Source organism: Trachypithecus francoisi, unplaced genomic scaffold (genome assembly GCF_009764315.1).
Source record: "Trachypithecus francoisi isolate TF-2019V2 unplaced genomic scaffold, Tfra_2.0 Lachesis_group17, whole genome shotgun sequence".
NCBI lineage: Eukaryota > Metazoa > Chordata > Mammalia > Primates > Cercopithecidae > Trachypithecus > Trachypithecus francoisi.
Window position 1 is genome coordinate 81,173,803 of NW_022681462.1, and position 123,096 is coordinate 81,296,898.

At 51.0% G+C, this 123,096-nt stretch overlaps 9 protein-coding genes and 2 non-coding genes across 33 annotated transcripts; 4 read left to right on the forward strand and 7 right to left on the reverse strand.

The window, feature by feature from the left end:
* Positions 1–12,033: 12,033 nt before the first annotated feature.
* Positions 12,034–14,698, forward strand: PRR30 (proline rich 30). Its single transcript, XM_033176271.1, has 3 exons — positions 12,034–12,187; positions 12,439–12,491; positions 12,766–14,698. Exon 3 carries the CDS (start codon positions 13,131–13,133, stop codon positions 14,367–14,369), a length of 1,239 nt encoding a protein of 412 aa, XP_033032162.1. The 5' UTR covers positions 12,034–12,187; positions 12,439–12,491; positions 12,766–13,130; the 3' UTR covers positions 14,370–14,698.
* Positions 14,699–16,821: 2,123 nt separating this feature from the next.
* Positions 16,822–20,726, forward strand: PREB (prolactin regulatory element binding). 2 transcript variants are annotated; one of them, XM_033176272.1, is made up of 9 exons: positions 16,822–17,205; positions 17,763–17,952; positions 18,156–18,376; positions 18,565–18,645; positions 18,758–18,882; positions 19,082–19,255; positions 19,402–19,474; positions 19,653–19,812; positions 19,979–20,726. In XM_033176272.1, exons 1-9 carry the CDS (start codon positions 17,071–17,073, stop codon positions 20,071–20,073), a joined length of 1,254 nt encoding a protein of 417 aa, XP_033032163.1. In that variant the 5' UTR covers positions 16,822–17,070; the 3' UTR covers positions 20,074–20,726. The 2 variants fall into 2 exon arrangements, with proteins under 2 accessions (XP_033032163.1, XP_033032164.1); XM_033176273.1 differs by lacking the exon at positions 19,653–19,812 and having other exon boundaries at positions 19,979–20,032.
* Positions 20,727–20,741: 15 nt separating this feature from the next.
* ABHD1 (abhydrolase domain containing 1) lies at positions 20,742–26,784 on the reverse strand. The gene is given in 11 exon segments (XM_033176274.1): positions 20,742–20,766; positions 20,768–20,951; positions 21,064–21,164; positions 21,166–21,227; positions 21,326–21,374; positions 21,548–21,721; positions 21,845–21,957; positions 22,111–22,156; positions 22,346–22,528; positions 22,865–23,025; positions 26,440–26,784. Coding segments are annotated over 11 exon segments (1,212 nt in total). The 5' UTR covers positions 26,554–26,784.
* A 4,704-nt stretch (positions 26,785–31,488) lies between these two features.
* Positions 31,489–50,103, forward strand: CGREF1 (cell growth regulator with EF-hand domain 1). Of its 2 annotated transcripts, XM_033176280.1 has the most exons (6): positions 31,495–31,774; positions 46,108–46,198; positions 48,187–48,252; positions 48,348–48,418; positions 48,555–48,679; positions 48,888–50,103. In XM_033176280.1, the coding sequence occupies exons 2-6, from the start codon at positions 46,119–46,121 to the stop codon at positions 49,395–49,397; spliced, it is 852 nt and encodes a 283-aa protein (XP_033032171.1). In that variant the 5' UTR covers positions 31,495–31,774; positions 46,108–46,118; the 3' UTR covers positions 49,398–50,103. The 2 variants fall into 2 exon arrangements, with proteins under 2 accessions (XP_033032172.1, XP_033032171.1); XM_033176281.1 differs by lacking the exon at positions 48,348–48,418 and having other exon boundaries at positions 31,489–31,774.
* KHK (ketohexokinase) lies at positions 49,925–65,201 on the reverse strand. 4 transcript variants are annotated; one of them, XM_033176276.1, is made up of 9 exons: positions 64,581–65,201; positions 58,251–58,367; positions 56,087–56,221; positions 55,764–55,898; positions 53,896–53,968; positions 53,049–53,195; positions 51,430–51,518; positions 51,137–51,294; positions 49,925–51,049 (listed from the first exon to the last, which is right to left on the reverse strand). In XM_033176276.1, the coding sequence occupies exons 1-9, from the start codon at positions 64,670–64,672 to the stop codon at positions 50,964–50,966; spliced, it is 1,032 nt and encodes a 343-aa protein (XP_033032167.1). In that variant the 5' UTR covers positions 64,673–65,201; the 3' UTR covers positions 49,925–50,963. The 4 variants fall into 4 exon arrangements, with proteins under 4 accessions (XP_033032167.1, XP_033032170.1, XP_033032168.1 ...); XM_033176277.1 differs by lacking the exon at positions 55,764–55,898 and having other exon boundaries at positions 49,945–51,049; positions 64,581–65,197; XM_033176278.1 differs by lacking the exon at positions 56,087–56,221 and having other exon boundaries at positions 49,945–51,049; positions 64,581–65,169.
* A 326-nt stretch (positions 65,202–65,527) lies between these two features.
* On the reverse strand, positions 65,528–73,422 carry EMILIN1 (elastin microfibril interfacer 1). Its single transcript, XM_033176275.1, has 8 exons — positions 72,766–73,422; positions 71,700–71,819; positions 71,017–71,237; positions 67,927–69,855; positions 67,406–67,522; positions 66,928–66,945; positions 66,639–66,776; positions 65,528–66,253 (listed from the first exon to the last, which is right to left on the reverse strand). Exons 1-8 carry the CDS (start codon positions 72,933–72,935, stop codon positions 65,916–65,918), a joined length of 3,051 nt encoding a protein of 1,016 aa, XP_033032166.1. The 5' UTR covers positions 72,936–73,422; the 3' UTR covers positions 65,528–65,915.
* Positions 73,423–80,201: 6,779 nt separating this feature from the next.
* OST4 (oligosaccharyltransferase complex subunit 4, non-catalytic) lies at positions 80,202–81,495 on the forward strand. Of its 2 annotated transcripts, none has more exons than XM_033176298.1 (3): positions 80,202–80,363; positions 80,497–80,634; positions 81,246–81,495. In XM_033176298.1, exon 2 carries the CDS (start codon positions 80,498–80,500, stop codon positions 80,609–80,611), a length of 114 nt encoding a protein of 37 aa, XP_033032189.1. In that variant the 5' UTR covers positions 80,202–80,363; position 80,497; the 3' UTR covers positions 80,612–80,634; positions 81,246–81,495. The 2 variants fall into 2 exon arrangements, with proteins under 2 accessions (XP_033032189.1, XP_033032188.1); XM_033176297.1 differs by having other exon boundaries at positions 80,249–80,370.
* AGBL5 (ATP/GTP binding protein like 5) lies at positions 81,345–100,945 on the reverse strand. Of its 15 annotated transcripts, none has more exons than XM_033176289.1 (17): positions 99,805–99,934; positions 98,443–98,703; positions 98,051–98,222; positions 97,567–97,730; positions 96,827–97,004; positions 96,381–96,559; positions 95,490–95,946; positions 94,832–95,001; positions 94,188–94,323; positions 93,022–93,224; positions 92,220–92,434; positions 88,492–88,629; positions 84,646–84,798; positions 83,223–83,335; positions 82,263–82,396; positions 81,756–81,876; positions 81,349–81,638 (listed from the first exon to the last, which is right to left on the reverse strand). In XM_033176289.1, exons 2-15 carry the CDS (start codon positions 98,655–98,657, stop codon positions 82,289–82,291), a joined length of 2,601 nt encoding a protein of 866 aa, XP_033032180.1. In that variant the 5' UTR covers positions 98,658–98,703; positions 99,805–99,934; the 3' UTR covers positions 81,349–81,638; positions 81,756–81,876; positions 82,263–82,288. The 15 variants fall into 15 exon arrangements, with proteins under 15 accessions (XP_033032185.1, XP_033032180.1, XP_033032181.1 ...); XM_033176290.1 differs by adding an exon at positions 82,875–82,921 and having other exon boundaries at positions 81,349–81,876; XM_033176294.1 differs by lacking the exons at positions 88,492–88,629; positions 99,805–99,934 and adding exons at positions 82,875–82,921; positions 100,044–100,174 and having other exon boundaries at positions 81,345–81,876.
* On the reverse strand, positions 100,309–100,381 carry TRNAA-AGC. The gene has a single exon. It is a non-coding gene; the product is annotated as a tRNA-Ala (tRNA).
* On the reverse strand, positions 100,718–100,808 carry TRNAY-GUA. Its single transcript is given in 2 exon segments — positions 100,718–100,753; positions 100,772–100,808. It is a non-coding gene; the product is annotated as a tRNA-Tyr (tRNA).
* Positions 100,946–111,475: 10,530 nt separating the features above from the next.
* TMEM214 (transmembrane protein 214) lies at positions 111,476–120,221 on the reverse strand. Of its 3 annotated transcripts, XM_033176299.1 has the most exons (18): positions 119,972–120,221; positions 118,888–119,087; positions 117,889–118,039; positions 117,447–117,581; positions 117,121–117,203; positions 116,584–116,689; positions 116,390–116,471; positions 115,998–116,099; positions 115,473–115,614; positions 115,286–115,363; positions 114,939–115,030; positions 114,644–114,692; positions 114,361–114,474; positions 113,996–114,113; positions 113,326–113,422; positions 112,974–113,142; positions 112,676–112,827; positions 111,476–112,460 (listed from the first exon to the last, which is right to left on the reverse strand). In XM_033176299.1, exons 1-18 carry the CDS (start codon positions 120,114–120,116, stop codon positions 112,334–112,336), a joined length of 2,142 nt encoding a protein of 713 aa, XP_033032190.1. In that variant the 5' UTR covers positions 120,117–120,221; the 3' UTR covers positions 111,476–112,333. The 3 variants fall into 3 exon arrangements, 2 of the variants coding, with proteins under 2 accessions (XP_033032190.1, XP_033032191.1); XR_004428441.1 differs by lacking the exon at positions 113,326–113,422; XM_033176300.1 differs by lacking the exon at positions 115,286–115,363.
* Between the last annotated feature and the right edge of the window lie 2,875 nt (positions 120,222–123,096).

Sequence of the window (123,096 nt, forward strand, 5' to 3'; positions counted from 1 at the left end):
GCTTTGGAGAAAAGGCAAAATTTACAATGAATAGGTGTTCCTTCATACAGAGTAATACATCAGCTAGACATTTTGGAGTCATTCCCAGACTCAGGGTTAGTCAGAAGTTACATGACAGATTAGCATTTAAAATAAAGTCACTCTTGTCCCCACAATAATGTCACTTTTACACCAAAATCAAAGACCTCACAAGGAAACTATAGACCAATATCCCTTATGAATATTTACACAAAAATCCTAAACAAAACACTAACAAACAGAATCCAGCAACATATTGAAAGAACTATACACCATGTCTGAGTGGGATTTATACCAGGAATGCAGGGTTGGCTTAACACCCCAAAATCAACTAACGTTATGCATTATATTGCTAGAATAAAGGACAACTACATAATTATCTGAACAGACACAGAAAAAGTTGTTTGACAAAATTCAATACCCCTTAATGATAAAATCATTCAGCAAACTAGGAACAGAAGAGAACTTCCTCAATTTGATGTGAGCCCAAAAGTATCTGAGACAGGTCTCAATCAATTTAGAAAAATTTATTTTACCAAGGTTAAGGACATGCTTGTGACACAGCCTAGGAGGTCCTAATGACATGTGTCCAAGGTGGTTGGAGTACAGCTTGATTTTATACATATTAGGGAGACATGAGACATCAATCAATATGTGTAAGATGCACATTGCTTTTGCCCAGAAAGTCGAGACAACTTGAAGTGGGGGCTTTCAGTTCATAGGTGGATGAGACAAACAGCTGCATTCTTTTGAGTCTTTTTTTTTTTTTTTTAGACAGGGTATCACTTTGTCACCCAGGCTGAAGTGCAGTGGTGCAATCTTGGCTCACTGCAGCCTCCACCTCCAGGGTTCAAGCGAGCCTCCTGCCTCAGCCCCCCAACTAGCTGGGACTACAGATGTGTGCCACCATGCCCAGCTACTTTTTTTGTATTTTTTGTAAAGACAGGGTTTCATCATGTTGGCTAGTTGGTCCCGAGCTCCTGAGCTCAAGTGATCTGCCTGTCTTGGCCTCCCAAAGTGCTAGGAGTATAGGTGTGAGCACCCATGCCCAGCCACTTTTGAATCTTTGATCAGCCTTTCACTGAATATACAATTTACATGTGAGAGGGGGCTAAAGGAACAGTCACTTAAGCCTTAGTCTGATTAGTGAATCTGCATTTTTACATAAACAATAGGACAGAGGAAGCAAATCAGGTATGTGTTAGTGTCAGGTGAGCAAAGGGATGATGACTTTGAGTTCTGTCCTTTAGCCTGCACCTGTGAAGATAAATTATGGATTTACATTGCCAAGGTGGAATTCAACAGAACTGTTTGACCTACAAGGAATTTCCTTGCGGGCAAACTATGAAGGAGGTAGGTAGCTTTTTAAAAATCTTTTTCTTTTGTTTTTCTTTTTGAGATGGAGTCTTGCTCTGTTGCCCAGCTTGGAGTACAGTGGCATGATCTCGGCTCACTGCAACCTCTGCCTCCCAGGTTCAAGCGATTCTCCTGTCTCAGCCTCCCAAGTAGCTGGAATTACAGGCTCATGACACCATGTTCAGCTAATTTTTTTTTTTTTTCGTAGAGATGGGGTTTCACCATGTTGGCCAGGCTGATCTCGAACTCCTGGACTCAAGTGATCCACCCACCTCAGCCTCCCAAAGTGCTGGGATTATAGGTGTTAGCCACCACGCCTGGCCACTTTTAAAAAATCTTTGTAGCTATCTTATTTAGGAATAAAATGGGACGCAGGTTTGCCTGATGCAGTTCCCAGCTACTCAGGAGGCTGAGGCAGGAGAATTGATTGAACTAGAGACACAAAAACCCTTCAAAAAAATCAATGAATCAAGGAGCTGGTTTTTTGAAAAGATCAACAAAATTGATAGACCACTAGCAAGACTAATAAAGAAGAAAAGAGAGAAGAATCAAATAGAAGCAATAAAAAATGATAAAGGGGATATCACCACTGACCCCACAGAAATACAAACTACCATCAGAGAATACTATGAACACTTCTAGCAAATAAACTAGAAAATCTAGAAGAAATGGATAAATTCCTGGACACAAACACCCTCCCAAGACTAAATCAGGAAGAAGTTGAATCCCTGAATAGACCAATAACAGGGTCTGAAATTGAGGCAATAATTAATAGCCTACCAACCAAAAAAAGTCCAAGACTAGATGGATTCACAGCCAAATTCTACCAGAGGTACAAGGAGCTGGTAACATTCCTTCTGAAACTATTCCAATCAATAGAAAAAGAGGGAATCCTCCCTAACTCATTTTATGAGGCCAATATCACTCTGATACCAAAGCCTGGCAGAGATACAACAAAAAAGAGAATTTTAGACCAACATCCCTGATGAACATCAATGCAAAAATCCTCAATAGAATACTGGCAAACTGAATCCAGCAGCACATCAAAAAGCTTATCCACCATGATCAAGTGGGCTTCATCCCTGGGATGCAAGGCTGATTCAACATACACAAATCAATAAATGTAATCCAGCACATAAAAAGAACCAAAGATAAAACCACATGAATATCTCAATAGATGCAGAAAGGCCTTTGACAAAATTCAACAGCCCTTCATGCTAAAAACTCTCAATAAATTCGGTATTGATGGAACGTATCTCAAAATAATAAGAGCTATTTATGACAAACCCACAGCCAATATCATACTGAATGGGCAAAAACTGGAAGCATTCCCTTTGAAAATTGGCACAAGACAGGGATGCCCTCTCTCACCACTCCTATTCAACAGTGTTGGAAGTTCTGGCCAGGGCAATCAGGCAGGAGAAAGAAATAAAGTGTATTCAATTAGGAAAAGAGGAAGTCAAATTGTCGCTGTTTGCAGATGACATGATTGCATATTTAGAAAACCCCATCGTCTCAGCCCAAAATCTCCTTAAGCTGATAAGTAACTTCAGCAAAGTCTCAGGATACAAAATCAACGTGCAAAAATCACAAGCATTCTTATACACCAATACAGACAAACAGAGAGCCAAATCATGAGTGAACTCCCATTCACAATTGCTTCAAAGAGAATAAAATACCTAGGAATCCAACTTATAAGGGATGTGAAGGACCTCTTCAAGGAGAGCTACAAACCACTTCTCAACGAAATAAAAGAAGACAAAAACAAATAGAAGAACATTCCATGCTCATGGATATGAAGAATCAATGTCGTGAAAATGGCCATACTGCCCAAGGTAATTTATAGATTCAATGCCATCCCCATCAAGCTACCAATGACTTTCTTCACAGAATTGGAAAAAACTACTTTAAAGTTCATATGGAACAAAAAAAGAGCCCGCATTGCCAAGACAATCCTAAGCCAAAAGAACAAAGCTGGAGGCATCACGCTACCTGACTTCAAACTATACTACAAGGCTAAAGTAACCAAAACAGCGTGATACTTGTACCAAAACAGAGATATAGCCCAATGGAACAGAACAGAGCCCCAGAAATAATACCACACATCTACAACCATCTGATCTTTGACAAACCTGACAAAAACAAGAAATGGGGAAAGGATTCCCCATTTAATAAATGGTGCTGGGAAAACTGGCTAGCCATATGTAGAAAGCTGAAACTGGATCCCTTCCTTACACCTTATACAAAAATTAATTCAAGATGGATTAGAGACTTAAATGTTTGACCTAAAACCATAAAAACCCTAGAAGAAAACCTAGGCAATACCATTCAGGACACAGGCATGGGCAAGAACTTCATGTCTAAAACATCAAAAGCAATGGCAACAAAAGCCAAAATTGACAAACGGGATTTAATTAAACTAAAGAGCTCCTGCACAGCAAAATAAACTACCATCAGAGTGAATAGGCAACCTACAGAATGGGAGAAAATTTTTGCAATCTACTCATCTGACAAAGGGCTAATATCCAGAATCTACAAAGAATCAAACAAATTTACAAGAAAAAAACAAACAACCCCATCAAAAAGTGGGCAAAGGATATGAACAGACACTTCTCAAAAGAAGACAATTATGCAGCCAACAGACACATGAAAAAATGCTCATCATCACTGGCCATCAGAGAAATGCAAATCAAAACCACAAGGAATAAAACTATCTCTACTGACAGATGACATGGTCTTGTATATAGAAAACCACAAGGAATCTAGTAAAAAAAAAAAAAAAAAAAAAAAGAAAACATTAGCATGAATAAGCAAGTTCAACAAAGTTGAAGAATACAAGAATACAAATAACGATTGTATTTTTACACACTAGTAACAAACAACCCAAAAATGAAATTAAGAAAATAATTCCACTTAATAATATAAAAAACAATAAAATACCTAAAAGTGTAGTAAATGTAATAAAAGAAGTTCAAGATTTGTGCACTGAAAACTATAAACACTGTTGAGAGAAGTTAAAGAAGACCTAAAGAAATGCAGAGACTGCCCAGCACTTTGGTGCAGGCCTATAATCCCAGCACTTGAGGAGGCCGAGGTGGGAGGATCACTTGAGTCCAGGAGTTCAAGACCAGCCTGGGCAACACACAGAGACCCAGTCTCTACAGAAAATACAAAAGTTAGCCAGGACCGGTGGCGTACACCTGTAATCCTAGTTACTCGGGATGCTGAGGCAGGAGAATTGCTTGAACCTGGGAGGCAGAGGCTGCAGGGAGCTGCAATGGTACCACTACACTCTAGCCTGGGTGACAGAGGGAGACTCCGTCTCAGAGAAAAAAAAAAAGGAAAGCAAGGAGCTAAGAGTTGCCAGCGAAAACTTCCTGGGGTGGGGCAGGGTGGGGGCAGGGTAAGGGGACATGTTGCCAAGGCCTGGGATCATGGGCCCATGTGTCCATGCCCCACGCCAGGGAGTGGTCGCTGGAGGTGAGGGTCCAGGGTCCGGGAGTCTGGGGCCGTGCGACCTGGGGGGTCAGTGGCCAGAAGTGGGTCTCCAGGTGCCGAGGTGGAGGTGCCACCCGCCTGCGGGAATGTCACCCATGGGAGGTACCTGCTTGCAGGTGCAGCCAGAGCAGTTCGGTCCGCCCAGGCAGGAAGAAATGGGGAAGGAGAGAAGAAAAGGAAGGAGGAAGAGGGTTCTCAGTGATTTCTCCAAAAGGAGCAGAGGGAGCAAGAGAGCCACCCGAGAAAAACCAAAGTACCAGCTCACCGGGAGGAGGAGACTGGCTCTGCAGTGCAGTGTGGAAGAGAAACCATTAAATCAAAACAAATCACCTCTGGAGGAGGCAGCTTCTAGAATGGAGAGTGGTGGATACACAGAACCTTTTTGGTACATTTAACCGTGGACTCATGGAAATATTTTGCATAACTTAAAAAAAAAAATTAACGCGATTCCTAAAACTGATACCTAACAAGCAATTCCATGTTATGGACCTTTGAATCTTAACTCAAACGAACAAACTGAGAACAATTACAAAGCAATTGCAATAATATGGGCAGTGACTGAATATTTACTAAGGAATTGTACGTTTTGTTGTAATTCTGTTACTGTGATCTTACTTCTTCAAAAGACCCTTTTTAGAGATAATTACAGAAATATTTCCAGATGATATCTGATGTCTTGAATTTGTTTCCAAATAATTTGAGGGAGAGGGTGGAAAATACAGATGAAACATAATGGACTACGATCTAGTAATTATTGAAGCTGGTGATATGTACACGGGGTTTCATTATATTATACTTTTATTTCTATTTTTGTATATGTTTGACATTTTTGAATAGCAGATTTTCAAAATGAAAGGAAAAATTGTCTTCAGAATCTACTTACTAGAGATAACTACCAAATTATAAAAATGATAGGGAAAAGGATGTGAAAGAAAAATAGAAACTTGGTTCTCTAAACTCACAACACCTAAGTGTCAGGCCTCTGAGCCCAAGCTAAGCCATCATATCCCCTGTGACCTGCACGTATACATCCAGATGGCCTGAAGTAACTAAAGAATCACAAAAGAAGTGAAATTTAAATGGCCTGTTCCTGCCTTAACTGATGACATTCCACCACAAAAGAAGTAAAAATGGCCGGTCTTAGCCTTAACTTATGACATTATCTTGTGAAATTCCTTCTCCTGGCTCACCCTGGCTCAAAAAGCTCCCCCACTGAGCACCTTGTGACCCCCACCCCTGCCCACCAGAGAACAACCCCCTTTGACTGTAATTTTCCTTTACCTACCCAAATCTTATAAAACGGCCCCACCCCTATCTCCCTTTGCTGACTCTCTTTTCAGACTCAGTCCACCTGCATCAAGGTGAAATAAACAGCCTTGTTGCTCACACAAACCCTGTTTGGTGGTCTCTTCACATGGATGCGAGTGAAACTAAGGGAAAGTTAAGCATGGGAACTGAGTCTGCAAAAAAACTGCCTTCCTTTTGTTCCCAAACAGATAGCTGTAATTTCACATACTTTAACTTATGTAAAAATGTAGATTTACTGATTTACTTCTCGGGTCCTTCACTGAGTGCTAATCAGAACTTCAAAAGAATGCAGCCACTTGCCTCATTGCCTACCCAGCCTCCTTTGTTTGTTTGTTTGTTTTTTCTTTTTTTTTTTTTTGGCCTCCCCCTCTCTGTCTCTCTCCACCTCTGTCTCTCTCTCTTTCTTTTTTAAGACAGGGTCTTGCTTTGTTGCCTGAACTCCTGGGTTCAAGCAATGATCTTGCCTTGGCCTTCCAAAGTGCTGGGATTACAGGCGTGAGCTACAGTGCCCAGCTTCTGCTTGTTCTTTCTCTTATAAATATTGAAGTTCTCCAAACCCTCAGATCCCACTGTGCACAGGTCTCAGATCCTACTGTGACTTGTGTTTCTTTTCCCCTAGTAGGTCCTCATCTTCAGCAAAATAAACCTCTAGTTGATTGAGATCTGCCGTCATCACTTTTTGGTTTACAAGGATAAGTAAGAACATGGTGATGTAGACAGTGGCAAACTCTACAAGGACAAATGAGAAAGTCCGTCCACAGAACGGCTCCAAGGAAAAAGACCGAGGTGGCACCTATCCATTAAAATAAAGTTAAGGGATTTATCAAGGATTCACAAAATGCATGGGGCACATTTGGCTTTGTTTTGTTTTAAAATGCTGAAATAATATTAAATTGAGATGGGGTATTACCATGTTGCCTGGGCTGGTCTTGAACTCCTGGGCTCAAACAATCGTCCTGCCTTGGCCTCCCAAAGTGCTGGGATTATAGGCATGAGCCACCCTACCTGGCCTACATTTGGCTCTTGATTCAAACAAATTGGTAAGCATTTATAAGACAATAAAGGATATTTAAACACTGACTAGAAATTTATATTTATTTTAGGTGTGAAAAAATTGTGCTTATGATTTAAAATAAAAGAATTACATTTCTGGCTGGGCGCAGTGGCTCATGCCTGTAATCCCTGCACTTTGGGAGGCCGAGGCAGGCAGATCACCTGAGGTCAGGAGTTCGAAACCAGCCTGACCAACATGGAGAAACCCTGTGTCTACTAAAAATACAAAAATTAGCCAGGCGTGATGTCTTATGCCTGTAATCCTAGCTACTCAGGAGGCTAAGGCAGGAGAATCACTTGAACCTGGGAGGTGGAGGTTGTGGTGAGCCGAGATCCTGCCATTGCACTCCGGCCTGGGCGAAACTCCGACTGAAAAGAAGAAAAGAATTAAATTTTTGAGATATATTCTGCAACAGTTGTGAACAAAATGGTGTGATGGCTGGGATTTGTTTGGAAATTACCCACAAGGAAAGTAGGCGGGACATAGAGAAAAATTTTCCATGACTGGTAACTGTTGAAGCTGGGTGACAGGCACATGGGAGTTCATTTTATTTTAGTCTTTACTTTTGTATTTGTTTGAAATAGTCCATAATAGGCGCGGTGACTCATGCTTGTAATCTCAGCACTTTGGAAGGCCGAGGTGGGGATAGACCATGAGGTCAGGAGTTCAAGACCAGCCTGGCCCACATGGTGAAACTTCATCTCTACTAAAACGACAAAAATTATCTGGGCATGGTAGCGAGTGCCTGTAGTCCCAGCTACTCGGGATGCTGAGGCAGGAGAATCACTTGAACTACGGAGGTGGAAGTTGCAGTGAGCCAAGATCGTGCCACTGCACTCCAGCCTGGGCGACAAAGCGAGACTCTATCTCAAAAAAACAACAACAAACAAACAAAAAAGAAAGTCAGAGTCTTGCTCTGTTACTCAGGCTGCAGTGAGGTGGCATAATCATGGCTCAGTGTAGCCTCAAACTCCTGTGCTCAAGGGATTCTTCCACCTCCCCCACCTGAATTGCTAGGATTACAAGTGTGAGCCACTGTGCTCTGCTCAACTGACTTAAAAATAGAGAGATTATCCCAGACTATCTGGCTGGGCCCAATGTAATCACAAAGGTCCCTAAAAGTTGGAGAGGGAGGCAGAATAGTTCAGAGTCAGAGGGAGATGTGACTATGGCGGAATGTTCATAAAGATACAAGGATACTGGCTTTGAAGCTGTAAGAGGGGGACCACAAACCAGGGACCACAAACCACCAGAAGATGGAAGAGGCAAGGAAATGTACTCTCCCTTACAGCCTCCAGAAAGGAAGGCAGCCTGCCGACATCTGGATTGTTAGCCCAGTGAGACCCATGTTGGACTTCTAATCTAGAGAAGTGTAAAATAATGAATTTGTGTTGTTTTAAGCCGCTAAGTATGAGGTAATTTGTTATGGGAGCAATAGGAAACTAATAACACTAGTCAACTGATTTTTCACACGACTGCCAAGACAATTCCATGGGGGGAAGGAATAGCCTTTTTGTTTGTTTGTTTTTGAAAGAGGGTCTCGGCCGGGCGCAGTGGCTCAAGCCTGTAATCCCAGCACTTTGGGAGGCCGAGACGGGCGGATCACGAGGTCAGGAGATCGAGACCATCCTGGCTAATACGGTGAAACCCTGTCTCTACTTGAAAATACAAAAAAAGCCGGGCGCGGTGGCTCAAGCCTGTAATCCCAGCACTTTGGGAGGCCGAGACGGGCGGATCACAAGGTCGGGAGATCGAGACCATCCTGGCTAATACGGTGAAACCCCGTCTCTACTAAAAATACAAAAAAAACTAGCCGGGCGAGGTGGCGGGCGCCTGTAGCCAGCTACTCGGGAGGCTGAGGCAGGAGAATGGCGGAAACCGGGAGGCGGAGCTTGCAGTGAGCTGAGATCTGGCCACTGCACTCCAGTCCGGGCGACAGAGCGAGACTCCGCCTCAAAAAAAAAAAAAAAAAAAAAAAAAAAAAAGAAAATACAAAAAAAACTAGCCGGGCGATGAGGCGGGTGCCTGTAGTCCCAGCTACTCGGGAGGCTGAGGCAGGAGAATGGTGTAAACCCGGGAGGCGGAGCTTGCAGTGAGCCGAGATCGCACCACTGCACTCCAGCCTGGGTGGCAGAGCGAGACTCCGTCTCAAAAAAAAAAAAAGAAAGAGGATCTCCTTCTCTTGCCCAGGCTGGAGTGCAGTGGCGTGATCTTGGCTCACTGCATCCTCCAACTCCTGGGCTCAAGCCATCCTCCCACCTCAGCCTCTCAAGTAGCTGAGACCACAGACATGCACCACAACGCCAGGCTAATTTCCTTCTTTCTTGTTTTTTGGGAAAGATGGGCCTCACTATGTTGCCCAGGCTAGTGAAAAAGTCTTTTCAACAAATGGTGTTGGGACAACTGGATATCCACATACAAAAGAATTAAGTTGAACTTCCACCTCTTACCATATATAAAAATTAACTTGAAATAGACTAGGTGTGGTGGTTCATGACTATAATCCCAGCACTTGGGAAGGCCAAGGCAGGAGGATTCCTTGAGCTTGGGAGTTCAAAGTGGCAGTAAGCTATGATTACACCACTGCATTCCAGCCTGGGTGACAAAGTGAGACACTGCCTCTAAAACAAAACAAAACAAAACCCCTCAAAATAGATAACAAACTTAAATGTAAGAGCAAAAACTATAAAAGTCTAAGAAGAAAACACAGAGCAAATCTCTGTGACCTTGGGTTAGGCAATGGTTTCTTAGATAAGACACAAAAAGCAAGCAAGAAAAGACAAAACAGATAAATTGGACTTTATCAAATTTGGAAGCTTTTGTGCATCAAAGGAGACCATCAAGAAAGTAAAAAAAATAACCCACAGAATCAGGGAAAATATTTGCAAAACACGTGTCTGACAAGGGACCTACATCCAGAATATAAAACAACTTTTATAATTCAATGATATGAAGACAAGAACCTAATTAAAAGATAGGTTGATCGGGTGCCTGTAGGTTGGTGGCTCATGCCTGTAATCCCAGCACTTTGGGAGGCCAAGGCAGGTGGATCACCTGAGGTCAGGAGTTTGAGACCAGGCTGGCCAACAGGGAAAAACCCCATCTCTACTAAAAACACAAAATTAGCTGAGTGTGGTGGCGGGCACCTGTAATCCCAGCTACTTGGGAGGCTGAGGCAGGAGAATCACTTGAACTCGGGAGGCAGAGGTTGCGGCGAGCTGAGATCGCGCCATTGCACTCCAGCCTGGGCCACAAGAGCAAAACTCCACCTCAAAAAAAAGATAGGTCACTAAAGTTGGTATACAACACCCCACTGCTAAATTTGACTGGCTTTTAAAAAGATAGGCTAAGGATTTGAATATACAGTTCTTCAAAGAAGATAAATATCCCATAGCACATGAAAAGATGCTCAACATCATCAATCATTAGGAAAATGTAAGTAAAAACCACAATATCATACTGTTTCACACCCACTAGGATTGCTAAAATAAAAAAGACAGGCAACAACATGTGTTGGTAAGGATAAAGAAACATTGGAACCCTTATACCTCGCTGATGGGATTGAAAATTGGTACAGCCAACTTGGAAGACAGTTTGGTAGTTCCTCAAAATGTTAAATATAGATTTACCATGTAACTCAGTAATTCTGCTCCTATGTATCTAAAGATAAATGAAACCATATGTCCACATAAAACTTGTAGAAGAATGTTCATAGCACTATTAATAATTGCTAAAAAGTAGAAAGAACCATGCCAGGCGCAGTGGCTCACACCTGTAATCCCAGCACTTTGGGAAGCCGAGGTGGGCGGATCACCTGAGGTTGAGAGTTTAAGACCAGCCTGGCCAACATGACAAAACCCTATCTCTACTAAAAATACAAAAATTAGCTGGGCATGGTGGCCTGCACCTGTAAGTCCCAGCTACTCGGGAGACTGAGGCAGAAGAATTGCTTGAACCCAGGAAGTGGAGGTTGCAGTGAGCCAAGATTGCGCCACTTCACTCCAGCTTGAACAAGAGTGAGAATTCATCTCAAAAAAAAAAAAAGTAGAAAGAACCAAAATGTCCATCAATTAATTAATGGATAAACAAAATATGGCATATCCATACAAAGGAATATTATCTGGCAATAAAAAGGCATAAAGCAATGATACATGCTACAACATGAATGAACCTTGCAAACATGTTAAAAGAAGTCAACAAAAGACCATATATTGTATAATTCCACTTATATGAAATGTCTAGAATATGAAAACCTATAGAAACAGAGTAGATTGGTAGTTTCCAGAGGCTGGGGGAAGAGTGGGGACCAACTGCTAATGGGTACAGGACTTATTTTTGGGGGGACAAAAATGTTCTACAACTAGATTGTGGAGATGGTTCTACAACCCTGTGAATATACTAGAAGACATCGAATGGTACACTTTAAATGGGTAGATTGTGTGGTATGTGAATTATATCCCAATAAAGCAGTTAAGAAAATAGTTATCAAAACATATAATAGGTATATCCCAAGGGGGAGAAAAGTGTGGTGCATGAGCTCAGCCCAGACAGGCTGTGTGAGTGGGGAGAGCAATGGATGAAGGAGCTGGTTGGAGCTATAAAGTGCATAGGCCAAGAGTAGAGGTGGGGGCTGGGTCTTGAAGGAGAAACTGAGTGCACTGAAGAATTCTGCCTGCTTCACAGTGTTATCAAGGGCCAGCCTTTGGATGATCTCTGGAAGAAGGTCCCAGAGCCTCAGAGAGGAGATTCTATGATGTCAGCACCTGACTTTTGTGACATACCCACATGCTGCCAGGGAGAACTGAACTCAGGGAATGGGGACCCTAGCTCCCACTGGGGGCGGCAACCCTAGCGCCACCCCTTAGACGAAGTCCCAGTCTCCCAGAGGCTTTTATCAGCTGGCCCCATTCCTTCTGCTGCTGGGTGTAATGAGCCTTCTCTGTCTAGGCCAGGGTGAGCTAGAGGACATCAGCACTAGGGGCAACAAGGGGTCAGAGGAACCAGAGTGGCAGGAAACTAGGATGCTTGCAGAACCCCCGAGTCAGGATTAGCAGAATAAAAACCTGTACCACAGGCCTCCAAATGACTGAAGGAGGACTGAGGGCAAAACTCACGGCTCAGACAGAAACAGTGTGTTTAGTGTTAGATGCTGGGGACAGAGAAAGGTGTATCCACCATTTGGTGACTCTACTCCTCTCTCCCAGGTCCTCTCGATGCTGAAGTGCCTGTGAAACACAGCCCACAGGAATTCTCATTGGTAAGAGCTCCTGGCACCAGAACACCCTTAATTCCTGTTCCTATCTCAGCCCCTAGCCCCCAAACCCCTCCTCCAATCCATCCTACCCTCCCTTCTTCCTTATTCCTCTCCTCCACACTTCTCACCTTCCCTGGAGCATTTTGCCAGCTCTTTTGATCCCAAAGGTGACATGGATTTAAAGTCTTGGTGAGTTCAGCTTGGAACTAGGGACATAATGCAGAGCCAGAAATGGACCAATTCTCCCAGTGTCTTGGGTTCTGTCTTTTCTCTCCAGGTCCTATGGGCTTTGTCTTCCTCTCTGCCCCGCCCAGATAATCGCTGCTGCCCTTCTGCTTTCAAGAGGCAGCTTTGATTCTCCATCCGCACACATCCCTCATCAATGGCTGACTGCAAAGAAGTGAGAAGCCAAGCTTAGGTTCATGCTCATGCCTGAACACCCAGAGAGCCTGGTGCTGGAGGTCTGGGTGTCCCCTTGGCCTGCCACCAGCACCTGCACCCACACCAGGCTGGAGCCAAGCTCTGCGCACAGAAGGTGGCCTTGATTTCTCAGGCACAGCTGACCTCAGAGATACTGGTCCTGACTCTGCCAGTTCTCTCATACCTAGTCTTGTTGCCCCAGTTCCTTCTGGATTCAAGGCGATGTTGCCTCAAAACAAGGACCAGGTTCTGCCACAGACCTCAGTGCTCCCCGGGCGCCCCCCTTGGGGCTTCTCACAACTTGTAGACTCCTCTCCTCACAACCTACAGCCTCTCTCTGCCCATCAGTCCCTCCCTCCCTCTCACTCACTGTTCTTTTCCACTCAGTCCCATCGTCCTTCCTCCCCTCCACCAGCATCCCCCTCTCCTGGCTTCCAATTTGGCTCTTGTGACTCAAATTCTGACTTTGCGCCACATCCCTATTCTCCCTCTCTCCCAAGTTCCCCCACTTTCTTTCACCAGAACTACCTCTCTCTCCCCAATCCACATGCATCCTCTCCCTCCAACCACTGGCTCTACCCCTCTCCTCCTCTGACCACTTCCTTCTCTCCCTCCCAGCCCCAGAACTCCTCCCTTCCCCACTCACCTTGCCAGTCTCCTTCCCACCCCGAGGACCTGCATAGCTCCACGCTCACTTCTCCAGGCCCAAGTCCACCTTCTCAAAGGCTTCACTCTAACAGGCAGACATGGCGCTGGCATCAGTACAGGGACACCGGATCCGGGTCCCCTGGGGTAGTGGAGAGATGTGTGCCAAGCGAGAAGGATCCTGCACAGTTCAGGGACCCAGGGGCCCTGGCCCAGGCCCTGGTGGTCCAGCTGGGGCATCGCCGCATCGCACACGACCTGCGGCTCCTGCTTTTGCAGCACCTGTGGCTAGGCAGAACCGGCCAGGCGCCAGTCGTGGAGTATCCTATATGCCTGGTGTGCCTCCGGCCCCGCAGCCCCTCCTGCCCCCTCCCCAAGTACAGGACTGGACCCCGGCTGCTTGCCTTCCCCCAACTACTGCCCTGTGTGGAAGGCCAGGAATCTGGGCCACTCCAGATAGGCATCGGCTTCGGCCTCCGCCTGCCCCAGGGCCAGGCCAGGGCCTTGCATCTGCTGCCAGAAAAAAGGCGGAAGGAAGTAGGGCCTCAGGGCAAGGCTCCTCAGGCCTGTGGGCATCCATCGCCAGCATTTCAGCCTGCAGCAGCTCAGGCCCGGGCCGACCCAGCCCCAGGCACACCCTCCCAGACCAGGAGCTTCAGGTCTGCAGGCCTTCAATCACCAAACTCTCCACGATGTTTCTCCGGGCCTCCACCTCAGGCACCAAAACAGGCCACTACCTCCCCGAAGCCCAGGCCGTGCCCTGCCCCAAAGAGGCCAGTTTCTCTGGAGCTCATTCTCCAGAAGTCATCAGTCTAGTTCCAGAGCCACGGAGGCCCCCTGGAACACTCCCTCTAAACCCCACTCTCCCAACCAGGCCCCAAATCTCGGGGAGTCCCCAAGACACCCTGAAGGGCTGGCTGGCAGGAGGTCAGGTGTGTTCTCCTGCTCTGAACCCTGGGAGCCCCTTGTGGAGTCTGCTGTCTCCAGGCTGAAGAGGACCAAGGGCACCAAGACCCCATTCAGCCCTCTGTGTAGCTAATAAAATTTGACCCTGTGAAACCTGTGTTTGTGTCCTGCTGAGTCCACAGAATAGGTGGCTATAACTACAGGGGTGCCAGTCTCCAACAAGACCCTTGGTGGCAGTGAGGGGGTGGTTCACGCCTATAATCTCAACACACTGGGAGGCTGAGGTAGGAGGATTGCTTGAAGCCAGGAGTTTGAGACCAGCCTGGGCAACACAGCAAGATCCTGTCTCTCCAAAAATAAAAATATAAAAAAATCAGCTGAGTATGGTGGGGTGTGCCTGTACTACCAGCTACTCAAGCTACTCAAGAGGCTGAAGTGGAAGGATCACTTGAGTCCAGGAGTTCAAGGCTACAATGAGCTATATCATGCCATTGCACTCCAGCCTGGGTGACAGAGACCCTATCTCAAAAAAAAAAAAAAAGAAGGCAGGTGTGGTGGCTCAAGCCTGTAATCCCAGCACTTTGGGAGGCCAAGGTGGGCATATCATTTAAGGTCAGGAGTACGAGACCAGCCTGGCCAACATGGTAAAACTGTCTCCACTAAAAACACAAAAATTAGCCGGGCGTGGTGGCAGGCGCCTGTAGTTCCAACTACTCAGGAGTCTGAGACAGGAGAATCACTTGAACCTGGGAGGCGGAGGTTGCAGTGAGCTGAGATCAGGCCACTGCACTCCAGCCTGGGCAACAGAGCGAGACTCTGTCTCAAAAAATAAAAAAGACCCTGGAGGATGGTGTCAAAGGAAACAGAGAGGCCAGAAAGAGCAGGTGCCATGTATCCAAGGAAGACAAGAGACCCACAAGGCCTGGGGACTTGAGATATGCAGATAGCTTGGCCACACCCTTCACACATCTAATGCAACTCTGTGGGACAGATATTAGCATCCCCAAAGATGAGGCCACTGCACCACTCCTCTGGGTGCACCTTAGTTAATCAGAATGCAGGAGAGGTGTCTCCTTTCAGGGAAGGACATCCCTTGTACTCACTCTCAAGAGTGCACAAAGGTCCTCATCAGATCACAAATCCAAGGGAGGATGAGTATCAGGCGCAGAAGATACCTGCCCAGGAGCTGAACTGCCCCTGCGGAGGCCAGCAAAGCAGCTGGCCACCCACCAAGCCACCGGCCCAGGAGTGTGAAGCCTTGAGAAAGGGAATGGCGGACACTACCCCTGCCAAAAGTGGGGGATAGGAGTTAAGGATGACAGAGGCGTCCCCATACGAGGAAGCAGTGGATTCAGCATTTGAAGTCAGGTTTATTTTTAAGTTCATGTTGCCTCCATTAAGAAGCAAGAGACTCCGGTGGTTTCTGGTGTGTGCCCTCGGGCAAATCACTTCCTCTCTGGGGTAAGCTGCAAAGGCCTGTGCTCCCAGGAGTTGGCATATCACTCCCCAAGCGGGAACAGTCCTAATTCGAGGATTTCATGTGTGTGTGAGAGACAGGGTTTAGCTCTGTCACCCAGGGGCTGGAGTGCAGTGGTGGTTGAGCATAGTGGTCGAGCTCACTGCAGCCTCGACCTCCCAGTCTCAAGTGATCCTCCTACCTGAGCCTTCTGGGCAGCTGGGCCCACAGCTGCCACGACGTTTGGCTAATTTTTAAATATTTTGTAGAGATGGAGTCTCCCCATGTTGTCCAGGCTGGTCTGGAAATCCTGGGCTCAAGCCATCCTCCTCTCTCGGACTTTCTGAAAGTGTTGGGATTACAGGGGGATTACAGGCATGAGCCACCGTGCCCGGCAGAGGATTTTTTTTTTTTTTTTGAGACGGTGTTTCACTCTTGTTGCTTGCTGCCCAGGCTGGAGTGCAATGGCAATGGCGTGATCTCGGCTCACTGCAACCTCTATCTCCCGGGTTCAAGTAATTCTCCTGCCTCAGGTCCCCGAGTAGCTGGGATTACAGGCGAACGCCACCACAGGCGCACGCCACCACACCCTTTGTAGTTTTGGTACAGACGGGATTTCGCCATGTTGGTCAGGCTGGTCTCGAACTCCTGACCTCGTGATCCGCCCGCCTCGGCCTCCCAAAGTGCTGGGATTACAGGCGCGAGTCGGATTTCTTTATTAAAGGTTGACCTTCATCAACCTCCACTGGCTCCACCTCCTCCGCGCCCCGGGGCGCCCCGCACAAAGATGGCGAAGTCGGTGCTGGGCAACTGTGCCTCCGCGCCAGGGATGGAGAACCCAAGCCCCGCCCCGGGGAACGCGGCCCCGCCAGCTAGTGCTGACTCGTGTCGGCGCTCCTGCGCCTGCGCGGAGGGAGCCGCGAGACAGGTGCGCGTGCGCAGTGCGCGTCTGCGAGAGCAACTTAGACGCACTGGAGCTGAACCTCGGCTGCCTGCGGGTGGTCAGGGTTTTGGCAACTCCGCGGTGTGAGAGGGGTCGGGTGTGCTCCCGGCAGCGACGGGGCCGAGTTCACCAGCGGCCGGGGCAGTAGTCGAAGGCCCAGCCCGTTATGTCCTGGGTGCCGTGGTGCGGGCAGTGAACGCGCGCCGGGCGGGATGGGCCGACGCCGGGCGCCAGAGCTGTACCGTGCTCCGTTCCCGTTGTACGCTCTTCAGGTTGACCCCAGCACTGGGCTGCTCATCGCTGCGGGCGGAGGAGGCGCCGCCAAGACAGGCATAAAGAATGGTGTGGTGAGAGCTCAGGGCCACTGGGGCTGGGTCTTGCTGTGGGCTGGCGGCGATTCCAGGGTGGCCGGGGGTCGCGGGGCGGGCCACACTCCAGCTTCGGGCCCTGCCCACTTCTGTTGGGAAGACCCGCTTGCCTGACGCCCCGGCGCGAATTTCAGTCGAGAACTCAGCAGGCAGAGGAGAGGCTTTTAAGGTAAAGTGAAAACTGCACACAGCTGCAGAGCCGGCAGGAACGCTTCAGCTCCGCCTCGGAGCAGCTCCAGGGCTCTTATCCTAGCCTTTTCCGGGAGGTCTTGCCTGCCCTCTAGCAGCGGCGAGAGTGGTGCATTTGGGTTTAAGTTCCTTCCCTCTTCTGAGCTTCACTCTGTTCTGTAAAATGGAGATAATAATCCCAGTCCTGCTCACTGTATAGATTTGTGAGGCCCAAATGAGAGAAAAAAGACTCGAGAAACCCTTGTGAACTATAACGTGCAGAAACTAAAGGGGTAAGACATCAGACTGTTCCTAGACGTGCTCTCTGGGCACCCCTGAACTTGCTCATCCGGGTCCCCCTCCCACAGCACTTTCTGCAACTAGAGCGGATTAATGGGCGCTTGAGTGCCTCCTTGCTGCACTCCCATGACACAGAGACACGGGCCACCATGAACTTGGCACTGGCTGGTGACATCCTTGCTGCAGGGCAGGATGCCCACTGTCAGCTCCTGCGCTTCCAGGCCCATCAACAGAAAGGCAACAAGGCAGAGAAGGCAGGTAAGGAGCTCTCTCCCTCTCTACCCACTTGGGGAAAGGGTTGAACGAGTAAGGTCACTCTTATCTTGGTGTCTCTAAAGAAGTGGGTCTGGAAGTAGGGTTTTGGTAGCAAGCTAGAAGCTGTATGGGCACCTGCCATGGAGAGAGGGGCCAGTACTCCTTACTGTAGAAGCCTAGAACCTGGCCAAGTGTTTGTGTTACAGGTTCCAAGGAGCAGGGGCCTCGACAAAGGAAGGGAGCAGCCCCAGCAGAGAAGAAATGTGGAGCGGAAACCCAGCACGAGGGGCTAGAACTCAGGGTAGAGAATTTGCAGGCAGTGCAGACAGACTTCAGCTCCGATCCACTGCAGAAAGTTGTGTGCTTCAACCACGATAATACCCTGCTTGCCACTGGAGGGACAGATGGCTACGTTCGTGTCTGGAAGGTGTGGGTTTGCGGGGTTAGGGAGGATGAATGTCAGTAACAGCAAAACCAAAATTGTGAGAAGCTGAACGTGGCATCTGGGAAACTTGTGAATGAAGCTTGCATTGAGGGGCCATTAGAAGGGGGTGGCATGGAGATCAGTCACAGTGTACTTGCTGGACACCTGAGTTAACCATGGTTTGGCTACAGGTACCCAGCCTGGAGAAGGTTCTGGAGTTCAAAGCCCACGAAGGGGAGATTGAAGACCTGGCTTTAGGGCCTGATGGCAAGGTGAGGGGGTGGGGGTGGGAGGAGGGTGGAGAAGGAGAGGGGAGGTGCTTATGCTGCTTGCCCAGTGAGTGGATCCCCTAACTGTCCATCCTTGGAATCTTTATCTGGCTAGTTGGTAACCGTGGGCCGGGACCTTAAGGCCTCCGTGTGGCAGAAGAATCAGCTGGTGACACAGCTGCAGTGGCAAGAGAATGGACCCACCTTTTCCAGCACACCTTACCGTTATCAGGCCTGCAGGTGTGAAGACTTTGCGGGGTGGCTGAAAGAGGCATAGCCCAGCTGTGGTGGGGGAGAGGGAAAAGACTGGGGATGGGAGAGCTGGGGAGGAACTTGTTGAGTTTTACCTCAGGTCTGATCAGGGTGCAGGTGGTGCACAAACCTCTGAGGAGGGTTGGGCAGGCCCCAGGAGCTGAATAGCTCCCCATCCGGCCCCCAGGTTTGGGCAGGTTCCAGACCAGCCTGCTGGGCTGCGACTCTTCACAGTACAAATTCCCCACAAGCGCCTGCGCCAGCCCCCTCCCTGCTACCTCACAGCCTGGGATGGCTCCAACTTCTTGCCCCTTCGGACCAAGTCCTGTGGCCATGAAGTCATCTCCTGCCTCAATGTCAGGTGTGAGATATTGCTGCCTTGGCTAGGTGGGGGTCCCTGAGGGAGCTTGGAAAGGAGGCCTGCCTGGGTCCCCGCGGACCGGGATTGGGGTATGAGGGTTGCTGCACAAGCCTCCAGGACAACGAGCACTTTATTGTTTGTTGCAGTGAGTCTGGCACCTTCCTAGGCCTGGGCACGGTCACTGGCTCTGTTGCCATCTACATAGCTTTCTCTCTCCAGGTAATGGGTGGAGGTTGGCATGGCCCTGTCGGTGGACTGTAGGCCTGTCTCTACCCTGAGTGTGCAGGAAGGAGTCTGGCCCGTGCTATAGAGGGAAAACCTGGGGGTGGGGAGCATGCTTTCCAGAAAGACAGTTCCCAGCTAGACCTTTCCTCACTCGTTTTCCTTCTACCCACAGTGCCTCTACTACGTGAGGGAGGCCCATGGCATTGTGGTGACGGATGTGGCCTTTCTACCTGAGAAGGGTCGTGGTCCAGAGCTCCTTGGGTCCCATGAAACTGCCCTGTTCTCTGTGGCTGTGGACAGTCGTTGCCAGCTGCATCTGTTGCCCTCACGGCGTGAGTCATTGGGCGGGGCAGGCAGGCACCACCCCACCTTTAACTGGACCAGAAACATGCCCCCCGGGGGCTGGGCTCTTGTTTGTGCCACTCCCCCTTTGAAGGTTTCTGGTTTTTAGGCTGGGAAGCCCCTTTGCCTGCTGACCTCTCCCTTTCCCTCCTGCAGGGAGTGTTCCTGTGTGGCTCCTGCTCCTGCTGTGTGTCGGGCTTATTGTTGTGACCATCCTGCTGCTCCAGAGTGCCTTTCCAGGTTTCCTTTAGCTTCCCTGCGTCCTGGGAATCAGGAGCCTGGACACTGCCATCTCTAGAGCAGAGTGGAGGCCTGGACTCCCTTTGCTCACTCCATTCGGGTCCACAGCTGAGGCTGCCTCTGATAAGATGAATGGGCACTGCCTGCCCTTCTAGTGAAAAGGCTTGGTTATGGCCCTGCCTGACTCTGGGCCCCAGGAACTCTGCCTTCATCATCTGTGGATCCATCCAGAACAGTGGTGTCTGAAGCCCAGGCCATATTCCCTGCCTCCTTCCTTCTGCCTACTAGAGGCTCGAGAGTTGAGCTTGTCCTTTCTCTAGAAACATGTGAAGATGCCCAAGAGCCTGGAGGCACTACTGTCCTTCCTATAGAAACAGTTTCTCCTCTTCCCCTCACAGCCTTAGGGTCAGTTCCCCTTCGCATGAAGCCCCTGGCATTTGCTGGGGAAGGGACTGGCCTGGTACTTGCTGTTGGGGCAGGAAGGGGCAAAAGGAAGACTTGGTTAGTAATCTGGGGGTTCAGATGGGTAGCACTAAGCCAGCCGGCCTAAAGATGCAGTAAGTTCCTAGATAGTCTAACCTTGAGGAAAGGGAAAATGAACCTCAGCCCACTAGGCAGGAAAAGTTGATATTTAATAAACAAGGAAAGAGTGAACTGAGACCCCCCAGTGGTACTCTTGTCAGCTATTTCTGTCCTCAGAAGGTGAGAGCCCAGAGGTCAGGCAGCCCCTCTGGGTGCTGGAAGATGGCTCTGGCATACTGATGCAAGAGGCGGCTCATGTAGCAGTGCTGCCATGGGAGCAGCCCTTCCAGGAAGCCGATGTGGCCACCCCGGGCTGTGATGAGCAGCACAACGTAGGGGGACTGTTGGGCGGCCTGTATGGGAAGGGCTAGGAGAGGGTCGGGGTCAGAAACGGCCTTCACTGGGAGCCCAGGCTGTCTGTCGCGTCCCTCATGGCCCATTTTCCTTGGGGCCAAAGTGTCCTGATTCAGAGTACTCGCCACCGATGGGGGAGAAGGGGTCATCTGCTGCATTGAGACAGAGCACAGGGATCTGGATGGCATCTACCTTGGTTCTAGGGCTTGCTGCTTTGTAGTAGGTAACAGTCTTGATATCCAAAGGCCACAGATGTGTAGCGCTCATCAAACTGGCGGATTGTGTGGGCCTGCAGGTGTTACTGTAGGATAGGCTAAGATGATAAAGAATGGGAAGACAGTGGAAGACTCATTTGGGGGGGCCCAGGGGCATGGCTGAAGATTATACCTGTAGCACAAAGTCTATGTCCACCACCTTTTCAATCACCTTTCTGTTTCTGCAAGAGTACATAAGAGTTTGGCTTGACACCTGGACCTGGCCCCCCCCAGGCCCTGTCTTACTATCTCATGTGTAAAGAAGCCCAGAGAGAACTGACCGAGTACTAGGAGAGCTTGGAGTGTCTGCCATCCTACTCTGTCTACTGCCTCCTCCCACTTGCCACGACCCTACCGTTCCACATGTTGGCAGAGCCCAGCAGTGAGGGGCTGATTGAAGAGCAGTGAGTTGAGTGGGGTTTCCAGGGAGCGGGTGATCTCAAAGGAATCCCAGCATGCAGACAGAGTCAGTGCTGCCGCCAGCCCTGCAGCCTGCTCAGCCTGTGCCAGGTAATTCAGCACCAGTATCCTGTAGAATTGGACAAGGGACCATGAAAGAAGGGTTTGCATTAATGTGAGCTGGGACAGAGGGAGGGGACATGGAGGAGGAAAGGAAGACTGGGCCTCTGGGTTAAGCCTAGGCAATCTTTACCCTCAAAAAGAGATGCCCACGGCTAGCAGTGGAGCTCGGGGATAGCGGTGCTTTATGTGGTTCACGACTGTCTGTAGATCTTCAGTATTGCTGGCACAAAAAGCCCTGTGGGTCTGAGGGCAAATCGGATCATTAGGTAGGGAGGGAGACCGTGGTCAGAAGGTGGAGGGGAAATTGAGGAAGGATAGGTAGGAGGTAGAGCCGCAGGGCCAAGGATCTCTAAAGGGAGTGGGTGAAGGGCTGCTATGAGGAAGGCTGCTACTCACCCGCAGTTCCTCCCCACGGCAGCCCGGGTTGTTAAACACGACAGCCCTGTGGCACACAGGTACATCTTAGCCAGACCCTTCTTAGCCCCTCTCCCCTTTCAGTAGTCTTCAGAAAGATCCCTGTCCAAAGATTCCCTTCGTGTAGCATTCTTCGTATCTATCAGTGTCCAGATTGACTTCTCCCTAGTACACGTTCTCAGATGCCACCCCACTCCGGGGCTGCACCCATCCTTACTGGTAGCCATCCCTCAGAGCTTGGTTAACGAGGCACAAGATGTATGTCTCCTGGCTACTGGCGGTGATGCCAGGAAGCAGCAGCACAATGGGCTGGGTGGTAGGATTAGGGTCTTGGCTGCTGTCAGGCTGCTTGGCCCAGTCTAGCAGGAGCTGGCCTCCATCTGGTGTTTGGAGGATGTCACTGTGGTTTTGGAAGAAGAGGCACACAAAGATAACAATGTAATTCAAAAGCTTTGTCCTGTGCCCCACCCATAAACGAGTCTCTAAACTTCCCATCAGCATCCTCTGAGGGTGTTTTTCATGTAAAACAGTAAGGCTTGACAATGTGGGGTGGGGACATAAAAGATCATGACCTGATGGCCATGCAATTATATAGCCCTTCCATATAACATCCACTCTCATTGTACCCTCAACACAGGGATGTAGATGAGACAGATTACCTACATTTTAAAAGTGGTAAATAGATTTTCCCTAGATACCTGGGGTTTCACGTTCACCCTGTTCTGTCCCTTCTTACCTCTGATAAAAGACTAGGGGCTGAGACTGCAGGAAGACTTGGAAGATGCTTTGTAGTCGCCCCTCAAAACACCACAGCGTTGGGTAGAAAGTCTCCGTGGTGATGGAACAGTGTTGCTCTAGGAAGGCCAGAAACTGCGGCCCAGCCACCAGCCGAGGCCTCTGTAATCACACAACAGTCTGCCCCATTTCCCTGACTTTTGCACCAAGCTAATGAGGCACCCAACACCAGAGGGTAAGAGGGCCCCTTTCCAGAGGCCAGCCGGGAGGACCCTGCTTTGTCTGCACGTGAGATACTCAGCACAGCTCAGTTGAATGGCCAAGTCTCTGATAATACACTCCAGCTAGAGCCCCTAAAAAACCCAGTCTTGGAGTGTCACTGCCCAGAATTGACCCTGAACTGGGAGCTGCTGAGTGACTGAGTGCTGACTTTCCCGCTCAGCCTATCCATGCCCCAAACCCATTTTGGAGAGAGCAGATAATGTAAACAGCCAGGCTCAGTGGTGTGCACCTGTGGTCCCAGCCACCTGGGAGGCTGAGGTGGGAGGATCACTTGAGCCCAGGAGTTCAAGGCTGCAGTGAGCTATGATAGCACCACTGTTAGCTAGCCTGGGCGACGGTGAGACCCTGTCAATAGATAAGTGCCCAGCTGATCCCCTGCAGAAAATGTCGGGGTTCTGGGCATGGGCTGAAGAAATGCAGCACCATTCAATCTTCAACCTTTACTTTGCAGTTGAAAATGAAGCCGGCCGGGCGCAGTGGCTCGTGCCTGTAATCCCAGCACTTTGGGAGGCTGAGGTGGGTGGATCATGAGGTCAAGAGATGGAGACCATCCTGGCCAACATGGTGAGACCCTGATTCTACTAAAAATACAAAAATTAGCCAGGCATGGTAGTGCGTGCCCTGTAGTCTGAGCTACTCAGGAGGCTGAGGCAGGAGAATCGCCCCTGCACTCCAGCCTGATGACAGAGCAAAACACTGTGTTTTTTTTTTTTTTGAGGCAGAATCTTGCTCTGTCGCCCAGGCTGGAGTGCAGTGGCGTGATCTTGGCTCACTGCAAGCTCCACCTCCTGGGTTCATGCCATTCTACTGCCTCAGCCTCCCGAGTAGCTGGGACTACAGGCGTCTGCCCAGGCCCGCTTACTTTTTGTATTTTTAGTAGAGACGGGGTTTCACCATGTTAGCCAGGATGGTCTCAATCTCCTGACCTCTTGATCCACCCGCCTTGGCCTCCCAAAGTGGTGGGATTACAGGCGTGAGCCACCGTGCCTGGCCTAAGGGACTTCTTTGTACCAGGGACCTTATCTTCTCTTATTTGTGGGGCCCCTGCTGTTTGATTGTGCTCTAAAGGAAGAACAGCCCTAATGTGAATCGATGTTTTTCTTTCTTCGTGCCAGCCAGGGGGAAGGTGACAAGGATGAAATAACAGGGACAGATGAGGTCAGTGGGCACTGAGCCCTGACTTTCAGCTTCTCTGCTGTATTCTGGACCTCAAGTGAATGAGAGAGCCTAGCCACGTAGAAGGCATGTGAAGGAGGAGTATGCCGTAGGTTCAAGAATAGAAACTGCATATCTGCAATGAGTCCTAAGGAACATGAAGACCAGGTTTCTATCTCCAGTACAGTCCCCACACTCTACAGGGGGAAATGGCAGAGAGGCCAAGTTGATAGTGCAGCTGTTGGGAGATGTGACTTTCGACCCTAGTCCTTAAGCCCTGGAATTATGATAGCTGTCAGTCATGTGCAGGCACTGAACTAAGCCCAAGCTTATGAGATATTTTATAAGTGAAGAAGTTAGGACTGACAGATGTTAAGTGGTTTGTCCAGTTACACAGCAAGCAAGAGGCAAAACAAAATGACTAACTATGACATTACCACCAGTACTTGTAGGTAAGATTTGTTGAGTGCTCATTAAGCTCCAGGCATTGTGCTAAGCACTTCACACAAATTTTGTCTTATGATTTTCACAACAGTTCCATGAAATAGGTTGGATTTGAATGCTGAATAACTTGTCAAAGGTCAGAAGCTTGCCAGAACTAGTTAGTGGCAGAGCAGGAGATTCAAACCCAGGTCTCTCTGACTCTAGAGCCTGCGCTGCCTAGTCACTGTTGTGTATTGCCTCCTAATTGCCAAGATTTTGAGTTGCTATCCATTTTTTTCTTCTTCTTCTTGAGACGGAGTTTTGCTCTCACACCCAGGCTAGAGTGCAGTGGTGCCATCTCAGCTCACCACAACCTCTGCCTCCTGGGTTCAAGTGATTCTCCTGCCTCAGGCTTCTGAGTAGCTGGGATTATAGGCATGTGCCACCACGCCTGGCTAATTTTTGTATTTTTAGTAGAGTCGGGGTTTCTTCATGTTGGTCAGGCTGGTCTCGAACTCCCGATCTCAGGCGATCCTCACACCTCTGCCTCCCAAAGTGTTGGGATTACAGGCGTGAGCCACTGTGCCCGGCCCTAAGGAGGACGTTTAGTAAACAATAAATGCTAATGTAGAAAGCTCTGAAAATATGGAAAAGTCTCGGTAACACTAAAGGCTCCTGTAGACCTTTTTAAAGGACGCAAACCAGTAGGTGTCTTGTTAGACTCAGCTACCTAGAACAGAGTTTAATGAAGATGAAAATATTTGACTTTTCCTGGATATGTAAATTATGTGTTTATCTAAATTTTAGTGAGAAAAATCTCCAAATTCATCAAAATCAACCTCTTCAAACTTGCTCATCACACTATATGGAGAGCCTGGAACATAAAACAGGGCTGAATGAGCAAGGACAGTTAGGGTCATCCATCAGTTCTGAGCTAGTCCACTTCTGGCCTCAGCCACCCCTTAAGGGAAGGGAGGCCCTACTAAGCTATTTGGGGGGTGGGGGGTGTTGGGAGTTAGCCATGACCCCACAGACCTCTGGTTCCTTCCTTCAGTGCAGCTGAAAGACTCAGCTAAACCACCTAAAAAGGAACGCAAAGTGTGCACATCTCTGACACCTCAGGATGCCTTTCAACCCACTTTTCCCAAATGCTTGTCCACATCATAGAGAGCAGCACCCTCCGGTGCCCAAAAGGCTCAGTTGGCATGGGGAGCACATGGGATGCAGAGGCACTAGGGAGGCAGAGCCGAGTCTCCATTCGGTGGGAGCAGATTTCTTTTTTTTTTTTTTTTTTTTTTTTTTTTTTTTTTTTTTGAGGCGGAGTCTCGCTCTGTCGCCCGGACTGGAGTGCAGTGGCCAGATCTCAGCTCACTGCAAGCTCCGCCTCCCGGGTTTACGCCATTCTCCTGCCTCAGCCTCCCGAGTAGCTGGGACTACAGGCGCCCGCCACCTCGCCCGGCTAGTTTTTGTATTTTTAGTAGAGACGGGGTTTCACCGTGTTAGCCAGGATGGTCTTGATCTCCTGACCTCGTGATCCTCCCATCTCGGCCTCCCAAAGTGCTGGGATTACAGGCTTGAGCCACCGCGCCCGGCCGGGAGCAGATTTCATCTGTGGGGAAGCCCAACCATGCCAGCTCCCACCAAGCGCTCAAGCCCGTGTCTGGAAGCTGCCCCTACACCCAAACCCGCCGGCCAGAGCACTGGACCCGCACCTACCTGAAGGACACATGCCCAGTAGTAGCCCAAGTAGAGGGCAACGGCAAGAGCCAAGAGCAGAGAAAAGGTGTCTGCCGAGGTGCCATTCTGGGGGCTCAGAAAGGAGCTCAGCATCTTGTGTTGGGGGCTTCCGACCCTCAGGCTCCTGACTGGCCCCGGCTCGCCGGCTGTGACTCGCAGGCCCGCCCGCCGCCTGCCATAGGCCGCCTGTGCAGGTCCTGTCCCCGCTGCCGGCCGTTCGCGCTGCCCGCCCCGCCCACCGCCGGTGCCGCGGCTGGGCGGCGAAAGGCGGTGCTAGTTGGTCGCGGGGCTGGGCGGCTGCGCCTAGTGTCCCGCGGGGAAGTAACTCGAGCGACCTGCGAATGGCCTCCCGCCCTCCCCCGCCTTCTGCTTCCCCTCCGCGGTTCCTGGCTCTGCAGCCCGAGACAAGCTGCCTCCTCCAGCTGCCATCTTGGTGCGGGGCATTTCCAGCTCCCTCAAACTCTTCCCCGGTGACCCCCTGAGTCCAGCAACCTGGCCAGAGCCCCTCAGGCACTCGCAGTCAGTCACACACAGGACACAGCTACTCCCACGGTGACATTCTGCTCTGTCACAGACTACAGCCATTCACAGTGACCCTCACCAGTCACTGTCCGACTGTGACACCCCACACTGTCACACAGCTTTCAGCTGCTCAGTGTTGGCATTGCACACACATGCAGCTTCCTGCAGTGTCACTCTGCGTTGCCTCATACAGTCCCTGCCACACAGTCCTCGTACAGTAGATAATTTGCTCACCACCCGCTCTGTACCAGGCACTTGATGCAGACCCCCCATGTTACTGTCCCTGTCTTCATTGAAATATAGGCGGTCGTCTACTAAGAGTAGTGGCTTTCAACCTTGACTGCAGATTGGAATCATCTAGGATTCTTAAAACTACCAGTGCCCAGGCCCTACCCCCGATACAGTTGGTCTGGAGAGGAGCCTAGGTATCAGTATACCGTAAAGCTTATAGGAGGTTCACAAGTCATCAGGGCTTAACAGGGTCCACACAACGGAAGTACCAGCTGTCATGGGAGCACTGCGGCGGTGTCCGGACTTCATGGGAGGGTGTTCTAGCAGATAGGGCAGCATAGGCAAAAGCCTGGAGGTGAAGGATGTCTTAAGGGAACAGAAAGAAATTTGGTGTGGGTGGAACATGTGGATGGTCAAGGACCACATAATTGCTGCAGTTTATCCTAGGGTCAGAGGAAAGCCATCCTAGGGTTTTAAGAAGGGAAGAGTGACATGAGTTATGTTTTAGGAGAATCATTCAGTTGCTGGGAGAATAGATTGGAGGAGGAGGAAAGTAAAAGCAGAGAGGCCACTGGGAGGCTGCTGACAGAACGCCAGGCTCAAAAGATGCCTGGACTGGAGTACACCCAGGAGAAGAATGAAAAGCTTCAAGATCAGAGGCACAATGGATAGGACCTGGTGGTAGATCGGAGGCAGGGGAAGAAGGAGGAACATGGATGGCCCCCAGGTTTCCGACTGCACAGACATAAAGTGCCCATCCCTGGGATAGGGAAACAGAGGAGAGGAAGATTTGAAGAGGAAGATGATGCATTTAGACACAGACATGTAGAGGATGGGGTGCTGGTAAGTGTTTTAACTGCGTTTCCTTGGGTTCTGTATTTGTCTCTTTGGCATCCATAAATCACAGGGCCAACCTAATGTCCAAGGTTGTTTACATCTCCCCTGCAATCCAGAGCTCATACTCTGAGTCACTTCCTTTCTCTAACTTTCACATTCCAAGCCAGTATCTCCCCTGCCCTAAATCAACCCAGGACCAGGTCACTAGTACCAGTCCCTGTGCCCCAGAGTGCTCTGGGATTATTCAAACTGGGCAGTCCCAAACCACTTCTCCTGCCTTACTGGGAGAAGTACACCCAGTAAAGGCCTGTACCTTCCCCTCCTTTCTGCCTCTTATGTGACACTGGCACTTTCCCCTGTGACTGTGCCTTTTGTTTCTAGGGGAACTGTGAATAACATTAAGCTTTTCTTTCAATGGCAGTGACCTCTTCATGTCCTCACTCAGCCACCTTTATAAATTAAGACTCAGGCACAAATTAGTAGGGTATTCAATGCCTGAAGTGGCCTGGGGCTTAGAGATTGGAGCTGGAGAATTGGTAATCATCGGCATTTAGGTGGTGTATTAGTTGGCAGTTTGCTCTAAGAAAGCACTACAAACTGGGTGTCTTAAACCAGGGGTCCCCAACCTCCTGGGCTGCAAATTGGTACTGGTCCATGGCCTGTTAGGAAGCAGGTGGCATAGCAGTAGGTGAGCAGGGTGAGCAAGCATTACTGCCTGAGATCAGTGATGGAATTAGATTCTCATAGGAGTGCAAACCCTATTGTGAACTGCACACAGAAGGATCTAGGTTGCGTGCTCCTTATTAAAATCTAATGCCTGATGATCTGAGGTGGAAGTTTCATCTCAAAACCATCCCCCTCACCCCCAACCCTTCTGATATGTGGAAAGATTGTCTTCTCTGAGGCTGGGCACCGTGGCTCACACCTGCAATGCCCAATGCTTTGAGAGGTCAAGGCAGGCGAATTACCTGAGGTCAGGAGTTTGAGACTAGCCTGGCCAACATGGTGAAACCTTGTCCCTACTAAAAAAAATACAAAAAAATTAAAAATAAAAATTAGCTGGGTGTGGTGGCGTACACCTGTAATCCCAGCTACTCGGGAGGCTGAGACATGAGAATCACTTGAACCTGGGAGCTGGAGGTTGCAGTGAGCTGAGATAGCACCACTGCACGCTAGCTGGGATGACAGAGTGAGAGTCCATCTCAAAAAAAAAAAAAACAAACAAAGATTGTCTTCACTGAAACTGGTCCCTGGTGCCAAAAAGGTTGGGGACTGTCTTAAACAACAGAGATTTATTGTCTCACACTTCTGGAGACTAGAAGTCAAGATTGAAATATCAGTAGGGTGGGTTCGTTCTGGGAGCCATGAGGAATAATCTATTCCGTGCCTCTCCCCTGGCTTCTGGTGTTTTGCTGGAAATCTTTGGCACTCCCTGACTGGTAGAAGCATCACCCTGATCTCTGTCTTCATCTTCACAAACATCTTAGTGTGTTTGCGCTGCTATAACAAAATCCCACAGACTGGGTAATTTACAAACAACAGAAATTTATTCCTCACAGTTCTGGAGACTGGGAGGTCCAAGATCCAGGCACTGGCAGGTTCGGTGTCTGTGCCTCAGAGATGGTGCATCTGGGTTTCCTCACGTGATGGAAGGGACAGAAAGGCAAGAGAGCAAGAGGGCTGAACTCTCTCAGAAACCTCTTTCATAAGGTCATTAATCCGTTCATGAGGGGAGAGCCCTCATGGTTTCATCATGTCCCAAAAGGCCCTACTTCTTTTTTTTTTTCAGAGGCAGGATATTGCTCTGTCACCAATGTTGGAGTACAGTGGCAGGATCACAGCTCACTGTAACCTCAAATTCCTGGACTCAAAGGATCTGCCTGCCTCAGCCTCCCAAATAGCTGGGCCTACAGGCGTACACCACCATGCCCAATTTTTATTTATTTATTTGTTTATTTATTTATTTATTTACTTACTTACTGTAGAGACACAGTCTCACTATATTGCCCAGACTGGTCGAAAACTCCTGGCCTCAAGAGATCCTCCCACTTCAGCCTCCCAAAATACTGGGATAACAGGTGCGAGCCACTGTGCCTGGCTTCCTCCTCTTAATATCACCACAATGATGACTAAGTTTCAGCACGTGAATTTGGGGGGATATTCAGGCCATAGCGATGTTCTTCCTATGTGTGTGTCTGTGTCCACATTTCCTCTTTTGATATGAACACCAGTCATATTGATTAAGGGCCCACCCTACTCCAGTATGACCTCATTTTAATTAATTACATCATTATTTCCAAATAAGATCACAGTCTGAGGTACTGGAAGTTAGGATTTCAACATATAACTTTGTGAAGGACACGAGTCAATGCATAACAGTGATGGGAGCTAGTTGAGCAAATGAGCACATGAGCAGATGGAGAGTGAGGAGAGGGCCCTGAGGAACTCTGATGCTAAAGAAAATGGAGACCTTTTTGAAACGACCAGAGGTAGGAGAGGTGTTGCTGAAACCAGCAGAATCCGTGATCTAAAGAGGCAGTGACTAGCAGTGTTCATCACTAGGAGGAGGACAGGATGAGAGTGGGCTTGTCGCTGTGATGACAGTGTCACTGTGACGGAGTGTCACAAACAACTCAGGAAGAGTTCACCCTGACACCCCCATACATATGCCTCTAACACTCTGCACTGCCACACCCCTGGGGAGTCAGTCACACGTTGGCCATACCCTGAAGCGCACACTATCATTTATTTATTTATATTTTGAGACAGAGTCTCGCTTTGTCACCCAGGCTGGAGTGCAGTGGCGCAATCTCGGCTCACTGCAAGCTCCACCTCCCGGGTTCCCGCCATTCTCCTGCCTCAGCCTCCCGAGCAGCGGGGACTACAGGCGCCTGCCACCACGCCCAGCTAAATTTTGTTTTTAGTAGAGACGGGGTTTCACTGTGTTTACCAGGATGGTCTCGATTTCCTGACCTCGTGATCCTGCCGCCTCGGCCTCCCAAAGTTCTGCGATTACAGGCGTGAGCCACCGCGCCCGGCCCCTGAAGCCCACACTATCACACGGATGCACAGTCACACAAAATACTCCCTACGGTGTCACAAATTCCTCATACACAGAGCCACACATGCCAGCCACAACTGCACATGCTAATAGTGTTAGGTTCCATTTTGTCACATACCTCTGGGTCCCTCAGGCAGAGAAAGTGGCAACCAAAGCATGACCACAGTTAAACATACTTCTGATGCACACTGGCCTCACTGTCTCTTGGTCTCTCTGTACTCATATGTGTGCACACAGGCATATGCACACATGCACGCTCACACACGTGCATCCTTACACACGCTGACGCGCGCACACACGCACGCTCACAATGTCACAAGCGTGTGCGCACACGTACACGCACACGAGCACACGAGCACACGCGGACCGCACACGCGCACATGCGCACTCACACGCACACGCGCGCGCGCAGCCCCTCCCGCCGCGGGCTCAGCGAGGGCGCTGGAGGAGCTGCGAAGGGCCAGGTCCCGCGGGCGGGGCGGCGGCTGGCACTGGCTCCGGACTCTGCCCGGCCAGGGCGGCGGCTCCAGCCGGGAGGGCGACGTGGAGCGGCCACGTGGAGCGGCCCGGGGGAGGCTGGCGGCTGCAGGCGAGGCGCGGGCGGCGCAGCAGCCGGGAGCGCCCACGGAGCTGGACTCCCAGCGCGGCGCGGCGCCACAGCAGGTGGGTGAGACCCCGCCCCGGCCGCCGGAGACCCGAGCCCATCACCGCCAGCCACCCAGGGCCGCGCGGGGGAGGTGGCCTCCAGCCTCTGGTCCAGATCCCGAGAGCGCAGTCCCTCTGCATCCCCTGCGGCTGAGACGCGGCGGGAGCAGTGGCCCTTGCCCCTGTGTCCCCTGAGGGCAGGTGGAGGAAGGGACTGGAGAGCCAACCTGAGGCTCCTTGGTGTGATGTTGGGGCTTCACAGTTCCCTAGGCGCTTCCCCCAGCCCTGCATTCCGTGTTCCAGCAGTCCTGGGGGAGGGGCATCTGGCGGGAGCTTTCCCCCTCATTCGACGGGGAAGAAATGGAGCACTGGGGAGGGCTCCAGGCTGTCGTCCCCTTGGAAGTGGCCGAGGGAACCAGCGCCCGGGCGTGGGCTCCCCTAGTCCTGTAGTCGCTGTCTCCTTTCTTGGGGGATGGGTGCTGGGAGGCACAACGGCGCCACAGGGATAAATTAAGAATTAAGGGAGAGGATTCCACTCAAAATTTTAGTTTCTCAACAGTTCGACTCTACAGGAGATGGAACTGCCGGCCTGTGAGGTGCTAGGTTCCTGTCCTGGAATAATTCAAGCAGAGGCCATTTGACAGGGTTGCTGTGGAAGAAATTTTTGCACTGGATGGGCAGTTACCCAGGATAACCCTGCAGGACTCCTGCCACGGCCCAGAGGCTCTGAAATACGCCAGCAGCACCTGCTTGGTGCCAGGCACTTACCCTGTTTTCTCATTACAGCCTCCCCAAACCTTTAGGAGACAGATACTGTTATCATCATTTTTAATATGCAGATCCCAGGGCTCAGAGAGGTTAAGACACGTGCCTAGGTCCCACAGTGAGCAGGATTTGATCAGAGGTCTAACCTGTAGGGCATGCTCTCCTCCCATGCACTGGTGCAAAGGCTTGAAGAACTCTGGGCTCGGAGGGTCATTGTGAATGTGTGAGTGCGCATGTGTGACATAGCTTTATTAAATTACATGGCAACTGTTAACAGTTATGGTGGCTTTCATGTGTTTATTAGGGTAATTATGTTCATGCACATTATAGTTATAGAACACGGTTAGGGGTGTTTTTATTGGACAGGCAGTGGTTCAATAGCTGTTTTATTTCTCTCACTTACAAAAGCTTTTGTTAATGTTTAGAAATGTCTAAGTGTGAACACATCACACTAACCTCATTACACATTACATGAGGTGCCTTAGCCTTTCTTTAAACAATTGAGGTGGGTTACTTGTACTAAAATGTCACAGTTGGAAGCATTACTTAAGAGAATATTGGCCAGGTGCAGTGGCTCATGCCTGTAATCCCAGCATTTTGGGAGGCCACGGTGAGTAGATCACTTGAGCTCAGGGGTTCGAGAACAGCCTGGCCAACGTGGTGAAACCCCGTCTCTAGTAAAAAATACAAAAATTAGCCAGGTGTGGTGGTGCACACCTGTAATCCCAGCTACTTACGAGGCTGAAGCAGGAGAATCGCTTGAGCCTGGGAAGTGGAGACTATAGTGAGTTGATTTTGTACCACTGCACTCCAGCCTGGGTGACAGCACGAGACTCCATTTCAAAAAAAAAAAGAGAGAATAGGCCTGGCGTGGTGGCTTATGCCTGTAATCCCAACACTTTGGGAGGTCGAGGTGGGTGGATCACCTGAGGTCAGGAGTTCTGGACCAGCCTGGCCAACATGGCAAAACCCCATCTCTACTAAAAATACAAAAATTAGCTGGACGTGGTGGTACATGCCTATAATCCCAGCTACTTAGGAGGCTGAGGCAGGAGAATCGCTTGAACCCAGGAGGTGGAGGTTGTGGTGAGCTGAGATTGTGCCATTGCACTCCAGCCTGGGCAGCAGAGTGAGACTCCATCTCAAAAAAAAAAAATCTTGGCTCATTGCAACCTCTGCCTCCTGGGTTCAAGCGATTCTCGTGTCTCAGCCTCCCAAGTAGCTGGGATTACAGGCATGTGCCACTGTACCTGGCTAATTTTTGTATTTTTAATAGAGATGGGGTTTCACCACATTGGCCAGACTGGTCTCAAACTCCTGACCTCAGGTAATCCTTTCGCCTCGGCCTCCTAAAGTGCTGGGATTACAGGTGTGAGCCACCACGCCCGGCCTTTTTTTTTTTTTTTTTTTTTTTAATGACATCTTGCTGTCATCCAGGCTGGAGTGCAGTGGTGTAATTATAGCTCACTGCAGCCTTGAACTCCTGGGCTCAAGTGATCCTCCTGCATCAGCCTCCCAAGTAACTGGGACCATAGATATGAGCCACCATGCTGTATAATTAAAAAACAATTTTTTTTTTTGTAGAGATGGGGGTCTCATTTTGCTGCCCAGGCTGGTCTCAAACTCCTAGCTTCAAGCAATCCTTTTGCCTTGGCCTGCAAAATACTGGGATTACAGGCGTGAGCCATTGTACTCAGCCCAGTCACTTGTATTTTTGAGGTGGACTACAACCGAATGCTAAGGTTGTCAGGAGGGCCCAGAACATTCCAGATTGAGGATGGAACAGGTTGGGCAAAAGCACTGAAAAAAGTGAAAGTAGAAAGTATTTTAGGAGACTCCAATAACTCCTTTGTTTGAAGCAGAGTGCTATCGTAATGCAGCACTGGAAGATGAGTCAACAGTAACTTGATATCTGATTGTAGAAGGCCTTGAACGCCCAGGTGAAGATTCTGGACTGTAGTAGAAATAGGGAGCCATTGAAGGCTCTAGAGCAGTGGAATTCTAGCAAAGGAAGATTTATCTGATGTGGGTATGGAGGGTTCTTTAAGTGGAGAAAATACCAGAGACAGGGATAACATTAAAAGGCTTCTATATTAGTTTGTGCAAGAAGTAATTCATTATCCGTTTAATGTTCACTGTAACCCTGTGAGGTAAATATCTCCAATATGCAGATAAGGTAACCGAAGTTTAGTGAGAATAATTAATTTACCCAAGGTCACAGGACAGTCAGTGGTGGAGCATGGTTTAAAAGTAGATCTGGCTGGTTCCAAATCTCTGTTTTCTGTCCATTAAACATACTGAAGAGTTAAATATATGAGGGGTACATAGGACCAGGAAGAGGAGAGTGCTAGTCATTCACGGGGTAGGACTCAGGACCAGGTGCATAATTTGCAGGGCTCGGTGCAAAAATGATTGAGAGTTTCAAGATAGTGACAACAGAGCATTAGCCTAAGCACAAGGCCCCTCTGAGAGCAGGGACCTTGTGACTGCACAGGACGCACACCCATGAAGCCAGCCCTTACATGGTTGGTCTTCCAATTACTATGGCAGTTTAACAAACCACCTTAAAATGTAGTGGCTTAAAAGGATAATGGGCCTGGCATGGTAGCTCATGCGTATAATCCCAGCACTTTGGAAAGCTGAGGCAGGAGGATTGCTTGAGCCAGGGGGTTTCCGATCAGCCTGGGCAACATTGTGAAACCCTGTCACACACACAAAAAAGATATCGTTGACATCGACTTTGCACGTGAGTGCAGGCTGTGGAGACAAGCACATTTCTACTGCATTCAGTGTTGGTGGGGGCAGCTCAGAGGCTGAGGTTAGAATCTGGAGCTTAGCTCTCTCCCGTCTGCTTATTGGGCTGGGAAGATTTGAGCTGGAGGCTTCTCAGGCATCTCTGTTTCTAGGTGGGTTCTCCACACTGTCTCTTCCGTAGGGTGGCTTCAGGGATGCCAGGCTCCTTCCATGGTGGCTCAAGGTTCCAGAGGCGCATGTCTGTGTGTCAAGTGAGGGGGAGAACCAGAACCAGGCATAAGCTAGGTCACTTATTACCTGGACTTGGAAGTCATGTAAGCATCATTTCAGCAACTCATTAGAAGCCAGTCACTAAGACCAGATCATATACAAGGGGAGGTGAGTTAAACTCCAAGTTTTGTGGGAAGGAATGTCAAAGAATGAGTAGACAGATTTTTAAAGTGGCGTAATGAGTGACAGGATGAGTGGATCTGAGGGGTGCTTCCCCTTTAGGCCTGAGCAGTTCCCCGCAGAGTCATCCTTTGGAGTTCACAGACATCCTTCTTTATTATTTTTTTTAAATTATACTTTAAGTTCTAGGGTACATGTGCATAACGTGCAGGTTTGTTACATATGTATACTTGTGCCATGTTGGTGTGCTGCACCCATCAACTCGTCGGCACCCATCAACTCGTCATTTACATCAGGTATAACTCCCAATGCAATCCCTCCCCCCTCCCCCCATCCTCCTTTAAAAGGCATCTGAGGGCCGGGTGTGGTGGCTTATGCCAATAATCCCAGCACTTTGGGAGGCCAAGGAAGGCGGATCACGAGGTCAAGAGATTGAGACCATCCTGGCCAACATGGTGAAACCCCGTCCCTACTAAAAATACAAAAATTAGCTGGATGTGGTGGCATGTGCCTGTAGTCCCAGCTACTTGGGAGGCTGAGGCAGGAGAACTGGTTGAACCTGGGAGACAGAGGTTGCAGTGAGCTGATATCATGCCACTGCACTCCAGCCTGGTAACAGAGCGAGACTCCATCAAAAAAAAAAAGAAAAAAAAATGGCACCTGCTAGTGCGTAAGAACATGTGAAGCCTGGATGATGAGTTTTGACAGCTCTGAGGGATTTAAATTACTCCAGTGCCTCCTGTTGGCATGAGTCCTAGAAGTAAGCAAAAGGGGTGGAGAAAGCAGTTTGAGAGGAGCCAGGTGGGAAGGGGGTGTGTGAAGCCACTGTGGGGCTGTGCAGATGAACTCTTGGAAGGAAAAAGGCCTCATTGTAGATCAGGCACCGCACTTTATACATCTTGTCTCATTAATTAAACCCTCACCACAGCCCTGCCAGAGGTGCTCTCATCAGCCCCGCATTACAGATGGAGAGCCTGAAGCACAGAAAAGCCGCACAGCTAGTGGGCTGTGGAGCCCAGATTTGAACACAGGCAGCCTGAGGTCACGGCCCATGCCCCTCAACTTTGGGCCGTACCACCTATTCCATACCAATTCTGTGTTTCTCTTGTTTTAACATTTGTATCTTTTCCTACTTACATATTTGCAAGCTTTGGGGGGAAAAAGAAAAAGTAATTCGACCTTAAGCGATTAGCTTAGTGATAAGAGAGTGCCTCACATATGGCAGGTGTTCAATAAACATTAAAGAAACGAATATTTATCCTTATTCTATAAACTTATATCTAACTTGCCTTCCCTACGGATGCTTGCCCTCTGGTCTTTGTCATGTGGCAGCTGCTGGTGCTTTCTGTGGTATTCTCTGTGGCACCCAGGCCAGGGGGCCAGACCTTCTGGCATTCTCCTGGCCAACTGGCTCTCTCAGCCATTAGGCACCCCTCCTTTCACCTTAGAGACTGGAACCCTCAGCTGACCTCAGCCCCCTTCTTCAAACCAGCAGCACTCTAGATACAAAGAACTAGGAGAGGCAGCCCACTCTCTGCCCATTCACCCAGACCCTCCTTCCAGCTGCTGCTTCCTCACCTCCCAGGCACCCTGTAGGCAGGGCCCTCTCTCTAACCTTCCAGGAAACAAGGCACTCATCTCTGCAGCTCCTAGACCTCCATTCAGTACCCATGGGGTTTCTAGGGAGATTTCTGTCTTCTACTACCTGCTGAGGCCCAGGTGGTGGGACCCCACCCTTCTGGGGACCTGGGAAGCCTCCACACACTAGCTGCAATTCCTTCAGTTCTCTGTCACTTGTCTCCTCGAAGTTGATTTATGGTATCTTTCATGACACAGAAGTTTAAACTTTTGATATACTCAAATCTGCTCATTTTTTCCTTTTAAACTTTCTGAGTTGATTTATTATATTTAATGGTTCTATAGCATAATTGTTTAGCCATTGCCTAAATGTTAAACATTCAGGTTGCTTACATTTGTTTGACTAATATTAATAGCACAGCTATATATATCTTTGTAATTTCTTTTCCATTTATATTCTTACATAGACTCCCCAAGACGATATTATTGGGTCAGAGTTTTAGGAAATTAATACACATTTCCAGACTGCCCTCTAAAAACATTTCAGGTTTATAGTTCCACAAGCAGTAAAGGTTCATACTCACTGATTCAGTTTCCTTAGTAATTGTAAGACTATCAAAGCTTATTATTTCTTTTTGCATCAGTTTTGCTATTAAGTTTTTCTAGGAAATTGGCCATATCCTCTAAGTTTTCAAATCTCTGCTGTTTCTTATGTCCCTATTTTCATTCTTAATATTGTTTGTGCCTTTTCTATTTTTTTTTTTTTTTTTTTTAGTCTTTGGTTTGTTTTTACTTTTTTCTGAAGTGGGGTCTCACTCTGTCACCCAGGCTGTAGTACAGCAGCACAATCACAGCTCACTGCAGTCTCAACCTCCTGGCTCAAGTCATCCTTCACCTCAGCTTCCCAAGTAGCTAGGACTACAGGCATGCACCACCAAGCCCAGCTACTTTTTTTAAATTAATTTTTTGTAGAGATGGGGGTCTCACTATGTTGCCCAAGCTGGTCTCCAACTTCTCAGCTCAAGCAATCCTTCTGCCTCAGCCTCCCAAAGTGCTAGGATTACAGGTGTGAACCGCAACACCTGGCTCTCTTTGTTCCTAATTGAAATTGCCAACAGTTTGTCTATTTTACTAGGCTTTTCATTTGTGTCTTTGTATATATGTATTTTATTGTAGTAGTCTTTTTAAAGAAGCAACCCTTGTTTGACTGTTGCTCCTCTTTAGTGTGTTTTTAATTTCTGCTATTATTTCATTTATTTTAATTTCTTTAAGTGTAGTCTCGTTTGCTAGTGAGTGTTTTTGTTTGTTTTTGGGTTTTGTATGCGCGCGCGTGTGTGTGTATTTTTTTAGAGATAGAGTCTGGCTCTGTCACTGAGGCTGGAGTGTAGTGGTACAATCGCAGCTTACTACTGCCTCAATCTCCCGGGTTCAAATGTTCTTCCCACCTCAGCCTCCCCAGTAGCTGGGACTACAGATGTATGCCACCACACCCAGCTAATTTTTTTTTTTTTTAATTATTTTCTGTAGACTCAGGGTGTCACTGATTTGCCCAGGCTGGTCTCAAACTCCTGGGCTCAAGTGATCCTCCCACCTCAGCCTCCCAAAGTGCTGCAATTACAGGCATTAGCCATGCACCCAGCCTTTACTTTTTATTTCTTCCTTTTTCTCTTTTCCTTATTTTGTTTCTTCTTTTTCCTCTTTTCCTGCCTTTCTTTGATTTCATTTTTTAAAATTCCATTCTTTTCTTCTACTGGTTTGAGGCTATACATTCCAGTTCTAATTTTTTAGTGGTTATCCTTAAATTTTTAACATGCATAATTTTTTTTCTTTTCTTTTTTGAGATGAGGTCTTGCTCTTGTTGCCCAGGCTGGAGTGCAATGGCCGATCTTGGCTCACCGCAACCTCTGCCTCCTGGGTTCAAGCGATTCTCCTGCCTCAGCCGCCCCAGTAGCTGGGATTACAGGCATGCACCACCTTGCCCGGCTAATTTTGTATTTTTAGTAGAGATGGGGTTTCTCCATGTTGGTCAGGCTGGTCTTGAACTCCCAGTTTCAGGTGATCTGCCCACCTCGGCCTCCCAGAGTGCTGGGATTATAGGCGTGAGTGCCCAGCCTTAACATGTGCCCAGCCTTAACATGCATATTTAACAAAGTTCATCAATATGTCTACTCTCTTTCCAAACAACCATCTTTGCTTTACATGTCATTGTCCAATATTGTAGTTCAGGCCAGCTTTTTTGCCTCGTATATTAACATAATTATCATTGTTTAACAGTCTATGTTTATTTAGATTTAGCCACATACTTTCTGATTTCTTTGCTCTACATGTTTTCTTGCATGTCTTTTTTTTTTTTTTTTTTTTTGAGACGGAGTCTCGCTCTGTCACCCGGGCTGGAGTGCAGTGGCTGGATCTCAGCTCATTGCAAGCTCCGCCTCATGGGTTCACGCCATTCTCCTGCCTCAGCCTCCCGTGTAGCTGGGACTACAGGAGCCTGCCACCTCGCCCGGCTAGTTTTTTGTATTTTTTTAGTAGAGACGGGGTTTCACCATGTTAGCCAGGATAGTCTCAATCTCCTGACCTCGTGATCCGCCCGTCTCGGCCTCCCAAAGTGCTGGGATTACAGGCTTTAGCCACTGCGCCCGGCCTTTTTTTTTTTTTTTTTTTTTTAAGACAGGGTCTTGCTCTGTTGCCTAGGCTAGATGACAGTGGTGTGATCACAGCTCACTGCAGCCTTCATCTCCTGGGCTCAAGCGATCCTCCCACCTCAGCTTCCTGAGTAGCTGGGACTGCAGGCACACGCCACCATGCCTGGCTAATTTTTTCCTATTTTTTGTAGAAATGGAGTCTCACTATATTGCCCAGGCTGGTCTTGAACTCCTGGACTCAGGAGATCCTCTCATCTCAGCCTCCCAAAGTGCTGGGATTACAGGTGTGAACCCATATCCAGCTGAATTTTCTTTCATGAAGGAATGTTGGTGGCAAATTCTCTAAGTTATTTGTCTAAAATTGTTTTTACAAGGTAGGAGGATTGCTTACACCTAAGACCAGCCTGGGCAACAAAGTGAGACCCCGTCTCTACCAAAGAAAAGAAAAAGCTGAGCATGGTGGCACATTCATGTCATCCCAGCTACTTGTGAGGCAGGGGTGGGAGAACTGCTATGATCCTGCCACGAGTTCCAGCCTGGGCAACAGAATGAGACCCTGTCTCTAAACAAATAAATAAATAATTTTGCTTCACCTCATTCTGCAAGATAATTTTGCTGAGAATAGAATTCTAGAATATCAATTTTCTCCCCTCTTTGAACACATTAAAATACTATATTACTGTATTTGGGCATCATTGTTGATGTCAAGAAGTCAGCTATTAGTCTAATTACTTTTCCTATGAGATGAGTTGTCTTTTCTTTCTGACTGCTTTTACAATTTGTTTTTTCTTGAGTGTTCTATTTTTGAACAATAGGTCTAGGTGAGAATTTCTGTTTATTTAATCTGCATTAAATTGTTGGGCTTCCTGGATTGGCGTAGTCCAGTGTTTTGCAACCTACTGGAAAAATATCAGCTGTTGTTTCTTCAAATACTGCTTCTTTCCAGGTGTATCTCTTATCTCCTCCATCCTCCATGCCATTTAACCTCTGTTTTATATTTTCTATGTCTTTGACTCAATGAACTGCACTCTGGATAATTTATTTAGATCTATTTTCCAGTTCATTAACTTTCATATCAGTTGTGTCTAATCATTTTAACTCACCCATTGCATTTTTATTTTTATTTATTTTTTATTTTATTATTTATTTATTTATTTATTTTGTGTATGTATTTTTAGTAGAGACGGGGTTTCAGCGTGTTAGCCAGGATGGTGTCGATCTTCTGACCTCGTGATCCGCCCGCCTTGGCCTCCCAAAGTGCTGGCATTACAGGCTTGAGCCACCGCGCCCGGCCTATTTTATTTTATTTTATTTTTATTTTTTATTTTTATTTTTTTTTGAGACGGAGTCTCGCTCTGTCGCCCAGGCTGGAGTGCAGTGGCCGGATCTCAGCTCACTGCAAGCTCCGCCTCCCGGGTTTACGCCATTCTCCCGCCTCAGCCTCCGGAGTAGCTGGGACTACAGGCGCCCGCCATCTCGCCCGGCTAATTTTTTGTATTTTTTAGTAGAGACGGGGTTTCACAGTGTTAGCTAGGATGGTCTCGATCTCCTGACCTCGTGATCGCCCGTCTCGGCCCCCCAAAGTGCTGGATTACAGGCTTGAGCCACCGCGCCCGGCCTTATTTTATTTTATTTTATTTTTATTTTTATTTTATTTTATTTTTTTTTTTTTTGAGGCGGAGTCTCGCTCTGTCGCCCAGGCTGGAGTGCAGTGGCCGGATCTCAGCTCACTGCAAGCTCCGCCTCCCGGGTTACGCCATTCTCCTGCCTCAGCCTCCCGAGTAGCTGGGACTACAGGCGCCCGCCACCTCGCCCGGCTAGTTTTTGTATTTTTTAGTAGAGACGGGGTTTCACTGTATTAGCCAGGAGGGTCTCGATCTCCTGACCTCATGATCCGCCCGTCTCGGCCTCCCAAAGTGCTGGGATTACAGGCTTGAGCCACCGCGCCCGGCCGTATTTTATTTTTAAGACAGAGTCTCACTCTGTCGCTCAGGCTGGAGCACAGTGGGGCGATCTTGGCTCACTGCAACCTCCGCCTCCTGGGTTCAAGCGATTCTCCTGCTCAGCCTCCTAAGTAGCTGGGATTACAGGCGCGTGCCACCAAGCCCAGCTAACTTGTATATTCTTAGTAGAGACAGGGTTTCACCATGTTGGCCAGGCTGGTCACCCATTGCATTTTTAAAATCAATCTTTTATTTCTAAAAGTTATATTTGTTTCCTCTTCAAATCTACTTGGTCATTTTTATGCTCTCTTCTTTCCTTCCTTCCTTCCTTCCTTCCTTCCTTCCTTCTTTTTCTTTTTTTTTTTTGAGACGGAGTCTCGCTTTGTCACCCAAGCTGGAGTGCAGTGGCCGGATCTCAGCTCACTGCAAGCTCCACCTGCCGGGTTTACATCATTCTCCTGCCTCAGCCTCCCGAGTAGCTGGGACTACAGGCGCCCGCCACCTCACCTGGCTATTTTTTTTGTATTTTTTAGTAGAGACGGGGTTTCATGTGTTAGCCAGGATGGTCTCGATCTCCTGACCTCATGATCTGCCTGCCTTGGCCTCCCAAAGTGCTGGGATTACAGGCTTGAGCCACCGTGCCCGGCCTCTTTTTTTTTTTTTTTTCGAGATGGAGTCTTGCTCTGTGGCCCAGGCTGGATTGCAGTGGCGTGATCTTGGCTCACTGCAACCTCCATCTCCCAGGTTCAAGTGATTCTTCTGCCTCAGCCTCCCAAGTAGCTGGGATAACAGGTGCCCACCACCACGCCTGGCTAATTTTTTGTATTTTTAGTAGAGATGGGGTTTCACTGTGTTGGCCAGGATGGTCTTGATCTCCTGACCTCATGATCCAACTGCCTTGGCCTCCTAAAGTGTGCGGATTACAGGCGTGAGCCACCACGCCCGGCCTCTTTTCTTTTTTTTAACACACTGTTGCTGGCTGGAAAACTATTTCTTCCTCATAGTTTCAAGCTTCCCTTTAATTTCTAAAAACATGTGAACTACATCTGCTGTATATTCTATGTATAACAATTCCAACACAGTTTTTTCCAAGTCTACTTTTCCCTGCTATTGTTTTGCTGGCTCTTACTCACAGTGTCTTATTTCCTTGTATGTTTATAACGTTTTGGCTGTGAGTTCATATTCCTGGAAACTTTACCCATGGAAATTCTTTGAGGCCTGGATTAGAGTTGAGTTCCTCCAGAGATGGATGTTTTCCTCTCTCAGTCATCTGGGGGTGCCATCAACCAGGTTGCACTTCAAAATACGTTACCTACTTTAGATATTCTGAACCATACAGGTAGCATTAATAATTCTGGCTTCAAACCCACATTAGAGGGCAGGCACAGTGGTTCATGCCTGTAATCCCAGCACTTTGGGAGACTGAGGCGGGAGGATCACCTGAGATCAGGAGTTCGAGACCAGCCTGGCCAACATGGTGAAATCCCATCCCTAGTAAAAATACAAAAAAATTAGCCAGGCATGGTGGCCGGTGCTTTTAGTCCCAGATACTCGGGAGGCTGAGGCAGGAAAATCGCTTGAGCCCGGGAGGTGGAGGTTGCAGTGAGCTGATACCACACCACAGCACTCCAGCCTGGGAGACAGAGTGAGAGAGACTCCGTCTCAAAAAAACAAAAACAAAAAACCCACATTAGATCAGGCTTGTTATAGATTGTCAGGGAGGGTTGTTTTTTTTTTTCTCCCTTCCACCCAGCACCAAAACCAAGAAAGGCAAAATTCTTTGCTGCCTTTCTTCATGACAGATTTACTTTTTGTTCATGTTCAGAGTATAGCTGTTTGGAATCCCAGCTTTACGTAGGGAATCTCCTGTTAGTCTCTGCATATCAGGTGGGCCCAGGCATCACCTCTGGTGTCCTTTCCAGCACAAGCACTCTGACAGGCAGCTCAACTTCACCTGGGTTGGGTTTGGCAGATACTCCTAAGGCAAAAGCTGATGTCAAGCTCACTTTCCCCCCAGATTACCGTTTTCACTGCACATTTGTACTGTTGAGGATTTCTTGCCAACCCAGTGCTTTTGAAAAGATACTTTCTATTTTTATCCAGCTCAGTGGTTACTTTCATTGGGATGTTTACTGTCACACTCCCAGAAGTGGAAGTCTGAATGTTTTCTAGTCCATCCTTTTTCTGGGCTGTGTCCCTTTAAGGGTTTCATGTTGATATAGAGATCCCAGTTCCAATGGCTTACCTTCAAGGGGCCCAGGACCTTGTTTTCTCTTCCAGGCACAACAACTAAAACCCTAGGATTTATGTTGTCAGCTGATGTTGGTGAACACCTTTAGGGCAGCGGTGTCTTCAGCATCTTTTTTTGGCCACTGGGGCATATAGACATCAACAAATTATGTATATTCACTTTATCTGTTGGGACCAGTTGTATGCATAGAAAAATGAAGACAGGCCAGGTGCGGTGCCTCACGCCTGTAATCCCAGCACTTTGGGAAGCCCAGGCGGGCAGATCACCTGAGGACAGGTGTTCAGGACCAGTCTGACCAACATGGTGAAACCCCATCTCTACTAAAAATACAAACATTAGCCAGGTGTGGTGGCATGCGCCTGTAATCCCAGCTACTCGGGAGGCTGAGGCAGGAGAATCGCTTGAACCTGGGAGGCAGAGGTTGCAGTGAGCTAAGATCACGCCACTGTACTCCAACCTGGGTGACAGAGCAGGACTCCTTCTCAAAAAAAAAAAAAAAAAAGAAAGAAAAAGAAAAAAGAAGACAGGTTCTGTGACTCTAGGTAGCTTCATCTTCTTGTGGACTTCTATGTTTAACTGGTTTTCCCTTAAATTAGCTTAAAAAGGCAGAATTTTTGTTTATCTTCCCATTAGCCAGGTGCTCACCTGCTCTACCCCTCATCTCTTAGGAAATGGAAGTCCACTCTGGCAGTGGTTCTGAACCTTATTAGGGTCACCGGATGCTTGTAGAATCTGCCCAAAGCTATGAACCTTCCTCTAGGAAAACCCAGTGCCAGCCAGGTGGGGATGTTCCTGATCCTCTGCTAGACCGTCAGGCGTCTGACGATTTTTCTTTCTAGAGATGGGCTTGGGGTCTGGGGCCTTGGCTTTGGTGGGCTTCTGCTTCCTCAGGAACTCACATTACCTGTACATACCCTGGGACTCATCAGAAAGCTTTAGGCTCTGTTTGATTGGTCCATTCTATCTTTTACTGTTTTCATATAGTCAAGTGGTTGATTTTGCCAATGGGCCTAAGCCATGTCAGTCTAAGGGGAAGTTTTTGTTTTTTCCTTTATAGTGGGTCTGATTTTCCTAACTGCATTTAGCAAATAGCAGTTCCTGGGGCCACTATTGATCTGGCCCTGATTTATTGTGTTTTCAGTTTGTACTTGAGTTTAGACCTATTTCAAGAAGTCTGCGGCTGTTTTGATTTGTTCTTCAGTGGGTTTTTAACAAACACAAGCAGTCCATTTATCTTTTTGCCTATGTTTAAGTCTTGGTCTTTCTGTGACTCCCTGCATTTCTTTTTTTTTTTTTTTTTTTTTTTTTTTTTTTTTTTTTTTGAGACGGAGTCTCGCTCTGTCACCCAGGCTGGAGTACAGTGGCCAGATCTCAGCTCACTGCAAGCTCCGCCTCCCGGGTTCACGCCATTCTCCTGCCTCAGCTTCCCGAGCAGCTGGGACTACAGGCGCCGCCACCTCACCCGGCTAGTTTTTTGTATTTTTAGTAGAGGCGGGGTTTCACCGTGTTAGCCAGGATGGTCTCGATCTCCTGACCTTGTGATCCGCCCGTCTCGGCCTCCCAAAGTGCTGGGATTACAGGCTTGAGCCACGGCGCCCGGCCCGACTCCCTGCATTTCTAACCTGGCCTTTTTCTTAAACTCTCTGCACTCCTTTCCATCTGTAACATGAATGGGCTGAAGGAGTTCAGACATGCTTGCCCTGCACTTTTCTGGGCACCTCGGCAGCTGGTGGGGAGCAAGGGAATGGGCCGTGAGGTGGGGATGCGCCCCCCAGCTCTGCTTCTGCCACAGCAGGCCAGCCTTTATGTGCTTTATATACGAGAACTGGAGTGACATTTATTTTGAGCACGGTTCCATGGGGGGATCCCTGCTGTCTGTGTGTGAGTTTTCCCTGAGCAGGAGTCCTATCTTGTGGGCTGCAGGTGGAAGCAGGGAGAAAAGGCGCTTGTGTCTAACTCAGCCCATCTCTGACACGGTGGCAGACGCCCCTTTCCCCCGACCCCTGATTCTCTTCCTTGTTCCAGTTCCAGGAAGGATGTTACCTTTGATGATGAGAGTGTTAATCCTGCTGCTGCTCCCCGCGGGTCAGGCTGCTCCAAAGGATGGAGTCACAAGGTAACAGGGTTATGAGAACAGGGCTGGGAGGAGGGAGAGTCTCTAGAGAATCCAAGGGTGTGGTGGGCCCTCCGGGAGGCAGGAGACTAGGGTGTAGGTTCCCTGATCTCTGTATCTCTCCGCCACCAGCCTCCTGTCTTGTGTCTGTCAGAGTGCCACAAAGTGGGCATTCAGTATATGCTTGCTGGACTCATTTGGAATCAGGGAACTCAGCTCCAGTGTATCATGCCACACAGGAAAGAAGCTATGGCACCAGGGCAGTGGGGGCTGCAGTTGTTTGTTTGTGTTTTTTTGTTTTGAGACTGAGTCTCACTCTGTTGCCCAGGCTGGAGTACAGTGGCATGATCTCAGCTCACTACGGCCTCCACCTCCTGGGTTCAAGCAATTCTTCTGCCTCAGTCTCCCAAGTAGCTGGGACTACAGGTGCCCACCACCACACTGGGCTAATTTTTGTATTTTTTTTTTTGAGACGGAGTCTTGCTCTGCCGCCCAGGCTGGAGTGCAGTGGCCGGGTCTCAGCTCACTGCAAGCTCCGCCTCCCGGGTTTACGCCATTCTCCTGCCTCAGCCTCCCGTGCAGCTGGGACTACAGGCGCCCGCCACGTCGCCCGGCTAGTTTTTTTTGTATTTTTTAGTAGAGACGGGGTTTCACCATGTTAGCCAGGATGGTCTCGATCTCCTGACCTCGTGATCCGCCCGTCTCGCCTCCCAAAGTGCTGGGATTACAGGCTTGAGCCACCGCGCCCGGCCAATTTTTGTATTTTTAATAGAGACGGGGTTTCACTATATTGGCCAGGCTGATCTCGAACTCCTGACCTTGTGATACACCTGCCTCGGCCTCTCAAAGTGCTGGGATTACAGGCGTGAGCCACCGTGCCTGGCCTGCAGTTTTATTATCAAGACCTTAAGGTGGGCCGGGTGTGGTGGCTCACAACTGTAATCCCAGCACTTTGGGAGGCCAAGGCAGACAGATCACCTGAGGTCAGGAGTTTGAGACCAGCCTGGCCGATGTGGTGAAACCCCATCTCTACAGAGATAAAAAAAAAAATTAGCTGGGCATGGTGTTGCATGTCTGTAATCCCAGCTACTCAGGAGGCTGAGGCAAAAGAATCGCTTGAACCTGGGAGGTGAAGGTTACAGTGAGCCAAGATCAAGCCTTTGCACTCAGCCTGGGTGACAGAGCGAGACTCCATCTTAAAAAGAACAAAAAAAGACCTTATGGTGGGAACATCAAAGAAGTAGAGATCATTAGCATGTCATTTCTGTGTTATCGGAATGCTTTCTGAAGGCTTTATTTATGAATACTGTGCAATGGGTGTGCTGGGTAGAAGGGAAGCAGCCACGAGAGCTGGTAGCCGTGACAAAAGTCGCTGCAACTCCTGCCAGTTCTCTGGCATCACAGGTCTGGATTGACTTGGGCAAACAGTTAACCCAGTTCAGAATCAGGAGCACATTTGGAGCTTGAAAGACTGACAAAGAGATCCTGAGCAGCTTGAAACCACAGAACCAACAGATATATCCTGTCCTTGAAAAAGTATAGGTCAATTTTATGTCATGGAGCAAACTGGGTCTATATAAAACCGAGCAGTGCCATCGGGCTCCACTAGAGACCCGCCCCTCGGCTCTCAGCATCGAAGGGGAGGGGTGCCATGACCCATGTTGTCCTGCCACTCACTGGGCTGTTTTCTTGAATCTAACTTGTGTCTAGTAGGTGTGGCCTCATCTGGCCTCTACCTAACCAGATGTTTTTATTTGGGTTTTCATTTAAAGTCTAAGGTAGCCAGCTGCAAAAACAGAGTCTGAGGGAGTTAAGGATTTGGTTCCAAGGAGACCAGAAGAGCCTACTCCCTACAAGGTTTTTGGAATTTTGGGGGCAACTCCCTTTGGGTCTGGGGAGAGAACTCTGCCAGGAGATTGGAGGCAGAAGGTTGACAGGCTGGGCCCTCAGGGAGGCTCTCTGCAAGGGTGGTCCTCCCCTTCCTCCTCCAGGCCAGACTCTGAAGTGCAGCATCAGCTCCTGCCCAACCCCTTCCAGCCAGGCCGGGAGCAGCTCGGGTGAGTAGGCTGAGCTGGGGGTGCTTTCAGGGAGACGACCAGGCCCGGGGCTACAGACTCACCTCTCCTGGGCTGATTCTCCACTTTTCTGACAGACTTCTGCAGAGCTACCTAAAGGGACTAGAAAGGACAGAAGTGCAGCCGGAGCATCTGAGCCGGGAGCAGGGTGAGGGGCTGGGCTGATGGGGCCAGGGACGGGAGGCTCTGGGCAGCCAGATCTGGGACTGACCTCGGCTGCCCCATTGACTCCTGCTTTCTCCACCTCCCCAGGCACCTCTTCTAATCCAGCTTCTCTTCTCTAGTTTTCCTCTACCTCTTTGCCCTCCATGACTATGACCAGAGTGGACAGCTGGATGGCCTGGAGCTGTTGTCCATGTTGACAGCTGCTCTGGCCCCTGGAGCTGCCAACTCTCCTACCACCAACCCGGTAAGCTCTGCTGGATGGAGATCACCCATAAAGGAGACCCAGTGCTTTGGGGTTTTGGTCTTGCTCATCATAACTCTTTTGGTGAATCCTCTGTAAAAGGAGGGCTTAGAGCTTACATGGCAGGGATGCAAGGGTGGGTTGGGGAGGGTCAGGACTCCTGGGGAACATCCCTGTCACTGGAGACCCCACAGTGACTCTGCTTCCACAGGTGATCTTGATAGTGGACAAAGTGCTCGAGACCCAGGACCTGAATGGGGATGGGCTCATGACCCCTGCTGAGCTCATCAACTTCCCGGGAGAGGTCCCCAGTCACGTGGAGCCTGGAGAGCTCCTTGCTCCATCTCCTCAGGAGCCACAAGCTGTTGGGAGGCAATCCCTGTTAGCTAAAAGCCCATTAAGACAAGAAACACAGGAAGCCCCAGGTCCCAGAGAAGAAGCAAAGGGCCAGGTAGAGGCCAGAAGGGAGTCTTTGGATCCTGTCCAAGAGCCTGGGGGCCAGGCAGAGGCTGAAGGAGATGTTCCAGGGCCCAGAGGGGAAGCTGGGGGCCAGGCAGAGGCTGAAGATGTTCCAGGGCCCAGAGGGGAAGCTGGGGGCCAGGCAGAGGCCAGGGAGAATGGAGAGGAGGCCAAGGAACTTCCAGGGGAAACACTGGAGTCTAAGAACATCCCAAATGAGTTTGAGGTGCACATTGTTCAGCTGGAGAATGATGAGATCTAGATCTCGAAGATACAGGTACCCCACGATGTCTCAGTTTCAGAACATAAGCCCTGAAGTGGGCAGGGGAATGTACGCTGGGACAAGGACCACCTCTGTGCCCCCTGTCTGGTCCCAGTAGGTATCAGGTCTTTCTGTGCAACTCAGGGAGACCCTAAGTTAAGGGACAGATTGCCAATAAAGAACTGAATGAATTCATCCCCCTGTGCCACCTCTCTACCTGTCCAGCCTGCCCAGACCCTCTTAGGGGAACAGGGTGTTGGGGACACCGAAAGGACAGGGATGCTGCCTTCCCAGTGTTTCTGGGCCTCACGGTGCTCCGGCAGCAGAGCGCATAGTGCCAGCCATGGCCAGCTGCAGAGGACCCGGTGAGGGAAGCTCAGTCTATCCCTGAGCCCCAAACACTCTCTGGTTCCCCCTCAGCTGGTGTTCAGACACCCCATGCTCTCCTGCAGCTCAGGGCAGGTGGCCCCATCACCCTGTATCTGCCCCCCACCCCCAGTAATGTTAATCATCACTAAAACTTTCTAAGAGCCTCGTACACATCAGGCATCATGCTGGGCATTTTATATATTACATGATTTTATCCTCGCAATAATTCTGTAGCCAGGCAGAATTGGCTCCATTTGACAGATGAAGAAATTGAGGCAGATTGTGTTAAGCGCTGTACCCTAAGGTGACATGCAGCTAATTAAATGGCAGATTTGAATCCAGGTCTGTCTGACTCTAAAGCCCTTTACATTATATGCTTTTTACATGATAAGGCCTTATCCACCCTATATTGGAGTTGGCCCCAATTCCAATATGTGTTCCAGATCCGACCTCCCTGAGGACAACACTCTGTATCTTGGGTCACAGTTGTGGCTGAGGTATCCCCTTAATTCCAAGGTGGGCTCCACGGGTGAGACTTTCAGGCTCTGGGGCAGTCAGCGGGAGGAGATATTTTTGGACAATAAAGACGCCACCAAATCACAGGCTGGTGGGCAGGGCAGAGGAGGCGCCCCACCCCCTCGCCCTCCACTGGCCTGTCAGTTTGGCTCAGCCGTGTGGACTCCCAGCTTCTGAGCTATGGGAATAGAGTCTGCACAACGCAGGGCCCCGAAGAGCTCTCATGGATTCTGGTTCTTTGGCAGGTTCGCTGGGTATGGGGCCCTGAGTGTCCTCCCCAGCCAGGGCAGAGCTGGCGGCAAGCCTGGGGCACTTCTTGCTGCTATAGCCCAGGCAGCCCCTCCTCTGGGCCTGGGTGGAGAGGTTCATTTGGGGAATGGACACAAGGAGGGAGGACTGAAGAGTTAGAGCCTCAGGAATGCCCAGCCAGAGCAGTTCAGACATCAAGGACAGAAGCTGCCAGGAGAAGCTGGCTCCGAGGAAGATTTATTCGGTGTGAGGCTCTGCAGGGAGAGACGTGTGGGGAACACAGGACACAGGCGGAGTCCTTCCCATAGCCTGCATCTGTCCCCTGAGCAGGGCAACCTGGATGCCAGGCTGGATGGAGGGGAGAAGGCGATGCAGCCGCAATGGCAGCCTCCATGGTGTGCAGGGAGCCAGCACCTCCTACCGCACCGGCTCTCACACAATGCCATCAAAGCCCTGCAGGCCACACTTCTTGCCGGCTACCTGGCATCCGAATCTCAGTGCTTCCTGCACGCTCCTCCCTGGAGGAGGGACAAGTAACTAGGTCAGCCAGGTGTTTGGGGCAGGGACAGGTCCCACTCCTTTTCCCCTCCTGCTGCCATACTCACCCTGGGAGAGGCTGAAGATGACGGAGGCATTGAAGGTGTCTCCAGCCCCCAGGGTATCCACCACACGGGGTGGCGGGAAAGCATCCGCGTGGATCAGTTTGCCATCAGGGCCCAGGGCGTCGGCGCCCTTCTCAGCCCAGGCACAGACAAGCACAGCCCTGCAAGACAGCTCCACTCAGCTGGGTGTTAGCCCACCCCATCCCCCCAGCCATGCCCCCAATCCCAGGGCAGACCCCTGGAGTCCAGGCTCATCCTGTACCCCCTGGAGCCCCTTCCTGGCTTCCCCGGCTCACCCTTTCCTCACACGACCATACAAGCCCCTCAGGGCTTCCTCTGCCGACTGGAACCCCAAGTGCTTGGCCACATCTTTGCTGACAAACACCTGTGGGCAGTGGAAGAGAAGCTAACTCTTCACTCACCAACAGCAGCCTGGCGTTGCCCCCATTACAACACAACTCCCCTAACACGTCCATCTAGATCCCCAACATAGCATCTCACTGTCCCATGGGAATGTGGTTTTCTTTTTTCTTTATTTTTTGTAAAGACAGGGTCTCCCTGCGTTGTCGAGGCTGGTCTCGAACTCCTAGCCCCAAACGATCTTCCTGCCTCAGCCTTCCAAATTTCTGGGATTACAGGTGTGAGTCACTGCACCCGGCCAGAAACACATTTTTATTGATGCTTATATATAATAGGATACCTAAATTGTGAAACAAAAGCCCTGGTCCGTTTGTTCTTGGATCAATGGATTGAAAACCACAGAAAGCCTTGAGCGCCACCTTGGGGTGGAATCTACCACCGCCATGCTGGCTCCCCAGAGCGGTTTTGCTGGGTTTTCCCACAACTGTGTCCTGTAGGTGTGGTTTCTTCATCTGGAAAGCAAAGGGGCTCCCTCAACCCTGCCTACGCTTTAGAATCTCCAGAGGAAGTTTTGGTAAAAACAAAAAAAACCACCGAAGCCTTAACTCGACCCATGCCAATCAACACCAAGATGGTGGGGGCTCAGGCACTGCAATCCTCCTGCCTCAGCCTCCTGAGTAGCTGGGACTACAGGTACACACCACCGTGCCAGGAATTTTTTTTTTCTTTTTTTTGTATAGAGACAGGGTCTTGCAATCTTGAACTCCTGGGCTGACGTGATCCTCCTGCATTGGCCTCCCAAGGTGCTGGGATTATGGTATGAGCCACTGCTCCTGGCTCATTTATTTATTTTCATAGAGACAGGGGTCTCCCTATGTTGCCCAGACTTGCACTCCTGGCATCAAGCAATCCTGGCATCAAGCAATCCTCCTACTTCAGCTTCCCAAAGTGCTGGGATTACAAGTGTGAGCCACTGCACTTGGCCTGCATTCATCTTTTTTAATATGCAGCCAAGGTTGAGGACCTTGGCTGGATGGTTTCCAACCAACTTCTGCTATGATGCTAGACTTATCTCCCAAATTCCATTTACATCCAGTCTTTTCAAAAAGAGACTCATGTAAGTCTCCTTCCCACCCTCCCCTCACCCCTAGCAGCCCCCACAACCTGCCAGACACCCCTGAGTTGGAAGAAACCTCAGAGAACAGTTGTGTGTCCTCATTCTGCAGAGGAAAAGACTGGGGAGCCCCAGAGAGGAGCTGCTTCCACACAGGCTTGCCCTGTGGCTGTCTAGGTCCTACCCAAGCCCTCTGGGTATCTTACACCTATGCACCCACCTGGGGTGGAGACATTCTACTCCTTGGTCACTGCTGAGGCCTGCACTGGAGTCCAAGGCTAGGGGTCTACCTCTTTGCTTTAACCCCCATTCCCCATCTTCCAACACCACCAAACCAGGAACCACTATTCCAATTGTGGTAGGCAGGATTAAAGGACTCTGGCTCCCTTTAAGAACCAAATTAGCCAGAAGTGGCAAAGAGAGGCTGAATGGGGCACCCACCACATCTCCGTAGCCAAACAGCTGAAAGAGCTCCTCTCGTGGCTTCTCCACCTCCACGGACACCCGGATCTTCTGCTCTGGAGGCTGCCTGGTGTTGTGCGTGTCTATCCGCTGCAGCATCTTCACCTGCTCCGATGCATTCCGGCCCTGGGGCAAGACAGGGCAGCTCAGGACTGCTGGGCACTGCCTGGTCAATCTGGCTCATTCTTCCTGCCCTGCTGAAACTCTGGGTGCAGAGGGAGAGGGCCTCGGGGAGGCTGGGTTAGAACCCCATCCTAAATTACATAATTCAGAGCTGTCGTGGACCTTGAAGATCTATCAACCAGCTACTCCATTCCACAGATGAGAAGACTAAAGAATAAAAGAGACTGTGAAAGACCTACCGTAGGTTAAATGATGGAGCTAGAACTCAGCACTTCTCAGGATTTCCTCCCACCCAGACTCCAAAACCTCTCTTGGAGTAAAGGCTCTAGTTCTCTTTATTTGGGAGCTGAGTTAGGCCCTGTCCTTCCTGCTTCCCCAGAGGTAATGGGTCAGACCCTAAGCAGTCAGATGCCCGCCAGAGGCAGAGTTGGAGGCAGTGGGGCAGCCCGTAGCACAGAAAGCACAGGACTTTGCTTGGAGCCAGCTGTGCCTATGTTCTGCTGTGTGACCTTGAGTAAGTCACCTAATCTTTCTGGGCCTTAGTTTCCTCACCTGCAGACATAAGGAAGGATGGAGAGGGAATGAGGGGGTTGGATTCATTTATCTCTAAGGTACTTCATGGTTCAAAGAAACCAAGGAGGCAGAACATGTGGAGGAGGCTGGCAGGTTGAGCTCCTCAAAACACAGGTAAGGCAGGGCTTGCCTCAATGTGGATCCACTTGAACTGGGTCAGATCAACCTTCTCAAAGTCCGTAGCAGACACATCTGGCAGGCTCCTAGGTCACAGGATGGAAAGGACAGAGAAGAAGGAGCATGATGGGGACAGCCAGGGCCAGGATCTCTAACTGGCAGTTGTAGACCCTGTGCCTGCACTGCCAGCAGCAGGGCAGGAAGCTGGATCCACAGCACAGGATTCTCAGGCTCAGCTCCAGAGTGGTCACTGTTACAGTGTGCTGGGGTGCCCCTTCCTGAGTTTGAGGTTATGATTAAATTATCTCAGGGTAAACTGAACAGCAATACGTGTCAACTGGCCAGGTCTGTGTGCCTTGGAGACTGCATCTCCCGGAATGCACCAAGAGCGCCAAGCCTACACTTCCCAGAATCCCTTGCAGCAGCATGCGGCTTCCACGGGCAGAGCCCTGGGCAACTATAAAGCCCAGGACCCTGTGCCTGGGCTTCCTGGTGCCCCCTCACTTCTGGCGCTCCAGCGTTGGGGTTTACCTATGGCACCCCTGTCCTGAGATTAGTAGCTCCTTGTTGCAACCCTGAGGTCAAAGTAGTTAGCACTAGAGAAAGACTTTGTGTTTGGCTGGCTTAAAAAAGGAGACCCCCAATAAGGGTCTGCTCCTGGGCCAGGGACCTCAGCTCAGCCAATGTCCCCGCTCCACGTTCTGTAGCCGAGTCCTTCCTCTTAACTATAGCTGTGTGATTTGCCCGGCCCTTTTGGAGGCTGCTTCCTCACTGATAAATGGGGCCGAAACCCCCCAGCCTCCCTGCAGGCTGCTGTAGTTGCAAGTAACGTGTGTGAATGTGCCTGGACTGAGGCCAGTGGGCAATACACATTTCTCCTCACAGCTCCTCTCCTGTAAATAGCTATGTTGTGTCCCTGATCAGGGTTACTACAGATTGTTGCTTAACAAGCATTTGACTAGGATTGCCCAGTGTGAAGGTCACCTGTAGCACATATGCCTGCCTACTCACTCACTGCACATATGGAGCCCAGGGATGGCTGCCCCCTCCTCCAGGTCCAGCAGTCAGGCTGGGCAGTAGGGACAGCCTGAACCTCAGGGCTGCTGGGCTTGGGCCCTCTCAGCCGTAACAGTACCTGGCACATACTAGGTTCTCAGAAAACTAAACCTCTAAAATCCTGCAGGAGGGAGTCTGCGAGGGATAAGTGTCTAGGCCCATGGGGCCTCTCTTGAGTGGCCTGGGACGCAGGAGGGAGGGATAGCCCCTTCCCCCAGGTCAGCACCATGTTAGACGACCCCAATCTGCTGACCCAGTGTTCCCTTTCCCCTCCTTCAGCAGTGGCTGTGAATGGTGTGTGGCGTGTGTGGCCTGGCTTCATCATGCTGAAACCTTTGGGGGACTCATCTCTTTTACACACCCAAACCCCAGCTCCTTGGTGCCATGCTGCAGGCTGGCAACTCTGGGGCTGATCCTGGAAATCCCAGTGAGCCCCCCCCAGCCCTTCTTAAGAAGGATTGACTCCCATCTCCCACCCTTCTGTCCTGAGAACAGTTTCCCAGCACCCACACCCAAGCTGCCGATTAACTATTTAATAATTATGGAGGAATCACGTCATAAATTACATTTTATATAGGCCTGCCTGCCCTTCTGTGGTGTTGACCAAGGCCAAGTCACCAGGCACAGCAAAGCCCATCCCTTCCCACCTCACTTTTCCCCTCATTGAAAGCAATTAGGAAATCACTGGACATTTTGGCAGGGGAGCAATTTCTGGTACACAGAAGCCACAGAGAGGACAGCTGGGATGCCCACGGTGGCGAGCAAGGGAACTGATTGAGCCAGCTGATTGGGGGGTTGTAGCGGGGCGAGGCCAGGGGGCCTTACGTGTCATGGAGCACAATGGTACGGTTGCCATTGGAGTTGTTGATGATGCAGCAGGAGCTGGGGGTGTCCCCCTTGCTCTGCCAGGCCACCTGAGACACGTCCACACCCCGCCGCCTGAAGTCGGCCACCAGGAAGCTTAGGGTGGAGGCCCGGCCAGGAAAAGGGCAAGGAGACACAGATTAGAGCCTGTAAGTGGCCTTGACCTCCAAAAGGAGTGGAGAGAGGGTGCTGGAGCACACGAGCCTCTAAGAGAAGAAGAGTCCTGTTCTGGGGGTTTTGGTGACGGCGGCGGCAGCTGGCAAGGCACAGACAGTTGTACAAACCTGTCGTAGTATAGGATGGTGCGGCTACCACTGGCCTCGTTGATGATGACAGTGGCGATGGGGACGGAGCCCGTGGTCTGAAAGACCGTGTAGCGTAGGTCCACAGAATAGCGGCGGAGGTCATCCAGGACAAAACTGCCAGGGCGGAGTAACCCGAAGGGGGTGCGGTTCGACAAGGGTTTTGGGGACTGGAGGGTAGCTGGCAGGGCCACTAGGGACCCTGAAAGGCAGGGGTGCAAGCAAAGGGGCTGGGAGAGAACTAGGAATCATATTCTTGCCACAGGTAGTGCAACAGGGCAAGAGATGCAGGAGTGCAGAGCCTGGAGTTCAGAGAGAGAAACACTAAGGGCCATCCTTTTAGGTCTTGGCTGAAGCATGCTCCAATCCTGACTGTTTTTCAGTCCAACTCAAGCTGGAAAGGACTTGCTCCTGTTCATAAAGCTAGACAGGGCCCTAGAACCTGTACCCTGTTTGAACCAAGCAGGTGGGGGCACCGTGGCTTGTGTCCTGCAATGCCCAAGCAGGATTAATAATTAATCTCCAAGGCAATACTTTGCCCCCAGCTGTCCTCCACAAGCTCATCCATGGTGCTGTCCTCTCTGAGTCCCTCTCAGTCCTATGCTGTGATTCCTCTCACTCCCTACCTGCCTCCAGGAGGCCCAGCCTGGAGGTGGTGCTGCCTTGGTGACCAGCTCACTGCTCTGTCCTCCTGCAGTCAGCTGAATCCTCCTGGGCAAGTAGCTGGCTCCCCGTGCCTGATGCCATTCAGTGTGGGCCTGGTCTAGGACTGTCTCTCAGAATGCCCTCCACGCAGAGTGAGCCCAGGGGCAAGGACAAGGAGGCCAGCCCCAGCCCTTCCAGCCCTCTCTGGACATGCACTGTTCTGTGCTCAAGAACTGGCAATGATGCCCAGCAGTGCAGCCACCATCCTGGCCAGAGCCCGCTTTCAGCAACACCAAAGCTGGATAATACAGATTTGCATGAAGATACCAAGTCAGAGCATCATCCCTTCACTTACAACTCCTTTAACTAGTAGCTTTCCCGAAGCACTGGAAATGTGGTTTGGTTTGCCAGATAACTTTTGCACCCCAGTGCCTGGGACATGGTAGGTGCTCTCTAAATGTTTGTCAAGACATGGGGAGAATTCTGAATAGCCCACCCATTGGCATTATTGCTGTGTAAAGGAGAGTCGACCACCCTAAGCCAGAGCCACAGTCCTGCCTCCAGCTCAGAGGAAAGGAGCTATTAAAGAGGTTTAATGAGTCACCAGCCCTTGGCTCTGAGCCGTCCTGTCCCATCTCACAGGGCAGATTCTCTCCCTCTATTCTCTTCCTGCCAGTTCATCAAGGCAGGGAGTTTGGCTGTAGCTCAGGTGGGTGGACTCTGCCAGCAGCCCCTTTCAAACCAGGGATCAAAGGGCTGCCCTTCACAGGCCAGCAACCTGGCAGCCTGCCCTGGTGCCCACAGTATGCAAAGTGTGGCCTCACCTCCTGATAAGTGCTTGCTGAGTCAGCAGCGCCAGGGGTCAAAGGGTTCTGAGGTCCCTGCAGCAGCCAACATGGAGGGCGTGCATGAGCCACTTAGGGCTATAGCCCTGACAGCCGGGGAGCTGGAAGGTGTGGGTTCTGAGCCCAGCTTTAGCACGTGGTTTCAGGGTGTCCTTGAACAGGGTACTCTCACTGCTTCAGTGAACAACAGGGACATGAGCACCAGCCCTGCCCCTCAACTGGGACAGAAACTAAGGGCCTGGACCTGGGGGCCGTGGATGGTGGCCATTCCTGAGGGAGGATGGGTACTACATGTCCCTGTCTTCTGCCTCAAGCACGGCCAAGATAAGGGACTTAAGATAAGGCAAAGGAAAATCCACCGCAGAGTCTGCAGGAAGCAAGGAAGGAGAAGGGAAGAGGCTGAAGCAGGCTCCAGGAAGTGTCCAGGAAACGAGCTGTGGCAAGGAAAGCTTCACTGGGCAGCATCAGCCCTCGAACCCCAGAGAGGCCGTGCCAAGGCAGGGCTGGGAGTCTGGTGCTCCACTGTGCCCCCTCCCCGCATTTCTGCCGGACACAACCCATTTCTAATCCCCCACCCACCCAGGGTGGACACATCCTTCTTCTCCCCCCACGATGCAGGCAGGCCTTCCCCAGTGGACTCTCCCTCCTGGACTTACTCAGCAACATGGCCAGGGGCCATTGAGCCCATGAAGGCACAGGGGGCTCCGAGCAGGGAGAGAACGGTGCAGGAGTTGGACGCATTGCCTCCGCGTTGCCATCTCTGGGACAAGCACCTGCAAAGCACAGGGAGGGTCCCTGCAGCCCCAGCAGGCTGGTCCCAAACACAGTCCCCTGTATAGGGGCCTAGAGAATGTGACAGCTGGGGACTCTTCTCAGAAATCATCTAGGCTGCCATCTCACTTTGTACCTGGGGCAGCCGAGGCTGGCCAAGGGAAGGAGCTTGGCTGAGAGTGGTGTCTACCTCCCCAGCCGCGGCTAAATTCAAGCTCACAGCAGTTCCTTTTGATATTTCCATCTATTCCTAGGGCATCAGGAAACCACTCACTTGGGTCCATCACTATTTGAGAGCCCCACTAACTCCAGGTCATCTCCTCCTCACCTTTTACCCCAGTCAGAGCTGCTCTGGAGGCTGCACCTTTGGCCTCCTCCTTGAGTACTGGAGCAACTCCAAGGACCTTGGGGACTAAGTGCCTCTTCCCAAAGGTATCACATTTACATCTACCCCTGTCATAGGAGTGTCTACTTCAATAGAAACCGCAGAGCTATAAAATCAAATGAGTAAGACAGGACAGCAAACCTGGACGTTGGTCATTTAAGAAGTGGCAGCAGGGAGCACTTCTCCATCTTTACTAAAAACCGATCAAAAGGAAACTAACAAGACACACGTGAAGGGCTACATTGTCATCGGCAGCAAAAATGATAACTTTCACATACAGGGTCAAAGCACTGATCACCTCACAGTGTCACTGGAGCCCAAATGAGAAGTCATTGATGAATGCTATTACCTTTGAGGTAAGAATGGTGTTGTTATTTCTATTGTGCCAGATCCAAAAATAATAATAATTGTGGCAGTTTACAATAAAAGGAACAGTACCAAAGAACCACTAATTAAGAGAAAAAACTGAACTAGAATTTTTAGGCCAAAGCGTATTTGTACACAAAACTTCAGTTTTGGGAAAAGGGGAGCATAATGTCACTAGAAAAAAATTATAGGCCGGGCGCGGTGGCTCAAGCCTGTAATCCCAGCACTTTGGGAGGCCGAGACGGGCGGATCACGAGGTCAGGAGATCGAGACCATCCTGGCTAACACGGTGAAACCCCGTCTCTACTAAAAATACAAAAACTAGCCGGGCGAGGTGACGGGCGCCTGTAGTCCCAGCTACTCGGGAGGCTGAGGCAGGAGAATGGCGTAAACCCGGGAGGCAGAGCTTGCAGTGAGCTGAGATCTGGCCACTGCACTCCAGTCCAGGCGACAGAACGAGACTCCGCCTCAAAAAAAAAAAAAAAAAAATTATAGTAGGCCAGGCGCGGTGGCTCATGCCTATAATCCCAACACTTTGGGAGGCCAAAGCAGGAGGATCACTTGAGCCCAGAAGTCCAAGACCAGCCTGGGCAACAAAGGGAGATTTTGTCTCTTAAAAAAAAATTTAAGGCCGGGCGCGGTGGCTCAAGCCTGTAATCCCAGCACTTTGGGAGGCCGAGACGGGTGGATCACGAGGTCAGGAGATCGAGACCATCCTGGCGAACACGGTGAAACCCCGTCTCTACTAAAAAATACAAAAAACTAGCCGGGCGAGGTGGCGGGCGCCTGTAGTCCCAGCTACTCCGGAGGCTGAGGCGGGAGAATGGCGTAAACCCGGGAGGCGGAGCTTGCAGTGAGCTGAGATCCGGCCACTGCACTCCAGCCTGGGCGACAGAGTGAGACTCCGTCTCAAAAAAATAAAAAATAAATAAATAAATAAAAATTAACTGGGTATGATGGTGCATACTCAAGAGGCTGAAGTTGGTGGAACGTATGAGCCCGGGAGGTTTAGGCTGTAGTGAGCCATGATACTGCACTCCAGCCTGGGTGGCAGAGTAAGATCCTGTCTCAAAAACAACAATAACAATGACAAAGGATAGTAATTTTTTTTTTTTTTGAGACAGAGTCACTCTGTCACCCAGGCTGGAGTGTGATGGCATGATCATGGTTCACTGCAGCCTCAACCTCCCCTGCTCAACTGATCCCTCCACCTCAGCCTCCTGAGTAGCTGGGATTATAGGTGTACACCACCATGCCCCGCTAATTAAAAAAAATTTTTTTTGTAGAGATGGAATCTCCTTATGTTGCCCAGGCTGGTCCTGAACTACTTGGCTCAAGCGATCCTCCTGCCTTGGCCTCCCAAAGTGCTGGGATTATAGGTATGAGCCACTGCACCCAGCTGGTCAAAGATTTTCAAGCTGGCTGGGCGTGGTGGCTCACAACTGTAATCCCAGCACTTTGGGAGGCTGAGGCGGGAGGATCACGAGGTCAGGAGTTCAAGGCCAGCCTGGCCAAGATGGTGAAACCCTGTCTCTATTAAAAATACAAAAATGAGCCAGATGCGGTGGCAGGTGCCTGTAATCCCAGCTACTCGGGAGGCTGAGGCAGGAGAATCGCTTGAACCCAGAGGGTGGAGGTTGTAGTGAGTCGAGATCACGCCACTGCACTCCAGCCTGGGCAACAGAGTAAGACTCTGTCTAAAAAAAAAAAAAAAAAAAAGAAAAGAAAAGAAAAGACTTTTGGGCCGGGCGCGGTGGCTCAAGCCTGTAATCCCAGCACTTTGGGAGGCCGAGATGGGTGGATCATGAGGTCAGGAGATCGAGACCATCCTGGCTAACATGGTGAAACCCCGTCTCTACTAAAAAATACAAAAAACTAGCTGGGCAAGGTGGCGGGTGCCTGTAGTCCCAGCTACTGGGGAGGCTGAGGCAGGAGAATGGCGTGAACCTGGGAGGCAGAGCTTGCAGTGAGCTGAGATCCGGCCACTGCACTCCAGTCTGGGCGACAGAGCCAGACTCCGTCTCAAAAAAAAGAAAAGACTTTCAAGCTGAGCTTTACAGAAATTTTTACGAAAAGAAAGGAGGAATCTTGAGGGATCTGTGACTTGATCAATAGTGAAGGACAAAGTTGACGTGGGAACCCAAGTTTCCTGACCCCAAAGCCATTGCTATTTACTCCGTATTTTAAAACTGAAAGTAGTTAGGCCCAAGCTTTGATGAGGTTTCTAAGAAAGGGTATAGAATCTTACTCTGGGACGGCCAGGCGCGGAGGCTCACGCCTGTAATCCCAGCACTTTGGGAGGCCGAAGTGGTTGGATCATGAGGTCAAGAGATCAAGATCATCCTGGCTAACACGGTGAAACCCCGTCTCTACTAAAAATACAAAAAATTAGCCGGGCGTGGTGGCGGGCGCCTGTAGTCCCAGCTACTCAGGAGGCTGAGGCAGGAGAATGGCATGAACTGGGGAGGCGGAGCTTGCAGTGAGCAGAGATCCAGCCTGGGTGACAGAGTGAGACTCCATCTTAAAAAAAAAAAAAAGGAAAGAAAAAAAAGAAAAGAATTTTACTCTGGGGAAACCCTTCAAAGTCACATTGATATTTCCTGTGCAGAAATGCTCAGCTAAAGGCTGGGCGCGGTGGCTCACGCCTGTAATCCCAGCACTTTGGGAGGCTGAGGCAGGTGGATCACCTGATATCAGGAGTTCGCGACCAGTCTGACCAACATGGAGAAACTCCGTCTCTACTAAAAGTACAAAATTAGCCGGGTGTGGTGGCGCATGCCTGTAATCTCAGTTACTTGGGATGCTGAGGCAGGAGAATCACTTGAACTCAGGAGGCAGAGGTCGCAGTGAGCCAAGATCGCACCATTGCACTCCAGCCTGGGCAACAAGAGTGAAACTCTGTCTCAAAAAAGAAAAAAAAGTGTTCAGCTGAGCAAGCGGATGCTTTCTGGAAGTCTCTCCCTGGTATGGACTCTGGGAGGCAGGGGACACGTCCCAGGGGTCTGGCTGAGCTCCAGGTGGCAGCTCCCGAGAGTCCCCAACTGCCTGTGAAGCACAGAGACCCTGGGACAGGCGGGGCTGAGACACCCAGGAAGGTCTGGGTCCCCACTCGGATGTGCTTGTCTGGGAGGCACAATGGTCCAGGAGCCAGGCTGCAGGGAGCCAGGGCCATGGGGCTGTAGGGGAGGCATGGCCTGGAGGGCAGGGAGCATGATGGATTGGGGAGGGGCTCTTTAGAGAGGGACCTCTCTCAGTGCCTACCTTCAGAACCTGCCCCATCAGTGTGGGCGCTAGCAGGACCTCCTTCCCCTACCTTCCCGACAAAATTAAGCTGAGAGGAAATGGGACTTCAGCTCTGACAGAGGTGCTTAGTCTTTCCCCAGGCTCTCCACGGTCCTCCAAGAACCCGTGGCCCTGGAATTTGCACTGTTCCCCTGAGATGAACCCAACTCCTCACTGAGTGCCATGCCCTGGGGCTGCCTCAACCTTGCACAGCGGGTTAGATCCACACAGTGGCATGCCTGTGCCCCTTCCCCACTGTCCCTGCACCCCTGGCAAGGGGCCCTAACCTCTGGCAAACCAAAGTAAAGGATCAACTCCAAGAGCAGCAAAGGGACAGGGTATACAGGAGAAGACAGAGGGCAGGGACCCTGGACTCCATGCTAGGAGCTGCAGCTGCCGCTGTGCCACCATTTAACTCCGTGGCCTTAGAAAACTTCTCCAAATCTTCAGCTTCTTTATGTATATAAAGGATTTCACTGATCTTTACACAGTTCCCATGGGCTGCTGGGAGGAGAGTATAAAATAATATATGTGATGGTGCTTTGTGGCCCCAAAGCCTGGGGAGTGCTGGGGTGTCTCACCTCAGTTAGCCTTTCAGTCATCAGCTCTGTCATGTCTTTCTGGAGTTCAGTCTTGAACTGCCTCTTATCCAGTTCTTAGCTGGGACAACTAATATAGCCCAGGAGCAATTTTCAGTGTTCTAAGCACTCACTGGCTGCACCAAGAGAAAGCTAGTGTCCCGCCCCACAGAAATGCCCTCACAGCATTACAGCGTAACTAATAGTGGGGCCCTTAGCAAGAGGAAATACAAGAACCAATAAGCCGGGTGTGGTGGCTCATGCCTGTAATCTCAGCACTTTGGAGGACTGAGACGGGCAGATCACTTGAGGTCAGGAGTTTGAGACCAGCCTGGCCAACATGTCTCTACAAAGAAAAGCCCTGTCTCTACAAAAAAAAAAAAAAAAAAAAAAAAGCCGGGCATGGTGGCATACGCCTGTAATCCCAGCTACCCAGGAAGCTGAGGCAGGAGAATTGCTTGAATCCAGAAGGCGGAGATTGCAGTGAGCCAAGATCGTGCCACTGCATTCCATCCTGGGCAACAGAGCGAGACTCCATCTCAAAAAGAAAAAGAACCAACAAATCAGCTGGATGCAGTGGCTCACGCCTGTAATCCCAGCACTTTGAGAGGCCAAGGCAGGAGGACTGCTTGAGCCCAGGAGCTCAAGACCACCCTGATCAACATAGTGAGAACCTGTCCCTACACACAATTTAAAATACAGTTGTGATGGTGACGTGTGTGTGTGGTCCCAGCTACTCAGGAGGCTGAGGTGGAAAGATCACTTGAGTCTGGGAGGTCAAGGCTGCAGTGAGCATGGTTGCGCCGCCACTGCACTCCAGCCTGGACGACAGAATGAAACCCTGTCTCAAAAAAAAAGAACCAACAAGTGACTTCAGTTTCTAGCAGACAACTGAGAAGGATGTTTCCACTACTAAACAGTGTTCACTGACCTTTGTGAAGAGGACTTCTGGTAAACTCCTCTTGGAATTTAGCACCAGGAAAAAGCTTGCTGGGGCTCATGAACCAGTTCTATCTATACATAAACCATGACATATCATGTTTGCCTCCGGTACCAGCAAGCCCTGAGCTATAGTCAAAGCACAAATACCACGGTCTTAAATGTTCTGCAACAGTGTAACTGTACATACTTTTTACTGTAAGCTACCTCAAATCTTTCTCAGGAATAGGTGCGAGATATGTGTGATAAATAAGTTAGAAGTAAATGTTGCTGAGAGGCAAGTGGGTTTAAAAAGCAGCAGCAGAAGCAGGAAACGGGTCCTGCACCTTGGTAGCTGTGTGCCCCTGGATAAGCCCCTTCGTCTCTGAATCTATACTTGCTTATCAGTAAAATGGGGATCCTGATGCCTGACACCGTCCCTGAGTTGAAATGGAAATTGGCTAACACAATGCTATTAAATCCTGGGTCGTCTTATTAAAGACCTCATTCCTTCCTCTCTTCTCTCATGCTGGGAGACCCCAGGATTCCCGGGTAGAGGGCGCCGGTTCCGCCTTGAAGCTGGGCTCTCAGGGCCTCACTGTGGGGTCTCTGCAGCCTCGGTCGCTGGCACAAATGCTGGACTGCAGCAGCCGCTGGGGTCTCCTAGGGGACCTGGGCGCCCCTACCTTATCTCTGAGTCCTCCTTAGGGTACTTGTCCACCAGGCTGATGACGTCCAGCACCACTAGCCCCACGCACAGGATCTGCTTCTCTTCCATAAGGCTGATCCCAGAGCTTCCTGCCCGCCCGACTGACGGGTTCCTCCCGGCCTCTGCCTGTTATCCAGGAGGATGGTGTCCTCGCTCCCAGCTGCCCTGGCTCCTCCTCCGCGTGGGAGCTCCTCCTCCAGGGAGCCACCTGCAGCGGCGAGGGGTGCAGGAAACGAAAGGAGCAGGGCCCTTGCTCCCGACACCCGAAGACCCAAGCTGGCCTGGGAAAGCCAACCCGGAGGTCTTGGCCCCCGGTCTTCCCGTAGCAGGTTGCCTGGGCCTGCAGATGGCAACGCCTCCCACTTCTCAGCCTCAGTTTCCTCGCTTGTCAGATGGACTCGGAGCTGATGCAAACCTTTCTAAAGCGCGGCTAAGCGATCTCGAGAATGCAAAGAGAACGTGCGCTGGAAATGCGCTACGTGCCCCGCCCTCTGCTACACCTGCGTCTCGGACTCCCGACCCTGGAACCGCGAGGTAGAGCTGGGCCTCCATCTGCAGCCCTGCCTGAAGACCGCGGTCACGGCTGCCCCGCCCTGCCCCGCCCGGGTTAGTCCCAGCCGAGGCCACGCCTCCGCCGCGGAGCAGCGGGACCCGCCGAGTGGGCCGCAGCCTCACGTGGCGGGAACGCCGAGCGCCCCCTGGCGGACGCCGGCGAAACGGGCGGGACACTAGGGAGATGTCGCAGGACCCGGCCAGGCGCCGCTTGCTGCCTGAGCCAACTCCCAGCCGCCCCGAGCCGGGCGGAGGCGGCGAGCGCAGTGCGGTACCCAGGGTTCCCTCCGGAGGCCACGGTCTCTCCTGCCCCGTGCCCTGTGCACGCCTGGCAGCCCCCGACCCCGTACCGGAGCGGAACGGTTCGTTTAGTTTTTTTTAGAAAAACCAAGTGTCTTTATTCCTGGATCGTTTAGTACGGCGGTGGGCGGCGCCCGCGCGGGGGAGCCTGGAGCCCAGGGACTCTGCCTGGAGGGCCAGTGGAGGGAGCGGAGGGTGCAAGGATCGGCTCTTCCGCAGGCCGGCCCTGGAGGGGTTCCGGGGGGATCGCGCCAGGCCAAAAGTCTCCATGGGCGGCCCCGGGCCTCCCTGAGCCGGCGCGCCCCGGGCCTAGGGAGAGGCCCCTCTGGGCGCGGTGCCGCTGCGGGCCCGGGTGCGGCGCTCGCCCAGGGCTGGGTGCTGCGTCCCAGGCGGGACCCCGGGAGCCTGCCGCCCCCGCTGTCTCTTCAGCCGGCGTAGACACGTCGGGCGGGACCCCAGTCTACGCGTGTTCAAGCTCTGGGTCCCCATAGAGCAGGGCCCCGCTGAAGATGGTGAGCGGCTCCTCCGAGTGCGCCAGCTGCCCCATGACCAAGTCGACGCAGACCGTGTCCCCGGCCTGCAGCGGCAGGATGAGGCTGAAGACGCCCAGGGTGCCCGGGCTGGGCTGGCTCTCGGCCACCGGCTTATTCTCCAGGCCCTCGGGCTCGTAGCCCCCGGAGTCTACGCGGGCCACGCCCTGGTTGGAGCGGGATAGCACGGCCTCCACTTTCTCGTGCCGGTGCCCAGTCAGCACTGCGCTCAGCAAGTAGCGTCCGGCCAGTGGCGCTGTGAAGACTCCTGGGGACGAGGATAGCAGTCAGGGGGCCAGGGAAGCTCCGGGGAGCGCACCAGAACTCCTGGACTGGGGGGGACCCGCTGGGTCTTTTCCCCTCACTGGAATGCAAGCAGCAGGGAACTTGGGGCTTTGTTCACTATGCATCCCCAGCCCTTAAAACAGTGCCTGGGCAGGAGCAGGCCCCAGTAGAGATCTGCTGAATGAATGAATGAATGAATGACTACTCCTCCCCACTGGCTGAGACTGAATAAATGAAGAAAGAGCCGAGGTCTCCCCAAATCAGAGAATGAAAAGATTCACACTGTCGGAAGAGGCAAGAATGGGAAGATAACACTGCATACCTTACCCATTTCTCCAACTGTTCAACCCAGCCCCTCCCAGGCCTACCTGTCTCTGGATCATAATAGCCTCCATCATTGAGCAGGACTCTGTCGAAGGGGACCGTGCCTGGTTCAGACCGGGGCAAACTCAGGGCAGCTGAAAATGCCACTCGGGGCACAGGAGCTGCTGGTGCGCCCTCCACTCCTGAGCAGGAAGGGTGGGTGTTAAAGGGGATGCTCAGGGCAGAGTGCCAGCCCCCTTCCCCTGCTGGATCCCCAGCCCAGGGCTGCCCGAGGACCTCCGTCCTCCAACCCCTAGTCGCTTCTCCCCCCAGAATCAAATGAAAGGCACTCACCCTGTTCACCTTGAGGACCTGTGAGAAGAGGAAAGGGAGCAGTGAGAAGTAAAGCAGCTCTCACTAAGTCACTCAGCAAACATCTGCTGAGGTTCTCCTGTTGTGCTGGGTGCTACGTGGACTTCAAAGAAGGAATTGGGGTATCAAGAAAAATAGGAATAGGTAGGGTCCATTCTGTTCAACTGCTGGGCCATCCCAGCTTTTCACACCCCAGTCAGCCATAATAGACTCAGCTTTAGTCTCCAGTACTGCAGTGGGGCCAACATTATCCATTAGCCTCCTATTACCCATTAACCAAACACAGTGACTATCACAGTTCCTCCTCACTTTCCTCTGATTTTCCCTATCAGTCAGGTAGGACCCAATTCCCCTTGTCAAGTTCAGAGTGGAATGTCAAGCCTGGGGCTGCCAGAGGGGGTCAGGGTTGGAGGGTAGGCAGTGGCAACCCTGACTGCAGCAAGGGTCTCAGTGCACATACCTGGTGGCCCGATGGGCCCCTCTTGCCCGTCCTTGCCTGGCGATCCTGGAGGTCCAGCAGGGCCTGGGGGCCCCTGCAGCCCAGGAGGCCCTGGGGGCCCAGCCTCTCCTGCAGGCCCTACAGTGACAAAATTGAGTTGAAAGAGGGCCATAAAAGGAGTTTCCAATGGGTAAGGAAGGTGGGTGGTGGCTTCATGAACAGGGAGAAGATAGATGGAACAGGTGGAGCTTTGCAGACTGAGGGGGCGATGGGGTCCCTTGCTGCATATGCTGGATCCCTGGCTGGCACAGCAACATCCTCTCTCCACCCACAGGCCTAGTGAGCAGCCAGAGGGAGGGCAGGGAGCTAGGACTTTGCATCCTCTCTTGCAGGCAAACTCTAACACCTGGAATAGTGGTTGGGGCTGCAATTCATGCTGGGAAAAGCAAGGAGAAAGCAGATGAGTTGGAAGCTGGGCTGGGGGAGGGGGAAGAAAAATAAGGGGCTTGAGAGGGGTCCCCTCATGCCTTTTGTCCCCTCACCAGTGAGGTCCTTCAGGCTAAGCTGGTGCAGACGGTCCTCCAGGAGCTGCAGGGAGCTGTTAAGGGCACCGAGCCGCCTGCCCAGACCCGCCTGTCCCCCCACCAGCTTCTCCAACAGGGCTGCCTGCGTCTGGCTGGTGGTGTTGGTTTCCCGTAGCCCGGCCCAGAGCCCAGCCACATGTCTGGAAAGGCCCTCGCGCAGGCCCTGCAGTCCCCCAGCCACAGTGTCCAACCGTTCACAGACACCCTCAAGACGGCCCAATCGCCCCTCTAGGCTGGGGCACTGGCCGGCCTGTGCCTGTCCCTCCTCCAGGCCTCGGAAGCGCTCCTCACTCTCCGTAGCATGCTCTGTGGCCTCCTGCTGCAGCCTATTAATCTCAGAAATAATGCGGTCCTTGGTGGCCCCCAGGTCAGCCAGATCAGCGCCCTGGCCCTCCACAGTGGTCTGGAGCTCATTCAGTGAGTCATTGAGGGAGCTGAAGGTGAGAATAACCTCAGAGAGCTCTCCTTGCAGGGCCTGCAGGGCTGAGCCTGAGCTGCCCCCAAACACACTGAAGCCGTCCAGGGGCCCACGGCTTGGTCCCCCAACACCTGGACCAGCCCCAGGACCCCGAGGAGGCAACAGGGGGCAGGAGCAGCGCTCCACACCATCCCGAAGGCGGCCTAGTTCCTCTTGAACTCCACCACAGGCCCCACATCCCTCATCCCCATGGGCCTGCAGCAGCCCCTCCAGTTGGCCTAGCCGGGCTGCAGTGAGATTCAACCGTAGCGTGAACTCTGCAGCTGTCTCATCCTGGGCATCTACACGATCCTGGAGCCGGCCCACAACCCCTTGTAGTCCCTCCAGCATGGCCTGCCGGGCCTCCCCCGCTGCTTCCACCGTGTGCAGGCCTGAGCCCACCAGCCGCAGGTGTCCCTCACTGTCCAGCACCCTGCGTTCCAAGGCACTGAGGATCTCGCTGACCTGAGAGTCCTGCTCCCCAGGGGCCCCAGAGCAGAGCTGCCCGCATGCCTGCATGGCCCCTGCCACCTGCTCCTCCAACAGATCCAGCCGCCCCCCCAGCTCCCCGCTCACATTGGCCAGCAGTGCCCCCAGCTGCTCTAGTCGGCCCCGGGCAGCAGGCAGCCAGTGGCCCAGCCCCCCAGGAGCCCCAGGCCAGCTCTCCTCCTGCTCCTCCGAGGGGCCCAGGGTGGAGTTGAAGCGGTCCTCCAGGCGAGACAGGCGGGAGGCCAAGCTGGTGTAGCCTGGAGGGTGGCCCCCCTGCCCCGCAGCTCCTCCCAGCTCTGTGCCTCGCCGCCCACTCAGCACTGTCACTGAGCCGGCCACGACATCCAGCCTGCGCTCCAGCTCTGCCAGTCGCCGGCCCAGCTCTGGAGAGCAGCATTCCTGAGGGGGCCTGCGTCCCACGGCCAGCCCGGGGAGGTGCTGTTGCTGCTCCTCCACGGAGGCCAGCAGCTTCTCCAGTGCTCGCAGCCGCTCCCTGTCCTCCTGCTGCTGCCGGCGGAAGCCATCCAGCCCGGCCAGGCACACAGAGCAGGACTCCTGCAACCGCTGCTCCAGCTGCCGCAGCAGCTCCTCACTGGGGCCCGGAGGGGCTGAGGCTGGGGCTGGGGCCCTGCTGCCCCCACTGCTGCTGCTGCCGCCATGATGGTTGTTGAGGTGACCCAGCTCCTGGTCGTGGGTGGAGACGCGGGTGTCCAGGAGCTGCAGCTGGTGCTGGATCTCATTGAGGGTTTCATGCACTCCAGGGCGGGCAGCCGCGTCAGCTGGCTGCTGCCTCCCGTTGAAGGCTGTCTCCACAGCCCTCTGCACATCCTCTGCCAGGCGCCCGCTCAGTCCTTGCAGGACGCCCCGCAGACTTTGCAGCTCCTTGGTCAGGCTCTGCACCTGTTCCTCCAGCTGCTGCACCTTCTCTGACTCCCCAGGACCTAAGGAGAGGGGAAGGCAAAAGGCAGAGGGGCTGGACCCCAGAGCTCAGGGCCCCTGCTCACCCCAGCTCCAGCAAGGGTCAGATGCTGGGCTCTGTCTCTCCTTTGGGTGATTTTGGCAAGATGAAAAAAAGGAAACTCCATTCACTAAATGCCTCTAGGCCAAATTTGAACATGACTCTGTTCTTCAACAACTCCCCTGGGGAGATACCAGGAACTCTTCCCATTATATAGGCTGGGAAACTGGACCAGAGATATTAGGAGCCTGGCCATGGATCACAGGTTTAATAAGTGGCAGTGCTAAGTTTCAAACCTCGACCATCTATCCGGCCCCCAGGTCCATGTCCTTTCCACCTGCCCAGAGTGCCTCTTAACTTCTTGGAAACTCTTTCCTTTTCTGTGAAAGGATAATGACATTCTTCTGTCATGGGGCTGTCAAGAGGGGTGAAATGGGAGTGTAGGGGAGGCACTTTGGATGCCACAAGAGCAGCTACCACTGGGTGACACTTCCTTCCCTGCAACACCATGGGGACAAAGAAGAGGCTCTGTGGACGGTGAGAGTTGGCCAGGAGTTCCTGTTTGCATAATTATAGTATGGCTATCTCGGGGCAGGGAAACAGCACATCCGGTGTGCAGCAAGCAGGAGGGAAGGCAAGCCACGGGGACTGCTGCATGCTGGGACCTGCGGTCTACAGAGGCCACGGAGGGGTCTGGGATCTGTAGTCAGGTGCAATGCATGCTAGGATTTGTAGTCTCAACTGTCTGTCCCCATGGACCAAGCTTCTCAAAGGAATGCCCCCTTTCTCCTGCAGCTGTTTGAAGGATCTTGGCCACATGTGGGTGTGTGCGAGCACCTTCTCTTTCTCAGCCTTCTTTTTCTGTCTCTCCATCTTTTGCATGCTCTCTCTCACACACAAACACCAAGACACAACCACACACATGCACGTGCGTGCACGCGCGTGCGCGCGCGCGCACACACACACACACACACACAAACACACACGGGCAGGGAATCTCTGCGATCTCACTAACTCCCTTCTGCCCCTCTCTTCTTTCTGGCATAGAGCGTGGGGGATTCCCCCAGCAGCCTGGCCCCACATTTCCCATTGCATCGGATCACCATCTGGCACTTGCCGCCCTCGTAGCAGCTCCCACACTCACCTTCTCCCCCCAGTCCGCTGAGGGGGCTGCCTGCACTGGAGCCAGAGAGGTTGGGGCGGGCAGGCCGGGGCAGGGGCCGTGGTGTGGAAGATGCAGGCCCCAGCGCTGGAGCAGGACTCTCAGCACAGTCATCGCCCCCGTAACCCTGACAGCACCTCCACTCCATGTCAGTCACTGTCTTGTAGGCCACACGGTAGCGAGGGCGGAGGAAGCGGCGGTACCTGGCAGAGGCAGAAGGAGGCCTCTTTATTCCTCCCTGTATTGTTAGTGACCCTGGTCCCTGTCCTCAGGGGTGGGCAAGCTGCTGGTGGGCATGGCCTGTCCCTCAGGCTGGGTCCCTCTTACTGTTCAACATGTGGCCTTGCTCAGCTGACAGCTGTCAGCTTTTTGGTCAAGGGCTAAATCCCTGCTCTTCCTTCCCTTGCCCTGTGCTGGAACCTTGAACTCCTCTGCTTGAGCCTGAGCCATCCCAGAGAAGGCATCTGGGGCTGGCGCGTGAGGCAGGTTTGCCCTCAGTCTCCCACCAGCCAAACTGTTGTCTCAGTATCTCCTCAAAATGGCTGCGACCCTAGACCCTGTCCTGCCCTCGCTCCCTGCTTTGTACAGACTCCCTGAGTCAGCCACCCACCATCTGCCCTCACCCAGTTCCCACCAAGGGCCCATTCCCCAGCCTTGGGACTCACATGATGCTTTGGGGACACTGGGGCTGGCCCCAGGCACAGGGCTGGTACTTGACATACGTCTCCACTCCATCCTCAAGGACACAGCTCACTGTCCGGGTCACCACATAGGCACACCAGTTCCTGTAGGTACAACCCCCTCTGGGTCCAAGGACCAAAGATACACGCCCTGAAGGATGGCCCAGGGGCTACCAGAGGGGCTGAGGAAGGCTCCAAAGATGCAGGGCCCTTGGGGATCAGTGAGAGCAAGGACTTTGGCAGGGCCACCCTCCCTATCCCCCACGCTGTCCTGTGTAGCAGGGGCAGATAAAGACTTTTCAAGATGGGGAGTGGTGCAGAATGGTAAACCACAACCACAGAGCAGTCAGCCCTCATGACGGTGCGACCCTGGGGAGCCTCTGAATGTACACGATCACATGTGTACCTTTCTGGGCCTGTCTCAGCCCCCAGTTTGGCATGCCGTGTGCGCACAGCCAGGCTGGGCCCTGTGGGTGATCTGAACACCGGCTTCCACCCCACCCCTCCGGGAGAGGACGGGCAGGCCAGCTCAGGGTTAAGTAGAGAATAAGCCATTGATGAGCCTGCCCCTCTTGCAGTTCTATACTCCTGGCCCCATTCATGCCGGCCTCTGATCTGTGTCTGGCTGAAGGGATGGAGGGAACAGCGCGGGAGTGGTGTCAGAATTATGGATTACTAGATGGGGCCAAGGGAGCCCTAGAAGGGGACAAAAGGTCTCCCTGAGGCTCTGGGCCTGGGATACAGAGGGCAGCTGGCAGGAAGGCCTGGCCTGCTCCCCTCAGGGCAGCTTCCCTGGGTATATAACTGCAGGGCCCCATGAGGGTATGTGGGAGCAGACCCCCTAGGTGACCCAGGGAGCATATGTGTTCAGGGGGTCCTGGAAAAGGTGCCGTGGGAAGGTGGGCATGTGAGGAGCCACCTAATGGATGGGCTTCTCACTCCCCCTCTGCCCTGCATTAGGGGACAGAGCCCAGGGCAGGGAGCCAGGTGGAGGTGGCATTATGACCCCCTTCTCACCACCCAAGCCTCGGGCTGGGACCCAGACTCTTACCTGTGGCGGCTGGCCGGCCGGGGGGCGCTCTGGGCCTGGGGCCCCCCGGGGCTGAGGGCCCCACCGGACCCCGTGTAGAGGCTGTAACCTCGAGGAGGGTAGCTGGCGGCCCCCACAGCTGCGGTCAGCAGGCAGCAGAGGTAGCAGCTCCAGAGGGTGCGGGGGGCCATGGTGGGGCACTCCACAGTGGCCCTCAGAGACTCATCCCGCCCAGCCACTGGCTCCTCTGCCGGCCCCAGGGATGCTGCTGCTCCACAGGACAGCGCGAGCCCGTCCCGTCCGTCCCAGCTTCCTGCCGGCAGCCCCCGGCCACACGTCTTCTCCTTGGCTGCCTGGCCTGACCCCTCTCCCCTCCTCTTTCCTCCTCAGCTCCTGTCCGTCCCTGCTCGGTTCCTTCCGCTCTTCTCTTCACTTCTGAGGGGGTTTGTTTTCTGTGCCCCCTCTGGCCTCTGGTCCCTGCCCCTCTCAGGAGCTGCGGCTCAGAAGTTGCGTCCTGGGCTTCCGCCCCCTCGTCCCAGCTGGCCCTCTTCTAGTCTCCCTGTCCTCTTTCCCTGATGACCGGATCCTGGGGGTGACAGGGCTTTGCCCCTGCGGCTGTTCAGAGGCGCGAGAGTGGCCGTGGGGCGGGCCCTGGCCTCCTCCTCCCTGCTGGCTCCCCTCCCTTCCCCCCTGTCTGGCTGGCGGTCCTGCCTCCCCCTTCCTCCCCCCACCTCTCCAACCATCGTGCGCCACATCTGCTTCTTGTTAACTCCGGGAAAGAGGGAAAAAAAAAAGGAAAAACAGAAATGTGGAGTTGCTGCCGGGCTTGAGGCCAGCCTCTCAGATGGGCCACATGGAGCCAGGGCCAAAGCTGGGAAGGAGGCCCAGGGTTGGTCACTCCGACTGGGAACGGGAGCCAGAGTCGCAGCTCCCCTGGGGCTGGAGCAGGCCTCCTCTGGGGGAGAGGGCCCTAGAGAGGGGGCCCAGAGGGGAGGGCGAGATGGAAGGACTGGACAAGGGAGAATGAACTTGGAGAACTCAGCAGGACTTCACTCACCATCTAGTCCAGCAGTCTCCTTTTAGAGATGTGAAAATTGAGGTCAGAGTGGGAGAGTAACTTGTCCAAGGTAACACAGCAAATCAGTGGTAAGGCTGAGAACACACACTAAATACCAAGTCAGTGACTTGGGAGAAAGGAGGAGAGGAGAATGTACTACTGGGCCAGGAAGGAAAAGGAGTCCTTACTCCACTGAGGCAGATGGGAAATCCACAGACGACAGAAGAGGAAGAAAGGGACGGGTGTGGTGGCTTACGCCTGTAATTCCAGCACTTTGAGGGGCCAAGGCGGGCAGATCACAAGGTCAGGAGTTCGAGACCAGACTGACTAACATGGTGAAACCCTGTCTCTACTAAAAATACAAAAATTAGCCAGGCGTGGCGGCGTGCACCTGTAATCCCAGCTACTCAGGAGGCCGAGGCAGGAGAATTGCTTGAACCCAGGAGGAGGAGGTTGCAGTGAGCCAAGATCACGCCACTGCACTCCAGCCTGGGCAACAGAGCGAGACTCTGTCTCAAAAAAAAAAAAAAAAAAAGAAGAGGAAGAAAGGCACCTAGCAATGGGGAGCAGACTTCTGTCAGGCAGTAGAGGGCACGTGGGCAGGAAGACAAAGAACCTTTCTTAAAGGGATAAATGAAAATGGGTTCTGGGTTTGTTTTGGTGACAGTCAGGCCATAACTGGGTGGAGGTGGGGTGAGGTGAATCGGGACCGATCTCTTGAGCACCAGAGGCAGTCAGTCCCTAGTCTGGAGCTGAGTCTGATAGCTCTCAGTGACAGGCAAAGAGCCGTCAGCCTGACCTGAAAGTTCCACCTGCGCCATCTTGATCTAAAAGCTTGGTCCCTGTCACCATCTGACCCTCAGTGCTTGACCAGGGTCTCCAGGTGGTGGGATGCTTTGGAGAAAGAAACAGAGGCACAAGACAGAAAGGAGACAGGAGAATGCTGTGTGCCAGGCACTGCGGAGGTGCCCAGGTAGCAAAGGCATAGGTAAGACTTAGACGCTGTCCACTTAGGAGCAACTGAGGTTGTTGGAGAATGGGACACAAGCCCCCAAATAGAGAACTGTCACAAGCCAGGAGAGAAAAAGTGTCAAGGGGCAGGAAAGAGGGATGATGTATGTTCCAGCTAGGAGGAGGGAAAAGACAGCTGGCTGAGGGAGGCAGTCAAAGGAGAGGCTGGAAAAGACAGAAGCTGAACAGCATTGGGGCGGGGGTGGGGGTGGGGGGCAGGAGTCAAGAACAGAGACAAGGCAAGGAGAGAGATTTCAGGCTCAGGAAGAGCGGTCTGTCTCAGTCTCCTCAGCTATAACACAGGAATAACAGGACTCTCCATCCCACTTTACGAGGATTAAGTCAATGCGTGTAAACATTCTAGAACAGTGCCTGGCAAATGGTAAGTGCTCAATCAACATTAGCTCTTTTTTTGTGTCAGGAAAAAATGGGACCGAAATTCAGAGAAGTAGATTGTGGACAAATTAGGGAGAGGCTCAAATGACTGGTTATGAGGTTGTATTGCAAGTTTTTGAGTAGAAGCATATATGCATACACAAAAGAAGATATTGTGAGTGATAATATTGAATACAGTGTCAGAGCACAGGCAGTGTAGCCCCAGCTCCTCCTGTCACTATCTATGACCCAGCAAATCCCATGACACCACTGGGAGTCTATGTGTCATCTGAAGTTCCTTCCAAATTCTACATTGCAAAGTGATGCAGTCTTGGGCTCTGGTGATGACAGTGACCATGGATAGGCAGGGAACATTGTAACTGCATGGTGACTGCCTGAGTAATGAGGAACCAGATGAAGGGAGACACAAGAGAAGATTCTAGCATTTGAACCAGCATGGGGAAGTCGGGAAGAGAGCAGGTTTAGAGGAAATAAGTGATCGTAGTTTGAACATACTGAATTTAAGATAAAAGTAACACATCCTAGTGGAAACCAGTGTCCAGGATGGTTAGCAATGGTGTACCATTGATTCTTCCACCATATGCAGGGTAATAGGTGAAAGCCATGAGAATGAATGCCATCAAATCATCAATGCAACTCTGAACCATCTTACCTCCGATAGCCTATGACCTGGAATGTGACCTTGATGGCTAAGAGAAATGTTTGTGAAAAGACAGCGTCAAGTTGGGTGTTGTGCCTCAAGCCTGTAATCCTAGCACTTTGGGTGGCTGAGGTGGGAAGATCACTTGAGGTCAGGAGTTTGAGACCAGCCTGGTCAACATGGTGAACCCCATCTCTACTAAAAATACAAAAATTAGGATAGGCACGATGGCTCATGCCTGTAATCCCAGCACTTTGGGAGGCCGAGGTGGGCAGATCCCATAAGGTCAGGAGTTCGAGACCATCCTGGCCAACATGGTGAAAGCCTGTCTCTACTAAAAATACAAAAATTAGCCGGTGTGGTGGTGTGTGCCTGTAATCCCAGCTACTCAGGAGGCTGAGGCACGAGAATCGCTTGAGCCCTGGAGGCGGAGGCTGCAGTGAGCCAAGATTGTGCCACTGTGCTCCAGCCTGTGCAACAGAGTGAGACTGACTCAGGACAAAACAGTGGGGATGGTGGTGAAAATGCTGGAACAAACAGAAACGGAAATTTGTAGTTGCCCCTTAGAGCCCTGGGGATCAGCACACAGGAGATTTGAAGGAAATGTTCACAGGAGATCCTGATTTCAAAGAAGTTGTCCGTGGAAGGCTGCAGCTTTGTCCCTGGTCTCCAGGCTCTGGCTCTGGCGCTGGCAGGAAGCCAACCCACTTCCCCTCCAGATTGCCCCAGCTGCTGCTATGGGTTTTCTTTCTCTGCTCTTCTCCCTCTCCTTGCCCTTAGGAGGCCTCTCGCAACCTGAAAAGTCACCCCAGCCATCTTGTCACTGCCCAGTTGTTACCCATTCCCTCTCCTACACTCTGAAGTTCAAAAATCTGTGTATAATTTAAGTGTATCAAGTAAAAAATGTTGGCTTTGAAATATAGTTGCAGTAGGTTGCATTTCATTTGCTTTTATGTAATTAGGAGACAAGACCTAGGAGCTGTCATGAATGTGAAATCACAAAGGTATCAGTGGCTCTGAGTTCACCAGGGAGGACGCTTCCCCTTGCTGGCTTGAGTGGGCAAACAGGCTGCAGTAGAGACTAAAGTTAGAGTGCAGTGGTAGTGGTGATGGTGGCAGTGACATTCTGGTGGTGGTATTGGCAGGCAGCCATAAATTTCCAAAGCAATTGGTAAGAGTTCCTGACCCCCCAAAAAGCTAAGTTCCTGGTGGCACTAGGACATGATCTATTTTACAACCTCTCCAAAGTGGGTAATTTCCAAGGATCTAGTGCCAATTGGCCCTACGAGGCAATTAACTCATTCATTCAGCTTCACTGACTGAGCAATGAGTTCATGACCAGGGTCAGGACAGCCGTGGGCACCAGCAATAAGGAGCATTTTATGTCTAGCCTCTCTGTCAGAGGACTGAATATTGGGAGGGAAAAGGGGGGAATAATACGATTTGGGGCCTGGTGCTGTGGCTTACGCCTGTAATCCCAGCACTTTGGGAGGCCGAGGCAGGAGGATCACTTGAGGTCAGGAGTTGGAGACCAGCCTGGCCAGCATGGTGAAACCCTGTTTCTACCAAAAATACAAAAATTACCCTGGCGTGGTGGCACACTCCTGTAATCCCAGCTACCCAGGAGGCTGAGGCAGGAGAATCGCTTGAACCTGGGAGGCAGAGGTTGCAATGAGCTGAGATTGCATCACTGCCTGGGTGACAGAGCGAGACTCATATCAAAAATAAAAAAAAATTAAAAAAAAAGGTGATTTGGACTTTGGGTCATGCCAATCCACATGGGAATTCAAGTTTGTGGGGAGTCTTGAGCAAAAGCCCACTTTTCTCCAAAGAGATACACTTTACTTTTCCTTTTAGCTCTTCCTCCAGGTTTAAGACTTTAGTAGCCCACCTCCCTGAACCCAGTCCCCCTTCTCCCAGGTCTTGTTGCTTTCTCACTCCTGAGCCTAATTCTGGCCTGTCCTTTCCTTGAAAATGTCACACTAATCACAGATATTGAGCTCCACAAGTGCCCCCCAGTCATTTCCCTCCACATCCTCCCAAATCCCCCCAGGATGAGGCTGTGCCTGTCTCACTTCCCAAATAGTTCTTTATCCAAGCTTGGTTCAAGATTTGTCAGTTCTTAGTTAAGTCTAGTTCAGTCTCATAGACTGTTTTTTGTTTCAGTTCTTCCAGGCACTGGGCCAAATGACCCATTCAAGGCTGATAAAGACTCACTGACCTAGGCACAGGAAGTTCTGTGAGGTGAATGAATTTCTGGGTGGTCCTAAAATAAATCCTTTCCCTCTTGTGCCTAACCCTAGGACAACCTACTGAGTCCAGTCTGACCTGGAACAGGGAGTGGAGGTAGGAGGAAGAGGTGACACTGCTCTTTCACCAGTTTGTAGAAACTTGGTGAAATCAATTACCTGCTGGGCCTCAGTTTTCTTCCTTTTTTTTTTTTTTTTTTTCCCTGAGACAGGGTCTCTCTCTCTTGCTCAGGCTGGAGTGCTGGAGTGCAATGGTGCAATCTCAGCTCACTGCAACCTCTGCCTCCTAGGTTCATGCAAGTCTCCTGTCTCAGCCTCCTGAGTAGCTGGGATTACAGGTGTGCACTACCAGCTAATTTTTGTATTTTTACTAGAGATGGGGTTTCACTATATTGGCCAAGCTGGTCTCGAACTCCTGACCTCAGGTGATCCACCCACCTTGGCTTCCCAAAATGTTGGGACTACAGGTATGAGCCACCATGCCTGGCCAGTTTCCTTCTTCATGATTCTGAAGGCCCCTTTTGGCTCTGATAGTCTAGAATACTATGCACCTGGGTCAATTGGTTTTAAGCACTTCCAAGGCTTTCTTTCATGTCATTTTCAGTCTAGAAAGTTTAACTTCCAGGGCCGGCCTAAAGGTAGAGCTTATTTTTAAAAGGGAGGGCTAGTTCTGATTCAACAGTAGACCCAAGTGTTTGGTTGGACTTGGATCTGCTTCAAATTTCCAGGAGACACGAAGCATAATGATGTGTAATCCTTAAGACCTAGACCCTTACTCTCCCAGAGGGGAGCTGGAAACAGACTGCTAACTGAGAGATGCATAAGGGAGTACCTGTCTGGGATTTCACCAGTGTTATGTGGAGGGGACTTGGCTTTCTAAATATGAAGCTTCTGGGAAATATTGAGTGGGGGCTGGTGGTGAGGTGGTGGTGAGGTGGGGGGAGGCCAGGGGAACTACAGACTCCTAAAGGCAGGGATTATGTTTAGGAGTTACCGGGCTGAAGCCCTGGAGGACAAACTGTTGATGGTCCCAGATCAGGGAAGGCCACTTTGGGATGGTGCATCCCCAGCTCAGTGCACACGGGCGGCAAACTGGTGCCCTGTCCCAAGCTCATAGCATCTCCTGTAGAGTTTTCTTTGGCTCCGAGAAGCAGAGGCCTCCCCTGAGCCCTGGCCCCCCTCTACCGCAAAGCAACTGGCTTCCATTACCCCTGACAGCTCCAGAGCAACAGCCCAGCCCCCGGCCCCGGCCTGGCTCGGTGCCGTTCCCTTTTATGGTTAAGTTGAGAGAAAGCATGGAGTGAGGGGGGAGAAAGTTCTGGCTGGGCAGAGGCTTGGAGAGTTCCAGGGTGCCTCTCCCCTGGCCAGAGACCCTCGGGTACCCGCAGCCACCGCTCTTCGTTCTCTTCGGCGACCTAATCTGTTCTGAACCCAGGACCCCTCTTGCTTGTCCCAGTCCTTCCTCCCCTTCTCCATTTCTCCCCTTCTCCCTCCCTCACATCCGGGGGGTGATTTCCCACTTGGCCGAAGTCCCACGGTTTGGGTTTTGATTCCGGGAGGGTCCGCCCTATTTCCGACGCCCAGCTCCGGGGGTAGGGTGGAGGGAGGGAGCCCGGCTAAGACAGACCCTGGTCAGATCACAAAAGGCAGGATGGTTCTACTTGGTTGCATGTGGGTCACAAAGGCTGGCGCCGGAGAAAGGAGCACCCGGCAGCCCCAGCCCTGTCCCCATTCTACAACGCCTCCCACTCCTGTCCCCGCCGCCCGAGCCAGGGAGAGGGCACTGAGGGCAGGGCCCAAAGGAAGCACCTGGTTGGGCCGGGCCGGGAAGCGAAGGGTGGACAGCAGTACCGAGGGCCGGGGCCGGAAGGGGGTTGGAGTATCCCGCCGGCCTCGCCGCTGCACCCTCGCCCCAGCCCACTCCTCGGCCCCGGGGAGGCGGCCACCACGGCTTCGTTAGCCGCTTCCCGAGCCACGCCAGCTGCGGCCAGCTGTGCAGTGCCGGGCCCAGGCGCGCGTCCGCGGCCCCGCCCCACCCCCTACGGCTGGACCTCCCACCGCAGCCGCGCCCGTGGCCCCGCCCCAGTCGCGGCCGTAGGGCGCCGCGCGGAGCCAACGAGACGGTGGGGCTAGAGAGGCCGTCCCGACCGCGCCCCCCGCCGGAAGCGGCTGGTTCGGGCCTGTGCTGGCGCTACGAAGTTCCGGTCCAGGTCTCCTACCTCGGGCTTGTTCGCTGGCGGCGTCGGAGCCGAGCCCGACTGGTCAGGTGAGAGGCACGCAGGCGCCGTCCCACGGGCCAGTCCCGCCGTGGCCGTGGCCGGCCCGTGGGGCAAGGACGGGTCCTTGCGAGGGCGAGGAGTGCGCCAGCCCGCGCGGCTCAGCCCCTCTCTCCTCCGCAGGATGATCACGGACGTGCAGCTCGCCATCTTCGCCAACATGCTGGGCGTGTCGCTCTTCCTGCTTGTTGTTCTCTATCACTACGTGGCCGTCAACAATCCCAAGAAGCAGGAATGAAAGTGGCGCTTTCTCCGCCCCAGGTAACGGCCCGGGGCTGTAGCGCCCAGCCCCCAGAGCTGAGTGACGAGGCCGCGCCAGGGGTAGCAGGGTTCGAAACTTGGAATCAGAAAGTGTCGGGCCAAGCCTGATACAGTCCAGAACTGGTCCCCTTTATCTGCACAGAGTAGAGAGCACGCTGTCCCCTCCCCGTAAACTGTTCCCTGCTAGAATGGGAGTGGGTTTCCTAACCCTAACAGTCCCCATCTTGTCCTAAATAGGTAGATGCCCAAGTTGGGAGTATAGTTGTAAGGAGGCACTGACACCGGTAGGAACGAAGGTACCGAGGGTACCATCCAAGTATAAGGATTTGGGCTCTTAAATAGCTCCCACTTTCCCCAGGTTGTTTAGAACTTATTTGGGCAGAATGTTTTTGGTGAGGGGGTGACAGATGTAGAATTCTGTTTCCATGTTCTGAGGCCAGGGGTTGGCTGCGGACCCAAGCTATAGAGAAGGAAGAGGGGGGCTTTGGAGCCAGCCTTAAGTGTGGGTCACAAGTATAAAGGGAATATGGATAGACGTTACTTCCTGAAGGATTCCCCGGAGGAAAGCTGCAGCATTTTCCTTACCTCAGGTCTTTCCCCCTCTTTTCTAGGGTTCCAGGACATAGTCTGAGGCAAGATGGAGGGTATGAGGGGCCTTCACACTTCACTTCATCCCTTCTACCCATCACAACATACAAAGCAACTACACCTGGATTTTTCCAAACAACTTTTATTTCCTCAAAGTCTTCCTTAATCCTATGGAACAAGAAGCTGCCACTGAATAGGGCCCAGCATAGGGGCTTGCTTTTCTACTCCCTACCCCCAATATAAAAATATAGATTTTTTTTTGTGGTCCCAAAATCTTGTGGTGTGGAGGGAAGGAAGGGGTCGCAGGTCCCTGTTTTGTTCTGTCTCAAGGTGCTGCTCTTTAATGCTTTGGACAGCGTGGCTGGCATTCCAAGGACTTAACGGCTGTCACATGGAATCAGCGGCCTGGAGGGGAACTAGCATATTTCCCACGTGTTACCCCATCTTGGGGCTATATCTTGGGCTTCAACATAAAGGCATTATCAGACCTGGGGAGAAACAGTGAGTGGGGGAGATTTAGGGACAAAACAGACCTCAGGTTGGCCCAAGGGACCCCCGCTGTAACAATTCCAGGATGGGGAGTCAGACAGACTACAGGATATAGAAGAAAAGGCAGGGGCAGAGCGGGGTCGTGGGGGCCTGGCCTGAGGCAGCCTGCAACAGAGAAGAGAGAGGAATCAGGGCTATGAAAACTCTGCTTCTCTACTATTCTGCTAACCAGGGGCTGGAAAGTGAAACAAGTGGAGCAAGATGAAGATGGGTAAGGATGGGCAAGTTGGTTACTGCACAGTGGTCTCTTGCTGGAACCAGCCAGCTCCTAGGCCTTAGGCCCTAACTAAAAGTTGTTTTCTTTCCTTTGGATTGAAGACTGTGGCCATGGTGGGGGAAAAAAAAATCAGGGACTAGATTCTTAATGAAAGTACATTTAGTCTTAGTGCTCAAAAGGAGTAGGGAAGGCAGAAAATTATTCTGAATGACAGAAATGGGAATGAGGGGACAGAAGTGAGGGGTGGGGTGAGGGACTGGACCCAAGTGCTCACCCTGGTTTAGCAGAGCAGGGTCCCGGCTACAGCTCACTGCTCTCCCTGGTCCGGGGGGTAGGGGATGTGGGACCTGAAGAGCCTTTCATCCCTCTGCGAGTCGGCGGTGAGCCCCGGCCCAACCTGGGCCTAGCCTGTGTGGACAGGGTTTGTGCTAAGAGGCTGGATTCTTCCATGAGTTTTTTGCTTTTAGTTTGCTTCTAGAGTTTCCATGCATTAGAGTGTTGTAGTATAGGGATCAGTAGAGGTACTGGGACATTGGATTCTAGCTGAGAGGGTGAGGCACGATAATAGCCAGAGAAGTCCTGGATTCAGTCCATGACTGTGCACTCCCAAGTCTATAACTAGGGGTGGCAAACAGATCCAGCATTTAACCGCCATGGCTACACCATGACTAAGGTCTGGGTGAGTAGAGAAACACTGTGTAGAAAGATAGTGAGGGTTGGTAGACCTGTCTCAGAGCCCTCTATGCCTCAGCCCCTGCCAGAGCAGTGTACACTTCACCCATCCAGTCAGCTTCTGCCTATACTCAACTTTACCTAGCATGGGGATCTGGACTGAATCGGAGTTGGTGGCGGGGCTGTTCCTAGCAGCAGCAACCAAATGTGTTACCTGGGGAATCCGGGACCCCTCCTGGCGGAAACTCTCCTCGGGCAGGTCTGGGCAGAAAGAGAGGAGAAGCTAAGGGCAGGGGCAGGGAAAGCCAAAGCTAGCAGGCTGAAGTTGGGGTATATCTGGCAGGGACAGGTTGAAAGCAAGCAAATGACCTGGCTGATGGGGATGGTGGAAGGCAGGAGGGGGACTGGACAGACAGGCACTCAGGCACCAGAGAAGCTCTCTGATGTGGCCAAGCATAGAGGCAGTAAAGCAGTGCTGAGCATTTTCCCTCCCACTACCCAGAGGAACAGTGCCTTGCTGGGTTCTGCCAGAGTAGTTGTGCTGAAGACCCAAAAATATTACCTGCAATCGAGTCTTGATGCAGGGCATCCGAGCTCCAGTCCCTAGCAGACCTTTTTCGATTACCATGACAGCCTCTGGTTTGTCCCCGGAGAACAAGAGTGAGCAGCCGCTCCCTAGGGAACAGAGGAAACTGATCAGGGTAGGGGTCACAGAGAAGAGGAGGTAACTTCCAAAGGATCAGGGTTTCTCAACCTTGGCACGTTGACATTTTGGGTGGAATAATTCTTTATCGTGGGGAGTACTCTTGTGCATTGTAGGATGTTTAGTAGCATTCTTAGCCTCTAAACAATATATGCTGTTTCCTCATCTCCCCCCTCAGTGTAATAACCAAAAATGTCTCCAGATGTTGCCTGGGCAGCAAACTCACCCCTGGTTGAGGCTCTAGTCTGGTCCAAGGGGTGGAGCAGCAACTCCAGGCTAGAATCGGAATGCACCCAAGCTTAAATCCTGTGTCAATTTATAGGCTGCAGGGCCTACCCCAATCACATGTTTAGCATTTGAGGATCAAGTCAGCTCTACCCAGGACTGGTGGGTTCAGTGCTACCCACTGAGGAGAGTAGACAAGTTGGGAGTAGGGGTCTTTGAGTGAGGTAGAACATGTTGGACTACAATCTTAAAATAATTCCCATCCATTTCTTTATATAGCTGGGTCTGTAATTTAAAGAAGAAGAGATGGCTTAAGTTTTGTGTGAATGATACGGCTACACACAACATTTAGCAGTGTTGACAGGAGAAAGACCTGTCATGCTTTTTTCATTCTCCTGTTTTGTCTAATGTTGCCCAGCTCCTGGAGTCAGGGAATTTGCATAAGTAGCACTTTGCAGGTAGACAAAAAGTCCTCAGGTTCCTCAACTGTAAAAATGAGGATTAGGCCGGGCGTGGTGGCTCAAGCCTGTAATCCCAGCACTTTGGGAGGCCGAGATGGGCGGATCACAAGGTCAGGAGATCGAGACCATCCTGGCTAACACGGTGAAACCCCGTCTCTACTAAAAAATACAAAAAACTAGCCAGGCGAGGTGGCGGGCGCCTGTAGTCCCGGCTACTCGGGAGGCTGAGGCAGGAGAATGGCATGAACCCGGGAGGCGGAGCTTGCAGTGAGCTGAGATCCGGCCACTGCACTCCAGCCCGGGCGACAGAGCGAGACTCCGTCTCAAAAAAAAAAAAAAAAGAGGATTAAATGAGATTAAATGTGTAGAGCAGTGCCTGGCACATAGTAAATGTTCAATAAATGTTAACTACTGTTTTATTACACAAAGACATGAATCAATTCCAGCTTCCTATACAAAGGCACCAGTGTTAGAGGTTTAGGATACCAAGAGGATAACTGATGCCCCTCCCCTGGTCTCCCAACTAGGCTTAAAGAACCTGGGCTGGCCATGGAGGAGGCTGGCAAACCCAGATTTCAGTGGCAGCGGGTACAGACCTGGTATGTTGAGTGAATCGGGCAGTAGACAGGAGCCCAGCTTGTGTGAGGAGGCTGGGCCAGAACTAGTAGGAGCTGGGGATGGAGCAAGGCTGCCTGCAGGACGATGGGTCAGTGGCTGCTGCCGCCATCTCCTATCCTGGCTTCGGGGCTCTGAGTGGAAGAGATACAAGCAGATAAAAGGGCAAATAAGTGGGGCACTATGAGGCAGCCTTCACTGACTTGCTGGCTTCCCTGGTCAAAAGATGCCGTTTTTCAAGCTTGTCATCAGACCCGCATCCATCTCCTGAAGTAACTATTAATATAAGATGGGTAGAAAGATCTACTGTTTATTACAGTTATCCATTCTCCACCAGCCTTCATCCTGCCAGTTTGTTGTTGTTGTTGTTTGATAAAAGGTTTCCACTCTGTCACCCAGGCTGAAGAAGTGCACAATGGCACGATTATGGCTCACTGCAGCCTCAACCTCCCAGGCTCAGGTGATCCTCCTACCTAGCCTCCTGAGTAGCTGGCACTATAGGTGCACATCACCATGCTCAGCTAATTTTTGTTTTTTTGTTTTGTTTTTGAGATGGAGTCTTGCTCTGTCGCCCAGGCTGGAGTGCAGTGGTGCAATCTTGGCTCACTGCAACCTCCTCCTCCTGGGTTCAAGCGATTCTCCTGCCTCAGCCTCCTGAGTAGCTGGGATTATAGGCTCGTACCACCATGCCTGGCTAATTTTTGTATTTTTAGTAGAGACGGGGTTTCACCATGCTGGTTAGGCTGGTCTCGAACCCCTGACCTTGTGATCCGCCCGCCTTGGCCTCCCACAGTTCTGGGATTACAGGTGTGAGCCACCACACCCAGCCTAATTTTTGTATTTTTAGTAGAGACGGGGTTTTGCCATATTGCCCAGGCTGGTCTTGAACTCTTAGACTCAAGAGATCCACCCACCTTGGCCTCCCAAAGTATTGGGATTACAGGTATGAGCCACCGCACCTGGCCCAGTTCATTATTTTGGCAAAGAAGTTAGTGAGCTTAGCTAACACAGATTTCCTTGGTTCCCCTCTTACCACTAATTGCTTCTCTTCCAGCTGTTCTTCCTGCCCCTTAAATGTCAAGTCTTCCCCCATCATTCTGTCCTTGAGCCTCTCTTGCTCTACTTACTGTTAAACTCCCAAGTTAGTCTCTAGCCCTTTTCTCCTGAAATCCAGCTCTAATTGTCCACTGGAAATTTCTTCCTAAGAAAGTCCCCTTGACAAAACAAAACTCATTCTCTCCCTTTCTTTCATTCTCCCTGTCTTCATGCAAAACCCAACAGCTAGAAACTTGTTTCATCTTCCTACTCCTCCTTAGATTTGCATTTGTGTAATCAAATCCTACAATTCTATCTCTGCATTCACCTGACTTCCCTTTTCTTTTGGAGACAGGGTCTCACTCCGTCACCTAGGCTGTAGTGCAGTAGCATGAACATTGCTCACTGCAAACTTGACCACCTACATCCCAAGTAGCTGGGACAACAGGTGCATGCCACCAAGCCCAGCTAATTTTTAAATTTTTTGTGGAGATGGAGTCTCACCATGTTACCCAGGCTGGTCTGGAACTCTTGGGCTCAAGCGATCCTCCTCCCTCAGTTCCCAAAGTGCTGGGATTACAGGTGTGAGGCATTGCACTGGGCTTGAAGCTCTTCTAAAGGATGAAGTCTAAACTTTTGAATACTACACATTCAAAGCCTTGCCCACGATAGTTCCAGTGTACACATCCTTAGTAGGATGCTGATTTGATTCTTCATACCCTCTGCTGTAGACCCTATGGCTATTAGTTGGGTGTGGTTCCTCTGGAACTGTTAACTTTTCTAATGAAATCGTTACCATCTTTCATGTACCATCTCAAATGTTACCTCTCTGAAGCTTACTTGACCATTACAGGCAGCATTAATTGTTCTCTCCTCATTATCTTCATTCTTTGTTTGTGTGGCTAGTAGTTTATGGTTTCTGTTTAATTAAGTTAGTATGTGTAACGTACTTACAGGCACAGAGGACTCAAGAAATATAAGCTAGTATTTTTTCTAACTGGAACTTGAGTTTCTTGGGAGTAGGGACTTTGTTGCCTCTAACACTATATATCACAGTGCCTGTAAAATACTGCCTGAAAAACCAGAGACCTTTATCAATGTTTTGTTTACTTGAACAGCAGACACCCACTATACACCATGAGCTGGATCAATCATCTTTGGGAGTCTAAAGCATACAGTTATATCCTTTGGGGCAGCTGTCTCTGGTCCACTCATGTCTAGAGAGTTAAACTACTACAAGTTCTGAATGGTGGGGCCCAAGGGGGGCAGATGGTAAATGGATGGGGTGGGGAGGCTTGCAGCTTTGGCATGTCCTTCCTCATCACAGAGGAACAGCAGGTGCCAAATGCTCTCAAACCGATGGACTATTAACTTTTCATAGAACTGAATTCACCAGAGGTGCCAGCATGCCAACTGACTGTTAATAAACGTGTTGGATATGAAAATCCTGTAACTTAAGAAGTGACAGTAACTTCATCTTCCCAGCCACACTGGGAATTAGCAGGCAGTGACAAGAATACTTTTGAAAGGTCCAAGCCAGGTCAGGCATGGTGGCTCACACCTGCAATCCCAGCACTTTGGGAGGCCGAGGCAGGCGGATCACCTGACGTCGGGAGTTCAAGACCCGCCTCACCAATGTGGAGAAACCCCGTTTCTACTAAAAATACAAAAAATTAGCCGGGCATGGTGGTGGGCACCTGTAATCCCAGCTACTTCAGAGGCTGAAGCAGGAGAATCACCTGAACTCGGGAGGTGGAGATTGCAGTGAGCTGAGATGGGCCACTGCACTCTAGCCTGGGAGACAGAGTGAGACTGTGTCTCAAAAAAAAAAGATTCCAAAACAAAATGGTAAAAAAAAAATCTGAATGGAAAAAAAACCTACTTGTATGAATAAAGAAGAAAGGGAGAGATCTCAGGATGGAAGCTACTATGAGGAAATATGCTGGGTACCAATTATAGGTTAAGACGGTGGTCAAGAGTCAAAAACGCCAGGCACAGTGGCTCACGTGCCTTGGGAGGCTGAGGCGGCTGGATCACTTGAGTCTGGGAGCTTGAGATCGGCCTGGGCAACTTGGCGAAGCCCCGTCTCTACTTAAAAAAAAAAAAAAATTAGGTGTGGTGGTGTGCACCTGTAGGCCCAGCTACTAGGGAGGCTGAGGCTGGAGGATCACTTGAGCCAGGGACACAAAGGTTGGAGTGAGCTGTGATCACGCCACTGCACTCCAGCCTGGGTGACTGAGTGAGACTGTCTCAAAAAAAGAATCAGAAACAACCAGATGTTAGGGGGCTAGTGAGAGTTGGCACAGGTTGCCAATAGGATAACAGAAATCGAGACTTGTGTGGCTTGTTATAGTCAAATAACCTAAAACATTAGCTACCACCAATGACAGAGATAGTCTAGGGCCCAAATCCAAGTAATTCTGTGATTAAAATGGATGTCAGGATGATGTCCAGTTGACAGTGCACAGTAGGCAGAAATCATGAACTTGATAGAGGAAATAGTTTAGATAATTTGAGAAACATCTACACACAGAGGCATGTTGAAACCGTATTAAGGGACAAACCTTCACCCTACCCCAGGAAAGGGTAAAAGCAAGCGAGAAAGAAAGAGCAAGAGTGCAAGAGTGACGTCATCAGCTCTGCTTCCAGGGGTTATGAAATGGTATCTTATGGTAACCAGCCAGATGTTCCATTTTGGGGGCGGTAGGATAGTACTGGACAAAGGTCTGAGAGGTCTGAGGAGAGACTGACCTCCCCTTGAATTAGTCAGAATGGGTGTTCTAAGGTCTCACCATTTACAGCAGCAGTTATTTGACTTGTGCCAAGACCCTGTGTGTCATCCTCCCTGAACATCTTTGGAACTGTCCTTTCATGTAGCACTCCAGATCTCAGTGAATCCCTGGGACAATCACAGACCTGATTTATGTCCTCTGAGGGGTAGAAAGGTGAGACAAGCATTCATTTGGTTCCCAACTTCTTGCTTTTTATTCATTCAACAAATACTTGCTGATCGCTAAGTGCCAGGCACAGGACTAGGTGCTAAGGGCATAAGTACACGTGTTAGGAGACACTTCCTGAAGCTTTTGTTCGCAGTGGAAAAAGTAGCCTTAAAGCCCTCTTAATTCCTCTGTCTTCTACCATCACTGAATCCTGCCACTTCTCTTTCTAATACTTCTCTCTCCTTTCCAGACACTGGTACTGGCTCTGGTCATCTCACCTCCCGTTTCCTGTCCAATATGTACAGTTCATAGACAGTGTCTTACACAGTCTTAGGTTTATTCCCATTCGTAGACACACACAATTGTTGCCATTGTCTCAGTTAAGCTCATAATCCTTGTTCTCAAGACATTTCAGCTAATTCTCTCTTCACCTAATCTCCTTGGTGATGGGCTTGGCCTTTTGCATATCCACCTAGGTATACATGCTTTTTGTCCTCTCCACCCACCAGCTCTGTTCCTGCTCCTGGCTGTCATTTCTCACTTTGGGAATGTTTCTGTCAAACTATTGGCTACCTATTTTTCAAATTATTTCTTAACTGAACATTATTTGGTTAATTACTCTTGTGTTTATCTACCACAGTAGTTCCCCAGACCCCCAGGATGTTTACAGTGTGTGTGCGCTCTCATGTTGTATTTACTGTCCTGTTTCCCCTATTAAGTTTCAAGTCAATCAACCAGGAATTACTTGGTACTGACTGTGCATATTTTCTATTGGTAGGGGAAGTAACAGAGAAATAGAATACATGTCCTTCACCTCAAGGAGCTCAATGCAATGTTGTGCATTGGAAGTGGGGCAGGGAGGATGTCAATAAAATAGTGATTAAAAAGTGCCTAGCCAGGCGCAGTGGCTCACGCCTGTAATGCCAGCACTTTGGGAGGCCGAGGTGGGTGGATCACCTGAGGTCAGGAGTTTTGAGACCAGCCTGACCAACATGGAGAAACCCTGTCTCTACTAAAAATACAAAAAAAATTAGCCGGGCATCAAGGCGCATCCCTGTAATCCCAGCTACTCAGGAGGCTGAGGCAGGAGAATCACTTGAACCTGGGAGGCGGAGGTTGTGGTGAGCCGAGATTGCGCCATTGCACTCCAGCCTGTGTAACAAGAGCGAAACTCCATCTCAAAAAAAAGCCTAGACGGGCACAGTGGTTCATGCCTGTAGTCCCAGCACTTTGGGAGGCTGAGGCGGTGGATTGCCTGAGGTTAGGCGTTCGAGACCAGCCTGGCGAACATTGTGAATCCCCATCTCTACTAAAAATACAAAAAATTAGTTGGGCGTGGTGGTGGGTACCTGTAATCCCAGCTACTTGGGAGGCTGAGGCAGGAGAATCGCTTGAACCCAGGAGGCAGAGGTTGCAGTGAGCTGAGATTGCACCACTGTACTCCAGCCTGGGTAACAGAGCGAAAGTGTCTCAAATAAAAAGAAAAAAGAGGGGCCTAGAATATTCCAGTGACAACATAGAAAAGGCTCTTTACTATTTCCCTTTGTAGTGAGGAAAGAAGAACTTAGGATGCTGATGAAGGAATTCCCAGGAACTATGAGTTAAGAGCTAGAAGAGGCTGACCAAAAAAGAAAGAGGTTGGCTGCAGTGGCTCATGCCTGTAATCCTAGCACTTTGGAAGGCTGAGGTTGGTGGATAACCTGAGGTAAAGAGTTCAGGACCAACCTGGCCAACATGGCGAAACCCCATCTCTACCAAAAATACAAAAATTAGCTGGGCGTGGTGGCGGGTGCCTGTAATCCCAGCTACTCAGGAGGCTGAGGCAGGAGAATCACTTGAACCCAGTGGGTGGAAGGTTGCAGTGAGCTGAGATTGCACCACTTCACTCCAACCTTGGTGAAAGGGCGAAATTCTGTCTCAAAAAAAGAAAGGAAAAGAAATAGAAGAAGAACTTTATGTAGATTTACCATGGGAAACTAGGCATACTGGAGCATGAGAAGATGTAAGTTGGAATAGCTGTGCAATCTTGGAGAAACCATTCTTAAATAGCCTCAGTTTCCTTGTTGGAAAAATGGAAACACCATCCATCCCATAGGGTCCTTGTGAGGATTAAATGAAATTTATATATGTGGTATTACCTTGTTCACTGTTAAATGCTATGTAAATATAAGGCATTATTATTACTTTAGTTTTCAAACACAGTGCACAAGTGTCCTTTCCTGATGAAGACAGACTCTCAAACAATGGGGCTTGGAATACAAGCAGATAATCAAGTTGCCTGTCAGGGATAGAATATCTCAATGGTCACAGCTGGTAAGGACCATCACCCTCTCCTCCATGGCTTCTCTCACTAGCAGTCAGATTCACACAGCCACTGACACAGCACATGTCTGGTCTGTACCAGTAGCTAGGGTGCAAGCTGCGAAAAGCTAACAAGGATGAATATGCTGCAAGACTTAGCCCCAGCTGACAAGCCTGCATACTCTGGGCAAGATTTCTGTAGTGCAGAGGCCAGTACAATATTGATTTGTGGTTTCCAGAAGTGGCACTACAACAGTCTCTTCCCCTTTGCAATCCAGGTTACTCCCATTAATTTCCTCTTTTTCCCTAAAGGCCCATCTGTTTCTGGTATATAATTTTGACCCAGAATCTTATCAGGCAGGGTTTCATTAGGCAAAACCCAGGGGGCTACTAATGGACAGTTAAGCAGCTGTGCTCACTGCTGGAAAGAGCTAGACTGCTGCATTTTATACCTAGAAAAGAAATTGTCTGCAGTTGTTCCATTTTTCTTTGGAAGAGTTAGAATCCTTCTGATATCACTTTCTTTTCTTTATTTGAGGCAGTCTTGCTCTGTTATCCAGGCTGGAGTGCAGTGGTACGATCTTGGCTCACTGCAACCTCCGCCTCCTGGGTTCAAACGATTCTTCTGCCTCAGTTACCTGAGTAACTGGGATTACAGCTGTGCACCACCATGCCTGGCTAATTTTTGTATTTTTAATAGAGACGGGGTTTTGCCATGTTGGCCAGGCTGTTCTTGAACTCCTGGCCTCAAGTGATCTGACTGCCTCAGCCTTCCATAGTGCTGGGATTACAAGCATGAGCCGCCACTGTGCCCGGCCTGATACCACTTTCTTAGTGAGCTCTGAAGCCAGGAACAATTTTAGCCCATAAAGACCACAGATAAGATTCCCCATCATTCTGTAGTGCTGCAATTTGGATTCTCAGGACATTCCCTTAACTGCCCCCATGAAGACAGACTGACATTATCCTTGACGTGGAGGCTCCATGTCCTGTTTGGCACTGCTTCAGCTAGTGTTTCATCCTTGGAAACTTCCCTGGCTCCTAGCATGCACTAAAGCCCAGATACCCAGACTTCCCCCTCTGGCCACACACAATACCACTCTGGAATCATGCCGCAGGGAACACCAAGGTCGTAGGAGAGGCCACAGGTTCTGCTACAAACTAATTTTATTGATTCACCCCTTGGTCCTGGGCCAAGAGTATATCTTCAAGCTCTTACTTCCCCCAGCAGTGCCCCAGACAACCAAACACATGTTGCAGGGGCTCCCAGACTGGCTTACCTCTGATGGGGCCCAGCACCCGGTGGGTGACCTTTTGGGTACTAGAGCCCAGGCCTGGCAGCCCTGCAGGCCGACTGCCATGAAAAGGAAAGCTGGGGGAATTCTTCATCTGTGGAGAATTTTGTTGGCTGCTGCTGCTACCATCAGCACTTGTGCCAGTGCTAAAACTTCGTGCCCGGCTCAAGGTGTTTTCGGAGCAGGAAACAGGCAACCCACTGCAAAGAAGCAGATGCCAGTTAAACCTGGGCCAGGAAGGTTGTGTCCTAAGGCTTTCCCTAGGATCTGCTGCTCAGTAAAGCTTCACCTCTGGGGTAAAAAGGTACAGGGACCCATTCCAAGGGAGAAGTGGGGAATTCATGTCTGTGGATGAAGTATCTATCTAGGGAATACCAGCTAATCTCAAAATGTCCTAACAGCCATCCCTGAGCAGCTTTATCTCCCAATGAATTTTCCCCCTACTGCCTTGGCACTGACCCTTGAACTCCCTTCAGTCAGTCATTCACAACCGTTGGAAGCTGAGGCCTGCCCCACTGCAATTATATTTGATTCTGTGCAGGGCTCTGCAGCAGTGAATCCCTAGCCTGATACTCAGATCTCTTAGCGGTATATAGCTCAGAGTAAAAGGGAAAAGGATCCCATTCTCAAAAAATAAACATCTTACTAATTTTAATTTACCCTGAAAAGATTTGCCATTTAGCACTTTAAGGAGGATGGAAAAGGAATATAAATCCCTTGGAACTCCTAGCTCTAGAGCCCTGTCCCACTGTCCTACCCTTTCTCCCTCCTATTTTGCTGGCCTTACTTGTGACTTTTGGGTGGAGTTCGAGGGCCCCTCTTCTTGCCGACACCCACATTCAGAGTGCTGCTTAGGCCTCGGCTGTTGCGTACATGTTTCAGCATCCAGGCCCGTAGATTAGTAAGGCTGCTGTGCTCTGACAGTACAATTCGGGGCCATGGATTACATTCCGCCATGTCCAGAGCTGCGATGGCCATAGCTCGTCCCACCTGTGGGGTAGTCCAGTTTGGCTCAGCATGCTGGTCCTCCCATCCAGACTGCTACCTTGGGGTGGGTACACAGCACAGTGGAAGGGAAGGGGGGGCCAGACCTATACTTTGCTCATTGGATGCCCTAACCTTTGTGCCCAGGCTGTTTATTGCAAATGGATTTGGAGCTGTTCCCTAAACTACCACCAATTTGGGGGCCCTCTTCCATTATGAGGGGCAGGGTGTGTCCTTTCTGGCTGGCACCATGAAGGAATTCTCCTAGCAGGAAAGGGGTTTGAATCCCTTCTGTAACCTGCAGCTCTTTCTGCTCTATTTTTTTTTTTTTTTTGAGACGGATTCTTGCTCTGTCGCCCAGGCTGTAGTACAGTGGTGTGCAATCTCAGCTCACTGCAATCTCTGCCTTCCGGGTTCGAGTGATTCTCCTGCCTCAGCCTCCTGAGCAGCTGGGACTATAGGCATGTGCCACCATGCCCAGTTAATTTTTGTATTTTTAGTAGAGATGGGGTTTCACCATATTGGCTAGGCTGGTCTTGAACTCCTGACCTCAGGTGATCTGCCTGCCTCAGCCTCCCAAAGTGGTGAGATTACAGGCATGAGCCACCGCACCCGGCCAGTTCTATTAGGATAATGGGAGTCATCAAGACCACTGCAGTCAGGGTGCTTTTGAGCCCAGGAATTAATAAACCCAATAGAATGAGAAAGACAAGCCCAGAGGCAAAGAATCTGACTCAGAGGTGCTAGGGGATTCTCTGTGATGTGGGGTCAGATACAGTGCCTGTTCATCTTTTCGATACTATTATAGTCATAGTTATGTTCCTGTTAACTGAGGAAAATAACCATAGTGGTGAGAGGGCCATAGTGATGAATATCTCTTGAAAGGACCTTAGAGTCAGGCATTAGGAGCGAAGGCCTTTCCAGGCTATAAGGTTTCTCCCTTTTCCCACTTACAACATGTATTCATACCTGCTCAAATAGTTCCACAGTGTATCTGTAGGGGAAAGCCGGCGGGGGAGGGGGGCTGGCACGCCCATTGTCATGGCAGGCAGCAGGGATGCTGTTTACTGAGCGTCCAGTGTTGTAGTTGCATTCAAGTGTGTAGCTAAGACATAAAGACCTTTATCAATGTCCCGCCTGAACAGATATCAGGACAGAACCACAGAGAACAGCTTATGTGATCTAAGGAGGCAATCACTTGGAAAAAAGTGAACACAAATGAAAGTGCTAATAATCCATAGCAACTAGCAGCTGACCCTGGTACTGTACCATATACCCAGGGAGTCCCCCAAAAATAGAGTCCTAGACTAAAGACAATAATGCTAATTGTGAGGTTCTCTTTTAAGAAGACTCAGGTGGTCCCCTCCCTCCCAAACACCCTGAACCGGGTGTTGTTTTCTTTTTTTTTTGAGACAGAGTTTCGCTCTTGTTGCCCAGGCTGGAGTGCAATGGCGCGATCTCGGCTCGCCACAACCTCTGCCTCCCAGGTTCAAGTGATTCTCCTGCCTCAACCTCCTGAGTAGCTGGGATTACAGGCATGCGCCACCACACCAGGCTAAGATGTTTTCTTTAGGGAAGCTATTTTATCAACTATATCTCAGCTTCCACCCAACCTGTGGATTATCCCTGAGGCTTTGTAGATTGCAACACGGCCGCTTCCCTCTTTAGACTGGCCATCTCTACGGTCTCGGGCATACATATTCTTCTCTGAGAAATTGCAGCCCTGGAAGTCGAAGTGGGCTGAGTTCAAGGAGATGAGCTTTGGATACAGCATGTTTTCCACCTGTTTGGGGAAGAAAAGTCAACTCAGAAGGAAAGACAGAAGGGACAAGGGGCAAGGAAGAGATGGCAAGTATGCGACCATGTGACTTAATACACAGCAGATACCATCACAACCATTAACAGTGATCAGTGCTGCTTGAATTCTCAGTTTGACATTACTTCTTGGTGTTGGGAAGCAATTCTTTTTTTTTAAAGCTTTTAGCTTCTTCCCTCCAACCATGCAAAATTTTCCTTCTCTGGATTCCTAGACTCTAGCGAAGACTATAATGCAGTTAGCTTGACCCTTAAAAAAAGGTCATGATGTAAAAATTGAGACATAAGCGCTCTGTGCCATCTCTTCTTGGCCCTTCAAAGCTTTTTCAGAGGTAGTCGACACAGGCCTTCCTGCCAGAAGGCTACCTAAGGCTATCTTCCCTCTGTTCATGGCCCAACCCCATCTCCTAACCTGCAACATTTCGCACACTCACATGACATTCTTAGGACTCCCACCTGGGTGCTCTCATCACTAAAGCTGTTTCCGTACATGAAGCAGCCCCTTTTGGAAGCATGTCCATGCAGGTCCACATAGTAAGCAACGCCACTCTCTTTTGGGGGGATGGTGTCAGGGGCTAGCTCTTCAAGCGCTGCAGACTGTTGTGGCATAATCCACACACTGTTGAGCTTCTGTTCTGCTGGCTCTGTTTGTTTCCAGGCTTCAGCGTTATCCATGTCAGCTGAGTGCCCACACTGAGCTTCATTTTGGAGATTGTTGGCTTTCTCCAGGTCAGAAACAGGAGCATCAGGAGGGAGACAGGGACTGGGCTGGTGCTCAGAGGAACTCTGGGAGTTCAGACGAGAGTGCACATGGTGGTAGAGAAGCACAGCTTTGGCCCCATAGATGGCCGGGTGCAGGACGGCATCAGGCTTCAGGTACTGACGGTTCAGATTCACTCCACGTGAGTCTGTGCTGTAGGAAAACAAGGACTGAAGCAGATTCTAGAGGACTGGGCCAGTTAAAGGAGACACTAGTGTAGATGAGAAGGAGACCACAGGAGACTGACTTATCAAATGTGAGACTGAAGCTGCGTTAGGAAAGAAAGAATTGAAGACAGGGCCTCTCTTTGATCTGCTGTCACCCTTACCCCATAGAACCCTAAGGAGCTTCCTCAGGGTAGCTGCCTCCACCCAGATGGGCCTGTAGTCATCCTAGTTTGGTTCCTTTCTGGGAGTGCCACTAGATATGATCTCATGCTTTCTCAGGAAGATGAGATGGGCTTGCCTTTATTAGGGTGCAGGAGAACTGGGAACACAGGAGAAGCCAGAAGGCTGACAGAATTTCACTGAGATGCAGGGCATGAGGGGGAATGGGAACAGTCCAGACAGGCTGGGGAAGCCACTTACCGGTAGTGTCCCCGAACCACACCATCAGGGTTCAACATGGGAATCAGCTTAAAGACGAAGAGGCGACGTAGGGTTTGGGCCCGGGGATCATCAGGTCGGAGGATGAAGTCCAGAAAGCCATTGAAGACAAAGCTAGATGGAGTCTCCCCTGGGTGTACTCTACTGCTTAAGAAGAATATCTGAGGTAGAGAGGAGAGCAGACATTAAGTCAGTTACACTATGGTTCTACTTTGACAGTATATGGGGGTTGTCATGGATGAGGCAGGAATAGCTGCTGGATTTCCAGTTGGCTGAGTCTGCAAGTGGAGCAGGGGCCATCACCCTTGCCACAAGCTGCCGGCAGAGGCCGTGTCCAAGATGCCTAGAGATAACATAGTCTTTAGCCATCAACAGTACCTGATGCTAGCCAGAGGCCAAAGAACTACCTTTATGCTATTTCCACTCACTCTCTTGCCTGCGAAACGGAATGGTCGAGGGGTGCTGGTATCAGGAAATAGCTGCTCTAGACGGGGTTCTCGATCTTCTCGAAGGCCATGGCAGGAAGTGATCGTCAGCAGATCTACACGAAGTCCATCCAGAGAATAGCAAAGGAGCTCCCGATGGTAATAGATGGTATCCAGGGGGCTACATGGAAAAAATAATTAAGCCAGGAGAAGTCCCTAAAGTCCTAGTAAGAGGTAGGCCTTGTCACCAGCCCAGGATTTGCAAAATCTGGTCCTTCACCTAACCTTTGGGGCCTTATAGTCCCTCACAATGTTAAATGAGGCTAAGGATTTGAGTGGGCTTACACTGCCAGAATGAAGAGTACAGGACAGGGTGAACTTGTTTTTCCCCAGTTTGTGTCTTCCTAGAATACTTTATGTAGTTGGAGTTGTTCTCCGTGGGGGCAGATAAAAAAGGTGTACTGAGTCACATAGTGCTGGCTAAACTCTGGATAACTGATGGGAGTTGGGCTTCTAAGAGGTCTGAACTGGGCAGGTGAAAGAGTGGAGGGCAGGTGTTGATATGCTGAGATCAGGGTCATACAGAAACAGTTTTCAAAGGTACCCGAAGTCCTGTCTGTACATTCTGTACAGAAAAAAGACTGATGAAAGTTTGGTTCAGAGCTCTAAGGGCAAATTCCAGATGTAGTGCAGGTGCTGTCTGATCCAGGACTGTGTGGCAGCAGTAAGAATCGGGCTGGCACCTGCTATGGGTGGGGTGGTTCTCCGGAAAGCGCTGGTCTAGCTGGTTTAGCAAATCCTGGCAGTCACTGTAGGAGAAGGGGTAGCAGAAGGCGAAGAAGGTGGTGGCCCCACGGCCCTCCAGGAAACGGTGAACAAAGGATAACACAAACTGTGTCTCTGTCATCTGAGGAGCAGAGGAGGAAGAGGGAGGGGCAACATGCCATTGTCAGAACTGAGCTCCTACTGGGACCACCAGGAACTGACCTCACACCCTTATCACCTTTACCAACTTCCCTCCCTCTGACACTTTCTATATGAAAAGTGGCTCCTTCTAGGCTTCCTGAGGCGGGGGCTCATCTTGGACTCCAGCTAACCCTGGAGCAAAAGCTGATACTTAAAGCTGTTGTCCCACCTGCCTCATACTGGTATCAAGGACAAAAACGCTTTACTTTCCTCTCTACTTTTAGCACCCAAGTCTTTCTTTCCTCCTCATGGAGAACTTACCTCAAAGGTGGGCCGGTCTCGAATGCGTTCCCAGCGTGGCCGGGTAGGCAGTGTGCGCACAAAGGGGGCCATGCCCTGGGAATACAGCTTGCTCTGCTTGTTCATGTTCATAATGTTGATCTTGATGAGTTTTCCTGGTGTTCCTCCCCGGACGCTGAAGTAGAACCATGACCTGAGGACCAGAGTAAGAGAGAGGTATGTGGAAGGGTTGGAGATAGATCTGTGGGAGAGCTGGAGCCAGCCAAACTGGGACAGGGCTATTTGGCAAGGAGAAAGGAGGGAGGACGGGTCAGAAGAGGACAGGTAGCATGCTGCTATGAACAGGTAAGTCAGAGGGCTAACTGAAGCATGGGTTTGGAACCTTCTTCCACCCTCCATTTCGTTCCATATACCTGTTCCCATTCTCAAATTCCGTTTCAGCACAGTCTGGTCGGGTCCACACATTGAATTCATAGTCAGGGGAAGAGGCAATGCCACTGGTCAGGGCTGGCGCCCCACCTCCTACCCCTTTCCCATCACTGGACAAAGATTTCACCTTCTCCACGTGGGCTAGATTCCCTGAATCAAAGCGAGAACTGAACAGCAATCCCCCACAGCGCAGCTCCATGGTGGGGCTGGGAAAGCATCCTCTTGCCCCGCTCTGGCCCTGAGAGCTGGGGAAAAACAGGGTTAGGTTAAAGAGGAAAGGGAAGAGTTTTCTGGGTATCTCTGGCTATTCTTAGGGAGTGCCCTATAAAACAAAAGGCTCTCTCCGTCTTAGAAAATACGGAAGTGGTCTTCTAGCAAAGGCCAAGAGAGAGCAGCACTTTGTACTTCAACACTAAGGGTTGTAAATGACCTAAAGGGACCACATTTTACTTTAGCTTGGCTGTTCCCAAATAAAACACAGTGGCTTAACTATGTTGAAAAACACTAAACTCTCAGCTGCTTTGCAGCCCAAAGATTAGAGAATATAATCAGAGAGGTCGGATTTCCCAAACCTAGCCACGACACACTCACCACCATACATGGCCACCTTTAGAGATGGGCCGTTCTGGATCTCTGGCTCTGCACTCTCCAGCACAGAGCAGAGAGAGGAACGGAGGTTCTCAGTGTAAATGGGTAGTCCTCTCTCCAGCCTCTGTCCTCAAGTACTGAGCGGACATTCTCGTGTTGCTTCCCTGAGCCCTGTAAGGGCTGGTTCTTCCTTTTTTGTTCCTACCTTATGCCTAGTATGGAGGAAAATTATAACAGCGTGGCCTCTGCCAAGCCAAAGGCTACTGGGCTCACCTAGCGACAGGAGCTCCATTCCAGCCAGGGCATGGGTTTGTTTCCAAACCCTTCCGCCCCGTAAGCACTGCACCCTGCGAAAGCTACCCTAGTAGTTGTGGATGAGTAATGGGTGTTCTGAGCACCCCTAAAAGAGGTGGGCTGCTAGGGTACCACTCGGGGGCAGGAGGCTGGCTTCTCCACCCTCGACTCGCGGGGAACCGTTCACACCGAGCGGGCTTGTCCTGGGCAGGGTGGGACTGGGAGGCATGGGAGGGGTCGAGACGGACTCCCGCGGCAGGGGTTTGGGCAGGGAGGGCCTAGGAGTCAGAGGTGAGGCCACGGAGCTGCGCGGGGTCGGCACCACGGAAGCCAGGGCGGGGGAGGGGGGCGGGAGCGGGGTGGCCTTCGAGGGGCTCGGGCTGAAGGGGCTGAGAGAAGGGGGCGGGGCCGGGGCTGGCTGGGCCGGGGCTGGCGAGGCCCGTAGTCCGCGCAGAGCCCCTCACCTCTCTCCGGGCCGGTGATCCCGCTCCCTCTCCCGCTAGCGAGGCCGCACCTCGGGCCCCAGCACCCGGGCCCTCCACCCGGGCCCCCAAAAACACCCAAGCGCCGCGGTGCCGGGACCCCGCTCTGCCAGGAAACAAGAAGTCTCTCGCCTATTGGCCGCGGCTGCAGCTGGCGACCCGCCCAGTAAAACTCGCTACCATTGGTCAGCTCGCAGGGTTCCTCGCACGTTAGTGGGTACCTGAGCGACTGTCGTTTGGGGACTGGCGGCCAGGCGTGGCCGGAGGGTTCTAGCGGCGACTTTCCGGAAGACGGTTAACGGCCTACCTGCCAGGAGGCGGGAAAGATAAAGTGGCAGAAACTGGGACTCAACTGCGAAATAAAAACATCGTGTGAAGCACCTTATCGCTTAACAGTCTTGTATGTCTAAAATGAAACACCTTGCCCCTTGCGCTGGGAATCCCTCCATTTTGTGTTCTCTAGTGTGAGGGACGCAAAATGTGGAGTGGAGGATGCGGGCATCGATCCCGCTACCTCTCGCATGCTAAGCGAGCGCTCTACCATTTGAGCTAATCCCCCGCCTGCTGCTTGCTTGCTTCCCTTTGCCTTACAGGTTCACTGCACAGTTCACTGACCAGCGGATGAACCAGAGTTCAGGACATTTATTTAGCATAGTATCATCCATATACAAGATTCTAAAAATCAGGCATATAATTGTGTGCTTAAGCAGAAAACCTTACTCTAAAACACGTTACCACATTTACACTGAACGCACAAAGAGTGTTACGGTATACTACATACTACTGTGAGTCCTTTGGTCTAAGGGCAGTACTCATCCTAAGTCACGGGAGGCCTCTAAGCCTTTCCCCTTATGAGACAATTTGATTAAATTGAGGCTAAAAATGGTACACGAAGTCCTTCGAGCCGGAATCGAACCAGCGACCTAAGGATTGCCACAGTTACCATCCACTACAGTCCTCCGCTCTACCAACTGAGCTATCGAAGGCTCCGCCGTGGCAAAGTGCTGCTGACAGCCCTCTAATGCTTACCACAATCTCATCCAGTCATGACCACTGCCTTCTCCCGCTGAAAGAACCTGCCGGGGCCTCACAGAGCTGAAGAAGCTAGACACCCAAAGGCAAGGAAAGGAAGCTGCCCAAAGTTCAGGTTCTCAGCCCAGAACGAAGGCCACACCGGCCCTGAGCTTCCCAGCTTTTAAACAAAATGCTCCCAACGCCCCGCGGTGGTTTCTCCACGATGGCTAACGCCCAGCCCGCCGCCGCCTCCTGGAGCTCCTGAGCAGCGCTTGTGCCGTGGTGCCCGCACTCACAGGAGCTTTGCGACCGCGACGCGCAAACCCTGCTCGAGAGCCGATGGGCCACTTTGGCTGCTCCTGCTCCACAGTTCCCTCGGCTTCTTCGGGCGTATTCTCCTGACGCGAAGGACATTCGCTCGGCCAATTAACTCAGGTTTTGTCAGGCTCTATTCATCCTGACCAGTGCAAGAGACGGTGACCGCGGGGCGCTGCAGGCTTCGGCGCGGCGCGGGATCCGGCGGCGCCGACCCCCATGGTCCGCCCTGGGATCGCTGGCCTGGCTGCGTGGCCCGAAGGCTCGGGGAGGGGGCTACGCGCCAGGAGAGGGCGGCGGGGCTGCAGCACAGGCTTTCCCGCCCTCGGAAGCGCTCGCAAGCCTGGAGGATTCCCCTGCGGTAGACCTGGGATGGTGGGGGCGCGCGGTCCAGTGGGTCCCTGAAGCTTCGGAGACCCATGTGAGGTCGGGGTCGGGGCGGTCTTGCAGTGCCCGGTACAGGCCACTGGTCTCCCTTGTAGGTTTTTGCACAGGTCCGCTTACTCTCGGAAATCTTGGGTTCCCCAGGGCCGGGGAAGGGTCTTCTGCCTCGTCTGGGGCCTCTCCCCCGGCACGGTGGATGTCTAAGTGTCCTGCGTGGGGTCAAGGAGTGACCCCATCTCCGTCACTAGCCAGCTCACACCTTCGCCTGTCTTTTCCATGTGTTTTTTCCACAGTCTTTTGCTCACCGGGTTTTTAACAGATATAAACCTAAACCTCAACTCCTCTGTGAAGCCCTGCTTGGTCGTCCTGTGGAGTGGGTGTGCCAGGAGACCTGGCCTCAATTTCCAGCTCTGGGCCAACATCCTGTGCTACCTTGAGCCAACATCGCCAGCGAATCCAGGTCTGGTGATGCTTTCTAGCCCCTTGCAGCTCCAGCATTTGATGGGTTCTCTCGGGCTGAGCTTTATATCCGAAGTTTCTAGATATAAAGGTGTGTCAACATTTAGATAGAAGAATATAGAAGATCTGCATTGAAGGAGTGGCCTGCCCCTCCACACCGGTGGGCGTTTCTCCTTAGGTGGAACCAGAGACTTGAGAAAAGAAATGAGACACAGAGAAAAAGTATAGAGAAAGAAAAAGTGGGCCCGGGGACAGGTGCTCAGCATACAGAGGACCCACGCCGGCACCGGTCTCTGAGTTCCCTTAGTATTTATTGATAATTATCTTTAACATCTTAAAGATAAGGGAGTGGCAGGACAATAGGATCACTGTAGGGAGAAAATTAGCAGTAAGACATATGGATAAAGATCTCTGTGACATGGGTAAGCTCAAAGGAAAATGCTGTGCCTTGATACGCATATGCAAACATGTCCATAAACCTTTTAGCAGCATTGCTCCAGCAAGTCTCACCAGCAAGTCCCACCTTATGCCTTAAGGCGGTTTTCTCCTATCTCAGTAAACAGAGCATACAATCGGGGTCTCACACCGAGATGCTCCATTGCCCAGGGATGGGCAGGATTTTTAACCAGCAAGCTGCCTTCAGGCACTTGTTTAACAAAGACACATCCTGCACAGCCCAAAATCCATTAAACCTTGAGTCACCACAGCACATGTCTGTTGCAAGGACAAGGTTGGGGGTAGGTCACAGATTAACAGCATCTCAAATACAGAACAAAATGGAGTCTCTTATGTCTACTTCTTTCTATATAGACACAGTAACAGGCTGATCTCTCTTTCTTTTCCCCACATGCATAACTTTTATTATTCATTATCAAAAAATGGCATTCATGGCCAGGCGCGGTGGCTCTCACCTGTAATCCCAGCACCTTGGAAGGCCCAGGCGGGCGGATTGCCTGAGTTCAAGAGTTGGAGACCAGCCTGGCCAACATGGTGAAACCTCGTCTCTACTAAAATACAAAAATAATTAGCCAAGCATGGCGGCGCGCGCCTGTAATCCCAGCTACTCAGGAGGCTGAGGTGGGAGAATCGCTTGAACGTGGGAGGCGGAGATTGCAGTGAGCCTAGATTATGCCACTGCACTCCAGCCAGGGAGACAGAGAGAGACTCTGTCTCAAAGAAAAGGCCACACGCGGTGGCTCACGCCTGTAATCCCAGCATTTTGGGAAGCCGAGGTGGGTGAATCCCCTGAGTTCAGAAGTTCGAGACCAGCCTGGCCAACATGGAAACCCCTTTTCTACTAAAAATTTAAAAAAATTAGCTGGATGTGGTGGCGCATGCCTATAATCTCAGCTACTTGGGAGGCTGAGGCAGGAGAATCGCTTGAACCCGGGAGGCGGAGGTTGCAGTGAGCCAAGATCGTGCCACTGCACTCCACCTTGGGAGACAGAGCAAGACTACATCTCAAAAAACAAATAACAACAACAAAAAACCTCTCAACAGACAGAAGTCCAGGATCAGAAGGCTTCAGGGTGAATGCTAGCAAACATTTAAATGTTTCTTTAAGTCCTTTCTTTTTCTCAGATCACTAAATGAAGGTAACACCAAAATGAAGGTAACATCAATCCTTTCAAACCCAAACCATTCGAAAAAATAGAAAAGAAGGGAATAGTTTCTAATTGATTATATGAGACCAGCATCATTCTGATGGCACAGCCAGACAAAAAGACCACAAGAAAACTACAGATCAACATCCCTTATGAATATCAATGCAAAAATCCCCAACAAAATACGAGCTAACTGAATCCAATAGCATATTAAAAGGAGAATACTATGACCAAGTTAGATTTATTGAAGGAATGTAAGGGTGTTCAACATAAGAAAAATAAATCAATGTAGGCCAGGCCTGGTGGCTCACACCTGTAATCCCAGCACTTTGGGAGGCTGAGGTGGACAGATCACCTGAGGCCAGGAGTTCGAGACCAGCCTGGCCAACACAGTGAAGCCCCATCTCTACTAAAAATACAAAAATTAGCTGGGCGTGGTGGTGCACGCCTGTAATCCCAGCTACTCGGGAGGCTGAGGCAGAAGAATTTCTTGAACCCAGAAGGCAGGGGCTGCAGTGAGCCGGCCACTGCACTCCAGCCTGGGAGACAAAGCAAGACTCCATCTCAAAGAAAGAAACAGAGAAAAATAAATCAATGTAATATACCACATTAATAAAATGAAGAAAAAAACATGTTATCTCAATTGATGCAGGAAAGGTACTTGACAGAATTCATCACCCTTTCAGGAAAAGTAGAAACTCAGAAAACGAGAAATAGAAAGGAACTTCCTCAGCATCCTCAGCATGACAAAGAACATTTAAGAAAAACCCACAGCTAACATAAAACTCAACGGTGAAGGTCAGGAACAACCACTAAGGTCAGGAACAAGACAAAGATGCCTACTTTCACTGTTGCTACTCAACATTGTACTGGAATTTCTGGCCAGAACAACTAAGCAAGAAAAAGAAATAAAAGGCATCCAAACTGGAAAAGAAGAAATAAAACTATCCCTACCTGCAGATTATATTATCTTATATATAGAAAATATCACAGAATCTACCAAAAAAAAAAAAAAAACTATTAGAAAAAAAAACTGTTAGAGAAAATTCAGCAAAGTTGCAGAGAACAAGATCAACATACAAAAAACCCAGTTGTGCTTCTTTACACCAATAATGAACAGTCTGAAAGAAAATTAAAAATGTAACTTCTGGGCATGGTGGTACAGGCCTGTAATCCCAGCACTTTGGGTGGCGGAGGTGGGAAGATGGCTTGAGCTCAAGAGTTCAAGACCACCCAGGGCAACATGCTGAAACCGCATTTCTACAAAAAAATACAAAAATTAAAGGCCGGGCGCGGTGGCTCAAGCCTGTAATCCCAGCACTTTGGGAGGCCGAGACGGGTGGATCACGAGGTCAGGAGATCGAGACCATCCTGGCTAACACGGTGAAACCCCGTCTCTACTAAAAAATACAAAAAACTAGCCGGGCCAGGTGGCGGGCGCCTGTAGTCCCAGCTACTCGGGAGGCTGAGGCAGGAGAATGGCGTAAACCCGGGAGGCGGAGCTTGCAGTGAGCTGAGATCTGGCCACTGCACTCCAGCCTGGGCGACAGAGTGAGACTCCGTCTCAAAAAAAAAAAAAAAAAATTAGCTGGGCATAGTGGCGTATGCCTGTAGTTCCAGCTACTCAGGAGGTTGAGGTGGGAGGATCACCTGAGCACAGGGAGGTTGAGACTGCAGTGAGCTGTGATCAAGCCACTGCACTACAGCCTGGGTAATTGAGTGACAACCTGTCTCCAAAATAATAATAATAAAAAAAGGCCGGGTGCGGTGACTCACATCTGTAATCCCAGCACTGTGGGAGGCCTAGGCGGGAGGATCACTAGAGGCCAGGAGTTTGAGACCAGCCTAGCCAACAGGGAGAAACCCTGGTCTCTACTAATAGGATGAAGTCTGTATCTGTAATCCCAGCTACTCGGGAGACTGAGGCAGTAGAATTGCTTGAACCTGGGAGGTGGAGGTTGCAGTGAGCTGAGATGGCGCCACTGCACTCCAGCCTGGGCAACTGAGTGAGACTCTGTCTCAAAACAATAAAAAATAAATTTAAAAAGAAGAAAAATATTTCCTACCTGGAACCTAAATCTTTCTCTTTGGTGGGAGGCATTGTAACTTAAAATATGTGTAGTAGGCTGGGCGCAGTGGCTTATGCCTGTAATCCCAGCACTTTGGGAGGCCGAGGCGGGCAGATCATGAGGTCAGGAGATTGAGACCATCTTGGCTAACACAGTGAAACCCCGTCTCTACCAAAAATACAAAAAATTAGCGGGGCATGACGGCACGTGCCTGGAGCCCTAGTTACTCAGGAGGCTGAGGCAGGAGAATCACTTGAACCCGGGAGGCAGAAGTTGCAGTGAGCCAAGATCACGCCACTGCACTCCAGCCTAAGAGACAGAGGGAGATTCCATCTCAAAAAAAAAAAAAAAAAAAAAAAAAAAAAAAAAAAAAACGTGTAGTAACTTCCACGGAGCTGTCTGGGACAGACTGGGTATCTCCTGGCCTTCCAAGTGAGGTGAGCTGTTAATAACAGCACCCACTCATATAACTGAAGAGTATTATCTATGGATGAAGGCTAGGGTATTTGGAAATATATAAACTATGAAAGGTGTAAATATGTTTTATTGTAGATAATGTATAAGATAGCTATTTAAAACAATAGTAAAAGCCACAGAGTGGGAGAAAATATTTCCAAGAGGCATATCTAATAAAGGACTGTTATCCAAAATATACAAAGAACTCTTAAAACTCCACAATAAGGGCAGGCACGGTGGTTCACACTTATAATCCCAGTGCTTTGGGAGGCAGAGGCAGGAAAACTGCTTGAGGCTGAGAGTCTGAAACCAGCCTGAGTGACACAGCAATGTCTACAAAAAAATTTTTTTAAATTAGCCTGGCGTGGTGGTGTGTGCCTATAGTCCTAGTCCTAGCTACTCGGGAAGCTGAGGTGGGAGGATTGAGGTTGCAGTGAGCTGTAATTGCACCACTGCACTCCAGCCTGGGTGGCAGAGCAAGACCCTGTTTCTTAAAACCAAAACAAACAAAACAAAACAAAACAAAACAAAACCCTCAACAATAAGAAAATGAACAACCCAATTAGAAAATGGAGAAGAGGCCGGGCGCGGTGGCTCAAGCCTGTAATCCCAGCACTTTGGGAGGCCGAGACGGGCGGATCACGAGGTCAGGAGATCGAGACCATCCTGGCTAACACCGTGAAACCCCGTCTCTACTAAAAATACAAAAACTAGCTGGGCGAGGTGGCGGGCGCCTGTAGTCCCAGCTACTCGGGAGGCTGAGGCAGGAGAATGGCGTAAACCCGGGAGGCGGAGCTTGCAGTGAGCTGAGATCCGGCCACTGCACTCCAGTCCGGGAGACAGAGCGAGACTCCGCCTCAAAAAAAAAAAAAAAAAAAAAAAAAAAGAAAATGGAGAAGAGATCTGGACACCTCACCGAAGAAGATACACAAATGGCAACTAAGCATATGAAAAGATGCTCAACTTCATTACGGAATTGCAAATTAAGTATCTTCATCCACCTATGAGAACGGTGAAAATCCAAAATACTGACAAAACCCAATAAGGATGTATAGCAATAGGAACTCTAATCCACTGCTGATGAGAATGCAAAATGATACAGCCACTTTGGAAGACAGCTTGATGTTTTTCATAAAACTAAGCATACTCTTATCATACGATCAATTGTGCTCCTTGGTATTTAGCTAAATGTGTTTGAAAACTTATGCCCACACAAAAACCTAAACACAGAGGTTTATAGCAGCTTTACTCATAATTGCGAAACTTGGAAGCAACCAAGATGTCCTTCAGTAAGTGAATGGATACATTTTGGTACATCCAGACAAGGGGATATTATACAGTGCTAAAAAGAAATGAGCTATCTAGCCATGAAAAGACATGGAAGAATCTTAAAGACAAATTACCAAATGGTCGGGCGCGATGGCTCATGCCTGTAATCCCAGCACTTTGGGAGGCCGAGAGCACTTGAGTACAGGAGTTTGAGACCAGCCTGGCCAGCATGGTGAAACCGTGTCTCCACTAAAAATACAAAAATTAGCCAGGCATGGTGGCACCCACCTGTACTCTCAGCTACTTGGGAGGTTGAGGTGGGAGAATTGCTTTAAACCAGGAGGCAGCGATTGCAGTGAGCCAAGATCGCACCACTGCACTCCAGCCTGGGTGACGGCGTGAGACCCTGTCTAAAAAAAAAAAAAAAAAAAATTACCAAGTGAAAGAAGCCAATCTGAAAAGGCCATATGGTATGAGTTTCACTATATGGAATTCTGGAAAAGACAAAACTGGAGAGAATAAAAGATCAGTGGTTCCTGGGCTCTGGGGGAAGGAGGGAGGGAGGAATAGGTAGAGCACAGGAGATTTTCATGGCAGTGAAACTCTGTATAATGGTGGATACATGCTATTGGACAGTTACCAAAACCTACAGAGTGTACAACGCAGATAGCGAACCCTAATGTAAGCTATGGACTTACATTATGGACGATGTGTCAATGTAGGTTCATTGATTACAACAAATGTACCACACTGGTGTGGGATGTTGATGGTGGGGGAGGTTGTGGGGGGTGGGGCGGGTTGGGGAGGAAATACATGGAAATACTCAATTTTGATGTGAACCTAAAACTGCTTTAAAAACAGTCTATTCAGGCCGGTCATGGTGGCTCACACCTGTAATCCCAGCACTTTGAGAGAGTGAGGCGGGTGGATCACCTGAGGTCAGGAGTTTGAGACCAGCCTGGCCAACATGGTGAAACCGCCCCTCCACTAAAAATACAAACAATTTAGCTGGGCATGGTGGCAGGCACCTGTAGTTCCAGCTACTTGGGAGGCTGAGGCTAGAGAATCACTTGAACCTGGGAAGCGGAGGTTGCAATGAGCCGAGATTGTGCCATTGCACTCCAGCCTGGGGAACAAGAGCAAAACTCTGTCTCAAACAAACAAGCAAAAAGTCTACTCAAAAATTAGTAAGCGATGCACTAACACAGAAAAAGTTACATCAAGGCACATCCAACAACACAAAGTCAACATTTGTATTAATAGGCAGAATAGACAATATTTACTAAATATTCACTCATATCCTGAACAGTGGACACTCCCTCCAAATTCCTTCTTATACCTCAAGTAGAGTGTCAAAACTGTCCAGTATAAAAAGGGCACATAGGGAAACGCAAGCCCCTCATAGGGAAAAGCAAGGCCCTTTCTCCCCTCAACAACTTAGATCACTCTAAGTGTCCACTTAAATTCAAACTCCTTTAGGTGAAGTAAGACAGCAAAATGCTCAGAGATCACTGAACTACTGAAATGTCTGTGTAGGGCTGGGCATGGTGGCTCATGCCTGTAATATCCCAACACTTTGGGAACCCGAGGCAGAGGATCACTAGAGACCTGGAGTTTACTGATTATATCAATCAATGAACCTATAATCAGTGGGACCAGCCTAGGCAACATAGTGAGAGGCCATCTTTACAAAAAAATTTTAAAAATGTAGCCGGGAATGGTGGCATGCACCTGTAGTCCCAAATACTCGGGAGGCTGTGGTGTGAGGATCATTGAGCCCAGGAGTTTGAGGCTGTGGTGAGCTGTGATCATGAACCACTTCACTCCAGCCTGGGCAACAGGGAAAGACCCTGTCTCTTTAAAACAAAACAAATGCCTGTGTAATTGACACTGGGTCATTCTGAAACAGGGTAGGGCAGGCATGCCTGGCTCTGTGGGAAACAATCCACCCTGTCTATGGTGGTGGCATTTTGTGAATGGACTGGCAACATAGCAGGCATGAGCTCAGCAACACTATCTGCCTAGTAATATTATCCATTGTAGTAAGTCAGGCTACCCATCAAGCTGCCCTGCTCTAAAACTGAAGTGTGAATTGGACACAAATAACCAGAGGAATCCAGAAATCTGCTGGAGGCTTAGGAAAACAAAAGTAAGTTTCATAGTGAGGTATGCATATTATTTTCAAGTCCACGAAAGAACTGCTAATACGCTGGGCGCAGTGGCTCACGCCTGTAATCCCAGCACTTCGGGAGGCCGTGGCAGGCGGATCACGAGGTCAGGAGATTGAGACCATCCTGGCTAACATGGTGAAACCCCGTGCCTACTAAAAATACAAAAAATTAGCCAGGCATGGCGGCGTGCGCCTGTAGTCCCAGCTACTCGGGAGGCTGAGGCAGGAGAATGGCGTGAACCTGGGAGGCGGAGCTTGCAGTGAGCTGAGATTATGCCACTGCCCTCCAGCCTGGGAGACAGAGCCAGACTCCATCTCAAAAAAAAAAAAAATAACTGCTAATAAAGTTAGTAAGAGATAACCATACTCAAAACTGCCCTTCAGCTTTATGTTGTGTTATCGGTTGACTTTCAGCTGTTTGAAGTTACTGTCCAGATGTGACTGAGGTGTCAGCTCCTTTCGGTTCTTCCAGTAACAGCAAGAGTTACAGTGTGACTGCCCCACCCGTCAGCATCACTGTCATACACTCTGCTAGCCCACGCTGGTTCAATTTACTGGCTCCGCTTGGACTCCTGTTTGTTGACAGCTCTGCAAAAATGAAACGTCTAGACATCTGGTTTTGCTTTAATGCAGAGCAGGTGCAGTGTTGGACTAGTTCTCCACACAGGAAAAATTTCAGACAATTTCAACACTGGGTCAAAAAACTTTATCTATCGAATAAAGTCAATTAAGCTTAAGCTGTCAGTGTTCCTGTAAGAGGTGGAGACGGCAATTAATCTAAGTTGATGAAAAATGTTGCTCCCCAGGATTTTGGTGTCAGAAGTTAAATGAACCCAGCAAGATAAATATAGTCACACATTACAAGCCAACACAGCACTGTGGCATCCTTGGTTCGCTGGATGCAGCCTTGGACTTCTAGAAGTTATCACCGAACTTGTCCTCCCTGTGCCATTGCCGACCCATTCTCACAACTGCCACCTTTCTCCAACTTGCCTTGAACACAGGCCAGTTCTCCTGCCCAGCAGTCCCAAAACCTTGGCCCTTTGCCAGGTAGTTCATCTTCTCCGGGAAGATGGTCATGGTTAATTGCCACTAGGAGAGCAAGGGGTCTGCTTGTGGACTAATTCCAGAGGAAAGGTAGCAAACATGAGATGCTGTTGTATTCATGACCTCACTTTGGGTCGATATTTTCCTACATCTGCTACTTTATATTCGAACCACTGAAAAAGAGGAGTGTCTCAGGGCACCATGTGAGAAGGGAAGTGGTAACTGGCCATCATACCTGCTGAGCATCATGGGAGTTTATAAGGGAAGCTGAATCTGCCTTTGAGAGCTGCTAGAGCGTATCTCTAGTACTGCTGACTTGAAACATTCAAGGAAACCAAACTGAGAACTAAGAAACTAGCAGTTATCTAACTTCTCTCTAGTATTACTGACTTGAAACATTCAAGAAAACACATCTGAGAACTAAGAAATCAGCAGAGTTATCTAACTCCTTATAGTCTCAAGTCAAAAATAAAAAGGGGCTTTGGTGATAACCCTTGGACTCGTATCTCTTGGAGTTCTGAATCTTTCACTCACTGCTCTATAAAATGAAGGTCCTGGCAAGGAAAGGACATCTCCTGGTCACTGGCCAAGAATTCCCCTAAGAGATGGCCCCCCGTTTTTCCAAGTATAAAACGATCAAGGCAAATCTGGGATATGAATCAGTGACAAGTCAGACAGTATAATTAGCGTAGCAAGAGAAGTGTCTAGAACACTCACCAGGTCAACTTTAGAACCATGGATGTGGCCTTCCCCCACCAGGAGCTTAATTACAGCCATGGCTAGTCTTCAGGAGGGCAAGGGCCCAAGATTTTGTTATTCTGAACAATAACTAGGGGAATTTCTGTATGAGGATGCAGACAGGAATGCTAGAAATCAAATCTGTGTCCTTTATTCCACCTGGTAGGCATACCCAATAACCATATGCTGAGTCCTGTCTCAGGTTGAGAGGGTTCCCTAGGCCCAAGGCACACAACTACCTGGGCTCTGCTCTCCAGACAGATGATAGGAGGGATGGACAGTGGAGAGAAGCTGAGCCTTGTGACAGAGTCCCCCAGCATGATGGGGAATGGAAAGTTGGAAGAAGTAGGACTATGAAGGAGGAGACAGGGAGGGGCTTAGAGGCATTTGGGGCAGGTTGGGCATTTTGAAGTGAGAGGCATTTCCATCCAGCCCCTCATGTCCACTGACAGCCACACCCAGGCTTCAGGTTGAGGTGAGGCTGCTGTTTCCCAATGCGGTGCTATATTCTTCTGGAAGCCCCTTTCCTTCTGCTATGGCTAGAGCTGTGACCAAGAATGGGAACAGGAGGCTGCTAAAGTCTGGAGAAGCAGGAATCATTTGTCAGAAGAACACAGAAGCCACCTGCTGGGAGTTCTGTCTTTTTAGAGATGAGCTATTTGGGGTTTAGAAATGAGATGGAAGGAAGTGGAAGGCAGAGGGCAAGGGCGGAGTTGTGAGAGGCTACCATCACAAGGATGGAGGCTGGGGGCCATGTGCAGTAGGTCCAGAAAGTGTTCAGTGGAATTGTGGGTAGGAGGCTGAGATGCCGCTGGGCCCTGTCCCCACCAAAGATGGAAGAACTGAGGTGGAGGCAACTGGCCACTTGCCTAGGAGAGAACTCAGGCACCAAGTTAAAAGGACTCCCATGAAGAACTGCCACCTTCTACCCGCTGCAGTCTTGGATGGTTTGCCCACGGAGAAATCAGTGGCCAGGGAGGCAGAGCCTACTGCTGGGATATCAGGGCAAGTGCCCAGTCCAAGAAAGCCACTGTAATGTCCTGTAGGCAGAGCCAGATCCAGTGGACAGCCTCACTGAGCTGTGTCTTCATGCAGTCCCACGTCACCTCACCTCTGGAAAGAAAGTGGAACATTTTTGAGTATGCACGTGTGTAGCTGTGTCAACTCTCGGGGCTGAAAATTTAAGACCCACAACCCTCATCCCAGGGTGGTCAGGGATGGGAGCGAGGGGCAGGACAGTGTGGGAGACTGGTCAGAGATGGCTTGTCCCTGGGGCCCGGGAATGGGGCTGTTGGGGATCCTGCTGGAGCCCTGGGCAAAGGTCTCACCTGCATGCCTCATGGCAGTGCTTGTGGGCGCTGGCCAGGGCGTCAAGCAAGAGGTGCCACAATGGCAGCAGCACATTCTGGTAGAAAAGCAGGGGCAGCTCTCTCAGATAGCGGAGCAGCTGATTCAGGGAATCAGGGAGCTGGATCTGTAGCTGGACCATGGAGGATGGACAGGGTCAGAGTATCCAGGGAACTGCATCCTGGATCTAAAGACTCAGGCCACACAAAGCTGTTCCTTTCCCAGAATTTTGCTCCTGGGAAAACCAGCCCCTTATGTGACTCCCTGTCTCTGACTTACCCTCTGAGAGAGGCTGGTGAGTCTGTCACCAAACCAGGCAAGGTGAGAGGCACAGTGGGCAGAAAAGAAGCTGACTGTGGCATTGGTGTGAGCCCAGGCCAGCTGCAAGCTGGGCCGCACCATGGTGAGCAGGTGAGAGCCCCAGACAGGCAGTGTCTCCTCCAGCCAGCTGCGGAAGATGGAAGTAGGGGAAGAGGGCTGAGTCTCCTCAGACCCGCTTAGCTCCCAAGAAACAGCTGGGGAAATGGAGGCCGTGGGAAAGGAGAATCACGAGTGCTTCCCACTGTCACCTCCCTGACACCCAGGCCTTCTCTCTCCTGCCTCTCCTCTCCCCTCCCTGGGAGGAGCTCACCTGTAGCCTTGCAGACTGTAGGAGTAGAGCTTGGCACACGCTTGTTGGCTAGCAGGTAAGAAACCAGATGTTCGAAGCAACCGGCCAGTAAGGGAGGCTGAGTAAAGGGGGCCTCTGGTGAGCCAGGAGATGAGAGGGGCAGGGACTGGGGAGACAGACACTACAGGGCCTAGAGCAGGCACAGCGAGGTGCTGGGCAGAGCTCTGTGTGCTCACAGGGCCACAGAGCCAGCTCCAGCCTGCTGTGGAGGAAGGCATGCAGAGTTGTCCTTCTCCTGCTGGGCCAGGTGTGCAGGAATGCAGCTGCCGGGTAGAGCCTGGGCTCAGGCTTCAGGAAGCCTCAGGTTGAGGGTCTGCCCTTCTACTTACTAGCTGTGACCTAAAGCTAATTGCTACATCTTTCTGAGACCATTTCCTCAGGAGTTAAAAGGAGGTAACACCTACTCAAATGATACCATGAATATGCAAGCACTTCTATACTGCAAAGTCCTAGTCTAATCTGAAATGGTAGTGTCCTATCTGAGGATAGAAAAATCTGTCTGTAAAGTGTTTACTCTGCAGGATTGAGCGTGAGGACAAAGATGTGTGCTGTGGTGGTGGGGGGGTGGGGGGGTGCTACACATAGCTCTGTGCCCCTCCCATGCCATCCTCACTTGCCCATTGCTGCTTACCCTGGAAGGAACTGTGTGACCGGATGTCATGGCACAGGAAGCCTACAGTGAAGACCAGCAGCAACAGGAGGAGCCGCGTCCAGGGCAGCCGAGGACCCTGAGCCTGCTGCAACAGGCCCTGGTGGGAGGGGAGCAGGAGACAGTTGTAGAAGCGAGAGGGGCTGGTCTTTGGGGCTGGTCTTTGCCTCTGAGGGCAGACCTCAAGCCAGGCCTTCCTGGAAGAGCGTCAAGCCTTCACATTACCCTGGAGGCAGTGGGGGGCTCCACAGACAGGTGGGGCAGGAATGTGATACAGGCCCAACCCGGGTGTGCCGAGACAGAGATGTAAGATAGCGTGTGGGCTGGAGAGGGCCGGGTGCCAGCACCTTGCAGGCCATGTCACAGGTGACAACATCCTGGTTGTTACTGCTGCCCTTGCTCAGCAGCTCCTGGTTGGTAAGCTTGAGGGACTGAATGATTTCTTGCAAAGACTTCTGTACCTATGGACAAGAAAGGTCTGGCCTGTGAGGGAATCCAGAGCTTCCATCCTGCTTCATTTTCCATGCCAACAGGGTCCCTTCTCAGGGAAGGGACAGTGGCTGAGGAGCCCCTACTCAGAACCCAGAATCCAGACAGGGCTCAACCTGCCACGTCCTCCCAGCTCCTCACCTTCTTGGGAATCTGCTCCCAGGAGCTGAGCAAGTGCTCCAGCAGCAGGCTGTGGGGAAAGCACAACCCCTCCATCAGGTGGCTCGTGTGGCCTTGCCCATCCTCCAGTCCTCCATTAGCCCTGGCTCCTTCAGGCTGAAAGACCCTCCACCTACCACCCACAGAGCAGCAGCTTCCTAGAGGTTGCTCCAGCAATGTTCCCACTCAGCCTGAGAGGTGTCAGGCCATGGGACAGTGACCCAGGCTCCCCTTCTGCTTCTAGCACAGGGACAGGCTGGCCCCCCACCCCACCTGCCTGGACTGTGACAGGTGCTTAGGGTACAGCTGCCTCCAGACGCTGGCGCTGAGGGGGTCCACTGTCAGGCACTCAGTCAGGCTGCTCAGGAGCTGCACAGCGGGACAGAGGGAGAGGCTGCTGGGGGCATGGGGCTGGCGGAGGGGGAGAGTGCTAAGAGGTGATCCCCTTCCCGTTAAGTGAGGCCACTCAGGCCGCACATTCACCCTAAGGGGTGGAGAAACAGTGTCAAGACTCCAGAAAGCTCTCTGAGAGGCTGTAAAGTGGGAGGTTGGGGCTCCTGAGCTAGAGCTTTGAGCTCAAAGATCACTCATCTGCAAGTGACGGGCATCAGAAACCACCCAGACCTGAATGTGCTGTCCCTTGGGATCCATCTTCTGAGGGTGAAGCTCGAGTGAGCGGGGCAGGCAGCTGTCAACAGGGAGCTAAGGAAAAGCCTCAGAATGGGCTCTGTGAAGGCAAGGCCTTTGTCAGCAGGTAGGGACCGCTGCAGTTGACCCCTGGGGAAGGAGAAGCCTCCCACCACATCCTCACCTCTTTCTTCATCTCAGGGGGACAGCTAGGGGTGGCTCTGGACAGGAAAGAAGGGAAGTAGGTATGCAGGGTGGAATCCGGCTTTGCTCCAAATGCCAGCACCTTCAGTCGGGGGTAGAGCTGACATAGCTGCTCCTGCAGGCTGGGTGGGGTGGGGAGGAAAGCCAGGCATAAGCTATAAATGGAGCTGTATGATGTGAACCTTTTGCTTGCTTCAGAGCCCATGCCTGCCTGGGGGGAATAGCCACTGAGGACCTTGCAATGGCTCTGAATCTTTTTACTCAAGAGACTCCTTGGAAATCTGTTGAAAGCCATGGACCCTATCCCTAAGAAAATGCCCATATGCCAATCACACTCAAGGGTCCATATAATTTCAAGGGATCACTGTTCCCTTGAAACCTACTCTTGAACTTCTAGGTTGCAAATCTCAGATCTAGGATGGCTGGGGAAGAAAGGATGGGAAAATGTAACGTGGTTCTGGTGCTGGGGTCCCTTCACAGCAGGTGTGCCCCAGAGCAGTCCTACCTGGGTGTCAGGGAGTTGTTCGGCATATAGGCAAAGTCCAGAAGTGGGAAGAAGTCCTTGGGGCCAATCATGCCGAAGCCCTTGGTAAGGTTGGGATGCATCCTGTGGGGATGAAGAAACAGGTTCGCTGGACACCACCACCCATGCCAGCTGTTTTGGTCATGACCCCAGCTAAGCCAACATCTAGGAAAAAGGGTATAAACTCTACCCCATCTGCCAGCCCTTAATAGCTCCCTCTTCTTCCTTCCTCACCAACACATTCTAAGGTGGTGGGAGAAGCTGGTCCTGATTTTCCTCATATCCCTGGAGACCAAGATCACAGCCTCCCATTTTGCTAAAAGAGCCATTTGGGACACCCTGAGCCTTCCCCTTGCTGCCCTTCCATTACTCACAGGAGCAGCCGATCCAGGTACGTGATGGCAAACGGAGACAGAGACTTGATGCCCAGCACAGGCAGCATGATCCCCAGCCACACTGTGGAGGTGAAGGTCAAGAGGGAAGCCTCAGGCTTGCACCTACTGGGGGCATCAAAGAGGAGTTTTCCGGTTCTGAAACCCTCCCTCTTTCTTCCCTATTTCCCTGTTACCTTTCAGTCCCTCGGTGAGGTTGGCAAAACCCGCTTGACCCAGGGCCCACATGATGGTCAGACACTTGGCTGGTCGGCTCTGGTGGGACCTCAGTAGTTCCAGGAACTGAGGAGAACGGTAGGGAAGGCAGATTGGGATAGGACAAAACACCAGGAGCACCCCCAAAGACAGGTGGGAAGGGAGATGTCAACTGGAAGAGGGAGGACAGGCCAAGCAAGAGTGGAGCACTATGACCACGTGGTGCAGGGATTGTTTGTGGGCTTCACCCATACTCTGCCATTTGCTGGATGACTGAGCCTAGGAAAGTTACTGAACTCCTCTGTGGCTCAATCTTTTCATTTATAAAAATGGGAAATAATAGCAGTATCTGGCTCCTATGTTTCCAGAGCAGACACACAGTAAGTGCTAATAGTATTACCTATTATTACTAGGCCTATAAGTCTTCCACTATCCCAAACCTGAGTCTAACAATGTAGATTCTGCCCAGCCTCCCCAGTCCTAGCTTCCTGGTGTCCCCACCACCACTGAGAGCTCACCTTGCCTAGGTTTGCGGTGGCAATCTTGGGTTTGTCTTGCAGGATGGCCTGGATACAGATGCGGTAACCATGCAGTGACTCCCCTGGAGAGATACACATTCTCACACCTACTCACATTACTTGGCATCCCAAACCTGAAATCTCCCATTTGTCATCGGTGAGCCCAGGCCCCAGGTCCACTGACTCCTAACTTCCTCCACCCTTTCCAAAATCAGTGTCAACGTTAGCACATTTCCCTACTGGAAACAGAACCACTGAGTGGTACTGAAAGCAGGAAAAAAAGGAGGAGGCTCCCAAGATGGTCATCCCTCCCGTGCCCCTCTCACCTGGTGTCTTATCCAGCTCTTGCAGCATGGTGAACAGACAGTGGTCAAAAAAGAGCTCCAGAGACCCTGCTGCCTTTGCCAGCAGCCCTCGGATGATCCCACGCAGCTCCCGGCTCACCAGGCTGTAGGGATAATCTAAGGCCCATAGGCCTCAACGTGAGTGCTAGGACCAGACACCCATCAGCTCTGACAACTGTGGTGCTCTCCCTGAGAATGGTGAGTGGAGGCAAAGGCCCCTGCACTGAGGTTGGGATCCTTCCTCTGAGGAGACCCAGAGGGAGGATCACAGTACGAGGCCCAGAAACATTCACAGTCACGATGATTTGAGACCAGCCCAAACACCCATGGAAATCAAGACAGTGGGGGGCACTGGGATCTGTTATACCACCCTTTTTGAATTTCTTTGAACTTGTCTGAGCTTGAGGAAGCTGGAAGGACTTACCATGAGTATGCTGGCTCAGCGTGGGTTCACTTAGAGGAGCCTGTAGCTTGTAGTTGAGATAGCTGGCCAGGTCCTTCAACCATATGGATGGGTTTCCAGAGAACACGCTCTGGCTCTTATCCAGTTCCTTCTGCAGGGCTGCCACATCCAGCTGCCAGGGACAATCCCCCAACCCCCCACCATGGCGAGTTGTGAGTGAGGGAGTAAAGAACTGGGGTAGGGGTGGGAAAATGGTTGAACTAGGTGGCAGCAGGAAGAAGGGTTTCCGTTTTTAAGCATAAGAACATGGAATGCTGCAATTCTGCTGCACCCACATCTTTAAGTATGGAACAGGATAGCTGAAAATGCTGATCTCAAGGCCCTATCCTCTCAGGCTCTCCACACGTTTAAGAGGAAAACAGAGGGCCAGGCGCAGTGACTCATGCCTGTAATCCCAGCACTTTGGGAGGCCAAGGTGGGCGGATCACCTAAGGTCAGGAGTTCGAGACCAGCCTGGCCAACACAGTGAAACCCCGTCTCTACTAAAAATACAAAAATTAGCCAGGCGTGGTGGCACGCACCTGTGATCCCAGCTACTTGGGAGGCTGAGGCAGGAGACAGAGGTTGCAGTGAGCTGAGATCACGCCACTGCACTCCAGCCTGGGCGACAGAGGGAGATTCTATCTCAAAAAAAAAAAAAAAAGGAAAACAGAGGACAAGATAGAAAGATCAGTATTTCCACAGGACAGAGAATCATAACCAGTTTCTCCATCTCCTCCCTGGTGTTCCTGGGTCTTCAAGGCTTTCCTCTTACCAATCCATGTTTCCCTATAAATTTTCCATTTCCTCTCTAACTGCAGGCATGCTGTTCCCCTGGGGTTTCCATCTTCTCCTGAACTCCTGCTCTCAACCTTTAAGTGTTCTAATTTCATAGGATCTCAGCTGTCCATCCACCTCCTCTCATCTTCTCTACATCTCAAGCCCCCGTTCTTTCTGCGTGTCGTGTCTAGGCACACTCACAGCTTTCAGTGCTTCCTCCAGGCTGCGGAAGCGGCCCTGCTTCTGGTTTTGGTTGGGAAGAGTTGCCACCTTCTTTGGCTGCTTCTTGTTCCCTGGTTTCTTAGGCTCCACAGCAGGGGGTGGGACCTGCTCCTTATTCTGCCGCTTCATGATATTCTCAAAGCCCCGCTCATAAAGGGTGCTTGTGGTCTGGATTGGAGCTGAGGTGAAGATAGGTAGAGAAAGGCAGGCCACCCTTGAGTCCCCAAGGCCTCACCTATCAGTGGTCCCTTTCCCACACTGCCACCTAATTAATCTCCAGGGAAGAGCCTGTCTCAAAGCCCCTTCCTCTTGGGCTGCTTAAAGAGCAGGGCAGGGTGTTCTCCTGGTAGTTTCTTTCGTTACAGCTCTTGAGTCTATAGGCTCTTTCATAAAGATGGGGCAGTTCTTTATTAGACAAATCAGAGTATGTAGGAACAGGCAGAGAGGCTGGATATAGAGGTTTGCCTTATTCAGTGAGCGGCTACTAGTCTGGAAAGACAGGCTTTTTCCATCTTGATCCTACCCTAACGCCTCTTGGTTCTGACATGACAACTCTATAATCAACAAGTGGCAACCTTTCTCCACTCCTCAGTGGAAGAACCAGGTGTCACTTATAATTTCTGGTGAGTGTTGAGTGTGTGGCAGTCATTTCTCCCACTGCTTGGCCTCCTGTCCCTTCCTCCATGACCTGCTGGTTACTTAAAGAGGGGGCACTGTGTATAATGATCCAGAGTGCCTCTTCCCAGCTCAGACACCTGCCCAGTCCCTGGGCAGCTGGGAGAGTGTGTGCAGTGAACTGAGAGTCTGAGGACCGGAATCCTGGCCCCTCTGACACATGACCCTGGACAGGGTGTACAACTTCACTGGGCCTCAGTTTACTCATCTGGGAGGTAAGGACCGCAACCTTCCCTGGAGCTGTCCGCCTCCCTTGAGGCTCCAAAGAGACAACGCAAGGGTGGCGCTCCGGGATGTGCCTGCGAGCTCGCGCCCAGGTTCTGGGAGCGGCTCGCTGCGACCCTGCCGGACAGGCCCGGGGTAGGCGCCAGGCAGGGTGGGTACTCACGGGTCAGGTCGTATTTCCACACTCCATTTGCTTCCCCGAGCGCCCGGCGGTTCCCGCCGCCGCCTCGGCCGCCGGCGCCGGCCCCAGGCCGCCGGCCCTTCTTCACCACCTCCCAGCGCCCCACGCCCGCCGTCTTGGCCGCCATGGCTCGGAGCACTCCAGCCTCAGCCACTTCCCTTGCTTTCCGGTCCGGCGCTGGCGCGCCGCACTCTGCCACGTCTCCTCGCAGGACCGCGCGCCCGGCGCCCGGCGCCCGCCGCAAGGCAGCCTGGGACTTGTAGTCCCTCTCCTGGGCCAGGCTCTCTCGGGCGAGGAGCGACTTGAAGAGGCTCCCGTGGCAGCCTGCGGTCCCCGCCCAGGCGAAGAGGCCGGAAGGAGAGGGGATTCCCTTCTGAGAACGTTCACTGAGCGCCGATGTGAAGGCCACGGCATCGAGAGACTTGGTAGAACTGTTTCTGTTTTTGTTTCCTTTATTGATCAATTGATTGATCGATTGATTGACAGGGTCTCGCTCTCGCCCAGGCTGGAATGCCCAGGCTGGAATGCGGTAGCGCGAGCCCAGCTCACTGTAACCTCCGCCTCCCAGGTTTAAGCGACTCTCGTGCCTCAGCCTCCCGAGTAGCTAGCTGGGACTGCAGGGTCCCGCCGCCACGACCAGCTAATTTTTGTATTTTTAGTAGAGACGGGGTTTCGCCATGTTGGCTAGGCTGGTCTCGAACTCCTGACCTAAAGTGATCCACCCGCCTCGGCCTCCCAAAGTCCTGGGATTACAGGCGTGAGCTGCGGCGCCCAGCCACTGTTTTTCTTTCCTTTCTGGTACAGCTGGAAAGATGGGATGGAAGTAGTGCTCCTCATCTCTGGGGAGAGTTTGAAGATTGAATGCTTCCTTTCTTCTAGGAAAGTGCTGGCTTTACTGCTGCTAGTGATTAAACTTCGGGTTTAATGGGCTATACAAATCTATTGCCAAAGAACAAGGAAGAGGATGGGGGCTTCAGGAAAGGGCAGAGTGTTGGGGACCTGGGGTAGGAGGTGGAGAATGGAGAATACTTCTTTTTTTTTGAGACAGGATCTTGCTTTGTCACCCAGGCTGGAGTTCAGTGGCGCGATCACGACTCACTGCAGCCTCGACTTCCAGGGCTCCGGTGATCCACCACCACGGATCACCTGACCTACCACCACGCCCGGCTAATCTTTGGTATTTTTTGTAGAGACAGGGTTTTGCTGTGTTGCTCAGTCTGATCTCAAACTCCTGGGCTCAGTGATCTACCCTCCTCAACCTCCCGAAGTGCTGGGATTACAGGAGTGAGCCACTGCTCCTGGCCTCTGAGTTCTTCTCATGGAGGCTGAGAAAAGTTTGGGGGTCTGGGACAGCCAGGGCTGGGTTTCCCCTTCCAGGCAATGGGAAAGAACAGGCTCTGCCTCCCACCACAAGAGTCAGTCCCAAGTTCCAGATGTGTCAGGGAAGCGATGGAGAGCCCCAGACTTGAGGCATTTGCAGACAGGTTCCTGCTCAGACATCCACGTGGAGGGTGTTAGTATCTTGGGAGCCTTCAGAACCTTGAAGCATGCCAGCAGAGGAGAATGAGGGAAGAGAAAATCGAAGTGACTTATCACAATTAAAGAAATGTGCTATTTCGTATACAACTGTGTGTGAGGATGAGATTCCTATCTGCCATACTGAGGTATTATGGTAAGAACTATGAGAGTCCAAATTCCTACAGGATGAACAGCTGAGGGAGTGAAGAATTCTTTAGGAAGGAGATTAGCTTCCCGAAGGAGACGGCAGCTGAGATGGGTTCTGAGAAATAGAATTTTCATTGGTTCGCCAGGCACCATGGCTCACACCTGTAATCCCAACACTTCAGGAGGCCGAGGTGGGTATCACTTGAGGTCAGGAGTTCGAGACCAGCTAGGCCGACATGGTGAAACCCCGTCTCTACTAAATACAAAAAATTAGCTGGCCATGCTGACACATGCCTATAATCTCAGCGGCTTAAGAGGCTGAGACAGGATAATTGCTTGAACCTGGGAGGTGGTGGTTGCAGTGAGCCGAGACTATGCCACTGCACTCCAACCTGGGCAACAAAAGCTAAACTCTATCTCAAACCCCAAAAAACAACAACAACAAAAAACAAAATTGAATTTTCACTGGCTGAGGATTAGGGTGGGTGGAGAGAAAATGCCAGTTGTGTGGATCTGTTGATGTAAAACAAAGGCCTAGAGGGTTGGTAAACTGGAAGCAGTTCAGTGGGACAGTGCTTGATGGGACTTTGGAGGTGATGAGGTTTGATACAGTTTGGATTTTTGTCTCTGCCCAAATCTCATGTTGAATTGTAATCCGCAGTGCTGGCAGTGGGGCCTGGTGGGAAGTGTTTGGATAATGGTGGTGGATCCCTCATGGTGGATCCCAGTTCTCATGAGATCTGGTCATTTAAAACTGTGTGGCACCTCCCCAGCATATCTCTCTCTCTCTCTCTCTCTCTCTCTCTCTCTCTCTCTCTCTCTCTTGCTCGCTCCCGCTTTTACCATGTGATGTGCCTGCTCCCCCTTTGCCTTCCGCCATGATTGTAAGCTGCCTGAGGCTTCCCTAGAAGCAGATGTCAGCATTATGCTTCCTACACAGCCTGCAAAACTGAGCCAATTAAACTTCTTTTTTTTTTTGTTTGTTTGAGACGCAGTCTTGCTCTGCCACCCAGGCTGGAGTGCAGTGGCCGGATCTCAGCTCACTGCAAGCTCCGCCTCCCGGGTTTACGCCATTCTCCTGCCTCCGCCTCCCGAGTAGCTGGGACTACAGGTGCCCGCCTTGTTGCCCGGCTAGTTTTTTGTATTTTAAAGTAGAGACAGGGTTTCACCGTATTCGCCAGGATGGTCTCGATCTCCTGACCTCGTGATCCGCCCGTCTCGGCCTCCCAAAGTGCTGGGATTACAGGCTTGAGCCACCGCGCCCGGCCCCCTTTTTTTTTTTTTTTTTTGAGACGGAGTTTCGCTGTGTCGCCCAGGCTGGAGTGCAGTGGCGCGATCTCGGCTCACTGCAAGCTCCGCCTCCCGGGTTTACGCCATTCTCCTGCCTCAGCCTCCCGAGTAGCTGGGACTGCAGGCGCCCGCCATCTCGCCCGGCTAGTTTT

Coding starts and splice junctions, on each gene's coding strand:
- PRR30 (XM_033176271.1), top strand. CDS start 13,131: ATGTTGCCTCAAAACAAGGACCAGGTTCTGCCACAGACCTCAGTGCTC.
- PREB (XM_033176272.1), top strand. CDS start 17,071: ATGGGCCGACGCCGGGCGCCAGAGCTGTACCGTGCTCCGTTCCCGTTG. Junction 17,953..18,155: donor CAACAAGGCAGAGAAGGCAG/GTAAGGAGCTCT, acceptor TTTGTGTTACAG/GTTCCAAGGAGCAGGGGCCT. Junction 18,377..18,564: donor GCTACGTTCGTGTCTGGAAG/GTGTGGGTTTGC, acceptor GTTTGGCTACAG/GTACCCAGCCTGGAGAAGGT.
- CGREF1 (XM_033176280.1), top strand. CDS start 46,119: ATGTTACCTTTGATGATGAGAGTGTTAATCCTGCTGCTGCTCCCCGCG. Junction 48,419..48,554: donor GCATCTGAGCCGGGAGCAGG/GTGAGGGGCTGG, acceptor TCTCTTCTCTAG/TTTTCCTCTACCTCTTTGCC. Junction 48,680..48,887: donor ACTCTCCTACCACCAACCCG/GTAAGCTCTGCT, acceptor CTGCTTCCACAG/GTGATCTTGATAGTGGACAA.
- KHK (XM_033176276.1), bottom strand. CDS start 64,672: ATGGAAGAGAAGCAGATCCTGTGCGTGGGGCTAGTGGTGCTGGACGTC. Junction 58,368..64,580: donor AAGGAGGACTCAGAGATAAG/GTAGGGGCGCCC, acceptor TGTGCTTTGCAG/GTGCTTGTCCCAGAGATGGC. Junction 55,899..56,086: donor ACCATCCTATACTACGACAG/GTTTGTACAACT, acceptor CTCCACCCTAAG/CTTCCTGGTGGCCGACTTCA.
- EMILIN1 (XM_033176275.1), bottom strand. CDS start 72,935: ATGGCCCCCCGCACCCTCTGGAGCTGCTACCTCTGCTGCCTGCTGACC. Junction 71,238..71,699: donor CAGTGTCCCCAAAGCATCAT/GTGAGTCCCAAG, acceptor TGCCTCTGCCAG/GTACCGCCGCTTCCTCCGCC. Junction 69,856..71,016: donor CAGCGGACTGGGGGGAGAAG/GTGAGTGTGGGA, acceptor CCCTCTCCTTAG/GTCCTGGGGAGTCAGAGAAG.
- OST4 (XM_033176298.1), top strand. CDS start 80,498: ATGATCACGGACGTGCAGCTCGCCATCTTCGCCAACATGCTGGGCGTG.
- AGBL5 (XM_033176283.1), bottom strand. CDS start 98,657: ATGGAGCTGCGCTGTGGGGGATTGCTGTTCAGTTCTCGCTTTGATTCA. Junction 96,560..96,826: donor TCCGTTTCGCAGGCAAGAGA/GTGAGTGGAAAT, acceptor TCTCTACCTCAG/ATATTCTTCTTAAGCAGTAG. Junction 88,630..92,219: donor GGTGCTGGGCCCCATCAGAG/GTAAGCCAGTCT, acceptor TCTACCCCTCAG/AGGACATAAATCAGGTCTGT.
- TMEM214 (XM_033176299.1), bottom strand. CDS start 120,116: ATGGCGGCCAAGACGGCGGGCGTGGGGCGCTGGGAGGTGGTGAAGAAG. Junction 116,100..116,389: donor TACCTGGATCGGCTGCTCCT/GTGAGTAATGGA, acceptor TCATCCCCACAG/GATGCATCCCAACCTTACCA. Junction 112,461..112,675: donor CACTGCCATGAGGCATGCAG/GTGAGACCTTTG, acceptor CTTTCTTTCCAG/AGGTGAGGTGACGTGGGACT.